We start from the raw sequence: 137,663 nt of genomic DNA, 5'->3' as shown, positions 1-137,663 counted from the left end.
AGAACTCATTAAACCTCATCATCAATCATGTGCCAGATTGGCTCGACTCGAATTCATTTGTGAATCTCATGGAAACTCCTTTCTAATATTCATACTTTGGTCAGAGATTTTCTGAACTCAGTCTCGCAAATCATATTGGACCATTTCTTTTCTACCAAAGTCGATGATTCCATTTAGGTGCATCCTACTCAAACAGCGAATCTGAACCTACTATAGCCAACATACACAGTAAGGATCCGAATGGCTAGGGACCAAGAGAATGTGCAGTTAAACTAAATAGCCTCGCTGCAAATAGTCAATACACCATAGGTCAAAGGACCATTCACACCACTACAGCATCGAAAAAATTACTGACGAGTAAGTAGATATCTCAGTAATTTTTCGTGTTGGTCATGCTCAATGCAAGTTGTTCTCTAACAACCATATGTACTCTCATCCTAGTATCCCCATACTGCAGACTTGAGACTCATCTATCCAGAAGGGAGGTGATCAATGCATCGATCTTAATGAGATTAATCACTGTCTTCCGTGATGATTCTACAATCGAAAGTATTTAGAAATTAACTACTAATGATGTATGTCTCAAATTCTCAATATATTGAGAATATATAAAATTTTTTATTAATTTTTAAGATAAATCATGGATACATACAACATGATTGGTAATAAATATTATCTGAAAAGTACCAAATATATCCTAGAATTATGGTATGTATGAGTCAAGATTGACTTCTAGGGCATACATCTAACAATCTTCTATTTGTACTAAAGCCAATCTGCCATATATCCAAGTCCCATCTTCTGAAGACAGACTTTGATTTTTGGCTAGCTAAGTGATTTGGGCCTACCACATCCTATGTGGAGTCTACTTTCTGCACCTCTATGTATTTCTACTTGAGGTAATCGTGTATACCGCTGCTCTATGTACTTGAATTTTTGGTGAGATCTTATCTCTTTAGCGAGGACTATGAGCCATTATTAGGGCTGGCAAAATATGATCCGACCCGCCAACCCAATCCGTATTCGATCCACCATAAATAGGTTTGGGTTTAGGCTAAACAGATTCGGATCATAAATGGGTCGATCAATTTAACCCGTTTAATAAGTGGATTGGATATGAATTTTAGATATCTGATCCGTTTAACCCATTTAATATTTAGGTTGGGTTGAGTCAGATAACTTATTTAACCTGTTTAACCTATTTCTAACCCATTTAACTCAACCTGTTTAACCTGTTTAACCCATTTAAGATCCGTTTAACTTATTTAAAATCTGTTTAACCTATTTCTGATCCATTTAACTTGATCCGTTTAACCTATTTAACCCATTTAACCTGTTTAATCCATTTAACCTAATTGATCTATTTAATAAATAGGTTAAATAGGTCGGATCGGATTATTTGTTTAATAAATAAGTCGAGTTCAGATTTAAATTTTTGATCCATTTAATAAACAGGTCAGATTTGGATTGACCATTTTCTGATCCGATCTATTTATGATCTGACCTATTTATAACTGATCCGACCCATTTACCACCCCTAGCCATTATCTTTGCAGTACGGTGTCATGGCATCCGATGGCATGACATCTAGTTTCGTAATTATCATAAGAATCAAAAACCAAAATACATCCTACACATCTACAGTATACTCAACTTTCATTGATCAGTTGCTTGAAATTCTTCCAACATACCGAACCAATATAACTCAAGAATACATACTGATGTAGATATTTTATCATTAGCATCAGTGTATTCTCTCACTCTCAGCTCTAACCCTTCTCCAAAGATCAAGAATAAATTCTTAGTACTTCTCAAGTACTTAGGGATGTTTTCACAGTAATTCAATGCTCCCAGTTTGGATTCGACTGATATCTGTTTGTAACTCTTACAGTAAGATATATATTAAGTTGAGTATATAGTATGGCATACACATATGCCCAAGAGGATAGCAAATCCCTTTTGAAGATTTCTATGCTGAACCCTTTCAGCACCTCTTCTATGTATTTTTCTGTGAAAACTCAAACATCCTTTTAGATCTATCTCTATAGACCTTTATTTTTAGAATATAAGATGCTTGCCCTGAGTCTTTCATAAAATTTTTATATACAACCATACTTTAACTGATGATAGTATAGGACACTCCTATAGATCTTTATGTAAGCATATGATTCCTCCTCATTTTTGATAAAATCAAACAATTTGATCACAACATTGAAACGAGTATTCCAATTTTGAGATGCTTGCATAAATCCATAAACAGATCTTTACAGTGTGATCTCCATCACAGGAAATAAAATCCATAGACCACTTCAAAGACATCTTCTCAAGATATCCATTTAAGAGGGCTATCTATACTTTCAATTCTCGGGGTCGATGTTAAATATCATCTCGTTGTAGAATAGTGTCCCAAAGCCAATCGTCAGCCTGTTGACGGTTGTGCTCCTTTTTGTATTAGTACATGAATTATAAATAAATAAAAATTATTTTGGTATTTTTTTCATCACAAATGTTTCATCTTCTAATGAACTCCTGTGTTGTGGTGAAGTCCTTAGGACTATTTAGACTCGACAAAGGAGGATTTGTCGCTTAGTCCTTAAACATGTTCGCGATCAAATGATATGTTGTTACCAAGGACGACAATGTTTATCGAGCATAGGTCGTTGTGTGCCATATGGGTTGGTTGTCCTCATAACCAAAGAGTGTGGAGACACTGGTATGGCATACAGGTGAGATGTAATGGTACATCTGCACTGAACGTGACTAACTCCGGAGCTATTTCTGCTGTCAAGATTTGCTCCGATGGAATATGGGTATAAATGTCCCTCCGACCTGAGACCGCCACGGTGACTTGCAAGCAACTCATTGCACTTAGGCACTGGACTACCTGAATTTCTAATTCAGTGACGGAAGGTTGCTGGGTGTAGTCAAGTACTTGACTTGTCGGTGCGTGTGTCAAGATGGGATTGACCACTCCAGTTTAGGAGCTGTGTACAGTCGTGTTTCAATTTAGCAAAACCTTAGCCAGGGTAGTCCTAGTGAGGAGTCACAGGACTAATTGAGTTGAGCACGATTCGGATGATATCATCAGGGTTGACAGTTTAACCCTGAGTCGTCCTAAACACAGGGGTCAAAAGGGATGAATTATACGGTAACCATATTCACGTAGGTTCTGAATGTTGCGATTGCGATTATTCGACCTATCCGATCGTCAGGTACCATTGCTAGATGGTCACTTCGATTAGTACAGGAATTGGTTCCTGTGCTACCGGTTTAGGTTCGAACCTGCGGGGTCACACACATTAGAGGTTCCTTTCTGATCTGATGGCTGATTATGAGTCTTATCTATCTGAGACTCTATGATTGAGAATTAGGATTCTCTAATCATGAGTTTCACACATTTTGGGTACCGAGGTCAAAATTTTGAATTTCAAATTTTGAATTTGAAATTTGAACTCTTTGATTAGGGTTTCATATCGATGGTCTCTGATGCCTGATTGCCCATCGGATTTGGACTCAATATTTATGAGATATTTAATTAGTAATTTAATCACTAATTAACTCAATTTGATCAAGTAATTATTTTTGGATCAAGTCCAATTGAATTGGATTCAGTTTGGATTGACCCGATTAGGTTAAATGTTGACCTAATCGCTAAGGTGGTTTAGTCTCTGATTTGATCAGGGGTTAGGTTTAGTTAATTCTTGATTTGATTAGGATTTTATTGAGTCTAATTAAGCCTAATTATGTTGGGTTTAATCTGGTCTAATTATGCTTGACCTATTTTAAACTAGGTTGGCTCAATTTGAATCAAACCACCTTGTTTTAAATTCCCTGCGACACCCAACTTCCTTGCACCCATTTGAATTCACGAGAAGAAACTTCTCGTAAAATTTTTCTCACGCAAAACCCTTCCCCACGCCCTCATTTTTGCGCCATATGGATGGATAAAATAATTAGTTAGCCATTCAAATTCAAAGCATGTTTGAATTTGAATGGATAACTTATCACTTGCCCTTTCATCCTTATCCATTTTATGCGCCACATTACTTACACGAGAAAAGGTTTCTCGTGAAATATTTTCCACGCACAAAGAGCCACGCCCCTTCTCTTCTCACGCTCAAAAGGATAGGGATAAGTTGGTTTTCGTTTGAATTCAAATTTGATTTGAATTCAAATGTGTAACCTCTTGTCTTTATCCTCTCATGCGGATAAGACACGTTCGATGTTGTTTTAAAAAGAGGAGAAAGGTGGGACGTGCGTAAAAATTTTAGGAGAGAAACTTTGGGGCGTGAGGAAGGCTTCTACGCAAGGTGAAGGTCCAAAACCTTTCGAGAGAAAAAGAAAAAAAAGAGAGAAAACTGGGCGCAGGGTTTTTGGTGTGTACCCTAGGGTTTCTACCTAGGGTTCGGAAAGTGAGATTGGTGTGCCACGAGTGTCGTGAGTCCACCAAATTTTAGAGAGAGATCCATCAGCCTCTCAAGCAACTGTGCAGATGATTTGGAGCATCCGAGAAGTTGGCACACATCGATCGAAGGAGTTCGATCAATATCTGCCATCAAAAGGGTGAAATCATGAACTAGCATTCATGAGGAGCTGATCAGACGGAAGCTTCGTGTGGACGATCCGCAGAGGCCAGATATTTGTGTGGTTGTGACATGACGATCAGAGCCCCCCGATGGTGATCAGATTGCGGTGATCGACTACCCGCAAAAAGGTGATGTGTTCTGAACACAGTACTGTAAAATGTTTACTGATTCAAATTTGAATTTTAAATTTAAATGCATGCTATTGTATCATATTTAGATCCTAGTGTAGGGTTAATTAGTATTAATTAATGAGATTAATTAATAATTTCACTGTAAAATAATAATTTTGAAAAATTTTTAAAATTACCATTTTGCCCCTGCACTAAATTTTCGCTTCAAATGGTATCAGAGCATGGTTCTAGAATATGATATACATATGCATGCATAGATTAAGGTGTAATCTATAAGTTTAAATTTAAAATTCAAAATTTAAAATTCAAAATTCAAAAAGATTTGAAATTTGAAATTTGAAATTTGAAATTTGTTAGAAGTTTCAAATTTGAAATTCAAAATTTGAAATTTGAAATTTGGTTGAAATCTTAAATTTAAAATTTGAAATTCAAAATTTAAAATTTGAAATTTAAAATTTAAAATTTGAAATTTAAAATTTGGTTGAAATCTCAAATTTAAAATTTGAAATTTGAAATTCGAAATTTGAAATTCAAAATTCAAAATTTAAAGATTGAAAATTTGAAATTTGGTTGAAATCTCAAATTTGAAATTTAAAATTTGAAATTTGAAATTTAAAATTTGAAATTTAAAATTTAAATTTTGAAATTGGTATATTTAGATATACTTGATCCAAGTAGCAAGTAATCTAATTGGGTTGGTTGCCATGGCCGTCCGGTCATAGGAGAAAAGTAGGGTTTAAAGGTCCTCTCTTCCCATTCGATGGGGTCTCTTATGGCGGTAGGGGTGCCGATGCAATTATATCCCATGCCGATGAAGCAGCGAAAGGACTTAATTAAAAAATTTATCATGAATGTGTTAGATTAGATCTAAAAAAAATTTATGATTTATTTTGAGTTATTTTCTGTTATGAAATGAGCAATAGAATTGCTGTTTATGAAATGTGCTGACCCGTTTGTGAAATGAGTCAATACATTTGGTGAACAGAAAATAAAATCTTTCAAATTTGAAAATTATTTTCGAAATGCCAAACCCTGACCCATCAGCCCAAGTACTTAATTAAAAGAATTAAGTGTTGTCTAGTAGGTCTAGAATTATGAATTAAGACCTAAGACAATTGCATAAACTTTTGGGTCAATGGGTTAGATGAATTAGGTCCATAATTGGGTTAGACCTAAGGTTAGTTTAAAAAATGGACTAAATAGAGTAATTGGTCAAATCTAATCAAAAGTTGAATTAGATTAGGTCAAGGATACTCTAGACTCAACTTCAATAGTTGTAGTTGAATGGGTCCATGTCTTTAACTAGACCAAGTTGGACTTAATTCATGGCTACGCGGTGGAGCCCTATTTACTAAGTTGATCAAAATTAAAACTAATGAACCGGTTGGTGTCTAAGGTAAGTTTGGCAGTTTTGACCAGTGGTTCTTAAGCGGGAGCTACTCGCATTGATTCGATCATTGACGAGTTAATGGCAAATCTCCACCACTGATCTCACTTACCTGGCCAATCTGATAAGTTAGATTTTGATTAGATCACTTGGTGATTAGAGCTCACCCATGTCATTAGGTAAATCAGTATGACTAATTTAGGTGCTCCTAATGCCAGCTTTAATTAAATCTTTTTTTAATCTGACTTGGTGAAGTCAGTGGGAGGATTGAAATTGGCTGGATGATTTCTTCTCTACTATTCTTTAATAAAATCCTCAAAATTATTAGGTCCCTAAAATGATTAAGTTATAATGATAACTAAGTCATAGCCTCCCATTAAGTGAATGATAATGAGTCCATTAGTTCAATGATCATTGGAGGCCCAAAGGCCTGGTGCTCATTGGCTAATGGAATTATTATTCATAATATGATAATTTGATTGAATCTTTCTGATGGTGGTTAGGTTGGCCGGCCAAAGTCGGGCCTGATCATTTATTGATCCGATTCACTAAAATTAAGTCATGTTAATGGTTGGACCTAACCAGATCTTTTCAGTGGAGGCCAAAGCCTACTGATTAGGTTCTGGGGCAAAATCAATTACTAGAAGTTGTTTAGAGAAACAACTGGTTAAGAACCTACCCATAGATGCACATGGGTTGACCAACCAAAGTTGGGCTCGTGTGTAGTCTGTGTGGATTCTAGTATCCATTAAGGAATTAAAGTAATTCCTCAAATTGGAGGATGAGGCTACCAGTTCGTAAAAATATTGGGAAAAACTTTAGACTAAAATTCAAATCTTTAGTATTAATTTATGTACTAATAGAGGTCTCGTTTTTCTTTAAGCAGCTATGGCCACTACCCTGTCGCTCCGGTCATTATTAGATAATGACAAGCTCATGAGACCCAATTTCGATAGCTGGTATCGAAAATTGAAAATCGTCCTTGAGCATGAGCGGATCCTTTATGTAGTAACGGATCCAGCACCTGAGGAGCCAGCTCCGAACGCTAGTAAGGCGATCCGAGACACTTACTTGAAGTGGCTCAATGACCGCACCACCGTTCGATGTATTATGCTGGCAGCAATGAATGACGAGTTCGGTCGAAGGTTTGAGAACGCCCAGCCCCAGGAGATGCTTCAAATGTTGAACGACTCCTTTGGCACGCCTGACGATGTTGAAAGGCACAAAACTAGTTGTGCCATTTTCAATGCTCAGATGAGGGATGGGGCCTCAGTCACTGATCATGTACTGTACATGATCGAGATGATTGAGTGCCTAAGCAAATTGGGCTTTCCTCTGCACGAGCAGCTCGGTAAGGATGCGATCCTTAATTCCTTGCCCAAGTCCTTCCTCCCATTCCTTACTCATTTTCGAATGACAAAGCCTGCAGTAAACTACCACGGATTGTTGGGGTTGCTGCAGAACTTTGAGAAGGATCACCAACTCCATAAGGAGTCGGTGAATGTAGTGGGAGGGTCTTCTTCTCGTCGTCAACCCTTTGGGAAGGGGAAGAAGAACAAGAAGAAGAAAAATAAGAAGGTGCAATCTCATGCTGGGACAATAGCACGGGGTCAGACCAAAAAGTGCAAGCACGATCAGAGCCAGGAGGAGTGCTTCTTTTGCAAGAAGCACGGGCATTGGAAGAGGAACTGTCCTCAATACATTACCTCCCTGGATCCGAACAGGCCAAAGAAGAAGCAAGGTAATTATATGATAACTCCTTGCAACTTTTCGATTTGTGATACTACTGCCTGGGTATTGGATACCGGAAGCCCTTATCATATTTGTAATTCGATGCAGGGTCTGCAGGTCAGTAGGAGATTTGATGAAGGCGAGAGGTTCCTGAATGTTGGAGATAGAAGCAAAGTTCCAGTTCTAGCTTTAGGAATCATGAGTCTTGTAATCAATTCTCGTAATGTAATTCTGAGTGAATGTCACTATTGTCCAAATTTTTTATTAAATATTATTTCTGTAGAACTTTTGGCCATGTACGGTTATGATTTTTTAATAAAATAAAATATTTGCAATATCATTTTGAATGGTGTTATAATATTTGTTGGATAATTAAATAATAAAATTTACTTACTATCACAGCCTGTTAATGTGGTTCAAAACTTCGGTAAACGCTTTAGAATAGATAATGTGTCAGAAGTCTACCTTTGGCACTGTAGGCTAGGTCATATCAATAAGAACAGGATAAACAGGTTGGCTCAAGAAGGAATTCTTGAAGTTAGTGATTGTGAATCACTTCCAACCTGTGAGTCCTGTCTTCTTGGGAAGATGACCAAGTCACCTTTTACTGGAAAAGGTGAGCGAGCCAGTGAACTCTTAGGTCTGGTACATTCTGATGTATGTGGACCCATGAGCTCAAGTGCAAGAGGTAGATTTTTCTACTTCATAACCTTCACAGACGACCTATCTAGGTATGGGTATGTCTATTTAATGAAGCATAAGTCGGAATCATTTGAAATATTCAAACAATTTCGAAATGAGGTAGAAAAATAAACTGGAAAGTGTATTAAAACTCTTCGATCTGATCGAGGAGGTGAATACTTTTCCAATGAGTTTCTGACGTATCTAGGGGAGATGGGATTCTCTCTCAGTAGATTCCTCCTGGAACACCACAGCATAATGGTGTGTCTGAAAGGAGGAATCGGACCCTATTAGACATGGTTCGATCCATGATGGGGTTTGCTGGTCTGCCGATCTCCCTCTGGGGATATGCGCTCGAATCGGCTTGTTACCTTCTAAATAGAGTTCCGAGTAAGTCTGTAGCCAAAACGCCATATGAGATATGGATAGGACGTAAGCCAGTACTCTCGCACCTTAGGGTTTGGGGGTGTCCGGCTTATGTTAAACGTTTAATTACAGACAAGCTTGGACCTAGGTCTGACAAGTGTAATTTTATAGGGTACCCAAAAGAGACCAAAGGATATTATTTCTACCTTGCTGATGAGCAAAAGGTGTTTGTCAGCCTTAAGGCAATCTTTTTAGAAAAGGAGTTCCTTAGTGAAGAAACTGTTGCCTCTAAAGTCGAACTTGATGAAGTTCGACAGGTGGAAAAACCGACACATGTTACTGAACCTGAACCGAATTTGATTAGATCAGATCCGGAGCCCATTGATTATGCACCCTTAAGGCGGTCTGGTAGAGTACCACATCAACCGGACAGATACTATGGTTTCTTGGTCCGGGATGGTGATCCTGTCGAACTTGATGAAAACGATGAGGATCCGATCACCTACATGGATGCAATGCAGAGACCTGACTCTGAGAAATGGCTAGAGGCCATGAAATCCGAAATGGAGTCCATGAAGGTCAATGATGTGTGGACATTGGTTGACCCACCCGAAGGAGTAAAACCCATAGGGTGTAAGTGGGTCTTCAAAAGGAAGAAGGGCGCAGACGGAAAGGTGGAGACCTATAAAGCCCGTCTGGTTGCCAAGGGATATCGTCAACGTTATGGTATAGACTATGACGAGACATTTTCTCCTGTGGCAATGCTCAAATCCATTCGGATTATGCTTGCGATAGCTGCCCATCTGGACTATGAAATCTGACAGATGGATGTGAAGATAGCTTTCCTAAATGGAGAGCTGGACGAAGAGGTGTATATAATACAACCTGAAGGGTTCACATCCACAGATGAGTCTAAGGTGTGCAAGCTACAGAGGTCCATTTATGAACTTAAGCAGGCATCTCGGAGTTGGAACATATGTTTTGATAGGATGATCAAAACGTATGGCTTCGTTAAGAACGGAGAAGAGTCCTGCATTTATAAGTGGGCTAATGGTCCAGTAGTAGTATTTCTTGTATTGTATGTGGATGACATTCTCTTAATCGAAAATGATGTCCCTACATTACAGGGAATAAAGATTTGGCTATCGTCACAGTTCTCCATGAAGGATCTGGGAGAAGCTTCCTACATCCTAGGGATGAGGATTTATAGAGATAGATTCAAAAAGTTGCTTGGCTTATCCCAGTCTACGTACATTGATACTATGCTGAAAAGGTTCAGCATGGAAAATTTCAAGAAAGGCTATCTACCGATAGGCCATGGAATTTCTCTCTCGAAGAGGGATTGTCCGACAACACCTCAAGAGAGAGAGCGTATGGGTAGGATTTCATATGCTTCGGCAGTGGGATCTATCATGTACGCCATGACATGTACACGACCAGATGTGGCATACTCACTAGGGGTAGTGAGTAGATACCAATCTGATCCAGGAGAGAATCACTGGAAGGTTGTTAAAACCATCCTGAAGTATTTAAGAAATACTAAGGACCAGTGGCTTATATATGGTGAATCGGACTTGAGACTTATAGGGTTTACAGACTCTAGTTTCCAGTCTGATCGCGATGATAGCAAGAGTGTGTCAGGATTTATTTTTACCCTTAATGATGGGGCTGTCTGCTGGAAGAGTTCCAAGCAGCACACTGTGCCTGATTCAGTATACGAGGCGGAGTATATTGCTGCATCAGATGCTGCCAAAGAAGCGGTGTGGCTGAAAAAATTCATTACCGAGCTCGGAGTAGCACCCTCCCTTGTTGGTCCAGTTCTGCTCTACTGCGACAGCTCTGGAGCTATTGCTCAGGCGAAGGAACCAAAGACACACCAGCGGACGAAGCATATTCTGCACCGCTACCATCTCATCCGGGAGATCGTGGATCGAGGTGACGTCGACCTTCAGAAGATCGACGGAAAGGAGAACCTGACCGACCCATTCACTAAAGCCATTGCGGTGAAGGAGTTCAACGACTATAAGTCGAAGATGAGTATTAGATACTGCACCGATAGGCTTTAGGCCAAGTGGGAGATTGTTGGGAATAGTGTCCCAAAGCCAATCGTCAGCCTGTTGACGGTTGTGCTCCTTTTTGTATTAGTACATGAATTATAAATAAATAAAAATTATTTTGGTATTTTTTTCATCACAAATATTTCATCTTCTAATGAACTCCTGTGTTGTGGTGAAGTCCTTAGGACTATTTAGACTCGACAAAGGAGGATTTGTCGCTTAGTCCTTAAACATGTTCGCGATCAAATGATACGTTGTTACCAAGGACGACAACGTTTATCGAGCATAGGTCGTTGTGTGCCATATGGGTTGGTTGTCCTCATAACCAAAGAGTGTGGAGACACTGGTATGGCATACAGGTGAGATGTAATGGTACATCTGCACTGAACGTGACCAACTCCGGAGCTATTTCTGCTGTCAAGATTTGCTCCGATGGGATATGGGTATAAATGTCCCTCCGACCTGAGACCGCCATGGTGACTTGCAAGCAACTCACTGCACTTAGGCACTGGACTACCTGAATTTCTAATTCAGTGACGGAAGGTTGCTGGGTGTAGTCAAGTACTTGACTTGTCGGTGCGTGTGTCAAGATGGGATTGACCACTCCAGTTTAGGAGCTGTGTACAGTCGTGTTTCAATTTAGCAAAACCTTGGCCAGGGTAGTCCTAGTGAGGAGTCACAGGACTAATTGAGTTGAGCATGATTCGGATGATATCATTAGGGTTGACAGTTTAACTCTGAGTCATCCTAAACACAGGGGTCAAAAGGGATGAATTATACGGTAACCATATTCACGTAGGTTCTGAATGTTGCGATTGCGATTATTCGACCTATCCGATCGTCGGGTACCATTGCTAGATGGTCACTTCGATTAGTACAGGAATTGGTTCCTGTGCTACCGGTTTAGGTTCGAACCTGCGGGGTCACACACATTAGAGGTTCCTTTCTGATCTGATGGCTGATTATGAGTCTTATCTATCTGGGACTCTATGATTGAGAATTAGGATTCTCTAATCATGAGTTCCACACATTTTGGGTACCGGGGTCAAAATTTTGAATTTCAAATTTTGAATTTGAAATTTGAACTCTTTGATCAGGGTTTCATATCGATGGTCTCTGATGCCTGATTGCCCATCAAATTTGGACTCAATATTTATGAGAGGTTTAATTAGTAATTTAATCACTAATTAACTCAATTTGATTGAGTAATTATTTTTGGATCAAGTCTAATTGAATTGGATTCAGTTTGGATTGACCCGATTAGGTTAAATGTTGACCTAATCGCTAAGGTGGTTTAGTCCCTGATTTGATCAGGGGTTAGGTTTAGTTAATTCCTGATTTGATTAGGATTTTATTGAGCCTAATTAAGCCTAATTATGTTGGGTTTAATTTGGTCTAATTGTGCTTGACCTATTTTAAACTAGGTTGGCTCAATTTGAATCAAACCACCTTGTTTTAAATTCCCTGCGACACCCAACTTCCTTGCACCCATTTGAATTCACGAGAAGAAACTTCTCGTGAAATTTTTCTCATGCAAAACCCTTCCCCACGCCCTCATTTGTGCGCCATATGGATGGATAAAATAATTAGTTAGCCATTCAAATTCAAAGCATGTTTGAATTTGAATGGATAACTTATCACTTGCCCTTTCATCCTTATACATTTTGTGCGCCATATTACTTACACGAGAAAAAGTTTCTCGTGAAATATTTTTCACGCACAAAGAGCCACGCCCCTTCTCTTCTCACGCCCAAAAGGATAGGGATAAGTTGGTTTTCGTTTGAATTCAAATTTGATTTGAATTCAAATGTGTAACCTCTTGTCTTTATCCTCTCACGCGGATAAGACACATTCGACGTTGTTTTAAAAAGAGAAGAAAGGTGGGACGTGCGTAGAAATTTTAGGAGAGAAACTTTGGGGTGTGAGGAAGGCTTCTGTGCAAGATGAAGGTCCAAAACCTTCCGAGAGAAAAAGAAAGAAAAGAGAGAAAACTGGGCGCAGGGTTTTTGGTGTGTACCCTAGGGTTTCTACCTAGGGTTCGGGAAGTGAGATTGGTGTGCCACGAGTGTCGTGAGTCCACCAAATTTTAGAGAGAGATCCATCAGTCTCTCAAGCAACTGTGTAAATAATCTGGAGTGTCTGAGAAGTCGGCACACATCGATCGAAGGAGTTCGATCAACATCTGCCATCAAAAGGGTGAAATCATGAACTAGCATTCGTGAGGAGCTGATCAGACGGAAGCTTCGTGTGGATGATCCGTAGAGGCCAGATATTTGTGTGGCTGCGATGTGATGATCAGAGCCCCCCGACGGTGATCAGATTGCGGTGATCGACTACCCGCAAAAAGGTGATGTGTTCTGAACACAGTACTGTAAAACGTTTACTGATTCAAATTTGAATTTCAAATTTAAATGCATGCTATTGTATCATATTTAGATCCTAGTGTAGGGTTAATTAGTATTAATTAATAAGATTAATTAATAATTCTGCTGTAAAATAGTAATTTTGAAAAAAAATTAAAATTACCATTTTGCCCCTGCACTAAATTTTTGCTTCAGATTTTAGGATCATCTCTATATTTTCTATCTTCCATGAGATATTTTCTTTGGATCCTTTGTGAGAATACCAAATATCTTTCAGAAGGATGAGAGATCCTGTTAGATCTACGAGGTAAAGGAGGTAGTACATGAACTGGTTCAACTTGAATAGGTTCTACAAATCCTATGACTGGTTGCTCTTTAGAAACTCTTTCTTCGAGTTTATCCTCCTACTATCTCCATCCTAGATAAACTATTTTCTAAGAAGACGACATGATAGCTCATAATCACATTGTGATTCTTTGGAAAGATAAAGTAGTATCCTAAACTGTTTAGGATCTCCATGGAACGTACTCTTATAGACCTAGCCTCTAACTTGTCTGCCATGTCATATCTCATACAGTATAGTAGGAACAGATTTAAAGAAAACTCTATTCAAAATTTAGAAAGCAAAGCATGTTCTTAAAGAAACAAAGGTTAAATCAGCGATATTCATGATGGTTCGGACCATATCTCATCTAGTTTCATTCTTTCTTTTAGATACTCCGTTGAGTTGAGGTATACATAGAGGATTCTATCATGAAACTATATCATTTTTTTGAGATAATCAAAAAATTTTCTATTTGGTATTGCATCCTTGATATGATCGAAGTACCTTTAAGATTTTTGTGGTTTACTTTCTACTTCATATCTGAATTATTTGAATCTTTTAAAGATTTTAGACTTGTATCTCATATACATATCCATACTATGACTGATCATTAGTAAAGATAATGAAGTAGAGATAACCTTTCTTATCTAGCTCATCAAATGGGCCACATACATCACATGTGTGTCAGGATAAGTATCTTAGTGGTTCTATCCCCTTGTCCTACAAAGGATAGCTAGATCATTTATACTCAAAGAGATGATTCACCGACTAGTTATGACTCAACAGTTAATGAGCTTAAAAGTCCATGTTTCTTCAATCGATAAATTATTATTTTTCTTATATGATCTAGCTTAAAGAACCATCTATATACTGCAATATATTTAATTTCTGAATCTTTCAGACCCAATGGCATTCACTATTTATTCAAATAAGTTCACAGATGCATTACTACGTAAATGATCCAAACGATAGTCGTAGAGGTTAAGTGCCCACAGTCTTAGCATAATTTTTGCACTATTGCCGACTCGAAGGGTTACTTCATCTTCCCTCAACCCTCTATCTTCTCTTAGACCTATACTGAAGTGCATAAATAAGCGCCAGAGTCTAACACTTAATAAGAAGAAGAAAAAATCGTAAGATCAGATTTGAGCAATTCGACATACCTTCCAAAGGTGTTATTATTTCTTTAAGCTCTCCAGATATGTATCTGAACTTTTCAAGGTCCCTTAGTTACCAACACATTAATCTATTTAGATAAGATGCTATAATATTTATTCATATGATAGTTTCATAAACTATCCGTGTGAATCAAGAAGGGAATATAGGATTAAATCTACTAGTAATTTCTTGTGCATGGTCATGTCGAGCTTCTCCAGCTCCTCAATATCCTTGATCATTATTAAACAGTGATTATGGATAAACTGTCCATCATACATCTCATACGCTATGCGACTTTGATCATCTCACAACTATTTTAGATGATTGAGTAAGTCGTTGGCAGACTACATGTCTTTATGCATGCATTGAAGTTCATCAAGTACGGATTTCAATTTATAGCATCTAACTTTATTGTCATTATCCAGCCATTTGTCAAATATAGATCATTGACTATAGATTGGACAGGTTGATGACATAGGGATAATCTAGGCAAGAATGTGACTTAATTTTTTAGAAACTAAGAATAATTTTTAGGTTTCTGAGCTAGAATATGTAATTAGTTTCAGCTAAGTGATTGATATCTAGGATTCGTACTAGAAGATTGGAAGCTAATATAATAAACTATAGAGAGTAAAGATTCTAATTAGATGATTGTACTTATAAATATTTATTTTAGAAATTTTAAAAATAAACAAAGGCTCTCACAAATTTTTTGAGTCTCTCACACTCCTGGGATGGAGAAAAAAAAATTTATATATAACAATTGGGCTTCTAGTGAGTGCTGTGGTCCCACTGATGCTGTGCACCTCATCTAACAGTTATTGATAACACGGACATTCATACATGGATAACTCTTTGTCTAGATACTTCTCTAAGCATATTGCAACGATTTGATCTTTAAGTCATGTAGACTCATCTAACAGCTATTGACTACGCTCCTTAGTTAAGCCTGACCTATCATTCATCAATGGATGCAAAGCCGTCATTGAGTCCCTCATCTAATAATTATTGGGTCCAACCCCATCTTTAACCTAAGACATCTAATGCCAATAGAGTGATTGTACCTTTTCAATGCAACTGAACCACTGTGACCAACCGAGAATGATTAACGCTAAAAAAGGTACCAATATCTCTACAACAATAGAAGACTGCTAGACTTAATATTTAATGAGGATATTTAGATTCATATTTCTTCTAAGTCAGTACATCTAATGTCTGACTGATCAGGTTCAGATTAGCATAATCTCATGTCTGACTAACCTAGTCGGCATGGATGAATACGAATGATCAAGCAATCTTATTCAATTCATAATCGACCAAATTGATCAGGTAAGTAAGATCGATAGTAGAATATGCCGATACTTATCTTAGACATCATTAAAATAGCTAGATAAATATGCTCCCAATTAAAAACTATCAGTCGAACTGCCAACTTACTTTAGACACCAATTCATTAATCAGAATCGAATAGGTCAGCCTAGTTACTCTGACTCGGACCGTTGAGTCAATTTCAATCTTGATTTAATCAATTCACATCACATATGAATCAATTTGATCAACTACAACTAAACTCGATTTTGAGCTTCTTTAACCTAATTTTGATCAATAATTGATCAGGTTCGATCAACTGCTCAAATCGACAAGGGTACTAGTCTGATCTAATCAATGATCCTAATTGTAGTCAAGTCACTAGACCTAATTTGTTCAATCCATACCCAAATCTTATGTTTTATATAATAAAATTTAGATCTTAAATTCATAATTTTAAATCTTTTAATTTGAAATCTTAATTCTTAATTAAGTGCATTATGAACATGGATTTAGTTTAGATGTCAAAATAATTTTAATCTAAACTAATTTGAATTGTATCTCATACAATTTTCTATCTATAAAATTGAGTCGACTGGTTCTGGTACTTGAATCGATTAGTCATAGTGAGTCAGCTCAACTCTGAGACTAAGTCGACTCACTTGTGATGAACAGAAATCTATAGGTTATGGCCTGCAGAATTGAGTTGGCTCATCTGCAAATGAGCCGACTCATTAGGATCTCGAGTCGACCCCAATAAAAATGAATCAACTCTATGGACATACCAACTATAGTTTCAGAGTTTCATGCAAACAGATCTTAAGATTTTTGGATCTAAGATTTTGTAAAAAATTAAATTTTAGATCATTTATCAAAAACTATATATCTCGAAACTAAAACTAATAAAAAATATATATCTAATACATGTATAAAAAGATTTAAATCTAAAATATGTATCACATATAATTTTTCATTCGCTGTTCTTCTTCATGGAAAATATCACAAGGGCACCCCTACACATCATAAGAGAATCCATCGATTGGATAAGAGAGGAACTTTAATCCTTGCTTACTTTTATGACCGGATAGCCATGGTGATTATCTTAATCCGATTACTAATCTACTAAAAGAGTAATCTAACATATCACATATCTAATCGATTAAAATTTAAATCTATGAATCTATGCATGCAATCATTATATATGAATTAAATTCAGCAACAAATCTAGATCCAAATTAAACCCTACTTGACGTCTTCAGATTTGAAACTAATTTCAGATCTGAAGCAATCATGATTCATTTCAAATCTGAAATAATTTCAGATCTGAAATAATCCCGTGATCAAATTACAGTACCCAAAAATTTTCAGATCTAACTATCGTTAAAGTTCTACATCGTTCTCAGACAACGATTTGTTAGAACGATGTCAATCATTTAACTAATCTTCAGATCTGATTTCTGTAAATTAGATTTCAAATCTGAATGGTTTTGTAATTCATATCAGAACCCATGGCTCTAATACCATTGTTAGTTTGGTACGGTGGTTTCGTATGTGTGTTTTTAAAATATTCATAAATAGTTTATGTGTGCAGCAGAAATAAAATAAATTAATTTTTTTAATTTAAACCACATATCAGATCGGATCTGAAAATCACGCACTGGATCTTGATCCAAACACGCTATCAAAAATCTGAAATCTGAAAACAAAAAATTAAAAAAAAAAGAATGAACAGAAGATCGAATCTCCATACCTGATCGGATCCTATGGATGTCTAGGGTTCACATCTGAGTCGCGCAAGTGCCCGACATCTGCTGGTATTTACATAGAGATGTCCGATCGAAGTATCGAGATCATCGATGTACTAGCACCTTACAAGCTAGCACCTTACAAGCCTCACTCCTCAGCTTTGGATCTGAAATTCTTCTTCAATATCTCGAAGAATCAGGACAGCGACACGAACCGTTTGTGCCGAACTGAAAAGGATCTGATCTGGACCACCAAGAAGAGAGGAAGAAGACCCCTCTTCTTTTCTTCCTCTCTCTCTCTCTCTCTCATTTCTCCCTCTTTCTCAGATCTGATCTCATCTAATGATAGGGGTGGATGTGAAAGGAAGAAGGAAGAAGGTCGGCGTTGGAAGAGAGCAAGTAACAAGAAAGGATTACACCTTTTAATTAGCGCACGCCCCACCTCTTTCTCCTCATTTTTGTCACACAAAAATTAGTTTTCTTTCATGCCAAATAAGAATTTGATTCAAATCAAATTTGAATCAGATCTTATCCATATTTGGAAAGGGCCAAAGGGTGATGGAGAGCAGGAGGGGCAACAAGGAAGAAACCTAGCGCATCAATACCGCATGCCTCACCTTTCTCGTTATTTTTGTTCACACCAAAATATTCTCAACACCCCACCTTTGATAAGGATTTGATCTACTTTCTTTTTGAATCAAATTCAAAAGAAAAGTAAAGTCCTTGATGGGAGCAACTCCCAGAAAAGAGGGGTGCCAACTATTGGCGCCTTCTCTCACTCTTCATGCATGCAAGAAAAAGATGGCGCATCTTCACGCATCCCTTCCTCCTTTTTAGGTGTGAAATAAGAGAGAGAAACCCAGTAAAAATGGGCTCAGGTGGTTAGGTCCAATTAGGTTTAGCTTGGGTTCAAATCGAGTCCAATTTGAACCTGTTAGAATCAAATTCAAAAAGCTGTCAAACCTGATCCAATCAGGTTTGAAATTCAAATCTAATTTGGATAATTAAATATAATTAATTTTAAATTAAATCAAGTCTAATTAAATTAAATCTGATTTAAATTAATTAGGACTTGATCCATAATTTAATCAGTTCCAATTATATTGTAACACTTACAATTAAGTCTCTTTGCTCATAATTAGTAATTGCTATATCTGTAATACTTACAAATTAACAGTTGATAATTGTTAATTCAATTGATAGTTTGAATATGATCCAAGCCGTTGATCAGGTCATGCTCCTTTTATGTGTGACCTCTCAAATTCTATTCTGTTTGGTAGTGAGACATACTGTGATCTTTATCACAATATCATCGAAACTCCTTTCGATGGGCTGGAACGATTTCAACTTACCCAACAAGGATCGTTGATTTAAAAATGATCCTAGTGAGTTCTCACGATCTACCAGTGATGCCTAACAGCATGTAGTGGCAATTTAGTAGAACAGAAGAATAAACTCTTAAGTACAGTTACCGTGTGATACAGTTCTTCTATCATGAATTCCGACTCGATGGAGATCATGGAGAACTCGTCAAACTTCATCGTCAGTCATATACCAATTTGATTCGACTCGAGTTCATTTATGAATCCTATGAAAACTCCTTTCTAATATTCACATCTACTTTGATCAGAGATTTTCTAAACTCAGTCTCGCAAATCGCATAGGATAGATTCCCTCTAGGTGTATCTTACTTAAACAGCAAACATGAATCTATTATAGTCAACATACACAGCAAGGATCCGAATGGCTAAGAATTAAGAGAACGTGCAGTTACACTAAGTAGCCTCACTGCGAATAGCCAACACATTCTAGATCAAAGGACCACTCACACCACTGCAACATCGAGAAAATCATTGACGAGTAAGTAAATATCCAAGTGATTTTTCGTGTTGGTCATGCTCAGTATAAGTTGTTCTCTAACAACTACCTATAGCACTCTCACCCTAGTATCCCGATACTGCAGATTCGAGACTCATCTGTCTAGAAGAGAGGTAATCCATGTACCGATTTTAATGAGATCAATCATTATCCTCCGTGATAATTCTACGATCGGAAAGATTTAAAAATTAACAACTAATGATGTATGTCTCAAATTCTCAGCACTTTGAGAATATATAAAATTATTTTTGTTAATTTTTAGGATAAATCATGGACACATACAATATGATTGGTAATGAACACTGTCCGACAAGTACAAAATATATCCTAAAATTATGATATGCATCAACCAAGATTGATTTCTAGGGTCTACATCTAACAGACTAAATATGTATCATGCTAATCCTGCATAAGATGCGTTTCCTGACTTTCATGGTTGGGATGGATGGCAAGGTACTGCCAATTGAGAGTCTGTGTAGCATGCCATGCCAGCTTGTCATCAGAATCCATGAAAGATGTTATTGGGTTTGGATGCTTTTAAAAGAATACTACCCAAACTATTGTAGAACTACCATAGAATAAAATAATAAAAAATAAATATAAATATAAAAGATGCATTACATTATCAGGAAACGTGTTCTCTTTCCAAAATTACAACATAATATTTATAGTTGATCTTAGCTAGTAGGATGGATGTTAATACATAGCTTTGGATACTTATTTTTGTTATTACGTATCAGCCTGCACTATTAATGTGTCGGCTTGTTTAATTTTCTGTTACTTGGACTTGATCTACTGGCCATAAATTTCAGCATATTGGGCAAGTAATTTAGTGTATGGATTACATTCTCAATCTGTATCTTGGTATTTGATCGAAGATTGGCATCTTTTCATAACTCTAATTTGGCCCGCAAAAGATCTTTTTTTCGAAGACCTACTATTACCCAGCCTACATTGGATGGCCTTTTTAAGGCCTGCATGTTATTGATCGATCTTCGTATCATAACCATTGATGGATGGGGAAGTAGTATTCTTCGTACTGAATGTAATGGTTACCATCAGTTATGTCAGAAACTTGTTTTTCGTGGGGATGAGAGGCTAATGGTTGATCAAGGGCATACCTAGCGTGCCAGGCTGAGATCTAGAGAAAGTGATGCTGGATTCATGTGCCTTGAAGTTTCAAGATCTTTTTAATAGATGGAATGCACGTTAAGCTACTGTACAACTATAGTTTTAGACAAGAGGTAGAAAAATATGAGAAGTAAAGATTTATTTTCTTCCATACTCTCCGTTTTCTTTTATACACCCCACGTACCTGAGAACTCTTCCACTTACACGCTCCAGTTTGTTACATCTATCAACCAACCCTTAGCATTGTTATTAACCAGTATTAAATTTGAACATAATCCTGTTCAACTCTCCGCCTCTACTACTGAGGCGAGCTATAATTTTTGGCTCGCTGATTTCCATTAAGTTTCCCCCTTTTTCTAAAAAAATAATAAACATCAGGCCGATAGTCTCTTGGCCTGTGCTTAGCCTTGTACTTCATCTTAGGCAACTTATTCATGTTGATCCCTTTTTACATGAGTTTTTTCAATTAGCACTACATACCTGCCGCATGGCAAATATTCAAGATGTGGTGCAAACAGATGGCAATATAATAGATCAAATCAAATTTAGGTGAAATTAAATTTAAATCAGATCAGAAAACACTCAACCCACGTATGCCCTATTTTATTTGGTTCAAAAAGGATAAGAATGCAAACCTAACCCATCTTACATGCACCTATATAAGTCTAACTTGCCAACCCAACCAAGGCATCAGTTATCAACTATGTACTTAAGTAAGTAACAATAAATAAGATCACAACTAGGAGATATAGGACTAGGCATCCAAATAAAATGAGAAAGTATAAAGAAGGTAATGCGGCCGAAGAACCATGTTAAAATCCTTCACTTGTCTCCTCAAAATAACTAATAAATTCTCTTAACCATTAATTGCACCACCATCCCTACAAGGTCAACCAACTACTACTATTTTAGAAATATGGAGAATGATTTTAAGAACTCCTTCAATTCATGGTAAGTAATCTAGTGGGTCGAAAGGCTAAACTTTATGCTCAGCCCATCAAATTATCAAAGCCCCTTTAATTTGTCTATTTTTTAAGTAGCTTTGAGTATATTAGCAGGAAACAAAATTTGACGGATATCCTCCTCTTATAGCCTTATCTACAAGAATATTATATAATTCCGCTAGCATTGGAATTGAGAAGAAGGCTCTTGCTTGGCTCACTTCCATGTTGCCATGACCAAAGATGAAGCCCGTCTCTAATGCCTAAAGCCACACATGACAACACGCTTCTCCCACAGTAAATTACAATCATTGGACATGAAGGGATCCGACCACTACCAGAAAAAGTTACATGGATAGGTCCCACTCCACACCCCATCTTAAATGATTATCCTTCGTCCTCTTCTCTTTTTCCTTCAATTTCACCAAAAAAAGAAAAAAAAGAAAAATTCCCTTCTTGCTTTTAATGTCGTTTTCCACATACAGGTACCACCTCTCATCCTGCGTCACGGCTCTTGGCTGCGCTGCTGCTTCCAAAACTCTGTTTCAGCTCTCAAGGAATCACCCTTCGCTATCTTCTTCGCTCATCCGGAATCTTTCCCTTCTCGTTTCACTTTCAATGATAACTTTTCTTCTCGTCTTTCACCCAAGCAGATATTTCTGGTCTATTTGACTCGATCCACCAAGACTATTTTCCTTTTTTTTAAAACAAAAACAGTGGAATTAACTGAATTAATTAATTAATTATCTAAAAATATATATATAACACGAGCTGCCGGTTAATGGCGGGCAAACACCCAATACTGGCGCACGTTAGCAGCCCCAGAAAGAATTGATGGGGCCACAGGGACAGGAAGGATGAGAGATAAGGGCACGCGCGCTTCAAGACTAGCAATACGAGTGACGAATAGTACGAAAATGAAACTATGAAGGCCACAATCCTCAATCCTCTTCATCGTTAGTTAACGGGACACACATGTTTACACGCAAAACAACACACGATCGGATCGAAGAATTAAATAAACAGCACAACAGCAGCTTCGAGAATCCTAGCACGCGATCCCGATGGCCGTCGACGACGACGGCGGCGGCGGGGGGGACGCCGGGAGGCGGGAGGAGAAGTTACGGTACCGGAACTCCTCGTCGGCAAGGGCGTCGTCCTCGAACCCCTCGTCGAAGTTGAGGGCGTAGCTCAGGGGATCGTACCTGAAGCCGCCCGAATGGCGGCGCTGCCGCCCCATCCGCGAGATGAGGCTACAGCAGCGGTCCTTGATCTCCGGCAGCTCCTGCGCCTTGGACCGAAGCCACACGGACGACGATCGGATCAGCGATAGCGGCCGCTCCTCGTCGGTGGCGGCGCCGGCAACCGGACTCTCGAAGCCGGCCCCGCGGAAGCAGCAGGGGAAGCAGATCGAGGACCGGAGCTTGTTCTTGAAAGACGAAGCGGGCTCATATTCCATCGGATTTGCGATTAGGGTTTCGAAGAAGGGAATAAAGATATCGAGAGAGAGAGGGAGGAGAAGGAAGACGAAGGACGAGAGGAGGGAACGGATCAAGGGAGAGGAGCGGTTTTGGGTGATATATACTTGGATAGATAGATAGATATCGATTGGGGAAAAAGACGGATAAGAACAGACGGCGTAACGGCGAAGCGAGAACCGGGGCGATGGTTTATTTTAAGACAGCCTCCGCGTCGAGTTAGCTGTAAGTGTAGTTTGGGTATTATGGAAAAACTGGAGGCGCTCGTTGAGGGATGCCTGCGGCTTCATCGGCTAACAGTGTAATGTCCCGATGCCTAATAATAAATGGATTTTACTCTGTATAGTGGCGTGGCGACGTCACCGGGCCGTAATGGTATCTCGGGTCGAGATCATCTTATCCCGGAGGGAATTTATTATTTGAGTAAAGTGATAATGGCCTTCGACCTGTTTTCTTAGGTGCACGCCCGTGTGACAAAGAGATCGCTGAGTACGAGTATCTTTAAAGAAAAGGAGTTTGGATTATCTCTGAATTTGGCCGCTTGGGAGTCAAACGTTTGACGGTGGAGTCACGGAATTCTTGTCCAACGCATGAGGCCATGTATATGTGGAGCGTGGATGGGCTTTTTTTTGGGTAGAAGGGAGCATGGCTTATTGATGTGGTGCCTAACTTGTAGGTAAAAAGGTAAGGTGAGGGGATAATATTTGTAAAGAAAATGGTTGTAGGAGCTCATCAGCATCTTTTGTAGGAGAAATTATATCCTGACAATTCTAGATAAATGCATGATTGTGGAGATTATAAAAATCGAGACGTACGACTAACATAATGCATCACCACATGGTATATATGGTGTAGGATATGATTTCTCCTAAAGTTGCTGTATATATTGCTCCTCTATCATCTGCGGTTTGATCTTACCTGCATGAAGAGAACTAAGAAAGACATTGGATATAATTTAATCATAAATATCTTCTAAACATTTTGAAATTATAGACTCAGATTGTTCGTATGCCGGACCATTTTGCCATAAACTCATTTCTACGTGTATGGATGAAAGCCCCAAGAGAAAAATGTTTGGATAAATACTTTGTCTTCCCTTCTATATTTTGTATTGGTTATAAAGATAACTGCCAGTACAAGACCTCCAATTGAGAGCACTCCATCATTTAACCCGTATAGAACCCTGACAATTCTGTGGCAAAATAGCTGTGCGAGCTTGCAAGCATGCTCTTGGCACGACTCAACCGACCACCTTCTCCCTCATCAAAGGTTCCTTTGCCTCTGGTCTTGGTTGTCGAGATCTCTTCGACGGCGTCTTAGATCGCCATCATTTCCTTTCTGGCATTCTGTCCTAGATTTCCGTAGTCTTGGTCCTTTAATCAACAGGATTCTCCGTTGTTATTGATCTAGTAAGGCGCCAGCACATGCAATAATGTCAAGATCTGTCCAACTAATAGCTAATCTATTGGTGGTTCCTTAAACTAATTAATCGCATTTTTTTTTTCACTATATACTAATTTGCTTGGGAAGTGTTTCACCATTCCCGTCTCCTCAATTTCCAGAGGGCCAACCTCTCACCAATTTCACGTGATCTGCCGTCTTAGGGCAAAGTACTACTATTTTTTTGGTTGATGGCGCCAACCCGCTGTCTCTCTGAAAAATAAGTAATCTATCAGTTAGTTTGGATCTTGATGTATAGCATATGCTAGAAAGGTTAGAAGTGGGAACGAAACTTCAAGGAGATCGAGAAGGAAATCTAGGTGCTCATCCAAGAGGAGATCAAGAAAGACATCTATGCGATGATCGGATCTAGACCTTATCAACAACCCAAGAAAAGGGCAACTCTCTTTTTTTTCAACTTATGCTAATGTGGTGCGTCTGGCTATATGGCGAAATCTTACGGATGTGGAAACCGCTATGTAGTGCATTGGTTGTAGGATATACTTTCTCCATCAAATTGGATATATTGGGATAAAAAGAGATGGAGTCCCACATTTTTTTTTTTTTTGACCAGGAGCCAAACTAGTAGGTTTATATCCGGCCAATCCTTTGTTTTTTTAATAAAAAAAAAAAAATCCAGCCAATCGTAATGAATACAATCGACTTAGGTCCATTTCGAGTTGGTTATGATTCGTTACGGAGTTAATGCAAGCTATTACATTGCATTTTTTTTTTAGACGACCTTCATATGTGGTCCATAGTAGGAAGGTTTCTGGCCTCGTGGGAACTGGCTCGAAGGTGCCTTCGGAAGGAACTCCGTCAGAGTCTACACGGAATGGCATGGAACTTTCTCGTTGGCAAACGCAGTTTGGACGCGCATAAGGCAGCCGACGCAGTTTCTTTGGGAAGATAACCAAACGCTAACATCTAGAGCTCAGCATTCAGCAGGACAATTGCGTGGAAGATGTTTAAGACATGTTTCTTATACTTTCATTTTCAGAAAAGATGGGAAGCTAAGTTTTATGAAACAAAGGAGCCAAGTAAACAATTTTCACATCCCGGCATGATTAGCAAGCTAATCATTAGAATTGCCGATCAGATGTTGCACCATATAGCAAGAACGATACCATAACCATTTAGATTCGTTTTCCAACTAAATAAAATTTTGAAAATAGGAAGTTTCCAAATAAAAATTCTGAAAATATGGATGATGAAATTAATATTATATATAAGTTGATGATGTTTGTAATATTGTTGTTGAAAAGCATGTTTAGAGGTTTTTTTTTTCTATGGAATTCAGATCAGCCCACTTCACAAAGCTCATGGATATTGTTGAAAATAGGCTTAATTCAAGGTAATCTTTTTCGATTGTATTGGTCCAATCTATAAATTACATGAGATTTGTGGTCAAATCATCCAAACAGTTCTTTAATGGTAAGAAAATGTACTACAGAATACTTCTTATAATACATTGGTTACTGTTGGGGAATACCGACCGACCCACCAACCGACTGCCGGAGGGTCCGACCAACCGACTGCCGGAGGGACTGTCCGACCGACCAACTGCCAGAGGGACCGACCGACCGACTGCCGGAGGGACCGTCCGACCGACCGACTGCCGGAGGGTCCGACCGACCGACTGCCGGAGGGACCGACCGACCGACCGACTGTCGGAGGGTCCGACCGACCGACTGCCGGAGGGACCGTCCGACCGACCAACTGCCGGAGGGACCGACCGACCGACCGACCGATCGATTAACGACCCCTTTCCGTCCGTGGATATGTCGATCGGGTTTTCACTCTCCGGGCCGACTGAACCAGGGAGTCTGATGGCCGACTCTCGCAACATGACTCGCTGACCGTCAAAGGAGCCCGAATCTCCACCCGACGCCACACAGATGGCCACCGACCTAGGATCGGTCGACTCCTTCGATCGCCGTACAGCCGCCAGAGCTTGTCAGTCCTGACAGCAACATGCGGCATTGCCACCTAAGGGCATTATCCCGCCTAGGACATTGTCAACCCAAGTGATTTGACAGCCCCACGGCGATATGACACTTTTACGGCGACTCTGACAGTCTACAGTGAGTTGACAATTCCTCAATTGTCCGCGCCATTAATGACGGCGCCATACCACGCTCCACTATATAAATCGGGGAAGGCAACAGTGCAGGGGACCTCCACTTCGACTTCGAAACCACAGGCTTGCTCCCCCCCTCTCTCTCTCTCTCGATTGAGCTCTCTGTCTTCATTTCACTGTTGCCCAGTCACCTCTCTGACTTGACCGTCGGAGGGTCCCCGTCGGAGCTGCCTCCGGTCAGTGTGGACTTCCTTTTTTGCAGGCGCTCGTTCCCGACGATCAGGCGACGAGGGGATTGGCCGCAACAGATTGGCGCACCAGGTAGGAGGAAACGACACGGCACCAAGCCTCCCCAAGCAGAAGATACTGATGACGAAGACAAGAGCCCAGCGATCGAGGGTCACCGGGTCGGCGAGGCGCTCTTCCCATCGGGAAGAGGCCTCCCCACCACCCTCAGCGGCGGAGCCCAGCTCTCCACACCCCACGGTGACCACGGAGGCGCAGATCGCGGCCATCGTACGGCAGATGACCGTACTGACGGACGTGGTCCAGAGCCTCCAGCAACAACCGACGGCCCGTCCGATGCCCTCCAGGAGCAGCCGCCGACGCCTGCACCGATCCCCGTCGCCTCCGCGCGAGCGCCCGCAACAGCGCTCCCACGGAGAGGAGGAGGGACGGCCATGGCGCGATGACCGACAGTCCCAGCAGCTCTCTCCTTCCCTGCTGAAACGGACGAGGAAGGAGAAGCGACCGCGAACGCCGTCCGCCTCCCTCTCAGAATCTTCCGGAGACTCCACTCCTGGGGTCTCTCAGCACCGACGGACGGACGACTACGAGCGCAGGTTCGAGGAAATCGACTGTTGGCTTGCGCAGTTGCAGGTGGACAGCCAGAAGTCTTCGAACGACGTTGACTTCCAGACCGCCCAACCTCTCTCCCGACTCGTTCTCGACGAACCGATCCCCAGTCGGTTCAAGATGCCGCACGTGGAGCCATACGACGGCTCCACCGACCCAATCGACCACCTTGAGAGCTACAAAGCTCTCATGATGATTCAGGAGGCGACCGACGCTCTCTTTTGCATCGGCTTCCCCGCCACACTCCGCAAGGCTGCCAGGGCCTGGTACTCCGGTCTTCGATCGGGAAGTATCCACTCCTTCGGACAGCTCGAGCACTCTTTCGTGGCTCACTTCAGCACCAGCCGGAAGCCGCCGCGAACGTCGGACAGCCTTTTCTCCCTCAAACAGGGAGAGAATGAGACGCTCTGACACTTCGTGGTGCGATTCAACACGGCCACGTTTGAGGTCCGGGACCTCAACGAAGACATAGCTATCTCAGCCATGAAACGGGGGCTGAGGGCGTCTCGATTTACTTATTCCCTGGACAAGACCCTCCCCCGGACGTACGTCGAGCTGCTGGAGCGCGCATACAAGTACATGCACGCGGATGAAGGAGCTTCCGACCGATGCTTGGCCGAACCCAGAGGCCCGAAGGAGAAGCGGAGGAAGGGTCGGGACCCCACCGAACCCAGCAGGCCCCCGACCGATAGTCAGGTCTCGCCACCCCGACGAAATCAAAAGTCACCCCGATGACAGACTCCAAGGCCGACACGCCCCAGGTATGATTCCTACACTCCTCTCTCCACTCCCCATGCGCAAATTCTAATGGAGATTGAGGGGAAAGAATACCTGCGACGGCCTCCGCCTCTGAAGGCAAAAGGCCTCGACCGTCGGAAGTACTACCGATTCCATCGAGGCCACGGCCACAACACCGAGCAATGCATCTAGCTTAAGGATGAGATCGAAGCCCTCATCCACCGGGGGTATCTCGGTAAATTTTGAAAGAACCCGCCGACCCAACCAGTTGCCGACCGACGACCCCAGCCGACTGAAGAAGCGACGACTAATCAGCCGACGGCCGGGGTCATCAATATGATCTCCAAGCGGCTGGGCCCGGGGACATCTGCGGGAGGGGAGCCGACGAAAAAGCTGCGCCCGAATGACATGATCACTTTTACAGAGGAAGACGTTCGGGGCATCCAAACTCCCCATGACGACGCTGTTGTTGTTTCGGCAACAATAGCAAACTATGATGTAAAAAAAATTTTTGTAGATAATGGAAGTTCGACAAATATTTTATTTTACTCGACCTTCTCCCGGATGCAACTGTCAACCGACCGACTTAAGAGGGTCTCTATGCCCTTGATCGGCTTTGCCGGGGATGCTGTCGCGATGGAAGGAGAAATTACCCTGCCTGTGACGGCCGGCACCGAACCACGATAAAGCACGGTCCCCTTAACTTTTGCGGTCGTCCAAGTGCCTTCGGCCTACAACGCCATACTTGGACGACCCGGACTAAACGCCCTCAAGGCAATCATCTCGACGTACCATCTCCTTGTTCGATTCCCGACCAAAAATGGGGTCGGGGAGATGCACGGGGATCAACAGCTCGTCCGACGATGCTTCCAGATCTCTGCCCAAAACGACGAGTTGAGGGGCTCCCTGACGATCGACAAACTGGACCAACGGGAGAAGGAAGAACGGGGTTCGCCGGCCGAGCAGCTCATGTCGATCCCGATAGCGGAAAATCCTGACCGGAAGGTATGGGTCGGGTCTCAACTACCCGACCTCGAACGATGACGATTGACGGAGCTGCTGACGGCCAATGCCGACATATTTGCTTGGTCGGCAGCAGATATGTCAGGCATTCCCCAGAGACAATAACCCACCGACTCAACGTCGACCCGACGATGAGGCCGGTGAGGCAGAAGAAGAGGTCCTTCGCTCCAGAGAGACAGAGGGCCATCGACGAAGAAGTGGACAAGCTGCTAGAAGCGGGCTTCATCCGAGAATCCACGTATCCCGATTGGCTCGCCAATGTTGTCATGGTCAAAAAAGCCAACGAAAAGTGGAGGATTTGCATCGACTATACCGACCTGAACCGAGCCTGCCCAAAAGATAGCTTTTCACTTCCAAAGATCGACCAGCTGGTGGATGCGACGTCCGGATTTCGACTGCTCAGCTTCATGGACGCCTTCGTCGGATACAACCAGATCCGGATGGCGCCTGAAGACGAGGAGCACACTGCCTTTGTGACCCCCAAGGGCCTCTACTGTTATCGGGTGATGCCCTTCGGGCTGAAGAACGCCGGCGCCACCTACCAGCGACTTGTCAATAAGGTCTTTAAAGATCAGATCGGGCGCAATATGGAGGTATACGTGGATGACATATTGATGAAAAGTGCGCAGATCCCGGATCATGTTCGGGATCTCGAGGAGACCTTCTACACTCTACGACGACATCGAATGAAGCTTAATCCGACCAAGTGTGCTTTTGGGGTGACCTCGGGGAAGTTCCTCGGATTCCTCGTTTCTCAGAGGGGGATCGAGGCCAACCCTGAAAAAATAAAGGCAATCATCGACATGCATCATCCGAACACCAAGAAGGAAGTCCAGCAGCTGAACGGAAAAATCATCGCTCTTAGCCGGTTCATTTTCCGATCAGCTGAAAGATGCCTCCCGTTTTTCAAAACTTTGCGGCAGGCAAATAGTTTTTCTTGGTCGGATGAGTGCCAACGGACCTTCGAAGATTTGAAGAAGTACTTGACTTCCCCGCCGCTGCTCGTAAAGCCGCAGGTCGGGGAGACCTTGTATCTCTATTTGGCCACATCCTCTGAGGCGGTCAGTTCGGTGCTCGTCCGAGAAAATGAGAGCCGAACCCATCAGCCTATCTACTATACCAGCAAGGTACTCCACGGCGCCGAAGCCCGATATTTGAAGACGGAAAAGATGATTTTCACCCTGACCGTCTCCACATAATGACTCCGTCCATACTTTCAGGCTCATGCCATAGTGGTTCTCACCAACCGGCCCCTGAAGGCGATATTGCACCGACCGGACACATCGGGACGACTGACAAAGTGGGCGATGAAGCTCAGCGAGTTCGACATTCAGTATCGACCGCGGCCTGCCTTGAAGGCTCAGGTCCTGGCCGACTTCATCGTCGAGTGCCCGACCACCGACCAAGGGTCGGGAGCTGCGGACCCAGGACGAGACACGGTCTCCGAGCCAGACCCGGTCTCCACCTGGGTACTGCACATCGACGGAGCTTCAAATGCTCAGGGGAGCGGGGCAGGGCTCCAGCTCACAAACTCGGATGGGGTAGTCGCCGAGTACGCCCTCCGATTCGACTTCAAGGCCTCCAATAATCAAGCCGAGTACGAAGCACTCCTCGCCGGCTTGAGGATGGCAAGGGAGCTGGGCGTCGACAGCCTCCGGGCATTCTCCGACTCTCAGCTGATCTGGGACAGGTCAAAGGCGAATTCGAGGTACGAGATCCGACCATGATTAAATATCTTCAGAAAGTGAAGGATCTCGTAGCGCGCCTCAGGTATTTCAAAATTTTTCACATCCCTAGGTCAGAGAATGCTCGTGCCGACGCACTCTCCAGACTGGCGACTTCGGCCTCCGACTCTTTGGGTCGGACGTTCGTGGAGAACCTCGAGCAGCCGAGCATCGACCGGGTCGAAGAAATACAGCAACTGGCAGCGGAGCCAAGCTGGATGGATCCGATTGTCCGGTTCCTAACTGACGGGATCAGCCCCGAGGATCCCACGGAGGCCAAGCGGCTCCGATGGTCGGCCTCCCAATATGTAATCATGGATGGCCGACTCTACAAAAGGTCGTTCTCCCTTCCATTACTTAGGTGCTTGGGACCGACCGACGCAGACTATGCTCTTCGAGAAGTGCACGAAGGGATCTGCGAGAATCACTTGGAGGGCAAGTCTCTAGCCTACAAAGTCCAGCGACAGGGTTACTACTGGCCTACCATGAGGAAGGACGCGGTCGAGTTGGTCTGGAGGTGCGAACCTTGCCAGAAGTACGCTAACGTACAGCACCGACCGGCCAGCCAAATCGCTCCTATTGTTGCTCCATGGCCCTTCGCTCAGTGGGGGGTCGACATTCTCGGTCCTTTTCCTCCAGCATGGGGTCAAAGAAAGTTCATAGTTGTCGCCATCGACTACTTCACCAAATAGGTGGAGGTCGAACCCTTGGCGCAGATTACCGAGCGGAAGATGGAGGACTTTGTCCAAAAATCCATCATCTTCAGGTTTGGGTTGCCGTATACTATCATCACCGACAATGGGCGATAATTCGACAACCAAAACTTCAGAGACTTCTGCGCAAGGTTTCACATCACGCACCGACTGACTTCAGTCGGGCACCCACAGTCCAATGGCGAAGTCGAGGTGACCAACCAGACCTTACTCCACAGACTCAAAACCCGACTAAATGAAGCCAAAGGCCTCTGGGTCGACGAGCTAGGCTCCGTCCTGTGGGCTTACCGAACGATCCCCCGCGTTCCGACCGGGGAGTCGCCTTTCAGCTTGGCCTATGGGACGGAGGCGATGATCTCACTCAAGGTTGGACTGCCGTCTACAAGGGTCGAGCGGTATCAAAAGCCGGACAACTCCGATTGTCGGAGGGCCGACCTAGACCTCCTCCCCGAACTGCGAAACGAGGCTCAAATTCACATGGCTTCATACCGACAGAAGGTAGCTCAGTATTACAATGCCAAAGTCAGACCAAAGCTCTTCAGGCCTGGTGACTTGGTCCTGAGAAAGGCAGAGATCTCGAAGCCCCTGGACCAAGGGAAGCTGGCTCCAAACTGGGAAGGGCCCTACACGGTAGCAGAAACCTATGGTCCGAGAGCCTACCGACTGGAGACTCTGGAAGGAAAATCCATTCTCCGAACGTGGAACGCCGACAACCTGAAGTTGTATTACCAATGAACTTTGTACTTGTCCAGTCGGAATACACATCCAGTTTGAAATCTTGGAGTTTAACTCTTCGACTGACGATCGGCGCTCACCAAGGTCGAGCCCCGACATGCCGACTCGGACTTGGTATCCGCCTGAAACCGACTATCCCATCGTCGGTGATGCATCGGACTCTTACGAGGACCGATATATCTACATGGACGGGGGTCACACCCCTCCGACCTTCGACGACACATCGGACTCTTACGAGGATCGATACATCTATATTGAGGGGAGTTGACACTCCTTCTACGGTCGAACTTTCGGGACAGACCATCGGCTAACACGCCGATCGAGCCCCGACCAAAGAAAGATGGAATACCTGCGCAACCGTCGTCACGACTCCCGACCGAGCTACGGCCGGTCGAAGGATATTCGGCTTGCCACCGTCTATCGCACAATGCGACCTCAGTCGCATTCATGATTCACCGACCGGGCTACGACCGGCCGGAAGATATTCGGCTTACCACCGGATATCGTGAGGCGCAGTACAGATACCCGACACAAGGGTATCGGGGTCCGACTTATCGGTGCTCCCTCGACTGAATGCGCCGGACGACATTCGACTGAACACGTCGGAAGAGACCCGACTACCGAACCTTTATCACGGTTGGTCGGCTTCCGACTCAACAAACGCGCTCGACTCACGGTCGGGGAAAGGATGCCCGACTGACGACCTTGGCTATCGAAGGCCGATCAAAGGTCGGGACTTATCCTACCTTCATGGCGGCGCGAGTTGCCAAACGTCCTAACCGACCTATCTGAGTTAGCGACTTACGAAGGCATTCTATGACACATAAGAGAAAGAAAAACAAGCAGAGAAAAAAGTTTAAGGACTGATTTCATTCAAGGTCAAAAGGAGTTTACAAAATCGGACCGAAGCCCAGTTACAATAGTTTTAAGAAGTAAAACAAAAAAAGATAAAAGCCGACGAGACCGCGGTCATCCTTCCGAGTCGATCTCCTCGACCGACGGAAGATCGGGGATGACCGGCGTATCCACCATGATCGGTGCTGGGTCGACGGCCGAAGCAGGATCGTCGGTCGGTGGGGAGCTGGCAGTCAGCGCCGGGACACGAGTTGCAGCCGTCTCTCCTTCGGCCACTTGCTCCTGGACAGCCTCCCCCACCACGGCGATGACTCCCGATGGCGGGTCGGCCATCTCTTCAGTGACTTGCTCCTCGGCCCCCGACGGGACGATACTGCTGAGGTCCAGCTCTGGGTACAGGGCTTGGACCGCGTCCCGACCATCCTCGTACCCCACTCGGTACGACGCGAAGCCGGACTCCAGCATTTCCTCCCGGTACTGGTCGGTGGCGCAAAAGTCGTCCACCGCACGACTGGCCGACTCCTTCGCCGACCTCACTTCCGCTTTCGCCCGGTCGAGCGAGTCCCTTGCCGACTCTGCCTCTGCCTTCGATATGTCGGCGTCGGCCTGGGCGATTGACAGATCTTCCTCAGCCTTGGCAAGTTTTTCCAGGCTGACTCGAAGCTGCTCGCGCTCACCCTCGAGTTCGGCGGCAACACCGTCGCACTCGCGCCGCAGACGATGCACGGTTCGACCCTTGCGTTTGGCTTCTTTTCTGGCCGACCTTAGCTCGGACCCGAGGCGGGAGACTTCGTCCACCAACTTGGCCTCCCGATCGGCCGACTGCTTCAGGTGGTCGACCAGCATTGCCCGATCGGCTTCGGCCGCCGCCGACCTTTCTTTCCAAGCCGCCCGGACGTTCCCGAACCTCCGGTACCCGGCTTCAAGCTCCGACATGGTATAGATCAACTGTCGACGCAAGCGTTTCGTTAGAAAAACAAAGTAACGAAAATGCTAAGTAAAAAGGAGGCGAAACGGAACTTACCTCGACCATGGTCGGGTAGAATGAAGATAACATCTCGGTCACTTGCCGAGACCTTAGCGCCTCCACGTCGGCTGGGAGGAGGATTCCCTGGCACAGCCTCCTGGCCAGGTTGTGGTCGGCCAACGCCGACGCCCCTTCGGGAAACTGTGCGCTGGGCGGCACGGTGCGACTCCCCGACCTCGTGTCGTCCGCGGGGTCCATCGGGGCCTTCCCTCGATCGGCCGCCCCGACCGACGGAACCGGCAGGGAGGGGATGCTCGAGTTTGAACCGGCACCCCCCGTTGCGGCCGCAGACGCCGCCGGATGGTGTTCGGCTTCCCGAACGTCATCCGACGCCACCCCCGTCGGTGAGGCCGTCGATGTTCCTTCGGCCGCTTCTTCCACCGGCCTCTCCTCCGGATGCGCTGCCGGAGCCGCGAGCGCTATCACCGGCTCCGATTGGTCGGTCGCCGACGCTTCGACGGTCGGCGCCGTTGGAGTGGGCTTCTTCGGTGGATGCGAAGGTCCTGCCCCCGATGCCGGCCTCTTCCTCGCTGCGTACTGCCGAATCTCGGCATCGGTCGGCCGCATTCTCGGAGGTGTCCCTGCGGTATCAACAGAAATATTAATCTGAGAACCGGAATAAGGGCCGAATGAAAAGAGGATCGGAGGATCGAGCGATACCTAGTCGGGGGACCAAGCTCAGGCCGGCGTCATAGAGAGCTTGTTCGGTAACAAGCTCCCTCTGCTTCGGAACCGACATGTCTTTAAGTCGGTGGAAGTCCTCCCGGTCGTCCGCCTCCACCCGGCTGTTGTCGTTTGCTTCGGTTCGGGGCACGCCCCAGTGGAAAGGGAAGCCCCAAGGAGAAGGAGATGAGATGAAGAAAAACTAGTTCTTCCACCCGTGGATGGACGATGGAAGACCAGTGATGAAGGAAAGACCCTTCCGGGGGTTGAAGAGCCACCACCCTCGGGCCTTAGGGTGGGGTCGGAGCACAAAAAATGTCCGAAAGAGCGAGATGCGAGGGTTGGTCGGCAGAAGCTGACACAACAGCGCGAAGCTGATTATCAGTCGGACGGATTTCGGCGCCAGTTGCGCCGGACAGAGTCCATAATAATCTAGCAGATTCTGGACGAACTCCGGAATCGAAAGCCGAAGACCCGCGCGGAGATCTTCGACGTACAGCGCCAGTTGGCCCGACGGAGGGTTGTTAACCCGACCGTCGGCCCCTGGGGCGGAGAGTTGAAACTGCTCCGGGATGCGATACTGCTCCCGAAGCCGATCAACGTTCGGCCCCGAAAGCGAGGAAACCTCAACTTCCGGAGTCGATCGAGAGTCATCGGTCGGATTTCCCGACCGAGCTCTCCGAGACGGATTTCCGGCCATCGCACCATAACCGAAGGAAAAGCAAAGAAGAAGAGGAAGAAAGAAGAAGAGGAAGGAAGAAGAGGAGATCACAAACCGAAAATGGACCCTTTGGGGAGCGGGAGGAGAGACGACTGCCGGCGACGACGGAGAAATCGCCCGGACAGAGTCTCTGCAGCAAAAACATCAAGAATGGGGTCTTGAGTGCAGATGGTCCTATATATATAGGGCCGTCCGACGGCCGAGATGCCCCCGCGCCAACCAAGGTCTCACGGATGTGCGACACGTGGCGGCCTCCGGGCCCTCCCTTCGGCCCGATTATTCGGCGCGCCCATCCCGAGACGGCCGCACCGCCTTCATTTAATGCGAGGGGCGCCGGCCCAACCACCTTCGACACATGGCGAAAGAGGCCACAGTTCCGAATTAAAGCGCCCGCGGCGATTCGCATTCCCGATGGGACGCCTGACAGCGCCCCGCGCTCACAGAATCGGCGCTGGGCGATGATTTGCGTTCCCCAGAAGGCGTCGGACATCCGATCGTCTGACACAGAATCGTCCGGCATCCGACCACCTGACGCCGACATGACACCTGATGCCGACGTGACACCTGACACCGACTGGACGCCTGACGCCAGCGGATCGCAAGGCATTCATAGGACGCCTGACGCCAGCGGATCGCAAGGCATTCATAGGACGCCTGACATCGCATCAACCCGCGGTGCGGTCGGAATTGGGCACACGGTGATTCCACTCCTTGTCGCCCAGCGGCGCTGTCCGAGCAATGGCATCGGCCAGCTCACCGTCCGACTCAGGAGTGGAGGGGGGCAACTGTTGGGGAATACCGACCGACTACCGGAGGGACTGTCCGACCGACCGACTGCCGGAGGGACTGTCCGACCGACCGACTGCCGGAGGGACCGTCCGACCAACCAACTGCCGGAGGGTCCAACCGGCCGACTGCCGGAGGGACTGTCCGACCGACCGACTGCCGGAGGGACCGACCGACCGACTGCCGGAGGGACCGTCCGACCGACCGACTGCCGGAGGGACCGTCCGACCGACCGACTGCCGGAGGGACCGACCGACCGACCGATCGATTAACGTCCCCTTTCCATCTGTGGATATGTCGATCGGGTTTTCACTCTCCGGGACGACTGAACCAGGGAGTCTGATGGCCGACTCTCGCAACATGACTCGCTGACTGTCAAAGGGGCCCGAATCTCCACCCGACGCCACACAGATGGCCACCGACCTAGGATCGGTCGACTCCTTCGATCGCCGTACAGCCGCCAGAGCTTGTCAGTCCTGACAGCAACATGCGGCACTGCCACCTAAGGGCATTATCCCGCCTAGGGCATTGTCAACCCTAGTGATTTGACAGCCTCACGACGATATGACACTTTTACGGCGACTCTGACAGTCTACAGTGAGTTGATAATTCCTCAATTATCCGCGCCATTAATGACGGCGCCATACCACGCTCCACTATATAAATCGGAGAAGGCAACAGTGCAGGGGACCTCCACTTCGACTTCGAAACCACAGGCTTGCTCTCCCTCTCTCTCTCTCTCTCGATTGAGCTCTCTGTCTTCATTTCACTGTTGCCCAGTCACCTTTCTGACTTGACCGTCGGAGGGTCTCCGTCGGAGCTGCCTCCGGTCAGTGTGGACTTCCTTTATTGCAGACGCTCGTTCCCGGCGATCAGGCGACGAGGGGATTGGCCGCAACAATTACTATTGAAGGGAGTATTATTTCTAGGGGGTTGATGTCGGAACCAAAGTTACAAGCCACAATCACATTCAACCAAAGGTAAATTGAGTCTGTTGTCCAAGGGACCTACAACCTATTCTGACTCCCATTCAACTTCAAAGAAAATTGGAGATTGATCTAGTTATCATCAATTAATCCAATTGCATCGCAATCAAAAGGATTCTGTTGGTACTGGAACATAATTTTTCCTACAAGATCGAGAGCAACAAGATAACTTAGTTTTAGTTAACTTAGATATTATTTTTCTGATTTTTTTTTCAAACACTTAGGGTACCAAACTATCCTTAGGATCCAATAATCTATAAATATACCTTTTTACACTTAGATTTGATCATTAAAAAAAAGTTAATTATCTAAAAAATTTTATATTTTTAAAAATTTTTAATTTTAATATTATTTTTAAATTTTTTCAATTAAGTATCACTACAAGAAATTTGATTTTTTGCGACGAAATTTTTTCGTCGCTAAAAATCATATTTTTGTCGCTAAAAGTATTTGCGACGAAATATATCGTCGCTAAAAATTTGTAGAGAAAGCCTCGTAGCAAAAGACCTTAGCGACGAAAATATTTTATTTCGTTGCAAAAAATAGTAAACCCAGACGACGAAGTTATGTACTGTATTAGCGACGAAAATATTTTGTCGCAAGAGCTTAAATTTTCGTCGCTAAAATTGCAACGAAAAAAAATTTTGTCGCTAAATATTTTGATTAAAAAAAAATTTTCTTATTTTTTGCGACGAAAATGAAATTCGTCGCAAAACTTAGCGACAGATTTCGTCGCAAAATAATTTGTCGCAAAAATTTTGTCGCAATAATTATGACGAAAAAAATGTTCATCGCTATAATTGCGATGAAAAAAAATTTCGTCGCTATAATAGCAACGAAATAAAAAAATTCATCGCCATAATTACGATGAAATAAAAAATACGTCGCCATAATTGCGACGAAATAAAAATTTCGTCGCAAAAAGTTTAAATTTTTAGTGACGAAACTATTTTTTCGTCGCAAAAATAGCAACGAAATAATTTTGTCGCAATAATTACGACGAAAAAAAAATTTTGTCGCTATAATGGCGACGAAATAATAATTTCGTCGCTATAAGGGCGATGAAATAAAAATATTCGTCGCCATAATTACGACGAAATAAAAATTTTGTCGCAAAAAGTTATAATTTTTAGCGACGAAACTATTTTTTCATCGCAAAAATAGCAACGAAATAAAAAATTTCATCGCAATGAATAATAAAAGTTTTACTTTTTTGGGTTCACAAATTTTTTTGCGACGAAATTAATATTTCGTCGCTAAAATAAATTTTGAATAAAAAATAAAATTTTTTTTAATTTTCCAAAAAAATCTGCTCAAATACTAATTATCTGATCAAACATATTTTAAATAAACAATATGTTAACACAATAAAAATATTCTAAGTCAAAAGACCAATTTCAAGTATCAAAAAGTTTCATAACCATCTTTGTCATATACAAAAATATAAGTCCATACACCATTTTAAATTTAAAATAAGTACAAACTAAGTATGATCTGACTCATTGGCCTCGTTCCCTCCTCCAGGCGTCGATCCCTGACCCGATATGTGTCGCGATGGTGGTGCAGAGGCGGCATGATGTGACTGTAGAGGTACTAACTCAGAAGCATCAATACCGAGTCGTCCCGCCACCGCAGCTACGATCCTCTCGAGCGTCTGACTACGATTCATCCAGTAACTAATCTGATCTTGCATCATGCTCATGGATGTCCTAACTGCCTCTGGCACCGATGCATCATCAGACCGGCCGGATGACGAACTGCGTGATTTTTTGGACCGCATGCTATGATCAGATCCTAGCTGCCGCCCGAGGACGGTATCCAAAATCGTATCATCTGTCATCAAACAAACCTGCTGCGATCCAGTATCACCATCAGATCCCACCTCCCTCGTCGCCTGCTCTCTCAATTCTAACATTTTTTCCTTCACAATAAACCAAATAAAATCATAAATTTTTTTCAAACTCTTTAAAAGTATTCAAAATGTAGAGTAATGATACTTACATGACGCTGCCTCGCCTCCTTGGTCACGAACTCGCCACTCTTGTTTTGATAGAATTTAGCATAGGCGTCGACTCCGGATAGTCCCTGTTCAAACAAAAAAAAAAAAAAAAAGATATCAAAATAATATAAATATTTAATAAAAAGTTACAAAGTATGATTGCAAATGTAGTTACGTACCATCCTCTTCATTCCCTGTGCAAAAGAGGCACTTCCTTGCGTGTGAATAGAATCAATCTTGCTCCTATTCACCTTATTCGCCTCCGATCGTCGCTACAAAATACATACAATTATAACCAATAAAGGACATAACATAATTAAAAAAACTTGGAACACTAGACATACCTGAAATGTCTCACTTCCAAAATGCTCACATAACCACCGCCAATTGTCACTAGACCCAGCCCAATTTCTGTATGGCTGGGTCACAGGATCAATCCCCTTCGCCTGCAGCTCATTGCAGTATTTATGAAGCCTACATCGCCGATCTCTGTATCTATTTGCAGTCATTTTTAGAATACATGCCGTCACTTCTTCGTCAGTGCAATCCTCGAAGTCAATATTATCCTACACAGTAATCATACCAAAAAGCAAATACATGAAATTATTCATATAATAAAAAATTTATTTATATAACCAAAAATAATATGGATCATGTAATGATATGCAAGACATCCAAATTTAATTCTTACCCTGATGTGAGAGACTAGAGCATCACGGTATCGAGGAGCTACATGCTTGAAACTTTTAGCAGCCCATGAAAAATGATTCCACATATACAAACTGATCTCATTTGTGACGATACTAGCCTCTGTGCCAACCGGATGATCTCGAAATATATGTACCTTCGATTTTTCATTGTGTGTATGCACATATTTTTCCAAAACAAGACCCCTACTAGGACCACGCACTGCACGTCGATGCTGTGTTCCTACATGTAAAAATTGATGAAATGAACATATATCATGTATCACTAAATGCATATAAAAAAAAAAAAATATGGTTTATAAATTGATAGAGATGTACCTGTAAGGGGATGATGCTGCGGTACCATGGCCTCCGGCTGGGCAAGCTCTGGCTGAGCACTAGGCGGCTCTGTGGACTCGAGCAACTGAGTCTCATCTAAATCCTCTGACTCATCATGCAAAATGCTAAAGTGAGGATGTGTATCATCAAGCGGAGCCTGCTGCCTACCCCGTGAATGTCTACGTCCAGGACCAGTCATGATGCTGCAATGATTAAAATAATTTAAATCAGTAAGTAATCAAAAAAACTCAAGTATTACATGATATAATAAAAAAAAATAAATTGAATTACTTATTCATATTAATTATTGTTCTCAGATTCTGAACTCGTGTCCATATAGTCATCTTCGACGGGAGTCATAGAAGACTTCGACCCTGAAGTGCTATCATCATTGTCGTTAACGAAGTCATTATTGGATCATGCTCGTGTCCGTGCCCTTATCGACGATCCAACAACAGAAACATCCTCAGGTTCATAGTCGTCTCTTTGTAATTGTCCTATGTCAATCGTATCATCTGGCACTAATATGTTATCTGGTGCTTGCATTTGATATGCTTCGTTTTCAATAATTGCACAGACTTCATTCTCAAGATGTTCATCGTTCGGGCATGTGAAAAGTGCAGGATCAAATAAATGCCTATGCTGAGCCCTTATTGCAACTCGCCAAGGCTCTTTCATTTTGTTATCATCAATATACCACACTAGTCTTGCTTGCTTTGCAAAAATATAAGGATCACTTTCATACCATACATGACCAGTGTGGACACTGACGAGTTGAGGATCTATAACAATTGGCCTGTGTCGTCCTAAGTCATACCATCGACACTTGAATAACATAATCCGTCGAAGACCACTATATCTCAACTCTATAACCTCATGCAGAACACCAAAAAAATCTATTATTTCACCCTTGTGCTCGCCCTCCACGCTTATTTCACAATTCTGTGTGGTTCGATCACGATCGCGATCTTCCGTTAAGAATCGCACACCATTGACTATGCATGCTGAATATACTGATACACGTCTGTCAGGTTTTCGTGCAAGTGCAGCTAAGTCATTACTGATACAGTTAGGATTGTCTATACGTAGCTGAGCTATCTACAATTAAAAGAACAATAAGCAGGTTAAATTTGACAAAATAAATACTATATAAACAAACTTTTAATCATGGATGAACATAAACATAACTTACCCGTTCGTCAAACCATGATGCGAATTGATTCCTATGTCGTGCCGCTGCTAATGTAGGATTACTTCTTCTGAGCTCACTTTCGTGTTCTCTGAAGTGATACAGTAATACCATGTATATTTTAATTTAGAGTCCACGTACATTCATTGATATATCAATAAATAAAAATTAAATGTATATACTCACATCATGTAGGCTTCTACCTCCTCGCAATTGTTTAGCACATACCAATGCATGTCATCCGTTTCTTGTGGTGTCAACATTCGAAAATCTTTTTTACCATATGGTCGGGCAACATTGGAGAACACGGACAATCCATCGGTCAGAATCTCGTCAACATCAATATTCCGCTGTGGCCTTGTAAATTTGGTCTCCACTCGTCGAAGGTACATAGAGCAGAACGTCAGACATTCATTCATAACATGTGCCTCTGCTATTGAACCTTCAGACCGTGCTTTGTTAGTGACGGCACTCTTGTATTCACGCATCTCCCTATTCAATAAATTATCAATTGATATCACATATAATAAGAATACAATAATGAATAATAAATATTACAATATCATGCAATTATCTTTCAATTGGGTACATCCATCTTGTATGTACTGGCCCACCCAATCTAGCCTCATGTGGAAGATGAACAGAAAGATGCACCATGATATCAAAGAAGGCGGGAGGGAATATCATCTCGAGCTTACAGAGAGTAATGATAATCTTCTTCTCCAATATGTCGATCTAACTTCGTCTCAATGTCTTCGCACATAAGTCTCGAAAATAAGTTTCCAGATCAAGTAACGCATCACACACATTATCCGGCAACAATCCGCGCAAACCAACTGGGAGCACATGCTGTAGAAGTACATGACAATCATGACTTTTCATCCCGACGATCTTCCCATCTTTCGACTTGATGCACCGTTTCAAGTTTGAGGCGTATCCATCAGGAAACCTCACTGATCTCAAATATGAAAGAAATTGATTTCTCTCTCTTCGATTCAGTGTATAACATGCCAATGGCTTCACCAGCCTATCCCCTCGTCGAATCAAATGTAATTCCTTTCTAATCCGCATATCCTCTAAGTCAAGACGAGCCTTCACGGCATCCTTCGTTCTTCCTTCGAAATTGAGAATGGTATAAAATACATTATCAAATATATTCTTTTCAATATGTATGACGTCAAGATTATGTCGAAGAAGAAGCATTTTCCAATATGGAAGATCAAACAACTTGCTCTTTTTTCTTCAATTTTCGATACTTGTTCGCACCCCTACTTGGCTGGCCAGACCCTTACCAAATATGACATCCTGTGGGTTTGGTAACTGATTTAAAATATTGTCCGTAGATCAGAATCTTGGCTGCGCACGTCGTTCATGCTTGCCATTGAACTTAAGACTTCTCCTCCATCTATGATCATCTGGCAAGAAACGTCGATGGCCGGTAAAACAAATCTTTCTGCGAATACGGTCCGATGTAATATCATCGTTACAAGTTGGGCATGCTTTATACCCTTTTGTACACCATCCAGAAATATCGCCATATGCAGAAAAATCGTTAACTGTCCAAAGCAATGCTGCATGCATACGAAAGATGCCTCCTACAACATGATCATATATTTCGCATCCTTCTTCCCACAAATATTGTAACTCTTCGATCAATGGCTCTAAAAATATGTCTATGTCTCTTCCAGGGGCACGGAGACCCGAGATCAACAAGGCCAATAGATTAAAAGGTGATTTCATGCACTTCCATGGTGGTAAATTATAAGAAAATACCATAACAGGCCACATACTATAAGCAGTACTAAGATTACCATATGGATTAAATCCGTCTGTTGCCAACCCTAGCCTGACATTTCGTGAATCAGCTGCAAACCATGGATGTTCACGATCAAAATGTTTCCATGCATCTCCATCTGATGGATGTCTCATGACATCATCGTCCATATTATTTACCTCCTTATGCCACCGCATGTCACAAGCAGTATGCCTCGACATGAACAATCGACGCAATCGTGGTGTAATCGGAAAGTACCGCAGAATCTTGCATGGTATTTTCTTTTTCTTCTTATCCTTACCACGACTTTCTTTCCATCTGCTTGAATGACAAATTGGACATGCTTGTAGATCTTGTTTATCCTTCCGAAATAGAACACAATCATTCGGACATGCATGTATCTTTTCACAGCGTAGGCCCAAGTCATCGACTCCCAAACCGAGTCCTTTCAATAATTTTTTGGCTTCATAATGACTTGACGGAAGTAACTCTCCCTCTGATAGTAAGTCCTTCAAAAATTTGAGCAACCAATTAAACGAGTTGTTTGACCACTTACCAAGTGTCTTCATGTGTAATAACTTTATTACGGCGGACAACAGAGAGTACTTCTTACAACCAGGATAAACATCACTTTGTGCATCTCTTAATAGACGCTCGAATCTATCATTTATAGATATATTAATGTCCTCTTCAGCTTCTTGTCTCGGAATGGAATGCTGATGTTCTGCTCTCGCTTCTACATTTACTTCAAATAATTTCGGATGAAGATCCTCTAAAATTTTTCTATCTTCTTCACCAAGTGTTTCTCTTTCACGACTGCATGATCCACCGACTGACGACGGATTTATGGGACTCCTGGACAACATGTTCGAGCTAGTCGACAAATCTTCACCATGACAAGTCCATCTCTTGTAAGTCACATCTATACCGTGTTCGTATAAATGATTCTGAATGTCCGATAAGGTACACCAAAATAAATTCTTACATCGACGATATGGACAACGAGCTTTCCCATCTTCTCTAGTATGATTGGACGCCACATTCATAAAAGTCGTCACACCCGTAATATACTCGGGACAAAACTTATCACGCAAAGACATCCAATCACGATCCATACCTACATATTTATGATGCAAACTATACAATCAATTTTATGTAATAATAGTTGACTAACGCCTTATATCTCCTACCTATAGGGTGATGGTCCTATTCCATTCAAGAACGTAAGAATTTAATATTGCAATACATGTCTTGTATACCAAAAAAATTTCGGCAGCATTTCGACGCAGCTCTCCAGATACACAAGCATTAAAATTGTGCTATATATCCAGAGAACATGATCGAAAATACCGACAAAACTCTGCAATATAGAAGCACATGTGTTGCAATATTAAATTCATTCACGTGCCCAAACTGTCCACGAGGACAATTCGAGAATAGTGTGTAAAGCACCAATATTTTTTTCATAAAAAAAAATATTAGTTTATGCACGCTATCCTCGAACGGAAATTCTAAGGCTTATAAATTTTTTATGCTACAATTAATATATTATTATTAAAAAAAATATATTTTTAAAATATTTTTAAATCATGATTAAAATTAATTATATCAAACAAATAATTATATCTAACATTATATCTAATTACTAAAATAATAAATAATTATTTTTAATGACTAAAATTTATTAAAAAAAATTAAAAAAATATATAAATTAAAAAATTGGTTTCACCTTCAACTCTTCCGTGAGCAGTGATGGTGACAATCCGCGGCAACCGGCGGTGGCGGCCCGACGGCGACGCGGCGGTGGCGGCCCGGCGGCGACGCGGCGGCGGCTGCGGCGGCCCTACGAAAACAAACAAACCAGACTGAGAAAGGGAGGGAGAGGCCGGCGTGGCGGCGGCGGACGAAGGCGTGGAGCTGGCGAGGGGAGAGGCCGGCGTGGCGGCGGAGGAAGGTGAGGACGGCGTCAGGCTTGTCGGGGGTGGTGATGTGGAGGAGGGATTTGGAGGCGACGAGGGCCTTATCCTTGGAGTAGCCCAGACGAGGAGGAGGTAGTCATTTCGGCGGCGGCCGGCGAGGAAGAATAGGAGGAAAGTATGGAAGGAGGAGGAAAGGGAGGGAGGAGAGGTGGCCGCCACCTTCGTTTTATGGATTGGAAGGTTAGGGTTTCGACGGATTGGAGGGAACCGGAGGGAAGGAGGCAGAGAAGAGGGAGGATTCGGTGCGCGGAGGAGAGGGTGGCGAGGCGGGAGGGAGATGGCCGGCGCGTTGGGAGGTGGGCTCGATCAGCGACGGGGGGCGGGCTCGAGCAGCGACGGTGGCGGGGAGGGAGGGCTCGACGGCGGTGGGGAGGGAGAGAGAGAGAGGATGGTGGCGGGGAGGGAGAGGACTTACCAGGAAGGACGACCGGCGATCGGGGAACGAGGACTGTCGCCGGAGATGGGGAGGGAGAAAATTTGGATGACCGCGGCGGAGATCGGGGAGGGAGATCAACAGTGTTTTTTTCAATTAGGGCAGAATATCAAAGGTTTTATTTTTAATTAAAAAATATTTAGCGACGAAATAAATTCGTTGCTAAAAATAAATATTCTGTCGTAAAAAAATATATTTTTTGCAATAAAAATATTTTCGTCGCAAATGATTAATTTTTGGCAACGAAAATTTAATTTCGTCGCAAATGATCGGGAAATCAAGTTTCTCGCAACGAAACAAATATTTCGTCGCCAAAAATTCAATTTTTGGCGACGTAATTATTTTCGTCGCAAAAAAAAAATTTAGCAACGAAAAATTTTTCCGTCGCCAAAAAAAAATATTTTTTGCAATGAAAAAACTTTCGTCGCTAAAAATTAATTCTAGCAACGAAATTTAAATTTTTGTCGCAAATTATTCAAAAATTTTTTAATAAAATAAAATTTAGCGACGTAATAGTTTCGTCGCTAAATATAAATAAAATTGATCGCAAAAGTCTTTCTTTTTAGCAACGAAATATCAATTTCGTCGTAAAAAATATAATTTTTTGACGATAAAATTTTTTTTGGTCGCAAAAAATAAAATTTTAACTATGAAAAAAAATATTTCATCGTCAAAAAAATTATTTTTTGCAACGAAAAAAAATTTTATCGCTAAAAATGAACTTCTAGCAACAAAAAAAAAAAATTTCGTTGCAAAAGATATAACTTTTTGCAACGTAATTTTTTTCGTCGCAAATATCTAATTTTTGGGGACGAAATTTAAATTTCGTTGTAAAAGCTTACTTTTTTGCGACGAAAAATATTTCATCGCTAAAATTTTATCATAAAAAATTAAATTTTTTGTAGTGTATATACACTATTCAATTTGTTGCAATATTGATATGTCGCCGGTCAATGTTGAAGTTTGTCGTAAGATGAATGCGTAGGAATGAGGTGTTAAACTAAAATATTCGGAATGAATTGGAATAGGAGTGGGAAGGAAGAATAAAGGTGGAAATAATTTCTTCGCCCTCGGGCCCCAGAACGTCCAAGCCCTTTCAATAGTGACTCCATCCATTCCTCTGCATCCTCCTTGAAACAGAGAAAATGGGAAAGCTCGGCCAGTTTTTCCTGTCGATGTGGAGTGCTGGCCACCTGGTGCCCATGGTGGAGACGGCCAAATGCCTCCTCTAGCTCCAACAAGAGGAGAAGCTCCTCTCTGTCACCGTCCTCCTCATCCAACCCCTCAACCCGGCACCAGCCTCCACCTTCTCCTCCTACATCCAGTCCACCGCTTCCTCAGGCCTCCCTATCGGCTTCCAAGACCTCCAGCCTGTCGATCCTCCCACCGACACCGACGGCGTCGAGGACTTCCTCTCCCTCTACATCCAGAGCCACAAGCCCCATGTCAAGGCCGCCCAAACCCAATCCTCGATCCCCGTCGCTGCTCTGGTCCTTGATTTCTTTGCCATTACTATTATTGACATCGCTGACGAGCTCGGCGTCCCGTCCTGCATCTTCTTCAACTCCAACGCTACCATGCTCGCTCTCACACTCCATCTCCTGATTCTCCACAACAAGATTCCTATAAAATTTGAGGAATTGGGAAGGCCACGTAGAGGTCCCTGCAGGAGTTCCTCCCGTTCCGCCACTATCCATGCCGACTCCCTTCATGAACAAGAAGTGCCGGGTCTACACTTGGTTGGTCTATCACGGCAAATGGTGTCTGGAAGCTAAAGGAAGTATCGTTAACACATGCATTGAGGTAGAGCCGAGACCACTCGAGGCACCAAGGGAGGGTCGCTGCGTGCCGAGCCACCCCACGCCGGCCATATCTATCCGGTAGGACCGGTAATCGCCCTTGAGGTTGAGACAAACAACGCTAATTTCGAGCAGCACGAGTGCATAAAATGGCTGGATGGACAACCACCGGCGTCGGTGCTCTTCTTGTGCTTCAGGAGCATGGGTAGCTTTGGCGCTCCACAGGTGCGGGAGATGGCCATCGCCCAATCCTCCGCCTCAAAATCTCTCTCCGTCTCCAAAACTGTGTCTCCAGTCCACCCAAATTTTCATGCCGCTTACCAACGTAGACACACCAACCATATATAACATGACACGTCAATTAGCAACTTGACATCATACATGATACATCATCATCTTATGACAAATTTCAACATCAATTGATGGCAGATTAATATTATCATAAATTAAATAATATATATATTTGATTGAAAAAATTAAAAAATTATGTTAAAATTAAAAATCTTCAAAAGATATAGAATTTTTTAGATAATTAATTTTAATAAAAATTAATAATTTTTTTTAAAAAAATTTTTAGTGCACTTTGGTGCTCTTTTCATGCATAGTGGATGTCACTTAATTCTAGTGGATTTTGGAGATCACCACAATGGTTAGTTGGTGAAGTTCTTGGTAGCAGAGTTCATGAAGGTGTTAGTTGATAAAGTCTATGCTGAGATCTTGTTTGTGGTAAAGCTGGAAATCACTAGTTGTGTAACAACTCAAAATCTTATCTAAAAAAATCGATCGGAAGATATAATTTAGATTTTTTGATTTTGTATTAATATCCAAAATTTTTTTAGCGAATAACTAATATAGGATAAAACACTCATCCATATAGATTCTTATATACTCTCCCAATTTAAACCTTAACATCCTCGCCGGATTAAGAATCTAAATCCATTCATAAATACCATATCAGTTTCAATGAATCCATATTACAACATAGGACCTCATCCAAAAAAATTAGTTGAAAGATATTATTTAAATTTCTCAATCTTGTATAAGTGTTCAAAATCTTTTTAATGAACAACTGATGTAGGACTAAATACATATCTGCATAAATTCTCATAAATTGTCTTCTTCTGATCATCTATTCTTGGCATCTGATCCTTGATCTTTTGTATTCAAATTGATAAGTGCTTCCAAGTTATAAGCCTGAGTTTATTTTACGTGCGTCGCTTGCTTAGTCTTTTGCAGGGAGCTTAATATACTTGCATTAGATCCTTGACCTACATTATTTTATTTTTAGATTTGGTTAATAAACTATAAAAATTTGCCACTATTAGAGAAAAAAATGCTGAGAAAGCTAAGAGATAAAGTGAGAAGCGAATGTCAGAGCTACATGCTCACCTAGGTATCTCCAATCTATTTGCTGCATGAATAAATTCTCTTCGCAAGCAAAGGGCACTGTATAGAAATTCACATTGCTTGTTGGTTCAAGAGCTATACAAGCTTGCATGTATAAGTTTCCTTCTACAGTTATTTTTGTTGAATCTTTTATACTTGCCTAGCTATCTTTAGTAAAAATTATCTTACAACAAGTTTATATTATTTGAATATTTGTATAGAATTTTCTGATAATATGCTTTTGTTAGGGCTCTATTTTTGTGATCTTTTCTAGCTCATCGCATCCAAAGAAATGTGAGGCCTAGCTTATGCCACTTACGATGGGGATGTTTCTTTTGAATGATGTAGATGATAGGTGAAACATTTGCATAATAAGTAATTTTTATACACATATACCAAACATAGCAAAGGCTGTTCATTCGATTTTAACCGATTCGATCCGATCCGAACTGATCCAACCCAAAAATCGAATAACAAAAAAATGACAACCAAAAACCAACCTAAATAAGAGAGGTACCAAACTGAAATCGAACCAAGAATTTCAGTTCGATTCGATTCGATTATTCAATTTTTTTATATTTTTTTATAGTTTTAATTATCTATTTTTGATACAACATATTCAAATAATTATTGTGGATTCATTGTTAGTTTGTTATATTATATTTAATTAAATTTAGGATCTATTGAATTTGTTGACTGATAATTTTTTATATTAAAAATTAATAATTGATAAGTAATGATACATTGGTAATTGATTAATGATAAATTGATAATAAATAAAATATAAGATATCAAAAATTACATCATTTATAATACAAACAAGCAATCAAATATCACAGTAAATTATAATAATGGATCAAATCTAAATATCTAATCATCCATCGACATAATTAATAAGTTCTCAACATAGTAAATAATATAAATTTAAATTTTAATTTTAATTTTCAATTCAATTTTTAGATTTTTTTGATTTTTAATCTAATCGAATTAAAAATTAAAATTTTTAAAAATAAAAAATAAAAATTTAATTAAATTATATTCAATTTGATTTCGATCCAATTTTTTGATTCAATTTGAATCAATTTCTGATTGAAATCGAATAACGAATATCCTGAACATAGCTGCAAGCTGTATCCTCCCCATGTCATAGCAAAATACAGCGTGGAGTAACCGTTCAACACACTAAATAATAAATATATTTTTTTATAAATATTGTAATAAATAATTACCATATCATTGTGTATAAAGATTTGATGTGATGGCTCTATTTGACGTTTGTTCCGTAAGAGTCAAAATGATATGAATGTCGTCTGATAGGTTTTGAAAGTGTAAATTAAGCACCAGATACTTTTATATCCCGGGGCCAATTGCGAGCAAGTTGTAAAAGTTTTCTCCCTATTTGTTTAGTGCTAGGTTGAGGAATCTTCTTTTGACGCTCGATAGACCATGTTGAAAGTTTTTTTTTTTTTTTTCTTTTTGTTAATCAAATGGTCAAAGTCGTCACTGTTTTACTATTCTTAAATACATCTTTTCCTCGTACAAGATGATGACATGGAAAAACTGAAAAATGGAACAATAAATCTTTCTTTAGAAGGCAGGGATGTAATGGGGCTTTCCGTTCTTTGTTTCTTTCTTTCTTTTTTTTTTTTTGCTTTTTCTTGTCTCATCCAGAAAATTTTTGAAGTGACTTAAAATCTTGGGGGATAACCTCACTGGGGTCTCCAAACTTTTTTTTTTTTTTTTTTTTAAATTAAATTAGAAGGATCATTCATATAAGTCTGTAGCACTGTTCGTCTGACCATAAACATGCTTGTTATTCAGAGAAATACGCCCAATCACCAAGCATTGAAATAGAGATATAGAATGGAGAAAACTTATAAAATTCGCACTTGAGAATTAAAGCAGTTAGAAACTTCTAGATCAGTGTCTGAACCATAGCGTGCATGTCCTTCAAGACATATTTCTTTGCCCTTTTCATGTTACCAAAGCATCATAATCTTCAAGAACACCCGCTTCTCTTTGACACCAACAATTCAAAACAGTAGACTTCTGCAATGCTTTACATTAAAATGACCAGTTCCAAAGGAATTGAACTTAGAACTAGTAAAATGTTATCTTAGTAGCAACATAAGAAAGAAATCACTAGTATTTGAGATGATGCTGATCGCGCATTATCCATGTAGTTCGTGTATTGTAAACAATGGCCCAGCAGATCCGATGGATAAGCTCAAGTCCAGCCCAACACCGGCCCATGAGAAGTGCCCGGTATTTTTGCTAGATGGGGCCCATCATGTGAGAGAGCTAGCCAGGTGTATTCCAACGGAAAGATATCCTCCGAACTCTCCAACGGCTAGTCTAGCGTACACTTGACGTGACTCTTTTTTAAATCAAAAAGAGGGATTAAAGTCCACCACCACCCAGAATTACCGAGAAAACGCTCCAGCTCCTGCTCCTCCTCCCCAACGGCTCCTTCTTCAAATCCTCCATCCCTCCTCTTCACCTCAAACTCTTGACACCAACCATCAGAAGAATCTAGATAAAAAGAATCGTAAGGGAGAGGTGGAAGACAATGGTGTACACCTACACGCCGACCTACTACTCTTCCTTCCAAGACACCATCACCTCTCTGTGCAAATCCATCCTCCCCTTCTCCCTCCAGAATCGGCGCCTCCCGCGGGACCAGAAGCTCGCCAAGCATCATTCCGACAACCTCAAATGGCAGCAGGACTCCTTCCACCGGATCCTCAACCTCATCGGCCTCCACAAGGAAGGAATCGTCCCCGAGAGCGACGTCACGGCTTTCCGATCCCATCTGCTCGATACCCTCATCGCCTCCCCGGCCCACCCGGAGCCTGTTAGTGTGATCAGGGATAAGCTGCTGTTCTTGCAGGTTACGGCCGTAGCTCGAAACAGTCTCTCTTCCATTTCCAAAAGCTCAAACTATAATCCCCTGTTTTTATGAAAAATTAGAGTTTTACATTGTCGAGAAAATATCGATTTCGTTTACTTGAGTTCTCTTCCTCAACTTCTCCAATGTCATTGTTTGGTGTCAAGGTTCTTCATTGTTTGGTATAGTTTGACGTTAGAGTGAACGTCTCTTTTTATTCTTATTCATGATTTTGCGGGCTAAAAGAGGGAAAGTTGACATTTTTCTTGTTTGTTTGCTTTGTAGGAACTTTTCTATGCCAAATGCATCACAGCCGAGGAGTACCATTCCTCCAAGAGGCCTCTGCTGCAGAGGCTCGCCGTGCAAGGGGCGGAGATCGATTGCAGAGATGTGATCATCAGCACCCCGGCTACAAGCTCAGAAGAGGAGTGGACGGTTATAGATCTCAGGGACAAAGAGCCCGCCATGACAACCGAAAAGGCCAAGCATAAAACCCCGATAAGATCTTTTATCAGCAATGTGGCCTCTCCATGCAAATTATGGAGAGGGAAAGGGAAGGAGAATTCTGTGAATTTTTGGGAGAAGAATCAAAATGGCGATAGAAGTTCGATACTTATGATGCCCGAGAGCTCGCCGCTGGTCCCTGTCAAGTCTGAGACGACGAGGCGGAAGCCATTCCATGCACTATTTCAGAGAGAACAACGGGACCAGAATGAGAACAAGGACCCATCCATTCCTAGGCCTGAAGAGAGAGTGCCGAAATCTTTGAAGAAGCAGTGGGGTCTTGATGGGATCAAGAAATGGAAGAGAAATAATGCTGAAGAGGATTCCACAACTGACCTGCCTCATGGGGAGAGATCAGATGATGCTTCATCGGTTCCTTGCGTGCTCGTGGCCAGCCCGATCGGAGAAGGCCCCGACACGAAGAGGATAAAGAAAAAGATGCACTCGGATGGATCCACCTCTGATTTTTTCATCGACAAGGTATGGAAGAGATAGTTACATTCTCTCATGAAGTGTATTCAGATGGTGTCCAGCTCATGAACAAGGATTTTGGTTTCCTTCTGTGAAGGTCTTGGGAGAGAACATAAAGAAGGAGCTCTCTCGAATCCAATTGGAATTATGTGCAAAGGATCCAAACCTTAGTTTCTCGTAAAATTTCTCCTCTTCTCAGCATCATCACATTATAAATTTTCAGTCAAGGATTAGGAGCCTGTATGTATCTTTTCTTCTTCCTTCTTATCTTAGCCTTCTCTTTTGTTTGTAGGGATGAACAAATCGAGGTAATATCGACAAGGCTTCCTGTTGACAAGGAAGATCTGAACAATTTCTTTCCAAGGTAAAGACATGAACAATGTATGAATCAGTTCTACCACAAGAATAAAAAGAATTATATTAACCTATTTGGTTGAAACTTTTTAATGTTGTTGCAGGTCATGGTGCGACCGGTATGGGGACATTGTGCTCGATGTCGTGAGGAAGGAGTTCAAGGATCATGTTGGTGAGATGGAAAACCTGAGAAATGCTTGCTGCAAGAGAGAAACATGGCGATGCGGATAGAAGGGGGGTAGCTTTTGAAGATAACAATGAGTACTTTCACACCAAGCTCTGAGAATTAGTCGCTGTTGCATTGCAAAGTGAAGGATAAAAGTGATGATTGTTTTGGAAATCCCTTTCATGACCATCAGAATCTTTTCATCATCTCTGTGGGAGGGAGATTCAGATGTTGTAGATATCAGGAGTTGGATGGATGTGTAATATGTTGTGATAATGAGTTGGCTTAGTTTAACTCTGTTTCAGAGGAGACTCGAAGTGCTGTTGGATCTGTTGGTGGGATGTATATATGATGGTTCTTTCAGGTCTATTTGACAATCTTATCCTCAGTGAACTAATAAAGCTCTGTATGGTGGAGCTGCATTTGGTGCTTTTGACGACAGCTGTTTGTCTGGCGCTTAATGAACATGACTCAATTCTTCCCTTTCAGAAGTCTAAACACCCAGATGATGACGACGACAATGACCATGATGATACATACTCTCTCTCTCTCCCTCCCTCCCCCCCAAAAATTATACTGTATGGTTTTTTTACAAAAAAAAAAAAAAAACAAATCACTTTCATTTTTTTAAAAAGCAAATATTTATGAGTCTCCAAATTCTGAAGTTAATTAATCCCAAATCAACCTTATTTTAAATGTTAAAAATGCCTGTAAATGCTTAATCAAATTCCAAAACCATTGAGGATGATGTTAGGAAAAGTGTTTAAGGTCTTGTCAATTTTATTCAAAGCATAAACATGGGTGTTTTAGATAAGGAATGCACATCACTTCTACACAGCCTAATGCAAATCGGCTTTCTCGTTATACAGCCCAACCGGACCGCTTAATCTTTCACATTTCTTTCTTCTCTGATTTTCTAATTCCTTATAAACTCGCTTGTGCAATTTACTCATTCTTCAATACAAGACTTCCATGATTTTAGCTCTGCTTCCGCATACAATGAGGACCAGAAAGCAATTTTAGAATTTATTTTATTTATCTATTTTTTTTATAGTTAATGACACAACTGGCCTAAACTAAAATACCTAGGCTTTGAACTGCCATTATCTAATAATATTATGTATTATTGGACTGTATACTTCTGCTATTTTAAGTTCATTCCCTAGATTTCCCCCCCCCCCCCAAACCCCCAACCCCAACAAAAAAAAAAAAAAAGAAAAAGAAAAAGATGTCGACGTCCCAGGCTCACATAATTTTTTTTTAAAAAACAAACTGATGTCTAAACAGCTAGTTATCCTATGTTCGTTATAACACATATCTTTTTCTTCAAATATTCCTTTTCTAGTAGCTCTTTCTGTGAAATTTCAGTTCCAAAAAAATGGAGCCTCAACAAGAATTTCGTAATGCAAATGATAGGATTTCATTTATTATGTGAAATACAACAAATTTCAGTTTCTTCACCTTCCCCGATCTTTAAACTTGGGGCCAGAAGCACCAAGGGATTGTTTAGATTCCGAACTGGGTTATCTTCATGATTTGCCGTGAGAAGCTATGAACAATGAATTAGAAAGATGAATAACCATGGGGCACCATGGAATGTCATACAATTCAGTGTATTTACAATCCCAAGTGTCTTTCACACAGATAACTACAATCTCATCCTCCTTGGATTCCATCCTCTGTATACTTACCAACACCCACTCGTGGGAGACATTGAATAGCGTTAGGAGGCAACCAGAAGGGCTATAACTACATAGACAGATATTCTCATACAACATTATGATATGAAAAATTTTCCCTACCGATTGATAACAATGCATACCATACCAATAACAAACCAATACATGATACAGCCGGCATACTGATACTCGATACACCGAATTAAATACCATATCACCGAATTAAATACCATTTCAGACATGTCGAGATGGTACCGATATAAGATCCACACCAAAATAACGACCATTGATGAAATCCTCGTATGCTTTGGCATTTGGCTTGGACCATCCAACCAAATGACAACTCAAGAATTTTCTTGCTGGTAGCTGCTTTTCTGTTTCATTCTGCAGACACCAGTCACCATAGAAAAACGGACGAACCTGATCACCAGGCAGGACACCATAAGCACATTCATACCATTCTAGCATGATTTCCTTGCGAGCTGCCCTGTATTATAGGGTAACTGGAAAAGCTCTGATTTTAACTTGCAGAAAGGCGGTTCTTATGCACTCATTCAAAAAGAAAGCCAAACTTCTTCAAATGCTACAAAAGCACTATGCATCAAGAAAAGTCCATCGTAGAAGTCTCATTCTAATTATCTTCTTTACACCGATTGAATTCGATCAAGCTTTTCACATGCCATAGTTAATCACCATAGTTGGCAGCTGACAGTCCAGAGTGACAAAACCTTGTACTTTATTTACATATAAATACAAAGAAACACTTGTACCAAAAAAAAAAAAAAAAAAAATACAAGGAAACACAAGTAAATGGACTCCATTAAAAATGTCTCAGGGCAAATGACCAAATGAAGAAAACATTATACCCTGAATGAGTTTACAACTGAGTAAAATACAATGCAGGCTTTGTTTCAATTGATTTTTCTAGTTCAAGTACCGCCTGCAATTCTTTGAATTGCAAAAACATGGAATTTTCTTGCCTTCATCTTCATGGTTAAAATGGTAGTCATACGTAATCTCTTCCCCAGGGTTTATATCTCTCTCTGCAAAGAAAACCACCTGCAGCATTGCAGACAAAGCTAGGTCATTTGATATAAGAAATTTCCACTCAGCCACCAAGCAACTTTCTTTCATTCAGCCCTCCCCAAAGTTGCAAGTCCACCATCCAAGTGATGATCCATACTATTCAGATTCTATGTACCTTAAAATACATACGGATCAAATTTGAAGTGAATCAGATCATTATCAAAATGCCAACCCAAATGAACCTTTTATTCTACTAGTGCAGAACTGTTTATGCATTTAGAACATAGGTAATGAGTCTCCAAAATATAAGATTTTCCTTTTAACAGACAACTTAGATATTTTAGATCATAATGAACAGTGTGGATCGTTAAGTTGGATGTCCCATCATATAGATTAACTACAGTGTTCATTAAGTTGGTTATGCCCTATGAAAATTAAAGCTATTAGCTTACCTTTTTCTCGTTCCTGACTGATATAACTTTGGCAACGCAGTTCGGCTGATTCAATCAGTTGGAATATAAAAAGGAATGTTAGAGAAATAGCAACTGCATTGGAAGGTAAAAGGTACTAGGAGATAATTTGATTACCAAGCAGGAATGGTTGACAAATCGTGCAATCCCACCTTTGCGAGTGGCATCAATTATATGCTCCTTATCAATTCTAAAAAAGTAGCAAGCACTCTTGTATTGCAGTCGCCTTCCAGACTCGTACTCAATTTCTCTCTTGTCAGCAACTCGGAGCCCCACAATCTCTCCAACATACTCGACCACCTGCAGATGTAGGACAAGGCCAGTAATATAAATTTAAATACCTGCCAATATGAGAATTAGAATAAATAATATAATAAAAGAAGCTGGAAGAATGTTTCCAATTAGGTTGGTCATTACCATAGCTCCACGGGCTATGAACTTCGATGTGTACAGACCAAGTGCATGAATGCCAGATTTGTAGACTACCAAATGCTTCCACCCCTTTGTCTGTTTGTAACAAATATATTCCTTCTGACAAAGAAAAATGGGAAAAAAATTGTAACACTCTACCATGGTATTTCACCACCTATATTAAGGTGGTGAAATACTGTAATTTTTGGTTTGTCATGATGTGAAGTCAGTCTAATAGTACATTCAGAAAAAAAGGTATAAGTCTAACAAATAGGAATATGGCCAGTCTTTGCATGAGAAATCAGAAAACAAGGATTATTCACACAAGTGCACCCCATGAATCATCAGTTCATGAGAAAACTAAGTTTTTCTACAAAGTCCAGCTTTTAAATATATGCAACCATACAATTTCACCGTGCACGTAGATAAGCACGGCAGATATGATTCATTTAAATCCCAACCTGTGGATAACATGGTCAGAAAATTTTTGTTTCTCTGCTCCTCATGTATGTGAACAAGCATGAATTGTTCTTGCAAAAATCAAATTCAGATACAAATTAACTGAAAAAGAATCATTAAGCACCATCAGAGAGCAATGACATTCCCTGCATGCTGTTGGTTAAGTTGCTTGAAATTAGTAGGAAAGCTAAAACCATCAAGACAAATAAAATTGATGTGATGAGCTAGCTAGTAGATATTAGAACTTAATAGTTTATTACTGTGGAAAAACAACTAGGCTTCTATTAAGAGTTTTTAATTTTATTAGTTAATAAAATCTACAGAAGAATGTAATATGGATTTCTCAATTCATCAAGATATGATGGATGCTTATGATAATAAATCAGCAAAAAAAAGCCAAGAAAATACCCGGAAATCATACTCCACATCTGAACATGGTGGTTTCACTACCCCTCTTGCGCATGACTTTTGCCCATTAATATGAAGCCACGCATTGATCTGCTCCTGGGAAACAATGCATCCCCCACCATCCTTGTATGGCTTCTGAAGGGTAGGATCAAGTCCTTCCTCTCTTTTTCGACCTTTGAAGCCCTGTTGTAAATTGATTAAAAAACAAATAAAAACATTCTGTTTTGTAGAGAAACTAGAAGGAATTCCATCCAACATTAGGATAAAGTACCTCTGTACGAGCACAAGTCCAATCCCTGTTTCTTGGAATTTCTTCTTCAGGATCCACAGGATGACCATCAAGATTAAAACTGTTAAAGGTGGCGTGATCCAGGCATCTCCCATAAAAGCCAACCTTGTCATTGTCATCACCTTCAACCTCACTTTGCAGTAATCCCTATCAAAAGGGTAGGTCATGAATAAAATTAGTATATAAGCTGTACACAACTCAACTCAATGATCTAATAACATTAAGGACCTGTTTGGATATGCCTACAGGATTGCGCTGAAAATCCTGCAAGAACCAGGTTTGGCCCATCCAGCACGTATCTTCTAAACTATGTGCACAGATTATGTCTAGTATTATAGAATATGAGACCTAGCCCAGCCAATGTCAATTGGACCTCTTTCAGTCCATACTTGTAGGCTGGAAAAAAAAAAACAGGGGAGGTCATTTTTTTTCTCCCCATGGGATTCAGGAAGGCCCACTCTGAAAAAATCCTTGTGAATACTATGAATATGAGCCTTGCCAACCCTGTGTTCTTGTAAATCCTGTTGGATCGCACAGGATTATCCACACATGCCCTAACTTGTTCATTCGTCCTCAGTAAAGTTGCCCTAACATGTGAAAACAAAAATCCTGATGATCTTCTGATTTAACGTTCTTTTTGAAAATAGCATTACAATCAGGATATGTGAGTTCCTTGAAGTTTTAAAAATATTCCAAGTACCGAGAAGTAAAAATTTTTAGTCACATTTGAATTTCAGAAGTCCTGACGTCCTCTTACATTATACTTTCCCTTTAAATTTCTTTCTATTTGCAGCCAAACAATTTTCAATAATTATCAAACCAAAGTTTGGATTAGAGAAACAGAACTTCAGCAAATGCTTAAAAGCAAGCAAGCATGCATGCATGCATACCTGGGGAGTGGGTGGTTCCTGAAATTACTTATCAAATCTTGAAGACATAAACAAGAACCAAAACTAAAGCTACGAAGGCGGCTAACATCCAGTCGAAACTACAACTTAATGGCCATTAACTAATATAGGAGGGGACAAATTGGACCTTAAACTTAATCTTGAACAACACCAAAATAAAAAAAAAACTAGAAGCATACTAATCAAAAACTAATTTCCTCATATTCAAGCAACTTTGTGAAAAAGACAAGGCTATTTATACCTTCTGGTGTGCACACCATGGATGAAACAATACAGAGCAATTTGGAACTCTGCACTCTATGCATGAGCCCCCAGGTCGTTTACACATTGAACAAGCCTGAAGAAAGCAAAGTTGCAATAGGCTGCATAAGCACTAGATAATCGGAGGAGAAGGTAATTCATATCATACAAAGATTATAATACTAAATGTTACAATATCTAAGGTGAGACTTATGTACTTATTCCACCAGGATGGCATTTATTTGAGATATACATATAAGCAAGGTTCGTCATCTCGGCACTGGACCCTGTACCGTACCATCCTATTATAGTGTCGGTATACAGTATAGCATAAGACGGCAACGCATACCAAGTATCGGTATGGTATAAGTCTGCATATCAATTCAGTTCTGGTATACTATGGTACGGCCGGTACAGCAAACCTTGTATGTAAGAATATTTCACCTTCTTAACCATATCCTTTTTAAGAATATTAAGAACTTACAGCATTCTTCCTAGAAAGAGAAGCACCAGACACATCAAAAGCACTCATTGTGCCCACATTTGGGCACCGTGTCCCAGGTGTCCAAAGCCCACAAACCATATGAACCCACTGTGTAATGGATGGATCAAGTACTCCAGCAATTACGCTGTTACAAGCCTGAAAGTTTTTTGTCCTAACGTCCCTCTGTTGTATGCTTTTGTTCAGGTTTTGCACATCCATTTTCAAAACAGCCGTATGCAGGCTATTGGAGTCTATTTCTCCTGCAGTGTAAGCAGAACCAGATGACTGGTATCCAGATGCTTCACCAACTGAACCTGGTCCCAACAGCTCATTCTTTAGAATGTCAGATGAAGGAACTGATTTCATGGAATTAGGTTGCAGTCCAACTTTCCAAGCCCGCAGCAGACTTTTCACAATATTTCGACTTTTTAATGCCCGGGTCATTGCACCTCCTTCATAACCACATAGGACACAGACCTAAATATGCATCAAAAAATAATAAAGAAGTTAGATTACAAATTGATTCTCTCCTGGAGCTTTCTGTCAAAACAGCTTGCATGACAAATACTATGATATCATGATAACTACCTTAAACATACCTAGACTTGAAAAATAACCTCATGTATACAAAAGTCACAGAGCAATAAACGCAACAAATATTTAAATCTGATTTACTACATAATTTTAGTCAAATACCAAGATTTTGCATGCTCATTTTCTGCATAGCTTTATTATTGCATATTGAGGTTTAGAATGAAAAAGATGCAAGTCTTCATGGTTGGCGCCCACCATTTTTTTTAACATGAGAACTGTGATGTAAGCAAGAAGCCCAGCCAGATAATAAAGTGAGGACAGGATCGAACACACGACTCTTTTATCAACACACAAGAGACTTTACCAACTCAGCTCCATCAAGCAAATGCTTTATATGTTGAGGTCATAGGTTTATTTAAGAGGCAGTGGACCTGAGAAACACATTATAGCTGTCTCTGAATACTTATAGATTCACCTCTCGAGCACAAATTTACAAGGCTGATAACCATTACTACAACCTTTTCCCTTGCCATTATTAGCAAGAAAGAAAAATGAAAACAAGCTAGGAAGGACTTTGCCGCTTGCAATATCCCTGGTTAGACCGGAGTTTCACCAAACAAGAAGACATCGAGAAAAGCCAACATAGTTAAACCATGATGGTCCCAATCCCATTTCAAGTGCCCACAATGTCAGAACCTAGAAAGCCATATCTACTGAAAACCAAATTTCTACATATGGCCTTTTCTTTCAGGTTACATATAGGCTGCCTTTTCCACATTGAGCTCATTGCTAAAATATCATGGAAGCAACCACAAATAAGAAAGCATTCTACTAAGATATGGATAATTAGAGTATGAACAAGCGTAATATAACACAGGACATATTCAATTCTTACTATGTTTTTGGAGTTGGACTTGCATGGTCTACAATACCAATGACCTTTGGGAAGTTTTGAAACACCATAGCAGGCCTGATGCACCTGTATAAAATAACTCGTCCATTACACTTGCATATTCAACAAAAGGAATCAACAATCTGACATGAATGAGAACTTTATGCCACGCACTCTAATCATGCATCGGTTGCACTCTAGTAAGTGATTGACATCTTCTTGGTTCGAACCTCCACAGACACAACAAAATACTTCTGAATCTAAAAGAAAGGAAGGACACTTGTTCTCTTTGCTACATCTGCACCAGAATATTTAAGAAGAACCATATTGACATCATCAAAAGGAAAATGCAGGCAAGATAGGAAATGTTCATCAACCTTCATTATTTGCACAATTTGGAGAAAATCTAGTGTAATTACCTACCTTCTTGTGCTTACTTGACACAGCTTGCCAGCATGATCTTGATTATTCTTGGAATTGTTCAATGATCTTATATTTCTTGAAGATACACATTTCAAAGCCTTTCTTGAACAAATTTTTTTCCCATGATCTTCCATTCCTGCATAAATTTTAGACCTGATCATTATAGGAGAACAAAAGCGCTGCAGTGACCCAATAAATCCAGGAGTTTAATATATTTAGATCAATATCCTAATGAAATATCTGTGATACTCTTAATCAGAGAAGTTATAAAGTTTTTTTTTTTTAATAAAAACATAATAAGCAAAAATAGGATCTCCACTGACCAACTAAATTATCAGCTATACCAGTTGAAGAGGAAGTTGCCAATTGATTTTCGGCCTCAACTGAATCTGAACCCTCGTTCTTCCCAGAAGTTGGTAAGCATGTAGGATTTATAGCATTTTCATCTTTTCCTGCAAGTAGAGTGCACTCGTGTATATCCTTGTATTTTGGTTTGGACTGGGAGAGAAACCTTTTATGACACAAACTAGGCTTTATAGTTTTATTATTTCCAGCATCTGTCTCCTTTGCTGTCATGGAAGAATCATCTAAACATTCATCATTTTTACTTGAAAATCCTTTATCTTTTTGTGACATAAGAGGAATGCCAGAATCTGCTCCATTTTTTTCAACCACCTTGGAATTTTCATCAAGTCGTAACTTCCATGAAGATAGCTTTGCACTAAGGCGTGCTTTTTTGGTCTTTGAGGATATTGGTAGTCCAGCATTTTTGACAAATTCAGTGGTGCTACACCTAGCTTTTTTAAGAATCAAGCTGAGAGGAACAATTTTTGCAGGCTTCTGTGGACCACTAGTACCTCCACTGGAAATGACACCCAGATTCCCACAAACAACAGGCCTCACCTTCTTATCCATAATACCCTTTCCATGGTTGGGAGGGCTTCCTATACAACTTAGCAACACAAATTTAGGTGCTTTTCCAGCAATTACACGGTTTTCCTGTTTTGAGCCTGCAGCTAAATCTTGTTTTTCCTTCTTTTCAGCCAAAACTTTAAATGTCCTAAAAGAATGATCATCACTAACTGACTGCATCTTATGAGGCTCCCACAATTTATAATGGTCGTCAAATCTCTTTATGGAATGGGGCCTGGGGGAGGACAAAGCAGAGCGTTTCCGCTTGATACTTGAAGACCTGCAGGAAGAGATACATGTCTTTTGCATCATATCATCAGGTAGAGATGGAGCTTCAACCCCTTGGGTTAAAGAAAGGTGAACTTTTGAATGGCCAATGCAGTCAGAGGATTCAGAATGTACGACAGAAAATCCAGTTACTGGAATCGACACATCTAGTCTATTCAATTCCATAGGTTCCTTTCCATTATCTGCTTCCAACATCCTTTCAGAGTGCCACTTCTGGTTGATCTTTTCATGAGCCTTACATCCTTCAATGATCTGATTTCTTACCCGCTTTCTTTTGCATGAATTCTCGAAATGAGCTTCATGAGATGAATGATTTGGCAAAGAGAGCAACCCAGACCTGGCTGGATCCATATTACCCTTGAAAGTGAGGGATTCTATGCACTCTCTACCGCCTAGTGCTTCATCAGATGAACCACATTTCTCAATTCCTGATCCTTCATCAACCACAAAATCATGGAGAGTCTTAGCATGGCTAACATATCTGCTGCAGGAATCAACATTATTAGCTTCAACTGAAACCTCAGTTACAGCAGCAGCAGAGGATCCAGAAGAAATATTAGACATCTGTTCTGCTTTCATTGACTCAGAATCTTGATTAATTCCATCAATCTCCTTCACAATATTCTCTGCAACTTGATCATCAACGATTGTTGTGACCTCCAATACCTGTGCGGGCTTGCCAATTATACCATCAGAGTGTGCAATCACTTTGCTTGGAACATCTCTCGACAGAGCAGTCTGGCTGTCATTCTTCATGGCGGTATTGTTCTTGAAGCATTCACATTGACTTAGTCGACTCCTTTTGCTATCTCGAAGCAAATCATCTTTATCACAAGGTGGCATGATATGCACTAATTTGGCTTTCCCACATACATTTTGTTCACCTAAGGCATCATAAGGGCTACCACTTTCCAAGATATGACCTGTCACACAATTTGAACATAGAGAGGAACAGCACTTTCCAGATGAGTAAGGACTTTGTTCCTTCTGCTTGCACACTTCAAACTTAGCACAGTCAGCAGTGCTGTTTGAGAGTCTCCCAAGTCTGAGATAGAGATCATATACATGAGAGATTAGCCAGAAATCTAGCTTGGAATGGCTTCATAACTGATTAATGGATATTTGCAGCAAACAGAGAACATACAGGAAGAAATGAACTGAGACAAGAATATCATACGGAAACAGTGGAGAAAAAACACTTGAAGATTTTACATTTTTATTGTCTATAAACGAAAATTAACAAAATCAAACTCAAATACATAAGCTCTACGGCTCCGCAAGTGAGCAATTTCCCAACCTACCAGCATGATCGGTCAAAACCAAAAGTAAGATCCTTGGAGTATCAAGATATAATTTGTGCCAGTGCAGCTTCTTTATGTCCCATACTCTCCCTTCAGTCAAATGTTGGTGACAAACAACATTAGATATAATTAAAAGCAAGAACATAGGCTCGCTGTTAAACTGTAACTTGCTGTACTTGGTCAAGGATGACTAGAAACAAATAGTGTAAGGAAAAAGGAAAATATGCTGGAAGTGGGGGAGAAAAAAAAAAGAATTAGAACAGATTGCATTCAGAATCCACCACAAGTATGAGAATCCAAGAGCAACCAAATCTTCATTTAAACAGGTCCTGCTTTAAGGATTGACAAATGATCCATAAAAAAGAATGCTTTATGACCAGCTTTTAATCTAGTATCACCCACATGAAATTGTGTGAATTCCCAGACAAGGCATCTCTGGACAGGAGATGCTGCCAAAACCTCGATGGCCAGTTACCAAAAAGTATTGTTCTAATTATGCAGTTTAAGTTCATGATGGAGAGAAATTTGGGTTCCTCTAGACCAAGTGTCTAGAAGAAGGGGAATGTAGCATCATTGGATATCTGAACTGCATTCATCTTATAGGCACAAAACACTAAGTCCACCAAAAGATATCAAAGCATATTCTCAATTTGATTGGCAACTTGTCACATTTATAAATGAATAATTATCATAAGTTATGAAGTGCATAATCATTAAGCACTAATTGCACTAAGTGATGAACCTCAGCAAAATTGTTTGATTTTTAAAAATAAAAAGGACATGGGAAAAAACAATATGAAACAAAATTAAGGTATAAGATATTTTTTGCAAAAACCACTACAAGTAAGAAGAGGCCTTGTGAGAAGATAAAAATTTATCCTAATTAAAATCAAAGACAGTAGAGAGAAGCACAAATTCATAGATGGTTTAGACATGTTCATAGCTAGTTTCATGCGTTCATGTCTCAATTTAACTCCAATATTCTTAAACAACCTGAAGAAGGAAACTTTACGACTGCACCTATCTTAAACCTGTACAAAGTACAAAGAAGTATAAATAATAAGCGGAAGAGAGACAGAGGACAGAGAAGGAAGATATGAGAAAGGCAGAAGAAGAAAAGGAAGAGCAATATGAACAAACTGAATGAATGATCTCATACTCCATGTTGTATTTTATTACATTAAAATGCAGTTCACAGGTAGCTGGATTTTATTTGTTACATCTGAAAGCAGCTAAGGAAACAAAAAATTATGTAAACAGCTTCACACAAAGTATTTCTCAATCAATAAAATACTAGATTAAATATCCTAAGCTAGCAGTGCCAACAACATCAAGATCCAGCATGAATGTTAACCTATTCCCTTAATTCACAAAACAAGAAAAACATCTTTTAAATTTAAAAGACCCCGAACCACATTAGCACCACTTATCTATTGTGATCAGAATATGCGAAATTGACCAAACAATAATTGCTAGAAGTGGAAATGAAAGCAAGCATATTTGGTCATGATAGGAGGTTAATAGTGGTCCTAAAACATCATAGGAAGTGGAAAAGCATAAGCATTTGAAAAAAAAATAAGAATAAGAGATTTTTATGAGCATCATGGCAGCAAGAATTAGTGGTATGAATATTGTAATATTCAAGTTATTTGAAAGTTAGAGAGATGCAGTCACCATGGTAATAAAGCACCTAAAACTGTTCTCAAAGGAGTTCAAGTGTAGCAATTAGCAAAACTTGCTACATAAACATTTCAGTAGAGAAGGTTTAATATGAATACTCAAGCTGCCCTCTATATTTAAACTTAAATGCCCCATGATGTGTTGGTTATACTGAAAATTTCTCCAGAATACTGCACCTAATTCTAGATAACATCTAGCATCAGATTTGATAACCATATTTATAAAACCATAGCCTCTGAACAAGATCTACAGAACGTAAGTAGCCTTTGAAAAACTATTTTAACCAATGGGAAAACTTGTAAAAGATTTTACCAATAGCCCTGATAAAACTCAAGGAGCCTAACGTTGAACTTCTTGAAAGCCACCATTCTACACCAAGAGGTCCTTGAGGAGCAAACACAGTCCATGAATTGTCAGGTACCAGGTATCACGTGTCATAACACACTCATAAAAGCAAATAGTCCCCCGAGTTCCAACTGAGTTTGCCTTGCTAAGATCCTGACTTCCGCATATGATGACCTTCCGACTAAAATAAATTATGAGGGTTAAAGCCCTAAAAAGTCATGCTGGTTTACACCAAGCTCAAATGAATTGCATTTTTCCTGCAAGCAACACTATATACAACTAAGAGTAAAAAAGAGCAAAAAAATTCTTCTTCAAATGGCACAGGTCTTCTTGCGGGACTTTGACAATATGAAATTCTTGCAAACTGCAATAGATCCATGATCTTAGAGAAATACTTCCTTTTTTCCTTTGAAGATATTTAACCATCCTTTGAGATGTTTCTTTCTAACTTAGGAAAAGAACAAGCAACCCATGCCACTATCACAAGCAGCCTAGTTCTTGAGCTCCAAGCCCAATAGCACATGCACTAGAATTCTCAGTATGACAAGCAGCTTTATCAGGTTCGACAAGGTCATCCAAAACAGTGAACCCAAGCATGTAGACACAGCCTTGTTATGAACAGCCTAATGGAATTGCATGCTAGGGAAATGGCACACATACCCTTGCTGCCCTCACCTGTATCCAACATGAGAACTGTATTGTACCATTTTAGGCTCACGTATTGGGCATACAAGATCCATTAGGGCATAATGAATAGCATAGGGGACATGCATGCCCCTCCTTGTTTACAAATTACACGCGAGGCCAGGTCAAAAATGTTCTCAAGTATTTGCTTCCAAATGTTTAATGGTTCCCTTGCTAACATGTCAAGTATGTGCCAGGAAACCCCCCAACTCATATGCTGCAAGTAGTTTTTTCAAATGCTCTTCATCCTCACATGCCACTTACATAACTAAAAACCAACTGCAACAAGCTATTTAACTAATTAGACCTGGTTTTGATAACCCAACCGATCACAAATCAGTCTCACACAAAATTCGCACTCCAGTGCATCACGAAGAGGCACCCTTGATAATACAGAAACTTGTAAACTGTGGATCGTGCATTAAGACATTGTTGAGTGTCACCACAAGCACATATGCAAATGGAAGGGCTTCAGCAAATAAAACTACTTATTAGGAAGAAGCTTACTTGTATTTTTTCCTATTCTAACTATTCCTTTTATGCTCTATTTCATACATAACTTTCTAAACAAGTATATCAACAATTTGGACAGAACTTTTATCTAGCATTTATTGCCTACTGCAACCACTTTGCAGCTATTTAGCTCATAAACATCCAACCATATAAAAGCTAAAGATGGTTTTTAGACCATTAAAACACATTATCGAAGTCATTACCAACCAATCTAATCTATCCAAGATCTGTTAACATGGATACCTTTTTAAAATACACAAATTGTTTATCTACCAAACCTCTGAGTTATCATAAAGTGACCACAGTTAGTTTACATTATTTTATTATTTTATTCTATATCACAAACTAACACGTTTAACAACCAGTTGATGAGCATCAAATTTTCTCAGATCCAAAAACAAAAAAAACAGTTCGTCAGTTGATAGTCACTTATGCATCACTTAATGGGAACAAGAATGGAAATTGAACTATTTGCAATTCTGAAGGTGGAATTTTTGACAATAACACCATAAGACTGAAAGAACATGCAAACAATAATGTTAGCATAACTCCAGAAGGGCAAATAAGAAACATAGTGCTGCAGTCTAACCATTATTTTCATAGGAGGGAAGCTTTTGAAAAAATGAGTTTAACAAGAAAAAGGGATTTTATGAAAGTTACCTCAAACAAGGCTGTTCATCAACACCACATATGCAACAAGAAGAAAACTGAATGCCGTGCCCTTTAGAACAAACCGAGTCTCTTCTCGTTGCAGCTATGCAATTGCAGCATCTGTTTGGACCTGCATTTACATGACCACAAGAATAATATTATATGCCTCTCTATACATGTCAAAGCTAAGACCTAGAAAAGGCTGAAAACATAATCCAAATCCCATGATCTAATTTTGTATTTGTCAATTACTGATAACTAAGAGATTTACCTGTGAAGCCAGGCTTGCCGGTAAAGACTTGAACACCAGTTATGTGACAATTTGGGCATGAATGTATAGATCTAGCAGCTATTTTGGAGATATCCTGATGAATATTAACAAAAGGTTCCTGCCTTAGCTCTTCAGGTGCTATCAGATCATCTTGGCAAACATTCCTTTGCAATTGCTTAGATGAAAGACAGCATAACCTTCTGTGCTGTGGGCCTGTTTCCAGGGATGCAGTGGACTTTTCCTGCTTAGAAAACTCAACCATATGCCTTAAAGCAAGAACTTTCAAGTTCTCATCCATCAATGGCTGGGATGTATCAACATTGTTCTTATTTGAAAACGAAGAAGATGGTTCTGAAGCCCGCAAGGAGTTTGTTGAAGAGAGATTCACTTGGACATCTGAGTTTAGAGAACCAGGTTCCTTAGCAGCATAAGGAACTGGATTTGTAGATCTATGAAATGCATGATCACAATGATCCCTGCTTGCAAAGGAGGAGACTTTCGCACATTGGTTAGAGTTCCTAGCATCAGGTGCAGGCTGCATCTTGGCAGGTAGCTGACTGAGATACAAGGAAGATTGTCTATCATCCTCACGAGAACTACTGTAAGGATGATGTCCGCTACCAGCCAAAGCAGGAAATCTGGTATCTGCCATAGGCTTATTTTGGACCAGATAGCTTGATTTTACCATGCAATTATCAACAACTTCCAGCTCCTTATCCACATTTTTAAAAAGATCAGACTGGTATGCATCAGAACCCTTTCTAATTCCATCAGCAATGTCTGTCAGAGAATCTGAAAGGTTGCATTTGACAGAAACGGAGTCACCATCAAGCAACCTTGACAGAAAATGCTCACTGTTATTAGCAATATTATCAACACACTGAGATGTGTTGTTCCCTTCAAGGTGTGAAAGAAATAATGATATCATTGAATTCTTAGTTGCATCCCCCATGAGATCCTTTGATTCAGAACGATTAATGGCATTCGTAGTTTCAACTGCATGCTGTGGATGATGTCTGTGTGAAGATGATACTTCTGAAGGAGTGTGCTGGAGATTTAGCCTTGGTGTCTTTGTTTCCCTGGGATAATCATCTGCATCAAGAATGAATTGATTATGAATTATCAAATAAGATGAAGGAAAAACACAAAAATAAACAAACAACTCAATTTTCATCTCTCTCTCTCTCTCACTCTCTCTCTCTCTCTCTCTCACACACACAATAAATAAATAAACACAAAAATAAACAAGCAAGCAAGCAAACAAACAAAGCCAACTTACTTCGGCATGTCAGTGGCTGAGAGAACTGTGGCCTCTTTGAGTTACATAGTGCTCCAAACTGCAGCACAGCTGCTGGAACTGAACCTGGAAAAGTATGGTTATGCTGAGATGGCTGCCCAAGCCTCAATTCAATGGTTGAAGAAGCACCATCCCTATTGACCATAGATGATTCACTGGAAAAGTAACCGCTGCTGATGCTGTAGTCATGGCTGAAAGATTTCTTAGTGCCTGCATATGGCGAGGACATGGATGGATTTCCACATTTTCCTGAGATATCAATATTGTAAGCATCAAAGTGATGCCCAACATTCTGTTCTCCCTTATGTATACTTGATTGAGTCTCCTTACGACCAACACAAGCATGACTTTGCTTCACTGCCTGCACTGTCTGGTGCTTAGCTACAGGAGGCATGACACTTTCTGATGAACTGGACAAGTTCTTGGAGAAAAGATTATGTCCATTCAAATAATACCTCGGATCAGCATTCTCTGCCTCCTTGTTCAGTGATTTTCCAAGGGTACCATATCCCCCTACTGCTGTATATGGGTGACCATTATACAAAAACTTGTTCCAAGGTTCTCCAGGTTTCCATAGTCCACCAAATGCCCCCGCTGTATTAGTTGCCTCAGGATTTTTAAACAGGGTTGTGACCTTACTAGCCTTAGATCCGAGCAAAGCACCTTTTACCAATGAACTATCTGACCAATCCCATCCACTGCCATCATCTGGAGCCATAATCTAAAGCACCAGTAAAACATTAAAAAGTTGTCCCAAAAACCTGAAATAACAAAAGCAGTGCTAAAACAAGACTTCCTATTCCATTAACTAATACATTGCTTAAATTTTTCTTATCATAAAGGCCTTTTAGAAAGATGTTAAAGTGCTCATATTTTATGATTTCTGTAGCACCTTCGATGATGTTTTGTGGTACACGTGCTGCCTGTCCATTATCCACTTACTTACTATATTATGTAAAGACACGAGTGCTCCCAGTTTGATTATTATATATCTACTTTAATTCTCAAAACTTCTATTATACTCACTCAAAGAAAACTAGTTAGGGATACTGTACAAAGTAAAGAGGCTGGACAAGCTTCATTTAGTAAAAGTTCAAATAAGAATTATATGAAAGTATGAAATGAACATGAAAAATGGGATTTTTCCCCCTTCACTATCTTAAAAACCAAGAAATAGCTGAAAAATTAAAAATTCCACCAAATGATGATTCAATGGCACCAATAAATTCACTTCACGATTCCCTATATTATATCACGAAGGCTAACAGAACTGACGAGAGCCAAGATGATTAAGATAGCTGATTCAATAGATGAAAATAAGTTACTCCTTCCAACCAACGGAAACTACTGAAATGCAAAAATAATCTGCACTGCAACATCTCAAGTGCGCAACAGAAGTAAGAACTGATGACACATGTTCACTCTGGCAATGGTGAATGGCACATAGATTTGATATCTTGAACAAGAGCATGAGCAAGATTCATTGAAGTAAAAAACAGAATTCATGTCGCTCCCAATTTAAAGTGGATCAGGTCAGAAGATCAGATAAAAAAGTGGGCACATGGTATCAGAATCAATTTGGAACATAGGTTATGCATGAAGACATTTTGTTTAAAAGCTTTCTTTGTAAAAGAAGACCGGTTGATTATTCTGATCTAGAATTTTTCTCAACTAAGATATGTAAGATGCAGCCTCTGGAATGAAGAAACAAAGGCCCAATATCCAGCATGATCAAATCAAACTGTTTCTCTTTAGCACTTAAAAGTATGAGTTCAGAATAAAATATCTAGGTGCCAAGTCTACTGAAAATCATACCCACTATTACTCATAATACCATAGACATAATCAACAAGTGGACCATACAAAGATTTCAAGTAACACAAATGGAAGATATCTCCAAGCTTCAGTAAATGAAAAATCAGGATAACAAGGAGATATAAAAAAGATATTAACAGGTAGCAAAAATAGCTAGCTTATCTCAGAGACAGGCTTAATAAAACAATTTATTGAAGATAGTACTCACCCCTAAACACAGCTTACGCCACTGTGCAAGAGTCATTCCATTCTCCAAATGGACAGCCTCACCAGGGTTAGCTGAAGGTGATCCTGAATGCTACAAAAGAACTGTGATGAGAAAGACTCTCCTGTGTGAATACCTCTATATGTAAAAAGTAGAGGAAAAGAATAAGAATAGATAACTAAAACAAGTTCAAGTTACACAAGTATCTTCCTAGTCTACCTCACAAAATTTTGCCACAGACATAGGTAAACTATGACAAAAGCAAACAACTCCAAAAAGCCCGATGTCACTGGCGAACAGCTCTCCAACTGTCACAGAGTAAATGATCATATCAGAAATTAGTATCCAGAACAAGTTAAACCAGTTTGCAATTAAGTAACTAAGTTACATATAACATAATACGAGATGTTTTAGACCAAAATAATCTGTCGTACATCAAGAATATAAAAGATGAATGGGGAAGAAAATAACATAAGAGCCCAGTATCGTGTAGTTCACCGGGGTAATCCACCTGTATTCATGCAGAAGACACGGGGGCGCCCTCTGAGAAAGGAAGATGCATGACAAGAGACAGAAGGCTTGGTCTCAAATGACATTTTATGCAAGGTCTGAACATTTAAGGTATGACACTGGCTGGCATTTGAAGGGCTACCGATAGTAGGCCACGCATAACCCATAGAAGGTGCTGCAACCCCTAAATTCTTACCCTGAAATGCTTGATGGGTAGTTTGTTTAGCAGATTCCATACCACAACAAGGAGAAGCTGTTACTTGAAGATTATTGTGCAAAACAGGGGGTTTCATGCAAGTAGATAAGAATGACCTTGATGCAACAAATGAAGAAAGCTCATTTCCATTTCCCATGACATCATTTCCATGATTCTCTGGCATGGTTGTAATACTTGCAACTGGTGCCGCAGAACTTGCACCACTGACATCAATACCACCATTATTGTCATGTAGCTTAGTTAAAGAAGGTCTTGAATTTGGTAATTGAGAAAATTCGCCAGATAAAAGAGCAAGAAATGAATTGCCCAGTTCTGTTTTCCCTGATTTGCAAGAATCTAAGTTCAAAGAGTTAAAGACCAATGATTCTTGAACTATTACTTGATCCTGCTGAAAAGATTCTTGTGCAATTGAAGGATGAATATGCTGTCGCAAATTCATGGCCACCTGCAGCTTAAAACAATGCAAATTAGCCTACCCACAGCAAGTAGAACAAATGCTTGCTAATAAAAATAGGACTTAAGATTAGCCAGAAATATTTACAGATAAAGCAGAAATGGCATGCTCAAACAACAGAAAGAGAACTGATAGATTGGAGTGGAACTGTGGAAGCCATCAAACAAATTGGTGGGACATCAGTCTGTGGGATGTGAGCTCACATCACCAGGAATTCCAGTTTGATAATGTCAACTACAGTTAGAAACTCTTATCTATTTGCACATAATCCTTCCAACCAGTACCATGCACCATAAGCACACCCAAGAAATCCATCTTCATGACCATTTCAATCGCTTAAAATTTCTTAGAATTCCGTTTACATGCAACACCACTCCTTTAGATTTTTCAGAAGAGCACCCGCACTCCTCTTTATCCTCGTCATTTCTAAAATGCATCAAACAGCCTTAAATCTTTCACACTAGAGAAGCTAAAAACATTTTACAAGACTAAGTGAATGCGTAACTTTGGATACTACTTCTCTCAACTTCCAAAAAGTAAAAGAAGAAAACATACACTCAAGGATTCAAGCCCCAGCAAGATGTCTTGCAGGACACTAGGATGAGATACCATCCCATGTATCAGGACAAGACTGTCCTGCTATCATCCAAGCATCCCGATTGGCATGACTTGGGACATCCCCTGTCTCAAGTGTTGGGATGGGGTGAGACAGTGGCACATCCTATTCCATGGGGCTAAGAAAATACTCACCTTCTATGCCTGCTTCATTACATTTAAAAAATTGTCATATAGCTCAGTAGTGTCACCAGCGGGAGCAATATATGCATAATCCACATAGCCAGATAATCGCTAATTGAGTTTGCATATCAGGCATAATCACATGTTTCATTTGGTTGAGTCAACTCACGAATTCCAGCTGGATCCTAAACTACAATGAATCAAACTCTTTGACCATTCCTAGCCACTCTGCTTCAACCATTACAGTCAAGTCGAGCAGTAATTTAGCTCGGCCTAGCCATGAAGCAAAGTAGTGGGTGCCTGAGCATAGGCAACCTAGAGATGAAGTCAATGCTTATTTAATGTTTGAAGCCCTACCATCTGATGAAAATATCCAACCATGCTTTGGAAACCGATGAATACGCTCGAATTATGTGGAGATGCATTCCCACTGTTTCTTTGTTAACAGTGAAAAACATAATTATAAGGGGCTCTCTTTAACAAAGAACGACGCCTATTGATCATGTATTAATGACTCCCCGATTGCATAGAAGTTCGGCGTGATCATTGGGGATACTTCATTGTTGCAGTAATAGAGCCCAAATGGCATCCGTGATTGGTTATGCTTGGTTACAGCAGCGACATTCATGTTTTTCTGAGTAACGCACGGTACAGGCAACGAGCTCTATAAGCACTATTTCTATAGTGATCGCCCATGGCATCGAAAGAAAACTTCCAGAAACCACAAAAAACACACACATTGTCAAAATCTAACAAGAATCCCAGGAGCAATCGTCCAGTTCTCCCACGATCAAATCCCAAACCTTCCAACGCAAGCAAACCATCGGGAACTTCAACATGCAGAATCAATACCTGGCTGGCAGATCCCATCGCCGGAAGCTGCGGCGGTTGCGGCGCCATCGGAGGAGGAGGCAATGGTAGGGATGGCGTCAGAGCGGCCGCCGGCGGGGGAGGCCATGCGGAGCCGCATTTGACGTGCCACGCGTCGTCCATGGCCCGGCCCCCCAGTCGCCCTACGGCGCGCAGCGGCGTGGATTCCGTCCAAAGGCCATCGGAGAGAAAGAGGTAAAACGGAATACCTTTCGGAGAGAGAGATAGAGAGAGGGGAGGAAAAGACAGCTTTTTCTTTCCTCTCTCTCTCTCTCCCCCTTTGGTATCTCTATGTGCAGTTCTTTTCAGCTCCCTCAGCGGTCAGAGAGAGAGAGATGGGGGAGCAGAGAAAGAGGGCAGGAGAAGTGAGGGGGGAAATGATGGCAGGGTGGGGTTTTGGGGGCATTTGGTCAGACAGGGAGTGGACCTGCCCGAGGCAAGCAGGGGAGCACGTGATCGGCGGTCGGCTCGTGCTGGGTCCGTCTCGAGCGATGCTGGCCGTCCGATCTTTTCCAGCTTGTTGTTGCCTCGGGAGTCACCGGACACGGTTGGGGGCTGCGCTGATTCCTCCTCCTGGAGTCCTCGGTTGATTCGCTAGGTTATGCTGCGCCGGTGGAGTAGAGTGAGATGCTACGTGTCTCGCTCTATCCAACTGTCGGGATCCAGCAATGCTTAAAGTTGTGTGCGTGCGTGTGTGTGTGTGTGTTTTTTTTTTTTTTTTCCTCCAAAAAAACGCTCAAAAGTTATTAAAGAGAGGCATACTGGCAATAGGAGGAATACGTGGAGGGGTCAACCAGACCAATTAATATCTGGTTGGGCATATCTGACGGACATCAGAAAAAGCATGAATTGCTGTGGTCTCTGCAATTCATTTTGAAAAAGTACATAAGTGTGCTTTTAGCATTTGTTTCGCTTCTTACGGACAGTATGGTAACATTCCAACCCTTTTTTTTTCAAAATATTAAGCCCAAGCTCCATCCATTTTAATAAGAACAAATAAAATATGAAATATATATATATATATATATATATATATATATATATAAAGGGATAGATTTGTTTACGGTTGATCTCCATTCAAATTCGATTAAATTTAAATTAGATATAAAAATTATATATTTTTATATCTAATTCGATTAATTTTGAGATGATATATTATATTTAATGATTTAAATCGTTAATGTAGAATTTTTATTATAAAATATTGATTTGATTGATATCCAAATCTCATTGTTCTGATTTTAAAATATAATATATAAATATATTATATTTTGTAATTATTGGATTCGGCCTCTAAAAGCTACGATACCCCACCGCCCAATGTAGATATAAATGGGTCGAGTCATGATACACTTTATCGGATACGTGCATAGAATAATGCATAGGAAATAATGGATGAAATCCGAAAATTTCAAAGGACACCTTAAATGAGTAATCCTTATATAAAATGAATACTAACGTGTATGTGCAAACTAACTTACGGAACCGGTGAAGGTTAGAACAAAAACTCTTGAAATTGCTCAAATGCATGAAGGTGAACCATTTCTAGCGTATCAGTTCTCCTTCATTGTGACTTTAAATAGAAAAGAAATGAGGAAGGTGCAGGAAAAAGGTTAATGCAGGGGGTAAATTTATTATGAAAATTTTATTCGTTGATGCATAACCAAATAGCTTTTTCTTGCTTAAAGTTACTACTGGTTAAGCATAACTCCTTTCGTTAAGTAGTCCTTAATCAACTTTTATGAATTATCTTCAATTATTTTGCCATCTCTAAGCCATGCCCGGTTACACCAAATAAAGCTTGACTATGTTCTAGACAAATAAGGTTAGATTTACAAATACAGGCACTAATTTGGGCCAAACATGGGATATTTGCGTCAAGTCAAATTGTCAAAATACCTTCACCCAACTTCCTTTCAACTGGAAATCTTACCATCAATTTTCAACCCAAATCTGAGCAAAGTTGTTGACCCTACCTGACGGATCCAGCAGGCTCTCGTGACTTGCTTTTAATTTCTAGTCTTGTGCGTAGAGGATAAGATCGCCAAGGAAGCGGTAGGGATCGAAAAGGTGGGATTTTGCAGTGCCAAAGTCGAGAAAAATCCGATTTTTGCAGTGTTCCAAGTTTTTTCTTTTAAATCGTTCAGAAGACGGACTCTGGACGGGATAATTTTCTATTTGATTATTCGTTTCATCATTGACTTCGTGCACGCTTCTCTCTCTATGTCCCTGTCTGTTATTTTCCCTTATTCGTTTAACTTTCACGCTACCTTTTTCTTTCGCGTTGCGTGCTAAAGATTTGTTGCAATTGGCAATTGGTAGTCTTGGCTTCCTCTGTTTTTCCGAGTTTTTCATTATTTGGTGTTTTTTCGGAAATCGAATTTTTTTCTCCATTTTTTTTGGATTCGCACAGCATCTTTTTACTTTTTTTTTGTTTTAGAACTTTTCTGACTTTCCATTTTTCTGATCTCTGATTATAAAAATTTGGTTTTGGTTAAGCTGTCTACATCCAGGGACTGCTGTTTTTAAATGAGTTTTATTCGTCTATATCTACATCACATTGACGAAGTTTGTGGTTCGACATGATTGCTGATGGTTGATAGAAATATTAACCGGAGTCCTTCATCGGTTTCGCATGCCTCATTAGAACTTTGCAGTTGTGCTGTTACTGATAGTTATCGGTAGTATTGTTGCTGTCAGTTCGATATTAGAAATATAAGAACTGTGCTGAGGTATCGGAACTTGATCTTTATTGTGGATATAAAATTTTGTTCATTGGATTGACATATTTTAAGAGAGGGTGGTGTGCAAATACGTAATTTTCCACTTTTTGGATTCCATGATTCATCTGTCATTTTATTTATCTAAGCGTGCCATACATAAGCATATAAGATGGTCAAACAAGCAAACTATTTGTGTTTGAGTTGGTGTTTGGTGTGAAGTTTGGCCCAACAAGGATTAAATTAATAAATAAGTTGAGGTTCTTGCCTACCTTATTGGCATCCAGCTTGATTTGGCTTGAAAAATATCCATTTTAATGAATACTTACTAGGAAAAGTTCATACTGTTAAATTGAAATCTAAGAAGAGAGATTAGTCCAGAAAGCCCTAGGGGATTTTAGGCTCTCATAAATTTCTTAAACCATTTTACAAGCCAAGGTTGAGCATGGATTGGCTTGCCCGAGCTCTATTGACGTCCCTGGGTTCGGGCATGCTTACCAAAATCATATTTGACTAGACCCAAAAATTGCACATGATTTATACAATACATTCTCTTAATTTTGACTATTATTAAATATAACTTAAGTGAATAATAAAATTTGTAAAAACCTGCCATGCTGCTACCTTGAAATGAGTAAATTCCTAAAAGTGCTCTAATTTCAGTTATAATGTAGGATTATATTTGACTTGTAAAGCAACAGAAAACAATTTAGTATCACTTTTCATCCAACACTAATCAATAGACCACACACATCAGCGAAATACTGTGTTGTGCTGACCTTATTTATCTCTCTTTCGATTGGCGATCAAGAAAATTGTTGTACATTGCTCAACACCAACAACTACAAAGTATTTAAGATTAATGGTTGGGGTTTGGAGCAAGAGGTTGTTGACCAAATTCAATCTTGCATTCGTTGCACCGGCTTATGAATTTTGAAAGCCATTGTTATCCCCCAAAATACACCAAAGTCAGTAAAAATGAGGATTTAAGCCTCCTTAATAGTGATTGCATTATTGATCGATGATCTTTCATCACTGATCCTTTTAAACCTATCCTTGATGTCATTGTCTGGAGTAGTTCTATCAATTATGCTTCCAATGCATGCTTTGGACCCTATGGGCATATCTAGTTGCTAAGTCTAATGATAGCACAACCTTAAAAAGAAGTTCTTGTAAGATATAAGGAAGAGTCATGAAAGTTAATAACTTCATGGTTCTTAAGAAGACCTGGTATTATGTACCAAAAAAAAAAAGACGACCCGCTATTAAGTTTAATAATTATTGATTGTCATAAAGTTCATGTCCACTGCTTGCTTGTGTTGACTGAATTTTTACTGAAATCTAACTAAATTTGATGCCACTATTATCCAACATGATTTTAATATTAACTTGAACAAATAAGATTTACTTCACTAGTTCTCTCCAACCTTTTTCTCCGGTTACTAGCTACACTGCAGGCACAATATGTGTGCTTGATACAATGTTTTGTAAGAACAACAGGCATGCTGTATGAGTTGAAAATGTCATGCAATAAGGACATGCACTTACAAACCCTTTTGAACCCTTGATTCAGTGAAATTAGGCAATTTTTTGTTCATTTTGATTATTCCCCTACTCATTCAAATTATTACCCAGCTATCTGTGATAGATGGGAAAAGTCTATGAGAATACTGTGGCCATGGAGAACAACAGCAGTCAGATAATCAACTTTGCCCCCATCATTTGATCAGAGTGTGGTCTGACATTGGCAGCCACGATATATGGAAGATACTCATGTATGTGTTGCTGGCCTGCCTAACAAGTTTGGCCTCATTCTTTGGATGGAGACGCTACCTTTTTCTATGGAGTAAGTAGTAGTCAGCTAATTATTGCTTCGTGTTCCATTTTGCATTCATATTTGGTCTTTGTGTAATATGTTTGCGATGATCAATCATGACATTGATAGGTTTATATCCAGCTAACACTATAAGCAGTAGTTCAGACAGTGCAATCCCTTGAGGACCTTAATATGCAACATTGTGGCCTTATATTTAGTCCTGGAGATGAGGTCAATTTACTTGCAAATTGTTAGCATTGAGAAAATTTGGTAATTGAAGTGCTTCCAGAAAGATTGCTACCTTCAGCTTTTTTCCTGATGATAGTATTTGAAATTATACTCTCTCTCTCTCTCTCTCTCTCTCTCTCTCTCTCTCAAGAGTTGAAATCAGATTTTTCATCTTTCAGAAAATGACTTTGTAACTGTTGGTGTTTATATTATCTTTTCCTTTTTCCCCCTTCTCTGTGACGGTTTCTGATGATTTAGCTCTTGCAAGAACTTAATTAAAATATCTTTGTCCCATTCTTGTGGTCAGGTAGTTGATGGACATACAGGAAAGGTGCAGCTCGTTTTGTCTGTGACAGTTTATGAAGGGATATTGTGGAGGATCCTGATTTCCCTTTTAAAATTAGACAAGTACTTTCGAGGCCATTTATGCAAGTTGATACACAATTTGCAGAGACATGCTCTCCAGTCAATTCTGTCTTTTGGCACAATGGTGCTAACAGCAGTGAATAGTGATATTTGGAAAGTGAGTTTCCTTGCAACTCACTGCTCTCCTCGGTGCTTGAATATTTCTAATATTCTCTCTAAACAAATGATAGTAATAAATGTCTATATTGGCTGTGATTATTCAATGAGATTAGCATACAGTCCTTTCTTTGCGAGTTATGTCCCGAAGGTCATTATGTTGTTTGAAGCCATTTGTAAACTAATGTTATGCTATATTTTTTTTAAAAAAAAATAGTTTTGAGTTTTTTTGGTAAACGAGCATATTTTTCTTTATGATTAAATTGTTATTCAAAAAACAATAAAGTCTCAAAATTTTGATTCAGATCCTAATTTTCAGTGGTTTTGATATCATGTAAATTTCATGCTATTTGTTAGGTGTGCTGTTTTTTTTTTTTTTCTTTTTTTCTTTTTTTTTTTATTCAGTATTTTTTTTTAAATGTATTTATTTGATAAAGAAATGTATCTTCTTTTAGTTTTATGCTCTTATCATAGGTATTCTAATTTCTTACTCTTGGCAATAATTGCAAACTTTGTTGATGGCAGATCTCTATTAGTTAGGCAGTACTTTCTTGACTCAGGGGTGGCAACAGAAATTGTCCAGGATCACTGGCCCTGCTGTATAAAAGAAAGAAAGCACATCAAGTCCCTTGGTGGCTACATTGATGATGGCTACTTGAATGGTCAGCTTGATGTGACCCAAACTCTTGACGATTGGCACATTGAAGGGATGGAGTCCTAGCCGAGCAGGTGGGTCCTCAAGTGCCGAACCAGAGCATATCTAAAGATGATCACATTAACAAAAGGGATGAGTTACTTGATAATAGGTAGCTATGGCTTATGGGATGTCATCTCAAACCGAATTGAAGTAGAGACTCTGCCCTGAGGAGTGAGGAGGTCCCAGGAGCACAATGATGCGAAAATGTACTGGAAGGAATTGGTCGAGGAGGCTGCAAGACGATTTGACCATTGTAATGGTATGCTTTCATTTGGAACCTCCCGGTAAAATCATGATGCGTAGAAGTAGAATGTGGATGATGTGTCTGCTGGGGGCCTTCAAAGCCTCAGGTGAAACGTAAATGAACATCAGTAACTAATTACATTAATTCTTCATGTTGAGCTTGTTTAAATTGCTGAGGTTTATAAATGCATCGAAAAACTATAATCTAGCAATGAAAGCAGATATCTCGTATAGCGGTGTATGAGCATATATTGTCCTTCTAACAAGCTTTTTAGACTTAATTTTAGCTTGATAGCAGAAGTGGCCGGTTCAGAACTGGATGAGCATGGTAAAGGGACTTCTGTTGTTTGGATGTTTGTAGTACGTGAAGAATACTGGATCAGATGTGAATGAAATATTACATAGCATGGAATGAACTGTCATGAGATGTTAGCCCCATGGTGGTCCACTCTGATGTTGTTTTGTTATTTCAGATTGGAATTGGGAACATAACCACAACTTGCTGGGAATAGATCGAGCAAAAATGGATATGACTGCAGTCCTGCACCAGCCTGGTTTAATTTTTTGATATGACACCAGCCTCGATTTAAAAAACGTTAACTATTGAATTGGGTAATTTGCGAGCAATAATGGACCAATTAGGGGACTCACAGCTGTTGGTGCATGAGATGAAGGCTTGGAGTATGCTGTTTTACCTCAATGATACAAGCATCCTCCTCTGCGGAGTCTAGATAGACAGGCACAGGAGGTGATCAGGAGAATGGCTCGCTTTATAGCCTTTCACAAGCAAAACGGTGATGCAAAGAACCAATCAACCTTTTCACCAAAAAAAAAAAAAAAGAAAAAAAGAAAGGCGGAAGTAATCAACAACCTGAAGAAGAATAAAAAACCCATTTTTTTTAGCTCCCTTTTGTTTTTTTGGTAAGAAAGCTCGTTTATTAAGATAGACAACCATGTAGGACAGTGTGGTAGCTGCTAAATGCTGCAGATGGTTCAACTCAGACGTTTGCAGTATATATTCATCAATATTATGATTACTGGATGGGTCATTACATATCGTGTTGTATCCCTCAGCGAACTATCATTTTTAAAGTTTCAACATTTGGACAAGCTGCTGATGACATGATGTGGTCGAAGACGAACAAACATTATTTTTCCGTGGGTGCGGAAGCAGCGGAACCCTGCCACCTCTTGCTAACGTTCACATTCCAAGCCTCAAAATAAATAAAGGGTCATTCCACCAGTTAAAAACAAAAGAAAGCCATTTTACCAATTTAACAGCGAAGAGTACAGGCGCAAATTATCTTTTAGCAGCTCAACAAAATCCCCCCCCCCCCCCCCCCCCCCAAAAAAAAAATCTTATAATGGTTCTTTAAGAGTTGACAAGAATAAAACCAAAAAAAAAAAAAAAAAAAATCAAGGAACCTATTATTGTTGCCTGGAAAACAACATTGGCCTTCTACAGAAGGCAAAATTTTTTAAGGCATCTAGACAAGACTCAAACTGCTGCAAAGGCCTTCTTCCGGCTTCCACTTTTTGATCCAGCCGGGATAACCTTCAGAACATTGAACCGAACAGTCTTTGCCAATGGCCTGCATTAGAAGTACACATGGTTAAATCGATGGCTATGCCAAGAAACAATCAGAGCTGAACGAAAACCTGAAACTATAATTACAATAAACTATAGATCAATGAAAAGTAATAAATAAAATTGACTGAATCATGCAGCCATCATCGGCAAAGTATATGAAATAAGCTCACCTGCACTGGCCGATGATAACATGGTCACCTTCTTTTGCACGGAAGCAGGGGGATATATGTGCTGCAATATTTGAGTGCCTCTTCTCATACCTAAGGAAAAAAAACAAGTTAATATTTCCAATTCCTCAGAGATGTGATGAGATCACAGCAAGACAAACCTATCACTTGCCTCTGGTATTTCTTCACGTAATGAAGGTAGTTTTGACGTACAATGATGGTTCTGCTCATCTTGGCACTATGGCATGTGCCTGCTAAGATGCGACCCCTGACAGAGACATTGCCAGTGAATGGGCATTTCTTATCGATATAGGTACCTGGAAGCGGTTTTAAATGTTTCATACAATAAATGATTTAAAATGTCTCTCAACAGGATTCATTTCATCAGACCATGCAGTAATTCATGATATACAAGCATAAAGACCGAAATGTCCTTAAAATGATTGATTAAACAGTGCCAAAGCTGAAATAATTGTGCTAAGATGATTTCATTTCTGTCAAATGTAATATCAATAAAGCTGATAGATTTTTACTTGCCCCCTAACTCACAATCATCACATTTACTTTGCTTTCTTGTTTCCCTTAAATGATTACAAGATCAGCACCATTTGGAGGGGCATTTGATATGGGGTGATCCACGTCAAGGGTAATGTGGGTGGAGGTGATGAAATCATGGCGTTTGGTTGCACCATGTTGATCCTATGTGGCAATGATTTGAAATTATTCTAACTTCTCAAATCACCCCCCAATCCAGTGATGAAATACCTATCCTCAGGCTGAAAATCCAAAATCACCTCCAGACAATGATCATGAGCTGAAATATAAGGATAAAAATACCCCTCAGTCTAGCAAAAGAAACTGGCATATCAATATAGCATTAATATATTATATCAATATTGTATATATGATATTATATTATATTTGATATTATATATTATATTTATGATATGTATTACTTATAATATATTATTAATTATATTATTATCATATTATGATTCAATGATAATTTTAAATTAAAATAAAAATATCTTATTATAGTTTATATTTATACAATAAAAATATATAATATATTAATTCTATTGGCATTACTTTTCTAATCAAAAAAATATTCATATTAATAAATAATATATTATAAGTATAAATTAAAATATTAATTTTATAATAACAATTAATATATTTTTATACGATTAATAATTTAGAACTAATAAATATATTCTTATAAAATCTATTAATTATTAATATATTAATAAATATAGTAATATTTTAATTATAATATATTGTATGATTAACACATATTTTTTGTGAAATATATTATGGACAATTTTGGTATTATATAATCAATGAGCTTGAATTCCCATAGAATATCCAACAAGTTATCATGGATATCCGAGAATCTTTAATCATTGGACCATGACCTACCAAATGCAGTGACCTTAGATCACTGATGCTCAGATTTTGGATAACCAGTGATCTTAGATCACCTTAGTGATCCTATTTGGATCACCAAATGCTATCTTGAAGCATAAATCCAAGAGTAGAGTGCTAAGACAGGAATGTTTAGCAAAAATGATATGAAAAATAGAAAACAAAGAAACCACAAAGTAACAATTGTCACTTAGTGTCACAAAAGGATGCTTCCTGGTTGAGAGCCAACAATGTGTAATCCAAAATGTAACTATTGTAAACAGATGTTAACAGGAAAAGATTTAGCATACTGTGTTTGCAATATAAAAAGTGCTTATTTTTTCCTTCATCACAAAACAAAGAGATAACTAATAACTATGGCAGACGCAGTATATAAAATAAAAGGACTACATATAAGGAAAATAATGAAAGATAACAAAAAAAGAAACTAAAAAGGAAAAACAAAACCTAAGTTTCTTTTATCCCAAAGATAAAATAAAACCCCTAAACAAATAAAAAATGTCAAAGGTCTTACAACGAGGTATGTGAAGGTCTGCATAGAAAAAAGAGCAAATTATAACACAAGTACACAGAGCACAGGGGTACCCTGAAGCAAAAGAACAGAGCACCAATATCCTAAATCAGAGGAGAATTGACATTATTTTATATGGAAGCAGAGACTTTATTTCAAATATCATCTGGTAGTTTTGAGGGTTTATAGCATGAGATGACTGAAAAGCTGAAATTTCAACTTCTGGCAATTGTTATACTATTTCTTTGTTGGCTAGTTCTTTTTGATCCTTAAATATGGGTATAATACACAGTCTCTGACCTTACATTCTTCCTTCTTTATCTAGAATTTTCTTGAGTCAAGTGGTACATCAGATATTCAATTTCCAGCAGCATGAATTATATTCCATAACCAGTATGACACATTTTATTCAAACTAACTGATGTTGACGGTCGCATTGAAGGTTCTGACCTGCTTGAATTGACCAATCAACACCAAGTCATGCCATATACTAATGGTCAATTTAAATCCCCAAGTATGAATTATCATTCTATGGAGTATAAATCACAGCTTTAACACTGACTCCAACATTGCCATGTACCTTCTATTTCCTCCATATGAAGTGGTTACTAAAGAGAATCTTCCCATTAGCTCGATGGCAGCTATACTGCATCTTACATTACTGAAATTAACAAGATAGAAACGCTTGCGAAAATATTACTAAGTGGCATTTTAGATAAGTATATTCTAATTATAATAGATATTGTTGCCTTAAAATTCATTTACTAGTTATAACAAACTATAACTAGTTTGTGTACAATTTGTCCATCAGTACACATGTACATGTGTTTTATTTGTATAGTTTGAGAACCTAACAAGATTCTAAGGTTTCAACTCATCAATCTCATTTTAAGGTACAATGCAAAACTACCAGACAGATGGCTTCTAATGTCCACACAGACAGCAATTAGAGCCATTGGAATTGGAACATTGGTTAAGCAATGAATGGTATAAATCTGTCCTTTCCTTGTTTATAGTATGTTTTCAGTCAATCCTTAGTAATGGAGAAGATTATAGAATAGAAGCATCACAGAAAAAAATGCCATAACGTAAAAACAAAAAGAAACAAAGTAATAGCCACAGGCAAACTGCATATACTCTCATGCAAACCATGCCATAGAAATCAAACTTCTAATACTCATACAACTGAAAACAGGGAAAAAGAAATGTAAAAGCCCAGACCTTCGATGGCCTCTCTGGGTGTCTTGAAGCCAAGACCAATACTCTTCCAGAATCGATTTCCACCCTTGCCAGGCCTCTTTCCCCTTCCAGCTTTCTTTGAGCTGCACCATTCCCAACACTTCTTAATAAAGTTCAACAATCACGCTGTCTTTGTTTTCTTAAAAGGATGGACAAGGAAACTAGTAACGAATGTCTGGAATCACTATGCATACCAGAGGAAAACCTTTGGCTGTTTCAAGAATGCCTTCTCCGTCTACGTTACATCCATTCAACCAAAAGAAAAAAGAGTTAGATTTAAGAAGACTTATTAAAAACATTGGCATCTGAAACTTAGATTTCATGTGTCAGGACCTAGATACATATGTTGTAGTTCCACCATGATTAAAAGAAAAGGCATTTTTATAATCACAGACCAATTTGGCACTTCAGAACCACCTAAGACGAAGAAAATGCAACAAAATAGGGGGAAAAAACCACATGGAGAAAGAGGTGGAGCAAACGAGATAAGGAGAAGGCAACGAATTATCAAAGCTAAAGGCATATATTCGAGGTTGTCATTTGTCAACAGGGGAAAAAAAATAACGGATTCAAAATGCGGAATTACTTGATTGGATATATGCAAAGCGAAATTTGTTATTTGGTATCGATATTAGCACGAATAGCAGTTCGCAAACTCAAGCATCTCTTTCTCCTATCTTCAAGTTTGCAAGCAACAAATCAATCTAGCGAAACATACACTAAATCAAGATCCAGCAACCTGAATCTACTAATCGGGAGAAGCATCGCCTACGATGAGGACCCCACATTCTCACTAACTGAGAGCTGGATCATAGATCTCGAAGGGCGCTCAGCTACAACGCAAGAAACAGATCAAAGACTACTCGCATGATGGATTTGCACAAAAACCTTGCCAACTAAGGGGTTTCAAAAGAGACATATATTTAAGAAAAAGGGAAGAAAAGAGATTTAGGGATCGAATAACACCGGAAAGCCACGGGAAAGGAGATGCAAGGATGAGGAAAGGAAAGAAGAACGGGGCAGATATTCCACCTGCTCCGCCATGATCGATCGAGAGAGAAGGAATGCGAGAAGCGAGAAGCAGCACCAGCAGAGAGAGAGAGAGGCCTCCTCGCACTCGTGCAACAAGCCCTAGCCGATAGGATCGACACGGGGGAGATGATGGGATCTCATATTCGGTGTCAGGTCAGAACGACCAAAGAGCTCGGATCGCCTAGCTCGCATTTGTAGTCCACCGGCACCGTCAGATGAATGGAACACTTCTTAGCGGTCACAGGATATGCCATAACGTGCTTGCACTTGTTCTTATTCTTCTCTCTCATAATTATAGGAGAACAATATTAAATTTGGAGAAAATAATATTAACGAACTAGATCACACATAATGCTATGTTCTGGATCTGCACCTCAATCTCGCACCAATCGAGCAGTATAAGATGACACCTGTTGGATTGGATATACGACACATCAAGACCGTCAGGCATGATCTATTAAATTGGCAGTAGTTCATACACAGCTCAATTCTGATTCATCTCGTATTCAGACGATTTATCATAGCTCGTGCATGGCCGACCAATCTTAGCCAACTTGAGTTGAGCACCTACTTCATGGACTCCAAAATCTCGGCTTCGAACGATATATTATAGCTCGTCCATTGCCAAGCAAAATTTTCATCAGGTCTATCTCTTCTTTAAATTGAAAAAATCCAATAAAATAGAATTCTTCTACGAAGTCTCTCGTGAAAAGAAAATATTTTACCCAAATCAATCTGCACAAAAATCCAAAAATTATCGAAATTCCGAAATAGATACGACTCCAATTTTTTCCCATAAATAAAATTTTTGGATCCTCAAGATACGCAATCGACTCCTCACTCTCTCCTTTCATTTTTTCCATCTCCTGATTTGATATTGAGGGTTTTCACCGGAGAATACTTCTGATGAAAACTTCTTTGTAGGTGTTCGGGCGAAACTCCAATGACCGTTTTATCTCAACCACATCTACCTCGACGACCAATCTCAAATGGTAGATCAGGAGCAACATAATATATTGGTGATATTAGCGCTAGACATTCAAGTATGGGTACACATCAAAGCATGCCCAATCAACAGGTTCAATCTCTTTTTCTTGGGAAAAAAATATTTTAGTTAGTCTAGTCTGATTTTGAGATGCCGAATAGGCTTCTATCAGGATCAACCACCAAATGGGATTCAGGTCACCTACCTAGGTGACTCATACATACATGCTTGGATGACCTAGATACGGAAGACAAGGTGCCAAAACTCTGTAGCATATATTTAATTATTATTATTGTTATTTTAGTTGACAATAATGTGACGCTACTAATAGAGGTTATGTTATATCTCGTCTGAAACTTGAAATCATGATTTTAACTCGATAGAATCTCTGCCTACATGTGGAATGAAGTTTCAAGAGAAAACATCATTCAAGATTTGAATCCCAGACCCTGTTTGTGAACAAAAAGACATGAACAAGAAATCAACTTTCCGGTGATTATGTATGTTTAAGTTCCATAAATTATTTTCATTAGCATGTATGAATATTGATGATCTATTGTTATGCCAGCACCGATCCCTATAAACTCCAATCAGAACCATGGAAGTCTGAAGCCGGAAAGGAGGATAGGATGGAGTTTGGGACCAAGTAATGGGTGTATGTAGGAGGACAAGGCCAGATTTTAGATGATCCACATAGCATTTTCATTGAAGAGACTTTTTTGCCATCCCATTTCTCTGTGGGCAACTGTTTCGTCGCACTATTTTTTTTGGCCGTGCAAGCAGCTACAGCAACTAATTGCTATTATATGAATGAGACGTCGTTTTAGCCCCGACCACATTTTATTTAGAAGTCTCAGTAGCTACGCAGTGACGCTTGGATGGAAAGCTTGATTTCTAACTAGATGTTGAACTAAAATTCAGTCTTAAGCGTTCCTGAGACCAATCCTCGGTATTTCAATGTCATGTTCCACTAAATTTCTATTAGCTTTCAGTCTTTCCCATCATTGCGGCCGATCCAGCATGTAAGAACGTATCGATGGACTATGAGACATCTAAAAACCTGCACTATCCAAACATTCTATATCCTTGATGCATACGACTGATCAGTAGGGCTAAATACACCACAAGTCTCTTCAAGTTACCGAATATATAAATTAGTTACCTTTAGTTTTAGTTGATTAAATTTCATGTTACGCCCTAAACAAAGATCAGTGTACTCATGTAAACCAATGAGGATTGCCCCGAACACCCTTTTTGTCCCATCAAACTTAACCAACGGCCGCAATAGAGCTGACATCAACCGATCAAATTGAGGTTTGGGTTTAACACAAATAATGATTCAGCAATCCAAGCACGTCATTGTCGCACGTACACACCGCAATCAACCAACCAATCTAATTCCAGATTCGATTCACCTGGAATATGGAAACAACAGCCTGGGGCAGGGGCGGCAATCCGGCAATATTCAAGTTCACATGGCCACAAAAGCTTTTCCACGAAGAGCATCCAACTCGACCCTGATCCAGTTGTGGCACGAGGTGCTTCTTTACCAGCACCAATTAAAGAAATCTTTTGGTTCCGAACGCACAATCTCAACGGCTAATGCCCAGATATGCCTTCCCACATCCACCGTTCAAGGCAGCATAATACCTAAAACCATGCTGTCAGGGGTTGCTAGAGGCATTGCAAAATAGGTGCGACAGACCTGAAATAGCATCTTCATCCAAACGCTTTTCCTTTTAAGTAGTTAATTCATTCGCGGAGGATACGATCTTAGATGCGAAATTCTGGATATTTGACATCACAGCATTCCGAATCATGAAAAAATTTGACAGTTGACATCCCGTATTTACCCAACTATTTTTATACATAGGCACCCAAAAACACAATAACAATCAAAAGAAATAAATAAGGCCATGCCATGGATAGAGGTTAATAAGAACACGGCTGCATGAGATGGCATTAATAACCTCTCTCTTCCCTATAAAGTTAATGAACATATATGGTCTTCAATGTAAATATTTTTTTTTTTAAAGGCACAAAATGGTACCAGGAGAATCTATTATGAATAAAAACGAAAGGGTTGGTTATAAATAACATTACAGTCATATAAACTATAAAGGGCTGTCATTCCCATTTGCTCTCACTAGTCGTTTATGAGCTAACAACCGATGGCATCACCCGCCTGAAAATGGAGCAATCCTCCTGCATTGATGTTACCATAAAAACACTTCGAACCACCAGAGCCAGTCACGGTCGGACAAGATGACCATGTCAGAGAAAATCACAAGGTGGCCTGCTATTCACATCTATAGAATGATCAATGGAATATGCATATGGTGCAATCACTCGCTGTTCCTCTGCAGAAAAGGAAAACAAGAATCATAATATTAATATTTTTAACAATTATTGTGTTGATGAAACAACAGCTAAAGCTCAGACTAGACATAACGTCAGACCGAAACTCTTTGACAAGTTGCTACTGAGAGTGTCAATAAAAAAAAAAAATTTCTTGGATGACATATGATGATATCAGAGCATTCAATGAACCAATATGCATGGCGATAATCTACTAGTCTGCTACTTACATGACAAAGATCATGTAACAGAGGTTAGAATATAGGTCTCAAAACAAAAGTCTTAATTATAAGTTCAAATTTAAAGTTGCTTGGTTTTTGTTAAATAACATGACCACCTGCCATATATGTTGATATGGTGGTCATCATGCAGCAAGTGAAATGAGCAGCCTACACTCTTAAAATACCCATATTAAATATCAATTCTTCGATAAATAACCATAAGGAGCTGTCTGGATGCTCCCACAACCTGTTCACACGAATATTCCTTATATGGTTGGAGTAAGAAATGCTAGCAATGGAAAGGAAAGTTCCTTTTTTTTTTTTTTGCTAATTTAGGAAACTTGAGATCACACAATCCTTAAAAATAGGGATAATATAAAACACCTCCAAGAGGACTAGCTAACCCTAAATTTTTAGGAAGAGATTGGAGAGACTCTGAATTGTGACTTCTCTTATTCCATTGCTGCCGCCTTCATTTTCCAGCAGAATGGATTATCCGATAAATGAGGTATGCCTTCATCCAAACAAGCCCTTAAACACAAAGCAGTCCCAATATATAGTATAATGAAACAAAACCAAGATTCGCCGTATCGATACCGGATCCTATACCAGTACCATCCTAGTATAGTGTTGGTATACCTAGTATGAGGTAGTATGAATTGGTATGGCAAATCTTGCACTAAACTATAATACTAATAGCATAAAAATCCTTGCTGCATGTATAATTTGTGTATATATAAATAAAATTGCACAAAATATTTTGCGCATCTTGCCTATGTTACTTGGATGTTGGATCCTTCGTTTTACCCCAGAGTACCAGTACCTGATACTATGATATAGATATGGGTATGACACTTGAATTACAAAGCATCTCACATATCATTTCTTAAAACTATGATCTAGAAACTATAACACTCATTGTAGTTTTACAAGGCACAATGGAGGATGTTTTGAGCACAAAAATTAACTTTCAAAACTACCATATTGCTGAACCCCTTCTGCAACACTCATGTTGGGTTCCGATAGCGCAGCGGAAGTATTAGGTGTTTAATATTTTCATTAAAAACACCCGATGCACCGGAAACCATAATGCCTAAGAACCCTTGACTATATCAATCAAAGTACAATAAACCAAATTTGGATCAGAAGAATACCTGCAACGCTAATCCAATTTCCACAAGACGTCCAAATGTCTGCCCTCCAACGGTGATCCACACGAAAATTAAACCAAGAACAGCGCTCCTTTTTCACCTTGCTTCAAGAGTTCTAGCCCCTAAAACTCGACCAGCTACTAATCAATCAGACCTTCCTCCAGACTTGAGTCTGAACCACCTACTGGACTTGACCACCTTTTTTCTGGACCTCTTAAACCCTTAGAGCTATTAGGATTAGGCTTGTCTTAAAAGAACAAGCCTTTGTCCTAACTCTAGAGTTGTAAGAGAGGGAGAGAGGGAGTGGATAGGGATGTAAGAATTGAATAATCTCTCCATCTGCCGTCCCTATTTATACTATCAGATGAGTCGCCAACAGAGAAAGCACGCCTCATCTGGAAAGACATATCAAATCCATGTATCACTTATCTGAGAGTCTTTAAAGAGAAAGACTCTTCAGGATGTGATACGTCGATTTCTGCCTTCTCACGCGCACATGCCCAGAATGAGATGCTTTTCGTGTCTCTTCTGACTTCAGATCAGCGTAAAAAATTGCCATGTAACACTTTATTCAAATAGGAAGGCCATCAGCAAGTATCGCCTAATTTGAATAAGTGTTTATATGTGAGAAGGACTCTTCACCGAAGAGATGTGGAAGCACCTTCTCACTGTCGTGCACGCGCACGCCCAGAGAAGGGCGTGAAAAGCAACCTTCCTTAATCTGATAATTTTTCAGATTTTTACCATGTGATCAGCACTTAAAACTGATCCATATCACGAAAATTATCAGATAAACAGTCGCTTAAGACTCCCTAAACAGGAGTCTCCGCGTCCCTTCGCGCGTCCAGAAAAACCTATCGCGCGTGCAGCAAAGTTTTCAAAATTTTTCCATGCACAATCTGAAAAATTTTTCATACTTCAAAAGGTGTGCTAGGTGGTTCATCATCTGATCTTATTGCCATAAAAAATAGAGACCCAATCAGAAGGACTCTTAGTCCTTCTCCATGCCAAAAACAAAGTGCGCATGCGCCCAGCATATTTGTGCCAAGAGTCCTTAAGTTGGACTCTAAATTATTTGGCGTGTACACCAGATATGGTGCCTCTTTTTGGCTGCTTCTAGGTGGCTAGATCTGATCCAAATGTCCACCAAATTGGGCTAATAAATCAGCAAGGTATGAGACCAAATTGGTCTCCAAAGGAGCTAGGGATTCCGCACGTGCTAGCATGCTTACTGGAACCTGATTGAATCCAAAATTTCAATTAATCTTTTTCAAAAGGGTCCTTGGCCAATTTTCATATGTGTGTGACCCATTGGGTTCCACATCTAATCAATAGTAGGTCCGAATGCAAGTTGACCTAATTTGATTAGAATTTAATCTAATCGATTTAGATCCAATCGAGCTAATCCGATTTCAGCAATTAGAACTCTTTCTAATTGACGATCGAATTAAACTCTTTAATTCGATCAAAAATCTACAATTCAAGATTGACGTCTAGCAACGTATCATGACTACTCAGAAGATGTGAAATTTGATGAAAATACCAAATATACCCTTCAATGGTAAGTTACCGTACAATTCAATTCTTCGATCATTCCCGCACCCTGAATATGTTCATAAGTATGGAACCATATCAAACTCAAACACATTTCATATCGATTCTCAATTAACCAATGATGACTCCAATGAAGAAGCATTAGAAACTCTTTCTAACCTCCTTCCTACTTTTGATCAAAAATTTTTTTTAAATTATCTAAGAATGAAAATATACAGGATGCGATCTCCTCTTACTAGGAGTGATTGATTCCATATTGACCTACTCACAATCTTCATACACACTCCACCATATCCAGAACACCCCATACATGTCTTAATGCCATGCCTGAGTATAAATCAAAATATGGATTCATGTGCATAAGATTCCATGGTGATCACAGGTCTAAGGATCACTTGCACAACTCCCACTTAGAGAACCATCTTTGACATGCAAGTAAGGCTTCCATAAGATGTTCTCTTTCATCGAGTCAATTCAGTGGACTCATTTTTCAAATGAGCACTCGCATCCTTGTATTAGTGTTCACACAAGTGACTAGTGAGATCTGCCACCCTCTCTATCAAGCATACATAAGATGTGCCAGTCCATCCGGAATATTGATCTCCGACTCAATGTTCTTACGATTAAAAATATTTAAAATTAGATTTTAGGATTTTAGATCTCACTAGCATGACCCATTCATGTCTTCTAAAATCATTGTCCTAATCTTTGGGGTTCATCATAATCTTAATTATAATAAGATGCAGCTAATATGATGAATCAATGCCTCATTTTATTATCAAATAATAAATGTCATTACATGAGTTGAAAAATTACAAAGAAAAGTCTCATCACAACATACTTGCGATTGACTTATAGGACACTCTTTCAATCTCCCACTTGCACTAAAGTCAATCGCCTTTGTATCTCAATCCCATACAATCAAGATGGCAATCAAATAGCTGCTGTGGTATGACCTTAGTGAATGGATTTGCTATATTGTTCTTTGTATCTACTCGTTCAAGGACATCTTGTCTCTCTACGATTTCTCGAACGAAGTAGAAGCATCTGAGGATGTGCTTGGATCTTTGATGAGACCTAGGTTCCTTAGCTTGAATAACGGCCCAGTGTTATCACAATAGAGTGGCACCGGTCCTTCAATTTCAGGAACGACTCCTAAATCCATGATGAACTTCTTCATCCGACAGCTTTCTTAGCGGCTTCACTAGCAGCAATGTACTCTGCCTCAGTAGTTGAGTCAGCTACTGTCTATTGCTTGAAACTTTTCCAACTCACTGCCCCATCATTTAGGGTAAACACGTACCCTGATATTGACTTGCTATCATTCGGATCAGATTGAAAACTAGAATCTGTATATCTCTCTAGTTTCAACTCTGATCCTCCTTCATATATGAGAAAAACATCTTTAGTCCTTCTCAAGTACTTCAGAATATTTTTCACAGCTTTTCAATGATCTTCTCCTGGATCAGCCTGAAATCTGCTAGCTACGCCCAAAGCATAAGCTACATCAGGCTTGGTACATCGCATGATATACATTATTGATCCCACAGCCGAAGCATAAGGAATTTCATTCATCCTCTTCCTCTCTTCTGGTGTCTTATGACATATTTTCTTAGAGAGACGTATACCATAACTTGCAGGCAGGTAACCTCTCTTACTTGCCTCCATATTAAATCTCTTTAATATGAGATCTATGTATCGTGACTGGGATAAACCTAACATCCTTTTAGATCTATCTCTATAGATCTTTATACCTAGTATATAGGATGCTTCACCTAAGTCTTTCATGGAAAACGTATTCGATAGCCAAATCTTGACCATTGCATCATTGGGATATCATTCTCAATGAACAGTATGTCATCGACATACAAAATCAAAAAATAACAGTACTCTCATTTGTCTTCTTATACACACATGGTTCATCCTTATTTTTGATAAAGCCAAATTTTTTAACTGTCATATCAAATCGGATGTTCCAACTCCTCGAAGCCTGCTTTAATCCATAAATAGATCTCTTTAGCTTGCATACTTGATTTGCCCTCCCACTTGAAATAAATCTCTCTGGCTGAGTCATACAGACCTCTTCCTCTAGATTACCATTGAGAAAAACGATCTTGACATCCATCTGCCATATCTCATAATCGTAGTATGCCGTTATAGCAAGCAAAATCCTGATGGACTTGAACATAGCCATTAATTAGAAGGTTTCATCATAGTCAATTCATTGCCTTTGTCTGAAATCCTTCGCCACTAACCTAGCTTTGTAGGTTTCTACTTGGCCATCTGCTCCGATCTTCTTCTTGAAGACCCACTTGCACTCTATTGGGGTCACACCCTCAGGCGCATCAACCAAGGTACACACTTGGTTGGTATACATCGAGTTCATCTCAGATTTCATGACTTCCAGCCATCTGTCTGAGTCTCTACTCATGACAGCTTCCGAATAGGTCAGTGGATCATCATCCTGAATGATATTGATCGAATTGTCATTCTCAATGACAAAATCATATCTCAGAGGTGCTTGACGCACTCTATCTGACCTTCGAAAAGGAGGTGTGTATTGTGGATGTACCTCATCTTTAAGTACTTCTGATTGAGGATCTTCTTGTGGTTCAATCACAGGTATTTTTGGATTGGTTTGTAGATCATGAACTTCCATAAGTTCAATATTCCTCTCACTGCCTTCTTCTTGGATGAATTTATTTTTCAAAAAAATGGCATGCCTACTAACAAATATCTTTTATTCAGGAAGATGATAGAAATAGTATCCATTAGTTTCTTTAGAATATCCTATAAATCTACACTTGTCTGATCTAGCACTAAACTTATGTCCAAAAATATTTTTGACGTAAGCAGGACAGCCGCAAATCTTAAGATGTTTAAGATTAGACTTCCTTCCCTTCCATATCTCATATGGTGTACTTGCAACAGACTTTGAAAGCACTCTGTTTAATATGTATGCGGCAGTCTCTAGGATATATCCCCAGAAAGATATTCGGAGATCAGTGAAGCACATCATGGACCGTACCATATCCATCAAAGTACGATTCCTTCTTTCTGCTACACCATTTAGCTGAGGTGTATAAGGAGGATCCATTCAGAGAAAATACTTTTATTTTTAAGATGATCAAGAAATTCATTGGATAAATATTCTCCTCCTTGATCAGATCGAAAAATCTTGATATTTTTTTCAATTTGTTTCTCGACCATACATTGATACTCTTTGAACTTATCAAAGGCTTCAGATTTATGTTTTATAAAATACACATACCCGAACCTTGATAAATCATCTATAAAGGTAAAAAAATAGAAGTATGCTTCTCTGACCTGAGTTGTCATCGATCCACATACATTCGTATGTACTAAGACTAACAACTCACTTGCCCTCTCTCCATGTTCAGAAAATGACGTCTTGGTCATCTTACCCATGAGACAAGTTCACAAGTTCCCATGATTCATAATCATATGGATCAAAGAATTCTTCTTTGTATAACTTATTAATCCTTGACTCACTAATATAACCAAGGCGGCAATGCCAGAGATATGTGATATTCACATCTTCTCTCTTTCTTTTCATATTTCTCTCAATATGAAAAATATTTTCATTGAGTGCAAGAATTAAAAGATTGTTATCAATATAACCACTGCCATAAAATTCATTAGAAAAGAAAATGAAGCATCCATTTTCCATTAGCCTTATTTCATAACCTTGTTTTAATAACAAAGATATAAAAATAATATTTCTAATGACCTTTGGCATGTAATAACAGTCTTTCAATTCTAAAGTTTTGCCCGAAGGCAAATCAAGCATACAGATTTCCATAGCCTCTGCATTAATGGACTCTCCACTTGCACCATAAAGCTCGATATCACCTTTTTTCAGACCTTTGATATTTTGTAGTCGCTGTAATGAATTATAAATATGCGATCCACAGACAGTATCTAATACCCAAGTATCAGAGTCTGAGCCACTCAATGAAAAATAGATCTGTATTATACAACACTTTTTGGTGCTATACTTGCACCATGCTTCAAACTTGCAAGATTATTCTTGCAATAATACTCCCAATGTCCAAACTTGCCACAAAATAAATAGCTAATATCCATATGGACATCTTTTGCCTTCTCATTATTAATGACCATCCCAAGATCAGAAATATCCAGAACATCGAAGTTCTTCTCCGATACGAACCTAACTTGCAAGTTCCTCGACTAATCCACATAATTAAGATCGATCAACATATTTTTATTTATAGTATTATGTAGTGAAAATAAAAAAGCCATAATATAGACTTAAATCTGCATAGATAAAGAATAATAATATAAGCAGACCACTCATGTTTGACATGCATAACTAGATGAGAACTTTTAAAACTAGTTATGTCTCCCACTATTTTATCGGATACCTAACCCTCTCTTATGGTAAACGAGAAATCCTAATCTGATTTCTTAATGGGGTTGAGACCCTAATCCCTCAATGAAGTCTTATGGATATCACAACAAACCTCAATGAGTTCAAAGGTAGAAAAACCTATCCAATTGTATCTTATACAACTTTCAACATAAACCTTGTCTCTAAAAATACTCATAGCCTTGTAGATATCACAACAAACTATAGTGTTTTGTAGTTAAGTCAGATCCTTCATTTCCATACAGTCATATCTGAAAAATGCTATCTTTGCGGATATCACAATAAAGCAACATATCCAAAATATACCGTAAAGCATCTAATATGCACCAAGACAAACCCACATCAATCCCCATAGCAAGTCTTGTGGATATCATAACAAACCTCCTATGATTTCTGACAGGATATTGACTAGGCATGAAAGAAGGCATATGTAGTGTTTAAAACACTAAGCTGCCATCATTCAAGATTCGAACTAATCTAATTGGCCAGAAAAGTGTTAAGATTGATGGGGGGTCCCCCGTTGCTTTTCTTAGACACCAATAAAATTGACCAGGCCAGCAATGGAATCAATTAAATAACCACCGCACTTGAAACACTCATTAGACATCAATTGATTAATCGATTCAAGAAAATAGGTCAGCTACTGGTTCACAACACTATGACTTAATATGATTTTTATGAAGACTTTAATGGTCTCAAGCACATCCTGTATCAATCAATCACAATGATGCACTAATATAGTTATATTTTAAAAAATATAACAACTAATCATAGCATCCAGTCATATCTCTAAGATATGAAAAACATAATCATACAATATGACTGTAACTAAGCACCTCAAGCATATCACATATGTATGAAATACAAATAATATGTATGAATACAAAATACTCTTTTCGCGGTTCTTCTTGGGACATCACAGTGGCATCCCTATATGCCATAAGAGTACCCTATTGAATAGAAAGAGAGGATCTCTGAACCCTACTTGCTCTTATGACCGGACGACCTGATGATGAACCCCAATTAGAGTACTAAGCTACTAAGAAAATTCTACACATACATCATGCATTTTAAATTTAAAACATGTCTCTAAGACATACTAGAGTTTGGATGTTCAATCGGATTCAACCCTTGATCCGACTTGAACCAAACCAAAAACCCAAGCTTGATCACAATCAAGATAATAATTTAACCTTTGATTATATAGATCAAGATAGGCTCTGATACCACTGATGGGTTCCGATAGCGCAGTGGAAGTATTAGGTGTTTAATATTTTTATTAAAAACATCCGATGCACCGAAAACCATAATACCCAAGAACCCTTGACTACATCAATCAAAGTACAATAAATGTAAATTTGGATCAGAAGAATACCTGTAGCGCTAATCCAATTTCCACAAGGCGTCCAAGCGTCCGTCCTCCAACAGTGATCCACACAGAAATTAAACCAAGAACAGCGCTCATTTTTCATCTTACTTCAAAATTCTAGCCCCTAGAACTCGACTAGCCACCAATCGATCAGACCTTCCTCCAGACTTGAGTCTGAACCTCTCTGAACCACCTACTGGACTTGACCACCTTTTTTCTGGACCTCATAAAACCCTTAGAGCTATTAGAATTAGGCTTGTCTTAAAAGAACAAGCCTTTGTCCTAAACCTAGAGTTGTAAGAGAGGGAGTGGATAGGAGATGTAAGAATTGAATGATCTCCCCATCTGCCGTCCCCTATTTATACTACCAGATGAGTCGCCAACAGAGAAGGCACGCCTCATCTGGAAAGACATATCAAGTCCACGTATCACTTATCTGAAGTCTTTAAAGAGGACTCTTTAGGATGTGATACGTTGATTTCTGCCTTCTCACGCGCACATGCCCAGAATGAGATGCTTTTCGTGTCTCTTCTGACTTCAGATCAGCGTGAAAAATTGCCACGTAACACTTTATTCAAATAGGAAGGCCATTAGCAAGTATTGCCTAATTTGATAAGTGTTTATATGTGAGAAAGACTCTTCACCGGAGAGACGTAGAAGCACCTTCTCGCTGTCGCACGCGTGCACGTCCAGAGAAGGGCGTGAAAAGCAACCTTCCTTAATCTGATAATTTTTCAAATTTTTACCACGTGATCGGTACTTAAAATTGATCCTTATCATGAAAATTATCAGATAAAAAGTCGCTTAAGACTCCCTGAACAGGAGTCTTTGCGTCCCTTCACGCATCCAGAAAAATCTATCGCGTGCGCAGCAAAGTTTCTAGAATTTTTTTCACGCACAATCTAAAGGATTTTTCATACTTTAAAAGGTGTGCTAGGTGGTTCATCATCGAATCTCATTGCCATAAAAAATAGAGACCCAAAACAGAAGGATTCTTAGTCCTTCCCAGCATATTTGCGCCAAGAGTCCTTAAGTTAGACTCTAAATTAGTTGGCATGTACACCAGATATGGCGCCTCTTTTTGGCTACTTCTAGGTGGCTAGACTTGATCCAAATGCCCATCAAATTAGGCTAACAAATCAACAAGGTCTGAGACCAAATTGGTCTCCAAAGGAGCTAGGGATTCCACACGTGCTAGCATGCTTAATGGAACCCTGATTGAATCCAAAATTCTAATTAACCTTTTTCAAAAAGATCCTTGGCCAATTTTCATGTGTGTGACCTATTGGATTCCACATCTAGCCAGCAGTAGGTCCGGATGCAAGTTGACCTAATTTGATTAAAATTTAATCTAATCGATTTAGGTCCAATCGAGCTAACCCGATTTCAGCAATTAGAACTCTTTCTAATTGACGATCGAATTAAACTCTTTAATTCGATCAAGAACCTACAAGTCAAGATTGACGTCTAGCAATGTATCATGACTACCCAGAAGATGTGAAATTTGATGAAAATATCAAATATACCCTTCAGTGGCAAGTTATCGTGCAATTCAATCCTTCGATCATCCCCGCACTCTGAATATGTTCATGTGCATGAAACCATGTCAAACTCAAACACATTCATATCGATCAATTAACCAATGATGACTCCAATGAAGGAGCATTAGAAATTCTTTCTAATCTCCTTCCTACTTTTGGCCAAAAGATTTTTTCTGAGTCATGTAAGAATGAGAATACACAGGATGCGATCTCCTCTTACTAGGAGTGATCGATTCCAATGTTGACCTACTTACAACCTTCATACACACTCCACCATATCCAAAACACCCCGTACATGTCTTAATGCCATGCTTGAGAATGAACCAAAATATAGATTCATGTGCATAAGATTCCATGATGATCTCAGGTCTAAGGATCACTTGCACAACTCCCACTTAGAGAACCATCTTTGACATGCAAGTAAGGCTTCCATAAGATGTTCTCTTTCATCGAGTCAATTCAGTGGACTCATTTTCCAAATGAACACCCACATCCTTGTATTAGTGTCCCACACAAGTGGCTAGTGAGATCTGCCACTCTCTCCATCGAGCATACATAGGATGTGCCAGTCTATCCGGAACATTGATCCCCGACTCAATGTTCCTACGACTAAGAATATTTAAGATTAAAATTTTAGGATTTTAGGTCTCACTAGCAGACCCATTCATGTCTCCTAAAATCATTGCCCTAATCTTTGGGGTTTACCATAATCTTAGTCATAATAAGATGCAGCTAATATGATGAATCAATGCCTCATTTTATTATCAAATAATAAATGTCATTACATGAATTGACAAATTACAAAGAAAAGTCCCATCATAACATACTTGCGATTGGCTTACAGGGCACTCTTCTTTCAACTCAAACATGCACAAAATTCAACAAGAAAGGGATAAGAATTTCTCAATGACATACCCTCGGACGTTTTGGACTAGGGGCCTCAGGTGGGTCACGATGATGTTGGGAGCTACTTGAGTCATTCAGGTGATTGCTTGCAGTCTGCAAATATTAATCAAAGCATTAAATACCACCAAACTGACCTTTGCACTGAAATATTTTTAGGCCAGCCAGCAGAACAACAATAAAACAAAAGGAAAAAAAAACACCATACTTGTGCAGTAGAACCATCATTACTAGCTGAGCCACCTGGTACAGTTGTGTGCTCAGATAAAAATGGCATAAGCTGGCGAACTAAACTGGAGAAGAATACTCCATCATCACTACCTACTCTTGATGCCTCATGTGTTTCGGTATTTCCAGTTGTGCCAGTTTGATTTTGAACGGCAACAGAACCTGTAACTGACTCCTGATGACTAGTGCCACCAACCTGAACTTGCTCTCCAGGAAAAAGTGCTGTCCTAATCCACTCGTCCACTCTGCTTAACAACTGAGACATCGAGCCTTGGCCAACTTGCTGCCCAACATGAGCCTGTGTGTTGCTCTCACTATTACTAGCAGGTGGTGCCTGTTGGCTTGTAATGGAAACCAGTGATGACCCTAAAAATAAAAATCACATATGATTCAGTAATAATACAAAAATCTTACTCAACAGATGAGATGTAGAATGCCTTGCCAGTGTGTTGATTTCATGACTTTAATTATGATTAATGAGCTCAAGTGCAACATGACGCAATTTTCACATTGTCAATAAACACAATGCAGACTAATTGATATAATGTTCAAGGAAGCTAAAGAAAGTAGCAACAAGCCAGCAAATAATTACCAAAGTTCAGCTTTCTGCCAAGTCATTTTTGGAAGGTGCCTAGAAACCATCATGCTCTACTTCAAAAAAGTTAACCTTCCAAAAGAACCCCTTAACCCACGTTGCACTTTAATTGACTTCCCTCCTACCCAGTCCCAAACCCTTGTCTTCCTATTTCACTCAGAACTTAGCAGTCAAAATTTCACCATAAGCTCAGCCCACTGCTTAATCAAATCCCATTTATCCACTCACTCCCTCTCCCAAATCCAGCTACTCTCTCTCTCTCTGTCTCTCTCTCTCTCTGTTGAAACATGAATAGTGATCTTCATATATGATTAAAATAAAGGTGCTAAAGATCTCAAACCAAATACAGATATGACTTCAGAAATTTCTCTCTATTGAGGCCATGTAGCTCATGACCTCCCTGTTCTATTCAGAAATACACCAGAGAAGTTAAATTAAAGGAAAGGAATGCAAAGAGCAATCTACTTCCCTCTTTCTATCCAATTAACTGGAGCAACCAGTCTCTTCCTCTCCTCCCAATTTATGTGACCCAACCACCAGTCCTAAATCCTGGGAGCACTGCACAGGGTGGCTAGGTATGGTTGCATAGCTTTTCTCTAGTTCAAATGGAGGGAATAATAAACAAAGGACTAATAAATGAACTGAAAAATTTAGTCATTAAAATACATAAACAAATAAAGTTATAGCAGCCAACACCATAATAGTGCATCACATCAAATCATGGCCTCCTTTTTTTGGCATTTTCCATATAGTTTAGTCTCAACCATGCTATGTTTTGGCAAAAAAAATATGGCAAGAGTATCCATTAGAAGTGGCCTGATCAAGGTTTTCAATGTTTATGAAGCTTTTGTACTACAAATTTATTAATAACATTAAATAATTTGCAATTAGAAACACAATGAAAATATATGATGAGTTAAAATAATTAATATAACTAAAAGTTTGCTTCTCCAATTAAACTCTCTTATCATTTTAGAATCTCCAGATGTCTAGTTCCTTTCATGTTTTAGGAAAAAATATGATATCTTAGAAATTTATCCATTGCTGAAAGTCATGAAATGCCCATCTTACTTATAACTGATGTACTTGTCGGGGAAAAGTTAGAGGTGCGGTACAAGTATTGAAACCCACCTGTATTTGTATCTCTAAATATTTGCTCACCAAATCTTCTCGCATTTTCTCTACAATCCCTAGGTAGCCATTTAAGCAATCATCTAAAAGTCTTCACCCCTTGCAAAATTCCTTGCACTAATCCATGCATAACACAGTTCCTCTCAAAATGGTACTTTATACACTTCTTTAAGATTACACATGTATATTAAGGATTAGGTTATTGTGTGGTGAATCCATGTTAGTCATGGCTGACAAGTGAGCTTAGCATGCAAGAAAGCTTGATAGCTTATTATTGACAGTCTATGTTTTCAAACATGTTACTTTTATGAGCAGTTCTATCACTAATTCGGATTATGATCATAAATCACATACAAAGTGCAGTATAGTCCTGAATGCATTTATGCTTCAGAAAAATGCATAACATTTAAATCCTAAGCAAATTTCATGATTCCAATACTGACCTTGGTAGCCAGGTAATTCATTTGCTGAAGGATTCATCCAAGAAACTACAGGCGCAGAACTTGCAGGAGATTGATTTCGCATTGCAGATTCAAGATTTGGCAGATTTATATTAGGCTGAGACTGATTGGATTCATTGGATGCTCGAGAACCTCTTGCATTATTTGCATTCCCACTATTCACATGTTGAATTCTGGCAAGTAGAGGATAGATTACCCCGATTGCACTACCAGATGAATCTGAGGGGGAATGGCCAGCAGGTACTGCAACCACTGTTCTTACTGGGACTACCCGCACTCCAGATTCTCCAGCAAAAGATGTACTACTTGGAATCCCTGAAAATGCTTGATTAACAGAATTGGCAGCAGATGGATTTCTTGTTGGATCTGTTTGCTCTAGCGGTTGCTGTGCACCAGCCTGTTCACCCAGGTTAGCATTGGTAACAGGTATGGTACGACCACCTGGGAAAAAAGGAAGAAAATTAAAGTTAATTATTAATTAGGCCATAAGCATTTAAGACGACAAATGCAGAAAGCTCAGGAATTTTATTTTAAAAGATGGAATAAAATATGAATACCTGTGCGGACACGTATGTCAATGTTCCTAGGAATAAATGCAGAAGCAAGTGGTTCTCCAAACTGTGCCCCGCCAAAGCTTGACCCAGGGAAAAAGGGAACAGGCTGCAATTACAAAGTTTAGCTTATGAAATAAAATCACAACAATAACTTGAATAAAATTTGAAAGTAAACATATATAACCTGAACCATCACAGGATTTGGCCCAGATGCAGATATAAAAACTGCCGGTCCAGCGTTCACCACAGCTTCCAACTGCAACACAGAACATCATTCAGACTACAAGGATGTGCAATACAAATAAGAGGCAAACAGGAAATTCATGAAGCATACTGGTGTTTGACCCATGTGCAATGTCATGGTTGTACGACCAAGCTCAAGAAGTAACGAGCCTAAGTTTCGTAATAGAACTCCAGATCTGATTGCACTTGATTGAAGGTCCATCCGCATCAGGGGATCAGTTACACTAACATGATCGTCAAGACGTCTTGCAAGTTGCTGTGACAAAATTTCAACTACCATAAACTCTCTAAAAGCTTGATCTTGCATAGAGCATAACCAAAACAAAGAGAACAGTGCTTTTAAAAAAAATTGCTTGTGGAACATTTTATGTCATAAACACTACCATCACTCTTTTGTAAGACTTCCAACATGGGCCATCTTATATAAGAATACTCAAACACAAGAACAGAAATTCCAGGCCAGATTACCTGCTTTTCTAATATTAAATAGGAAGATTTTATTGTTAATTTTCATTCCAAAATAGCCATTAGATTGCTTAGCTAAACTTCATTCAGTAATATATTAGAATGCCATGTGTTGTAGAAAAAGTTCAAAGGGTGTCCATTTCTCACTTTGAACTTCCGCAATCCCCTCACTCCTGCGCCTCTGATTCTCAACAACTATTCTTTTCAAATCTTTTCATTTTATCCGTTATCTCTTCCAGTGTATGTCTATAATTACGAAACAGTTTGCATCTGCATTTGGCATGTGACATAAATAAGTTGTGCTAGTGTCTTGCTTGTAGAAGGTCATGCGAGAGTGAGTTTATATCTCATGACATGGTGTAAATTTGATAGCTACACTACAAGCTCCCTGCTCCAAGTCAGCAAGCGACAAAGAGCATATTATACTCAGTAGGAGACACCATTATGATATTGAATCAGCTACCAATGTGAATGTTACGGCCTTGAACATGGATGCTAGAAAATCAATTGCCAGCTATAATACCTACTTGGAGAGAAATCTAGTTTCATATACATTTAGCATACAAGAACCAAAAAATGCTCAATAGTTCCATTATTGAAACCTTACCATACTACTGCAACTACATATTAAAATGGACTCATGAAAAAGGTGAATCCTGGAGTCCTGAAGACGGTTACCCTCAAACTAGCAGTTGCTTACAATGCGCAAATCAACAAAACAGAAGTGAAAGAGGAAGTATGGAAATCTATCACTTTTGTTTTAGTTTAGTCCTTCTATAGTGCGCGTACTATTTATGTGTTTATGTGGATGGTTATTACTGAAAAAGATATTTTTTGGCAATTTTTTTGCAACCTCTCATGAAGCAACTTTCTATTTTCATAGTAATCATGTTCAACTTCTCCAAAGGCAAAACCTTTCTTTTGCAGCATAATGCACTACTCCATAAAACACTGTTAATTTGTTTTTCAGCCTTCAAAATACCTACATGCTTGGTTACCCAAAAGCGAAAAAAAATAATAATAGTAAAATCCATCCACGATCTGCTTATCATATTGCTTTCTCAAAATATTTAAAGATTCCTTTCATTTTTGAAAGACTGTCTTTGTATGAGATAAAGCTTAAGCTTGTTGAGATATCCCAAAAAGGTTGGCATTTTGACAGTACAAGGAAAATCAGCATATGGTAAAGCCAAAACAAAGAAAAGTAATGTGAGATGCAGTGAATGTTTCTTTCCCCATGTATTCAAAATGTGGGCCCCACATCAGCTTCATGCTATGGAGCCTTGCTTCATAAGGTCCCAAAATCATGATTTAGCCAAAAAAAAGAAAAAGAGAAGCATACATGAGAGAACCAATTGTTTTTTTCCTCCCTTGCATATTTAAAAATATTGGCTTTGCAGCTTCTGAAGTTTGGCTTCAGCATGTCCAAACTCAAAGAGTTTTTATCACATATAAAGAATTTAGCTTACATTTTGGGCCTAATCCTCCAATAAACTCCTTAAAAACTAATATAGCATTTGTTAGGGTGGAAAATGGATTTGATACCTGTATATCCATATCCATGTTCATATTTTTCACAACAGATATGAATACAAATATGGATATTAAACAGACTATCAGAATTAGTATCCATATTTATTGTAAATGGATATAGATACAAGTCAGATATTACTTATATCCATATTCTCTCTGTTCAAATGCATATATGAGTTGGATATTATTTGGATATAAATTGGATTTGAGAAAATTTCATTAATGAAAGCCAACATTATTAATGAAAGCCAACATGAATGACACAGTCATAAAGGATGGGAAGTTGGGAACAAAATACAATATTAAGATAGCATAACTAGGTAAAGGTCTAAAACATAGTTATTAAACCCGCATAGGACCGTCCCGCCCCAAACAATATTAAAGGTCATTTTTTAAAACAAAAAATTGTAATATAAAAAAATAAAAACTATCTACTTTACAAAGAACTTGCAAGAAAAATTATGTGTAGATGTAAGAAGATGTTACATGTATTTGACATTTTTAAATATTTTAAATTAAAAAGTTCTGAAAATATCATAAAGAATAAACTGAAATATTTTATTCATTACCATAGTGAAAAGGATTGATTTCTAATAAAAATAATTAATAAATAACATATGAAATATGTTGCTTTATAACGTGAACAAGTTTTAAATAAGTACAACAGAACATCAATATAGAATAAAAATAAATGTTGTATCAGTGGCTAAGTGATTTGAAATGTAGTGGAAGATCATGAGTTTGATCCTTGAGGTGGTATTTAGACTTTTATCCAGATCTAGAGTCAGAAAAATCTTCAAAATCCAAATCCGGATCCATATCCAACAAAAGTTGGACCTGAATCGGGATCCATATCCAACAAAATTTGTATCTGAATCTGGATCCACATCTGATAGGATTTAAGAATTTCTATCTAAATTTGGATTCAAACCGGATACGGAAATGAATATAGTTGGATGATACTAGACTTATTTCAACCCTAGTATTCATTGGGGTGCAATTTACCCCGATACCTAATGGGGCGGGTTTTACTCGACCCACAGTGGATCTGTGGCAAGTGCAGGTAATGGTAAAACCTGCCCTAAAACAGACCCAGGTATATATAACCATTCACAATTCCCTCTCCACTCTTTGCTCTAGTCACTTTACTCTCAAGAAAGATTGAACATGTGAAAAGTAACATGCTATGATGCTTAGTTTTTCAATTTTAGCTGATGGCTTTTCTTAGTTTTTGGGATATTTGACTTCTTAAAGAACAATATTTTTGTTTGTTATGTTTCAATTATTGTTAAAACTTTAGTTTGTCACAAGGTTTGCCGTACCGGGCCGCACCGCCCGATACGAGGCGTACCGAGCCGGACCGGTACTTTACCGGTCCGATTCGGACCTTTTTTTCGAAATACTCTCCGAACCGCCTCGAACCGCTCGGTTCGGTCCGGTTCGTATCCATACCGCCCAAAACCGGACGGTATGGATCGGTTCGGTCCGATTTGGCGTGAACCGAACCGTACCGACATGCCCACATGCATAAAGTGGAGAGGGGGGAGGGGGTGGGGTCGGAGACCTTTTAAACCGTTGAGACCTCCGAAAAATTAGAAAAAAAGAAAAAAACTCCGTCAAATTGTAGGAGTGGTTCGAGGAGAGGCTGATCTTTGGTCGGAGATAAGATAATATGTTATTTTCTTAGTAAATATTTTTTTTTATTTTTGTTGTTAAAAATAGGATAAGAATGAGAAAGAATAAAAATAAAAGAAAATCATACCAAAATCTTATGATTTTGGTATGATTTAATTATATGTGATAGATCTTTGGAAGATCTACACGATGACACCAAAATTATTAATTTTCGTTAATTATATATTTTTTAAATATTTTTAAATATTTATTTATTTAAAAATTAAAAAAAATTAAATTTTAGAAAAAAAAATCAGAGTTTGGGAATCATGTTTAGAATGATTCAAGCTACTTAAATCTAATTTCAATTTTTTTTCAAATATTTGAAATAAAAAAATTATTTTTTTAATTATTTAAATTAAAAAATTTAATTATAAAATAAAAAATATATAAAAATAGTGTTATATTTTAGTTAATTTAAAAATATTATTTGAAGCATATAAAATATTTATTTTGAATTTATAAATTTTAAAATAATTATTAAAATTATTTTAAATTATATATAATTATTTTAATTATCGTTAAACTATTGTATTTTGTTGTACTTGCATATATTTATAAGAAAAAAATTTAGAGCATGACGTTCGTTCACTTTAATTAATCAGCTATTTTATAGTATATATTTATTTATATAAAAATTATTAAAAAATTAAAAAAATAAAAAATCAGTATTAGTTTTGAAATTGAGAATAATGTTTAGAATGATTCAAAACAATTAAAATATTTGAATCTAACTTGAGATTTTTTTGAAATTTTTTTTATAAATATTTAAATAGTAAAAAATATTATCAAATAAAAAATATATGTAATTAGTGTTATATTACAGGTAATTCGAAATAATTAGTATTTTGTTATACCTGCAGAAATAAGTAAGAAGAAAAATCCTGAGCGTGACATCGGTTGGGATCATGACGAGATGCTCTCGGCTCGACATCATTGGAGATGCAAATGGTGCAACACAGAGTTCAAAGGAGGAGGGGTGACTAGGTTGAAGTAGCATCTGGCTAGTGGTTATCCTGATGTGTCCATGTATCGGAAATATCCGCAAGAGGTCCGACAATTGATGAAAAAGTACTTTGCTGATTCGAACGCAACGAAGGAAAAGGCAAAGCAAAAAAAGACCGAAGTAGACCGTCGAGCTGCAGAGCCACCTTCTTATCACTCTAGAGAGTCAAAGGAGGCTTCTGCTCCAGATGATGAGGAGGCACAGATTGAGGCTGCCATTCAGGCGAGCTTGGCGGATCAGTACCAGCAGGAGGAGATGGCCCGGTACAGAGAGCGATTCGGACTATCATACTACGAATCAGGATCTGGATTAGCGACTGGTAGGAGAGAATTCGAGTTAAGGAGGACTACCTCAGTCAGAGAGCCTGGTGGTAGAGGGAGCAGACGCAGCATGTCTTCTTTGTTGGGAGCTTTTGGCAGTAGGAGGAGGTCCTCCAAAGATATTCCAGCAGGAGCCAGCATTCAAGATTTGGATCCACATGCTTTGCCCAGCAAGGATTCAAAGCAGCAGAGAATTGACAGTATGCTGAAAAAAGATAAGAAGAAGGATATGTAGCGAGCTATTGGATCATGGTTTCATTTCAGCCATATTTCAGCAAATGTAGCAGCCAATCCTTACCACCGATCTGCTATTTCAGCCATAGAGGCTGCCGGTCAGGGTGTAGATCCTCCAGGACCTAAGGACATCTATGGTCAGCTTCTTAACAGCAATAAGGAGGATCTGCAGAGATGGATTGCTTCTTACAAAAATAAATGACCTACATATGGTCTGACAGTGATGTGTGATGGTTGGACAGGTCCCACTAGGCGGAGCATCATTAATTTTTTGACATACTGTGATGAAAAAATATTTTTTCACAAATCAATCGATGCTTCAGATAAGATGCACGATGCCACATATATCCTTGGTCTGATGGAGGAGGTGATTGATTCAGTGGGTGAGCAGCATGCCGTGCAGATCATCACAGATAACGGACCACAATATAAGGCTGCCAGAGAGTTGCTGATGGAGCAGCGACCGCAGATATACTGGACCCCATGTGCTGCACATTGCATTGATCTTATATTGATGGATATCGAAAAGATTCGCAGGATGCAGCAGGTAGTGGAGATTGCCCAGACCATTACTAGATTCATCTACAACCACACATGGGTTCTTTCATTGATGCGGACGTATACTGGGGGGGAGATCTTACAACTGGGTATCACACGGTTTGCTACCAACTACATAGCACCTGATAGTCTTCTTCAGAAGAAAACAGCCCTACGTCAGATGTTTGTCAGTGCCGAGTGGCAGGAGAGCAGATATGCGAGGGCCGGCACTGATGGAAGTCATGTGGAGAACTTGGTGACGAGTCAGTCATCTTGGCAGCGGGCTGAGAAGATAGTGAAGGCTATCAAGCCTTTATATGAGGTGCTTCGCGCCGTGGACAGCGAGAGATACCCCCAGATGGGCTTCCTATATTACATGATGGAGAGGGCAAAGAAACAGATCAGTGAGAATGATCCCAAGCATGCTCAAAAATTCATTAACATTATTGAGCACCGTTGGGACTATCAGATGGACAGAGATTTGCATCTAGCTGGTAAGTTTGGATTGAAGAATATTTTAAAATATTTTTTCGAAGCATGAAAATAAAATTGTGCTTAATCAGTCTTGAAATTTATCTGCAGCTTATTACTTGAATCCGAGATTTCAATATACTATTCCGGAGATAGATATGGATAGCGAGCTTCTTGCTGCTCTTCGCAATGTCATATATAAGATGGTGCCCGATCCAGAAATCGCGTCGTTGTGTCTGCAAGAGGTATGCTAGTTTAAAACAAATGTAATTATTCAACTGAATTCGATCTGATATATTTATAAATAATAAATATATTTTGTTTCAGACGAAACAGTTTAGAGAGGGATCAGACAGTTTTGAAGTCCCATCAGCTGTTGTAAGCAAAAAGCAGATGAATCCAGGTAAATTACATATCAATAATGAGCAATATAGATTGATATGTAATTTTGCTTAATAATATCATCAAATTTGATATGTAATTTTGCTTTTGTAGCTGAATGGTGGATTCATTTTGGAACGTCAGCAGAAAATTTGAGACATATGGCTGTCCGTTTTCTTTCTCAAACGGTCTCTGCTAGTGGCTGTGAGCGTAATTGATCCACTTTCGTCCTTATCCACAGCAAACAGAGAAATCGTCTGACACAAAAATACCTCAACGATCTTGTATATGTTTACTACAATCTGAGGTTGAGGCTAAAATGTATTCAGGAAGAAGTTCAGTTGAAGTACACTGATCCGACGCTGGATGATTATACCGACGAGGATGACGATCCGATCATCGAATGGCTTGCAAATCAGCAGCAGGAGCCAGAGCTTGATGAGCCAGGATCCCCTCCACGACCAGCCAGTGTGATGGCGAGGGAGATCAGGGTGGATCCAGGGCAATGGGCAAAAAAAAATATTCCACATAAGGTTCCAGCTGATCAGCCACAGTCTGAGGGGACACAATGGACTCATTCATCACATGACTCGCTATCCGATACATCTTCCCAGAGATTCGAGCGACAGATGTATAGACGATCCTCCCGGCAGCTAGCAAGAAGGCATCCATCCTCCCAATCACAGGAAACTCAGTCACAGAGGGGCACAAGGGGGAAAGAAAAAGACAGTTGTACGTGCACCACTCTCGAGAGTACAGGAGCTATCTGGTTCAAATACGGACATCAGGAAGAGTGATGATGATACTAGTAGTAGTAGCCATGGATCTGATGATCAGGGAGGAACTGGAGGACAAGAGACCACCGTTTATGAGACAGCCACAGGGTGATATTCGATTCACCGATGAGTCTCAGTTTACGCATGTCACACAGGACAGGGATCATGGTGGACGAGTCTGTAGAGATCATGGGGAGCCGATTTAATATAAACGACGGACTCCTAGAGGTCGTCCAGCACATGATGCGGCTGCGGACGATCTTGCACGTGGAGTAGGATCCATGAATGTATCTGGATCATCCTCGCATTATGGATCCTATTATCTACAGCCACCTTATGATCCATATGCATATGGTGCATCCGAGGCATCATCTTCTAGTGGTTACTACCCTATGCAGCCTGGAGCATCTTACGGATCAGATTTTGCTACTGGCATATTTGGATGGACTCCTCTACAACTGTACCATCATCTCGAGGATACTTCTCAGAGTCAGAATTTTAGTAAGAGATCTGAGATATCTTACAATCCAGAGAGGATGCCTTATGGGATGATGAATATTCGAGAGTACGGTGCAGCTTGGCTAAAAGATTGGACTGATGTCCTTTCAGACTATGTTGATGATCCAGACATCTACGAGCGTCACAGACACTCGACAAGAAATTAAATGCAGAGTACATCTTAAGGTTCACATATCAATTATTACGCTTTGTACTTAAATATTTAGATACATTTTAATACGTATTTTATATATTTTTTCTTTAGTTTTAAGATGACATAGTTGAAATATAATGTAAATAAATATATGTTTGAAATTTTGGATCAAAAGTCTTTGTACCACAATCTAACTCCAAATTGAACCCAAATATGTCAATAATATGCAATATAATGCCATATTGAGGTTGTATTTATCAATTATTAACTTTAAAAATTCAAAAAAAAAATTGAAAATCGAAAAAAATAGTGTACCAGTACCGGACCGGTACGCTTAGGCATACCGTGTGTTGGTACGGTACGGTACCGGAACCATACCATACCGGTCCGGTACCGTACCATACCGGTCCGACACCGGCACGCCGTCCGGTACCGATACAGCAAACCTTGGTTTGTCATGTTCTATATCTTTGGCTCTTATTTTGTCTAATGTTATGTGAAGTACTAATGTTTATTTTTATAGTTTTTTTATTTGTCTGATTTGCATACAAAAAAAATGAATTTTATAGCTTTATTCAACTCGATCCCTCCAAGAAGCCCACAAAATCTACCTGCCCCGAGATGAAGATGGAGCGGATACGGGTAATGGCCTACCTGACCCATACCCAACTTACTACCATTCTAAGCATTTGTCTTCAATCTTATTGAATAAATTAACACTGTATAATATGGAAAATGCAAATTGCAAGTAAAACAAATGAGAGATCCTAGACATTCATTAATGATTTTATAAAGAGAATTGTATATATTGATATAAAAGAAGTGTTAAGATTATTTCTTGTTGTTAGGGTTGAAACTAGATTTGATACAGATTGGACACCACTATATCCATATCCGTATTTTGTTTTATTTGATGAATATAAATACAGCTATGAATATTAGTCATATGCAAAAATTTATATCCATATTTATTTTAAACAGACAAGAAAACAAATCGAATACTAAAAGTATGAATATAAATACGGATATAAAATGAATAATTAAAATTTATACCAATAAATCAAAGATATTACTAAGTGCATGGTCTATCAAGTTAATAGCATATCAAGATGATTACATATTTGCATTAAAAGTTTATTAGTGTCATATAAATAGAATCAAATATTTGGATACTGATCAGGTAGTTTTCTATCCATATCCTTACCATTTTCCTTCGACAAGTATGGATACAAATATTAGTCGGATGCTTAAAGTTCCATCCATTTCTAGATAGATTTAAATACAAAAACAGATCCGAACGGATATTATCCTATCCACTTTCATCCCTGCTTCTCATCATCCACTATATTGTTTTATAATCCGATGCATGAGGCTGCATATGCATGGACCTGACCGAACTGCAAAACCCTATATGTTGCTACCATATATGGTTAGACTATATATAGGCTAAAAGAACAATTTGCTTAGCACTTTGTGGACACATATGCAGCAAAATTAGCATTTTGTGGCTGCATATGCAACCTGCCAATCATTATGTGACCACGAATGTGCATCTTTTAGCATTATGCGAATACATGTTATCCACTTCTCTGCAAGACTACAATAACAAGGCAGGTTCAAGCTAATGATTGGATCAGATCTGGGTTTCAATCAAGTTGGAGATGCATACTATTAATAATATCAATATATTAATTATTTTATTACTATTAGTATTGGAATTAAGTACCAAGTAGTAAAGGATAATTGCTAGAAGTTAGTTTTAGTAATGATGATATTATATAAAAATACTGCTATTATTGTATTTAATATATTTTATTTGTTCTAAATATTTAAATACAAACACTATATGCAGGCCCATATATGCAGCCTGCATAATGTATATGCACTATGTGCCCCCCTTGACCACCCAGATACTGCTATCGTTTTTCAAAAAATCAATCCATCACAAAAATGTCCGGTCCCCTATTCATTTCCTTTTGTCATAGATTCTCTCTCTTTCTTTTTTATTGTCTTAGTATTGCCAAAAATCTCTAAAGTCTATATAGTTTGGTGCATACGCTTAGCTTATAATTGGATTAGGCAGGATTATAATAACAGATAGTTGAATATCATAAAATCTTATTGGTTTATATAGTTTAAAGGAGTAATTAATATGCAACACCTGCCTAGACCTAGTTGAGTACATAGTTGTTAGGAAACATGTTTCTCACTACCAAAGGGAGTTTCCCGGTGCACTAAACCCCATAACTAATTCAATGCATGAATATACAGGAAACTAAAGCACAACTTATAAGAGCATGGAGAAATGAGAATTCTAGAGGGAAAAATAGTCCATGGGAACTAGATCTCCAAATGGGTGAAAAAGAGTTTAATTAGTTTCCTTAATGCGCTTGATATAATCACTCTTCCATGATACCATATTAGAATTTTATCTTACTTTTGCTTCACATACAAAGAATGAAATATACAGCAATTAACATAGCAGGGTTGTGGGTGGGGGGGGGGGGGGGGGGGTGTTCTACATTAAATTTATGATTACTCTTAAATCACCCTAGTGATATAATATTCTTGTTTGTCTGCAGATAGTATTTCTTGTTCCCCTAATACCTTTCTTAACCATTATTTCCAGTTTGACATTATACCAACGTTCCCGCATTAATTTCCCCTTCCAGTAACAGCAACAATCTTTGCGTAAAACCTCTCCACTACTTGCAGCAACAACCAATCATTAAACCTTTCCTTTGGCAGCAGCTAAGCAACATAGCCGTGTTTGGTGACCCAAATGGGATCACCACTGTGATTTGGTGATCCGAATCCTATGGTGATTTGATCCTTAGTGATCTAAGACCACTGTGTTTGGTAGGTCATGGTCCAATGATTCAAGATCACTGAGTATCCATGAATAATCTATTCGATATTCCATGAGAGTTCAAGATCACTGATCATATAATACCAAATCTATCAATAATATATTCCATAAAAATATATTTATTAATCATATAAAATATATTATAAATAAAATATAACTATATTAATAATTAATATTAAGAATATATTTATTAGTCCTATAAATTATTAATTCTATAAAAAATATATTAATTGTTATTATAAAATTAATATTTTTGTTTATACTTGTAATATATTATTTATTAATATAAATATTTATTTTGATTAAAAAATAAGGCAGATAGAAGTAATATATTAAATACTTTTATTATATAAATATAAAATATAATAAGATATTTTTACTCTAATTTAAAATTACCATTGAATCATAATATGACAATCATATGATTAATAATAATATTATAATATAATATATACCATAAATATAGTATATAATATCAAATAGAATATACTATCAGATATACAATATTGATATAATATATTAACAATATATTGATATACTATTTTTTCGCTATATTGAGGGATATTTTTGTCCTTAAATTTCAGCCCAAGATCACTACCAGGGGTGATCTTGAATTCCCAACCTCAAGGATAAGTATCCCATCACTGGGTTGGGGGATGATTTGAGGAGTGGAGGTGATTTAAGATTACTGCCACATAGGATCATCATGGTGCAACCAAATACGGTGATCCAATCACCTATACCTGTATTACCCTTGATCTTCGATGGATCACCCCATACCAAACGCCCCTTAAAGGTAGTGGTCATTGGCAGAATCCCTCTTCACTCTTGACAAACATTGACAAGTCATCTCTCTCTATACTACCAAATGCAAAAGATAAGCACAGATCATGATTTGTGGATTGAATTTGGAATCAGCTATTACTTTCCAAATTGGATGGGGCCTGGTCAATGATTTCCACAAAGCTCAAGCCTGATCGGATTGTAGTAAGTCGGGTCTAGAAAATCTCAACCTGACAATCATTTTCACCAATTTGGAGTCTGATCATATTCAAGCAGTGAGTTGGGCCTATATAATCTCAACATGACCCAACCAATTCTTTCCTCATGCTCACATTCCAATATAGACTACCATTGATCCATGTATTTGACATGATGAATATCCAACCTCTGGAGCTATGCATCATCTGGTTGACATGAATTCTGAAGCAGCACCTTATGCTTTATATAATATAAATGAAACAATTAAGTTGGACATTCATGCGCCCAATATTTGTATTTAATGACATGACAATTTGTTTCGCTGAATGTCCTCTCTTCTCTTTATCATCCATCAACATTTCATTTCTACATAAAAATTTTTCAAGCATGCACCAATGTCCTTTTTCTTTAATATCAGTACATGATTTTTTTTTTCTTTCGCTTTATGAACTCAAAGAATAAGCCATAGAAGTTATATCCAGTTAACTTGACAAGACTAACTACTTAGTGGTAATTTTAGTATTTAAGGCAACTAACATTGGCTTAAGAGATATAGAGGTAGCTAAATTAGGTATGTTCAACTTGAGCAATAACCAAGAATTTCAAGGTCATAAAAACTACAAAACTAAAAGGGATCACAAGTGAAAACCAGAAACCATAACCACAATTACATCTTAAGGGATTAAAAAAAAAAACTTCAAGTAATAACTAAACATGAATGCTTTAAATTAAACCAGCACTAATTAATACACAGAAATATGAATTACTATTACTGCAGATTTTTTGTATGTTAATCCTAAATTCAACTCAATAAAGAGCCTTAACAAAATGCAAAGGAATGAGCAAAATTCGTACAGATAAGCATCCTCCAGCCTGATCCATAAGCAGTTGTCTAGTAGAGAGCACAATTTCTGCTAAAGATGCTGGACTTGGCAGACCACCCTGCCTAGAGGGCAAGGGAGACAGAAAATCATGATTTTGCACATCATTACCATTCATTCCAGCAGCTGCTGCATCATTAGTCTGCTCCCTTCCTGCTAAAAGTTATACACTTGACTATCTCAAAAGAGACACAAGAAAATTAAAGTGGATAATATAAGTTCAACAAGAAACAGACCATAAATGCTGTGCCCTTCCCTCCTGAAATCATCCCTTATAACTCCTAGGTACTGATTCATAGTGGTCAGAGAATCAGGAATGACCTGCAAAAACCCCAAGTCTTATCAGAGAAATTGTTAAATGATGTATGGCTGTTTTCCAATCCCCAAATGATGGAATAAGGATTCTTATTAAGTTTACAGTTCCAGCAAGGTATGACTAGCTTACTAGGAGACCAGCAAATCTTAATGTAAAAATCACCTCAATTATATTACAAGTGACTACAACTTACAATTGGCTGCTGAGATCCCAAAGGAAATACAGATTGAAAACGAAGGGGACCCTGCTGTGAATCAAGTTCAACCCTTGAAGTAGGAGGGTTGGGATTGGATTGCATGGCATCTGAAAGCCCAGTATCACCAGATGTTCTCCCAACAGTTTCCTGCCAAGCAAAATTACCAGCCGTTCTTTTTAAAATGGTAATGCCTATAATAAGATGCAATAGCAGACTCAATAACTATGTGTGTCATAGATTACCCTAAGATCATTCCTTGGGTTCTGGAATGCAGTATTTGTCGTCCCAATTGAACTCAGGAGACTAGAAATAATCTGCTCATGCAAGTCACAAACACATATTAGAACATCAAAGAGTTAACATAATCCAACTTACTCAAGTTCTCCTTAACAAAATGGTCAATTTGATATCTATAACCTCTATGTAGTCTCACCCGACCAAGGTGTGAAGTGCGATTATCCCCTTGATCTATATTGACAGCCTCAAATACAATACTACGAGCCACATGACTGCCACGGTTGTGAGCAGTACTCGAAGAAGAATTAGCAGCTGTAAATAAACAACATATTTAATTAGCATTTACTATCTCAAAGCACACGTTTCACAGAAACAACATGTCGAAACCTCTGAAAGTTGAAATACACATGCAAAGTGAATTAAGTTTAGCATTTGAGCAACCTATAATATTTAGAGTAAAAAATGTACAACTATCAAGAAAAGTAAAACTTCAAGTTATATCTACATCGGTAGATCCATACAACTTTGAATCATGACAGAGAAAAACAGCCATTATGACGCTTCCATAGACCTTTCCTTATGTATACTATTATATATAATTGTTTTTTAATTACTGCCGTTAATTTAGTAGTTAATCATATGGCCATTATGGATAGAGGTAGCCCTTTATCTTCTCATTTCACTGTTCCTCCAATTAAAGTTACATTTTACAATTCGAATACCCACGCCATTTCCAAAAAAATTCAATAGTGACAATTAGACAATGAAGTTATTTTGCTATTACTTCAAATAATAATGGTTAATAACAACAATTGCAAAATGAATCAAACAGAGAAATAAACCATATTAGAAGCTTACAATGCTTAAACAAAAATAATACTTGATCTAGAGATGATACAAAAACCAAATATTAAAAGAAAAAAGAAAGAAAGAAAGATCTAAGTATAGAAAGTACATTACAAGCCAAAAAAACACCTAGTTTTTATTATCATGCAAAAAATGCATTATTTTCCTACTTTCTAAACTTTTACATAGTCAAGATATTGTTTGACTAAATTTCTAATGATCATGTTAGCTCAGGACTTACTTTCTCCTAATTCTCATCTCAAACCAACATTTTGAAGGGCACACTTGGGTGCAAAGCATAGATGAGGCGCGTCCCACATACCTCGCTTTGACTAGGAGAATGAATAGACACAAAGTCGCATGCCTCATAAAAGCACTAAGGCACCAAATAGGCATGTTTATTTAAATGAGCCTTGATGTTTTCATGTGATGTGCTGGAACAAATCTCAGCTACCAATCAAATAATTAACTGGATTCAATTATGGAAAAAAGGGGGGAAGTGGATCAGATCTAGGGTTTGGTTTGGTGCAACTGCAGCTGGCAACATTCTTTTCCTCCTCTTCCCTCCGCCCGGCAGGAAGGCTCTCCTTCACCTTCTTTAAATGAGGCTAAATTTGTTGATTGGGGGTGCTGGAACAAATCTCAGCAATCGATCAAATAATTAGGTGGCTTCAGTTATGAAGAAAGTTCGTGCCGGTGTGAGTGTGGGCAGAGGAAGGATGGGAGTGAATCAGAACTAGGGCTTGGTTTGGCATGCGAGCAGCTGGCAGCATTCTCTTTCTCCTTTTCCCTCTTCCGGGAGGCAGGGCTCTCCTCATGATTTGTTGATCTGATGTGCTGGAACAAATCTTGGCAGTTATGAAAAAAAGGGGTGGAAGAGGATCAGACCAAGGTGATATTTTGGTGCTGCAGCAGCTGGCAGCATTCTTGTCCTCTTCCCTCTTGCTAGCAATAGGGCTCTCCTCCACCTCTTCCTCCATTGATCAAATAATTGACTTCAATCATGGAAAAAAAAAGGGGGGTGGGAGGTGGGGGTGAAAGTGGTTCATATTAAGGGGTTGGTGCAGTGGGGCAGCAGCTGGCAACATTCTCTTCCTCTTCCCTCCATCTGGCAACAGGGCTCTCATTCTCTTCTCTTCCTCCTCTCCCTCCTCTTCTTCTTCTTGCTCTGTGGCTCATGTAAAATAGAGGTCCCATGGTGTTATGTGGAACAGGGGACCCTTGTCCTCCTCCTTGCCTTCTTCTTCTTGCTCTATGTGGCGTCACTGGAGTAGAAGTCCTGTGGTGTCAAGTGGAATAGGGGTCCCATGGAATAAGGGATCTGTCTTCTTCCTCTTTTTAGCAACAGCAACAGCCCTTTTTCCATGCCGCCTTCCTCTTTTTCTTCTTTCTTTGCATGATGTAAACAGGAGTACTTAGTCCCCTTTTTCTTCTTTCTTAGCAGTCGTTGCTGCTGCTGGTCTGTTCTATGAAACAAGTCTCTATGTGGTGTCATGTGGAACGAGGGACCCTTGTCTTCCATTTCTTTCTTAGCAATAGGGCCAACCGATGCTGCTTGACTTCTTCTTCCATGTCTTCTTCTTGTTCTTTCTTTGCATTCTGCAGAAAAGGGGGACTCAACCCCACTTCTTCTTTCTACCTGCTGCTTCTCTCTGCTATGAAACAGGAGGCAATGTCCCTTATTTTCTTCTTCCTTATCTTCTTGCTTCTCTACTGCTGTTAGGGTTGGAAACGGGTCCAGCTCAGGCCAGCTTCTGGTTAGGCCTTGGGTCAAGTCTGAGACTGCTCAGATCGAGCTTCACCTTAAAACAAATAGGGTTCAAATAAATTTTGGGCCAACCTTGGACCGATGCTTGGTCTGGCTGGGCTCAGCCTGAAGCCCAAACTGAGCCTAGAACCCAACCAATCTTCAGCCGAATTCATTATTAGGACCTTCTACCAAGAGTACTCCAAGTCAGGTCCAAACATTTGGACCAATTAGGCTCAAATCTCAAATCCATCGAACCAATTCAAGTCAGGCCGAGCATTTCAGCCCAAACGAGCTCATTCTGGTCAGGCCCGATTGGGCTTCGAGCTAGGCTCCACCTTGGGTCAGGATTTGGAAAGAATTTTTTTGGCCTAAGCACCCTGAAACTCGAAAAAAAAAATTCAAGCCAGGCTGGAGCATGCACGTGGCCTGGCCTAGCTGGACTCCAACCTGGCTATTGTCAATGAGAGATGGGGGACAAAGTCATCTTCTTTTTCTTGTTTATTGATGCAGAGCAAGAAACTTGTCCCTGCTTCCATGTAATGTGAAACAAGAAACTAAGTTTCCTGCTTCCATGTAATGCGAAACAAGAGATAAATCCCTTTTTTCTCTTTTTCTCCTTATTGAAATAGGGACTGGCAATCCCTTGTTCTTCTTTTTCTTCTTCCTTCTATCTAAACAGTCCCTCTTTAAGTTTAAGATTAAGTTCCAAGGAACAGAATTACATAGCTTTATAATTCATGATTGGAATTAATATACCTCGGAATCGACCACAGCCAATGTGGCAAACTGACGAATCAGGCCTCACCACGAAGCCTCTACCCTAACGAAGCAACTCCCATCACATGGCCAACCCATAGGCACACAAAGATGCCCAGATCTCCCCCCATATGGCGACAACTCGACCATGATCGCAAATGATTTACATAACCGTGGGATGTAGGGGAAGTGGCACACGGGAGAATCACCCATGTGATATCTTCAGGACACGCAATCAATCATCCGAAATGGCCGATCTGCACATCCCAAAATTCCACAGCGACGAATACCAACCCTCACCTATATAAGCCACCCCCGGGAAGCTCTAGGTAAGTTCTAAGTTCTAAGACCAAGTCCAAGGCTAAGTTCTAAGTCCTAACTGCTCTTGAATTCTTATCACTCTACCACTCTCACAGCACCTTCGCTGTTCCTTGAGAGTTATCTGACTTAGACATCTGGGGATCCCCTACCTGATACTCTCCAACACTCTACCAGCACTTCCTTGTCTATGTTGTCTCAGACCCAACATCGATGCAAAAGTCTGAGCGAGCCTCTTCCCATCCACCTCTCGGGTGCAATCAGCTTTGCGACGATCATCTCCAAGTCCCTATGACCACCGTCCACCAACCTAGGAGGCACATTGAGATCTCCAATCAACTCCTCCAATCCACTCATCACCTTGTCGAGCTCTCTAGCACATCAACCAGCTCAACACGTTAGTCAGATAGGCTCCTAGGGGCAACAAAAGTAATTATTGTGTTGTGGTCAATTCTTTGACATGACATATTTGATTTTGTTATGTCATTTCTTTTATTTCTGCATAAATCTGAATTGTAATGCTTTTTAAATTTTTACTTCCACTGGTAAATTCATAGTTGCTTGTTGAATATGCTTAAGATCATATATTCTTTATTAATTATATGTGTGTTGCAGCTTACTTTGTCAAGGGGCGTGCCTTGTGCCTAGGCTCCAAGAAACCTTGGTGCCTTTGTGCACATTGAGCCTTTGATAGCTTTGTCTCAAGCAATATCTTTTTTCCTTAAAAAAAAAGATGTTATTTGAGATAAGAATTAGGAGAAAGTAAATCATGAGGTAACGCAAAGTTTCTTCTAGAAACTACTGCTATCATCTTTAACTGTCGATAAATTTATTCCCATATATAAACCCACAAAGGTGACCATCTAGCAATTTATGTTCTAATATTTTAAGTTTCCTGTATAATCAGTTATTATTACTCTGGCCACTTGAGTGACCATGCTCCTCTAAATTTTAGAGCAAAATTTATCATGGATCCTCAAAATCTACTATAGCAAATATACATTACATTTAGGGTTGAGATTTAGGAACATCATTATGCAGTCAGCATACTTTTCTTGGCAGATATGCATCTGGGCTTTAGCCATATGTTTTGCTTTGTATTTTGTTGGCCCCTACAATAAACAATTGAAAGATTGTGACAAGTTCCTCATCAAGGGTTTTGACCACTGGTTATCTTCAAGATGTTGTCCTACTATTGTGCTAATAAAATACCAATTTTGGACAGACTGGTCAAACCATTCACCAATGATGTCCCACCAATACCTGTATTTTTCTCTACTTTTGTTTTCATCTATTTTTTTCTCCATTGTCATCCTCCAATCCCTAGATTTACCTCCATGCTTATTTTCTGTTCCTTTATAAACTTCCCTTCACAAGATTGATGGCAAGAAGCTGACAAATGTAAGACACTTGAAACAATTCTAGCAAGTTGTTGAAGTGTAAGTTGATGAACTTATATAGGTATGAATGGTTAGCATGAATGAAAGGTCCCAAACATTCGATGGCTGCAAAAGGATGAAATGCATAATAAAAGACTTTTTCCATTGCCGATCACAACTCGGAAAAGGCTAAAGAAGGATGAACAAATAGAATGGTTGTCTTGTCCATTGGTCATAGAGAAGTTTTGGGCTGTTGGATGGCCTATCTTGATGATCAATCAAGGAATCAAAAGTCTGACATAGAACCAACACTAATAGGCAGCAAAGTCTAAACGTTCCAACTTTGAGTTGTTTGACGATTTCATGGTAAGGGTACAACAAAGGTTGTGACACGGCTAAGCAAAGTATGTTGTGCTAGTACCGGAACCTGTATCGACCGCCAGATGGTCAAGTGTGGTACCGTGCCATTCCGTTCTTGGATCATATCGACATACCCAAAGTCGATGAGGAAGGGGGAGAGGGAGAAGGAAAGAGAGGAAATGAGAGAAAGAGAGGAAGAGGCAGAGGGTGGAAGGGAGGGAGAGGGGACTTGAAGGCAGAGGGTGGAAGGGAGGGAGAGGGGGCATTCAAGTCCCCTCTCCTCCAGTTGCACGAAAACAAGGGTTCATTGGAGAGAGTGGGGGGGGGGAGGGAGGGAGGAGGGAGAGAGAGGCCGAGAGAGGCAGAGAAAAGGCTTTCAAGCCCCCTCTCCTCTGGCCACACGAAAACAAAGTGATGCCCCTGTTTCATTGTGGATGGAGAGAGAGAGAGAGGATAGGACAGGAATAGGGAGGGAGGGAGAGGGAAAGAGGGACTTGAAAGAGAGAGAGAGAGAGAGAAGAGGGCTTTGGAGCCCCTCCTTTGCAGGCCGCAACAGCACGAACTGGGGCACTCCTATTTTGTTGGAGAGAGAGAGAGAGATAAAGAAGAAGAGGGAGAGGGAGGAAGAGGCAGAGAGGGAGGGGGAGGGAGGTCGATAGAGGGCTTTCAAGCCCCCCCCTCCTCCACAGGCTGCAACCGCACCAACACAGGTGCCCTTATTTCATTCCTCTCCTTTCTTCTTGCTCTCTCTCCCTACCTCACTGCATTTCTCAAACCAAGGAATGAAACCATGCCGATCTTACCCCAATATGGTTTGGGGCAGTACGACATCTCATGCTGCCAAGTGCTAACAATCACTAAACTAGTGATGTAGAAGTTTAATGGGCAACAAGAAATTCCACCATAGAAGCCTCAAAGTGGTGTTAGTGTAATCATTGCAAGCTCCAAGAACATGAAACTAGAGAAGCAAGTGCCAATGTGAATGCACAATTCCCAGCAGGGTATAAAACCTAATAGTATGCTAGGGGAGGCTTGCATCTTGTGAGCAAGGCATCAGACCAAGGATGGTATAGGTGCATACTCAAGAAGCTACAAAGAATAAGACTACAACCAATGAGCATAAGTATAAAGGTGCTTGCAGAGGCTTGCACTTGTCAGCAAGGCATCAGACTAAAAAGACTACCATCTTTACACTCAAATATGTGTAGATATATACAGAGAATAAGACTAAGAAGAATATCAGTAGAAAAGGTACCATATTCTCTAGCAGTCATAGCAATAGATCATAAATTTAATTGATTATTTTGATTGTTGGGGTGTTTCAAATAAAACTGATATTTGTCTACAGATTTTTTTGTCCTTCTTTTTCTTCTTTCTACCTTCTCATAGTTCACCATTTACCCTTTTGTTCTGTTCACCTTCTTCCCTTCCAGGGGGGCTGGGTGGGTTGTGATGTGAAATTATAAAGCATGCATACTTAACTATGACAAAAAAAAAAAAGCTCAGTTTGTATTTTTGTGAAATATATGAATGTTATACCTTACTATTACCTTCCTCCATGACAAAAAGCATATGAAAGGAAAAGGCATGTTATAGTTTATCAAGCATCCTTTCCAAGAAAGTATCTCACATATTCATGGCACCAGAAATGTTGAAAAGGCTTCAGATTAATTTTAGAGATCTCAAAATTGTCATAATGAGGGCTCTGGAAAAATTCAGGAATACACATTCCAGAAGAGGCCAAACCTGGATTGGCTGATGCACCTTCAGATCCCACATGACCTGTTGATGGTGATGATGAAGATTGATGTGGTTGTCTAACAACCAGATGCAGTGTGTGACCATCTTCCACATCTTAGTCATCTATACTAAGGAACTAGAGTCCAAGAATTGACTCAATAATATAACTACTTTATGCAGTTGAGGCAATATATAACACAGTGCAGCACCAGATCTCAAAGATCAAACCAAAAACCAATTGACACCTTACCAGCAAAATTAACAGATAAAAGTGAATTAAATATCACAATTATAGCAGCTTAAAAAAGAAAACAGTGCATAAGCAATGCAATGTTAATCAGCATTAAAATCACCAATGACAATATCATATAAGATGTGAATTTAGCTACATAGAAGAACTTAAAATTTTATATGCATTCAAATGCATGCGTATTACTGAGAGACAAGTATATTCAAATTCCAAACTTCCATTGCTTTTTACCCGCATCATCCTCTAAAGATAAAATAAAAAATAATAGAAATTGATCTCTAATTTTTTTAAAGAGAGGATATCTCCATTCTAATGAAGAGATATGGTAATTCAAAAAAGACTTTTAGTAAAAGAAGACTGGAAGTTGGCATGCTGAAAAGGCCAACAGAGAGCATTTGAAAATCCTTCAACTCTTTAATCTTTTGCTCAAAGCTATCATTTAAGCATTAATGTAAAAAAAGGGCAATGGCTCCCACCATTGCAGGGTTTGGAGAGGATCAGATGTATGCAGCCTTATGCCCGCGTGCAGAGGTTCTATGTTTTGAACCCGTGACCTCCAGATCAAAATAGAGCAACCTTACTATTGCGCCAAGGCTCACCCTCATTTAAGCACAAGTGTACCAGTCAAATATATATAAGTTCAAGAGAAAAGTAGCTATTCTGGCACTTGCATGAACTGTTTACAAAGTAATACCCTGTGAGTTCTCCCACTTGCTAGCTAAATAACCTTTGATGCATTTTCCCCGAACTTTGCACCATCAGCTATGCCTAAAACATGCATCAACACACAGTAGACTAGTAAATGGAAAGAACTTCTCGAAAAAGATTTTCAAACCCAATGGCACAAACAATAGAAACAAAATTATCCAATAACCATGTACAGATTCAGTCATTGTTACCTTCCATGTCTACAATTGTAAAATTTAATGCCATCAATTTCCTAGGTGTGTCTAGATTTGCCAGAGTTATTGGACCCAAATATAAAGTGTTCATGGCATGTCAGAGTCACATATAAATGAATTAGGAAGCATAGGAGTAGAATGCTGTTAGTGCAGAGTGAAGGAGATGGTTTGAAATGATTTTACAAGTATGATGAAGCCCAGAAACTGGAGATGCACCAACAGCCCTGAAATAATAAATTCTGAAGGATACGATATGCAGAGAGGAGTTCATCATCTTTCAAAACCTTCCCACGACAGATTAGACGCTGTTGTTCTGATACTACACCAGTGACAGTAGCTATTTGCTCCTTCAGCATTAAAATAGGCACCTGTATGGAAAAAAATTATCAAAAGTCCTGAAACATACACATAAGTCATAACAACAGAAAACAATGACAAAGTCCGTTGGGCAAAGATCACAATCTACCAACATGATTTTAAGATGCCATAGGACAATCAAAGACATGCATGAGCATGCATAAACACATCCATCTAAACTGCCATATAGATATACATATGTACAGCAATATATATGTATTTATGCATCTAGAAATTGAAAGATAATGCAACACACCCATTTATAAACACCTGTGTATAAAACTGGGAATGGTTTAAAAAGGAAGGATGGGGCCCCAGGCAATATGGAAGAAAGGCTACAGAAAAATGGTTTCCAGTAAAAATAGCCCGCATAATGTCGTTTCTTCATGAAAATTGCGCCCTTTAAAAACACGATATAAGTTTTCTTTCTTTTATTCTTCGTATTTTTTGCTTTTAATGAAAGGAGGGTGATATGCACCTTTAATCTATAAAGTCAAATACATGAAAGCACACTAAGGAAAAATGAAACCTAATCCCTGAAACCCAAAGCACCCAAGGAAATCCTCTGACATTGCTCCCCAACAAAAGAGAATGACCAACAAAAATAACAGGGTATAAAAGGAGAACAAGGAGAAATGAATGCAGGGAAAAATGGAAAGAAAATACAAACAAGGGAAATCTAACATTGTCAAAAATTTTAAAAAAAAACTCCTTCCTCACTACTAAATCTTTTAGTCAAAAGCAGCTAATACATCAAACCAGAATCTCGCAGTCACGCGCCCCCCACACACACACCCCCCCCCCCCACCCCACCCCAAACCAACCCTTGAAAATGACTTAATTTGCCACTCCTCTTTAATACTTCCAAGCCAGTTTCTTCTCAAATAGTTCAGCCAAAATAAGGTTTTAATGTAACTTTGGAAAAGTAATACCTCCATTGTTGCACTTAGGCCCATTCGGTCTATAACAAGAAACTCTCCAAAGGTACTTGAAAGCCTGCATTGTGCCCCAAAATCAATGAATCCAACAAAAACTATTTGCCTACTTTGACAGCTAGCCGACTAATACCCTAAGGACATTTGCATGAAGAACAGCCGGTGACATCTTCGTCATTCTTCTCCATATCCCTACTAAGTTAATCAACTACCACTGCTGCCCTTCCACAAATATATAGAACTTGATGGGCAGCCTTTCTTTCAAAGGACTTTAGCAGCAGACTTCTAATCCCTCCAATTTTACTTACCAAGAAAATGCCTGTAGATCCGATTTCAGTCTCCAAGATTCCAACAGGAAGCCTTAAGGCTAAGTAGACAGCATGTCCGATATTATGCACGCCTCCAAGAGGACCTGCTCTTCATGGTGAGGCCCATAAAATACAGTCAATAACTATAGTCTGCTAAACCTGGAACCATTAACATTTGCCGGAATGGCATATTTGAGCTCAAATAAAACCATCTGACATCAGTTGGGCATAGATCCAATGTCAAACCATCCGTGCAAGCTCACCAATGACATCTAAAACTACATCTCTCTCCCTCAATATCAACAATTTCCTATATTCCAAAATAATGTCTTGCAAACACCATATCTTGGTTCCTTATCTTAACCTGATTTGTACCTAACAAATAACTGCTGCTTCAAATGAAATAGAAATTAAACTCTGCTTCTAATTGCAGTGTACATTCCATAGACTACGAGTTGCAACAGATAACCACACCCAACCAGCAAGCCTGGGCCACAAACTTCAAAGCCCGTGATAAAAACAGAGAATTCCAGCTAGTCCACATCCCAAATTTACATTAGATTCTTAAGAAATCACCAATTCAGTTTTCACTTTGAAATATGAAGACCCTAGTTACCAATGTATTTGATGTGGTAGGTACTGACCTACACACCTCTCAAGTTTATCCCAACATAGGGTCAACATTGTCATGCAGCTCATGCCCAATCATTAGATAGGGAAACTACAACACTAGTTGCATCTCGCCATGGTCTGGGAAGCAAGGTGATCGCAGCCAATCATGGTTCAATTATCATCCTATCTAGGATTCCCTTCTCTTTTCCCATTAGTCCTTTCGTTCAACTCAATCTTTACCGTTCTTGCCTTCCCTTTCCCTCCCCATTTCTCTTGTTCCTCTTATATTTTCTCCTTTCACCCTTCCTTTTTTACCATTCAAGCATGGTCAGATGTTATAATTTTCCTCGATCCACATCTTCCTCATCCCTTCTCCTCTTCCACCTCTTTTTTTTTTTTCTTTCTATTTTGATGATTTGTATTTCTTCCCCTTACATTTCTGCTTCCCCCACTCTTTAACATTCAATAATGGTCAGATGTTGTAACTTTCCTCCATCCACATATTCCTCATCCCTTTTCCTCTTCCTCCTCTTCTCTTGTCAGGAAAAAGGTTGGTACAGGAAAAGCAGAAACCTGAATAACATATAAGAAGCAGTTGGTTGGGATGATGAAGCAAGCAAATCCATGTGAACAATCATAACATAGCTTTTCAGATTAAGCTTGATCTCATTTACCATACCTCTCAAGGCTGTACCTCATGAAATCACTTATACTCTAGCAAACAAGTATATGAGCAGAAATGAAATAATAAAAGGCATAAAATGCCACCATAGAACAAGGCACAAGAGAAGATTTAAATCATCTGTATAATATCATATATTGAATAAGAGCCATTGAAAAAAAAATCATACACCATTAAAAAAATGTGAAAAGGAGGATTTGTTTTCCAATACACATGAAAACAGAAATTGCATGGGGAAAAGTTATGATAGGTAACAACAAATTGGAAAATCCAGGTTGTACATTTAAAGGATTTTGCATTTAAAGTAAGCAACAACTGTTGTCAAAAATACATCAATAAGCTAACATATCAACATGATGAGTAATTACACAATTATTTGGAAATGGAAAGGGGAAAAAGAGAGAAGAGAATACAATTGATCATTTGATGAACCTACAATATGCCAAGTAAATGAAAAATGAAATACTTACACATTTATTCACTCGCAAAGTGTATGTCTGAGAATCCAAAGTTTTAATTTTTATCTCGACAGTAGTCTCAGAATCTTCAGTAACATCACCATGTGATGTAGTTATATCACGTGCGCCATTTGTTCCCATCTCTTCCAAAGTTCAAAAGAACCTACAGGAAAAAAACTAAATTATTTATTTGATGAGATGGATAGCATCACTGGTATATGCTCTATAAACAAGACCAGCATAAATATTGTATAAGTTATAAGAGGAAAAAAATGCAAGTGAACATATTGCAAGTTAGCATTACCTATCAACCATGGATTAACAAGTTACTATCGTCTCAGAAACCAAGTGCCATTAGAAAATGAAGCAAATGTGAGCTTACACAAAATAAGTTGTTTTATTCTGAATAAAATCATGTATCCATTGATAGAAAAACATTCTTACAGTCAGACTTTATCTCATAAACTGTAGCACTTAAGTCTAAATGATTTTCAATAAAAAAGTATTCTATTACAAGCAAGTCCTTCTAGCACAGTTTAGCAAAAACTCTATGGGTGCAAAGAAAACCATGGTTTGTTGTACCCAGCCCATACCGCCATCTATAGTGCCGAATATGGGGCATACATACTAGTAGGCTATAGAGACTTGGTACACGGCTTGTATCAAGTGTTAGTACCAAGGCGTGTATCGTACCAACACTCGGTACAGGGTGTAGCGGTTGGGTATCAATATGGAGTGAATACTGAGACTACAAACCATGGAAAAAAAAAAAACTATGGAATCTTGAATCTCCAAGTTCATTAGCAATGCCTTCACCTGTTTGCCAAACTAAAAAGCAGGAAAAGCTGTAAAAAGATGACACATAAGGTGGAAAAAGTTCTAAGTAATCTGAAACAATGAGAAACAGTGGAAGCAAGGAAACATAGACCACGATCCACAAAATTGAAAACCTGTCTAAAGTAAGATTGATGCCGAATTTGGGTAGATAAATATTCATTCCTCCCCACTTTTCCCCTATCTATTTCATCATCATGCTCTGCAGTCACTACCTTCCTCTTCTTAGCTTGTGCAGCCTCTACTCCCTACTCTATGCTCACTCCCCAGGATAATTTTGCATTTTCCTATGCTCAGTCACTTGACTGACTCCCAGTCTAAGGTCAAAAACCTGCCATACCAAATTGCATTTTATGGGTTCAGAATGTGGATATTTCAGCTCAATATCCAAGTCAATGAGTTTGTCCAAAACCTTCCGAAGTTTTTTGTCCCAAAGCACCCAAAACATTTCAAAACAAGAATGTCACATATACCCATGCAGATGAATCGATTCTGCTGAATCCATGAGAAAGTTAATCAAACAATAACGAACTGTTCAAGACCTTAGCAATGGATAGGTCAGGTAAGTTATTTATTTATTTTTTTTTGTCTTTCAAATGTTACAATATGAAATATAGGCTGTCATGGATGTGGTTGGATTCATTTCAGCCAGAAATGCTATTTTTTCACTCAAACCATACAAACCAAGACAGTTCAAGCAGATAGAGACTGATGTACATCTGTTAGAACTTACATTTTTTTTAAGTTCCCATTGCTAATAAAACAAAAACTTATTTCAGATTGCCTGCCAAAATCTATCACTGCAAGAAAGTACAAGACAAATGAGGCATTCCATCCAACTCAAGTTTAACACATCTAATCCAAGCCTTGTTAATTACATAATTGGCACATCATAATGTGTTCCTATATGTGTGACACAATGACCATCAACGAGGCTTATTCCACGTTTCCATGGTCAGTTCCGCAAATCCGCCTTCTTCCAAATATCTAGGCTCAGCTTTATTGAGAGATATATATTTCATCAATGAAAGCTTTTTCAAAAAAAAATGTTTTTCAGGCTCAAAGGTTGTCCACAGCGATCCCCGCGCTCTTTCAAACCTTCAAAATAATCCAAGCCCTAGGTCTCCTCTAATCATAAGGGTGTGCAATTTAATTAATTATGTCATTCTCAACTATGTTAGAGTTGTAGCAAGAAAGAGGCTGAGAACACAACTTTAAGCTGTGATGGATCCAAAGAAGAATCAAACAGATTCTTGCCTCGGACTACCAGAAACTATGCCAAGATTCTGAGATCGGTAATATAAAGAACTCCAAAAAGGAGTCATGGGAACACGAACTAGCATACGGGTGTCCTAACAGACTCAACAGTATTCATTTAACCCAATCTTGATGTACGATATGTTCTTGCAAGCAAAATATCTTGATACAGATTTATTACTTTCAGCACGCATACCTTATTCCGAAATGGTCCACTCCAAATTACTAGCATTCAAGAATCAGATATATCATATAGGGCATCAAAATTTAAAACCCCACCCAAGAAACCAAGAAACATCCGAAAACCCAGTATACCAAACCAGCACATCCGTAGCTGAATAATAGAAAATCACGTAAGGATCAGATTTTTGGAGCTCTCGGAACGTCGATCACTAAATTTCACCCATAAAAATGCAGAAAAGACGCCCACCTTTACTAAGAGATGAGAAGTTTTCAAGAATCTAATTCTCCAAAACATGAACCAACGACGAACGACCAACCTCGCAACGATATCAAATAACAGCCGAAAAACCTAATTCGAAAAGATATAGTCGATTCAAGACCAGAAAAAGAATCGATTGGGGAGATCTCTATTACCTGATTCGATGGCCGCGCTCGGAGGTCAAGGCCCTAGGAGAGAACGAGGAAAGGGGGCGGAAGGGGAATCCGATTACGGGCTGCTCTCTCTCTCTCTCTTCCTTCGTCCCCTTCTACACTTCGTTGTCTCACTATTAAAAGACGAATACTTTAATAGAAGGCATTGAGATTTCGTATTTATAACCTTCCGTCGTTCGTAAGAGATTTTTTTCTTTCTTTTTTCTTTTTTACACTGTCCCGGCGTGTGCCGTTGGCCCGTTGGCCTTCGAAATTGTCTAAAATCCAGATACCCCGCGAGCCGTTGGATTGGTGATTGAAGGTGATGGGGTCTTTTTTGGGTAGAGTCCACGGTGGAGTTAAAAACGGTGGCTATTAAACTGCGTGCTCTAAAGATTATATGACAATGGGAAAATTATAGGAGGCAATAATCTAGATGCAATTAGTGCTTCACGAGGGAAAGAGCCCCGTTCACTAACTGTTGCGTTTTGGTTTGCCGAAAAGATGTTCGTGTTTTTGTCATCCATCCGAGTGCTTGGAGAGGATTGCGCGTATGGTTGGAGTAATAAATGGAAGGAATATTGGGAAAAATATGATGTACGGAGATGTTAGCAATTAAGAAAATTAAAATGGTTAGATGCACAAATGGTTGGCCTAGCTCCAAGTCAAGAGTTCAGGCGAAAGCCCATCTAAAGATCTTCAATTTCCCGATATCATTTCTCTTGAAATTTTGAAATAAAAGTTTCACCTCAGTGATGGTCAAAGCGCCGTTCTAATCTGATTAAGCATCGTGAAAAAGCCACGTGTCTCATTGAGTCCGTTTGAGAGTAATTAATGCTCGTTAAGAATGTGACCATGATATTAGTGACGGTTATGCCAATTTAGCAATTATTGCATGATTAAAATAGTTTATACAAAGGAGGAACTGAGGAACCCTTAGGTAAGTTATTCTTCGGTCTACTCTCTCTCCAAAAATTTTTTTTCTCTCTATGTTTTACTGTTTCTCTGAAATTCAACTGACTTCAACATTGAAGGATACCATGCAGAAAAAATTTTGGCAAGGATGCTTCATTTTGAGGTTGATCCAAGATCACCGAAGTTCAATCGCAACTATCACTAGTGTTCTATTCATCAGTTTCAACTCTCCAGCTTAGAGCAGAACTGACCTCATCTATTCACTTTGGTTACTTATCGACAACATTAAAAAAACAGGCTAGGTGCTCGGTCCCAACTCAGGGGTTTTGTTTCAAGCCCACTTTCAATTTTGACCAACTTCAGGTCTAGTTATGGAGAACAAATAGGCTAAGTGCCCAATCATGATATAATGTCATTCAGAGTACTCAATTTCTGCAAAACAAACATGTGCGAGATGTCGATAATTACACAAACAAGGTTACGTCTTCTTAAAAAGATTGCTAATTTGGAAGTATCAAGATTTTTTATCCAAAGTTGCGTTCTTAATTCTTCAAGATTCTCCCTTTCTTAAGTCATCAAATAAGAGCAGAATTGCATTGAGTAATTCCACATTTGATTCGTATTAACCCCAAAGAGTGCATCCTCAAATTAATCTGAAAATAATTCAGCTCCGCTCAAGTAATTTTGAACAAAAGCTCAACTAGCATCCAGCAAAAATGTGCCTCATAATACTATATTTTAGTTATTAGTCGAAGGTAATTGGTATTCTAGTCTCAAAATAGTTTCTTTGGGATGGCAAGTGATACTGAAAACCAAAGACTATTGGGAAGGGTAACGGCTTTAATACCTTTATCAAATGCATCTTAGGAGAACGAAGTTAGCGAACATGGAAGAAGAGCATATATATCAAGTTACATTCTAAAAGTTTATCCAAGTCTGCGAGCCATCCTCAAGTTCGGCTAGGTTTTTCATAGTTGAGATAAAACCAAATGGTTATAGTTATGATTATGGTCATATAGTTTTTAGACTTGATACAGCACAATATGCTTGATTTTGCTTTGGTCCATTTCAAGCATAAAGGTATTTGATAGCCGCCCGCAAGTTGGTTTGGTCATTTTTTTCTCTCTACGAGATTCAGGTTGGCCCACTCCAAAGGCCCATAGGTTTTTTGTCTAAACGAATTTAGCCTAGACCGATTTTCTCAGTGGTGCTGGTCCAATCCTATGAATCTTCTTGATCCACACAGCCAAATAGACCCTATTAGGCTAAATGTCCCGTAAGCTTCATGGATTGGATGAGTACAACCAACAAAATTATAGGCTATAGATCGAGCTAAATCTATGACTACAAATAGATTAGGTTGACCCATGATTCGACTTGACCCAATCCACTTAGATTTGATTCAACTCATTTCAAAAGATCTATGGGGCCGGATCGGATTTTAAAATTGGTCCCATTCTATTTTTGGATAGAATTTAGATTTTTATCAAATTCGAACTCAACTCGATTCGAACTCGGTATGCTGTTAGGACCCAAACACATTTGAGCCTCTAAGTTATAATTTAAGAATTTTATGAGCAACGTCTTTAATAAAAAGATATATTTAAAAATTTTTTTATATCTTAATTTACTTAAAAATAATATTATTTATTATTTATTTGTATGGTTAATAATAGTTGGCTACACGGTAATTAAAATGTTGTTAACTATACTTGGCCCGGATTCGATCCAAATCCAAATTTTTCAAGTTGAAGTCGGGTTATATATGAACTTGATTCGACCCAAATAATCCGATCGTAGATCTGACCTAGCTAGACCTAATCCGATCTTCTATTGGGTTAGATTTAGGCCCACTATTAAGATGTTTTAAGGAATTGGATCGGATTAGGATCACTCATGATCCGGTGTGACCTAATCCATGTGCACCTCTAGTTAAGTCTATATTCATAAAACATCTAAAAATAGCTTTAGAGTGGATCAACTTAAATCTCACGGGGGCAGAAAAAAATAAGATCTTAACGAGTCTTTTTTCTCTCTATGGGATTTGAATCGGCTTATTCCAAAGTTGTTTCTAAATATTTTGTCAAGTCTAACAAAAAATTATTGAAAGTAGAGTTTTTGAAGTTTTTGAAAATAAAATTTTTATCAAATAGAATTTTTACAAAATAAATATTTTAAGAAATAGAGTTTTTATATAAATTATTTATTATTTGATGACTAGGTCTCTAAAATATAAATTCTTTAATATGTGTTGGACAATCAAACTTAAGAAATGTTATTAGTATATGGTGACACTCTCCTTTAGTTTGCATGAGGTTCTTTTTGTACATTATTTTTTTTAAAAGGGATACAGCTGTACTATTTGACTTTGTCCTGAAAATTTGGCTGAAAAGTAAAATCTCATAAAGTTAAAATAAATTTTACTTTCTCGATGTGTATCAGAAAGCAAGTTTCTTCCAAATGGACATTTTCAATTCTTTTGCCAAACCAAAATAGTTTTTTCATTTTTTTACTAAATACTACTATAATCATGCAAAATATTTTTTGCAGAAGTATTTTTAGGCTCCCTAAAACCTTTGCCAACCGGGGCTTCAGTTTGATATGTAATAATTAGTTAAGATCTTTAGATATGGTATGAGAACCTTTGCCCGGAACCCCACCCAAAAGGTCAAATGGCCCAATCCATTGGGGAACAAATGATGGGGTTGTTGTGCCACCTGAGCACCAATGTAAGTTTTTGCCCCCCCCCCCTAAGATAAATGAGATCTCCCATGCCTTCAATGTTCAGGGAGAAAACTGGCTACGGGTGAAGAAAAGAAGGGTGAAATTCGAAAAAGCAATGGAAGGTAAGAAGAAATAGTAAAGAGTACCCAGTACTCAATGGCTTGTCCCCTTCAGTCCCACTCTCTCTCTCCCTTCCACATACTTTTACATTATTTAACCCCTGTTCTCGTTCTTTTAAGCCTCAAAGCAGCCTCTCTGTAACGTTGGCAGGGAGACTTCCTGTGAAGTCTCTCTCAAAAAAACCATAAAATTACAAGGGATATGTTGATCAATATATTTTAGTACGAGATTACCATGCTAGAATATTTTTGGATATTCATATAATGAATTTTTTATGACTAAATTAGATTCTGATTTGAGAAATTTATACTATACATGAAAGAAGAGTTCAAAACTTCCCCCACGATAATATATCACCTTGGTTAGGACACATATCGCCATCCTAATAGTTTAGGAGGAGAACTCCAAACCTCTTGTTAGATTCTTCTTTTTTTTTCTCTCTCTCTCCCTAATTTAAGAGACAACAAGGGAGAAAGGAAAAAAAATCTGATACGGTGGAGTTAATATTGCCGAAAGTGGAAAGAAGGGGAAAAAAATAAGTCTCTATCATTCGAGGTCGCCACGTCAGCTTCTTCACTTGGTTTGAGCTCCATGTCAATGTCTACATCAGATTCCAATAATCCATCTGCAAGGAGAAGCAGACCAACAAGGAAAAAAAAGGAAAGAAAGACCAAATTGATTTGGAAGAGGCCAGATAGGCTTGGATTAAGAGGTATCGCGCAGGAGAAAAGAAATTACAGTGTTAAGAGGACAACCTTTAAATGGAGGGAGAAAGGGTTTTGAAAATGGTTATAGAGAAGAGAGATGGAACAGATGGTCAGCTCCATTTCCTTCTTCTAGAGCATGGTATTTATGGGTCTAAGAATTTAAAGAATGATTAAGAGTATTGAAAGAAGAGTGGTGGTTCAAGAATTTGATAGGGAAAGATCAGTAAGTAGAGACTATTCTATTGGTTTTAGGTTTTTTTCTTTTCTTTCTTTTCTAATTGTTTTTGTTTCTATTGTTTGATCACTTTGCTGTCAAGGAAATCAAGAGAACTCAACTAGAAAAGGTGAGCTCACACATTTATTTTTTCTTTTTTTTTTGGTTTGTTATGTTTCAAATTATTGAGTTGTATTTCCTATCAGATTAGTGGGAAGTTGTTGGGTACAATCTAGTGACTTTCAAAATTTTCACACATTATATGAGAAACTATTCATGGTTTCTCATGAGCAAGGAGGGTTGCTGCTCGCTTTGAGCAGCCTTGCACTCCATTTTTTAGAGACATTATGTAGGGGTGGAAGGGATATAGGGTTATTGCGTTTGGCATCATTCCACATTGTCCATAAGGGAAAAAAAGCATTTTAGGGTGAAGATAAGGTATGGTTGCTGCTGCAATACAGCAGCCTTCTTGTTACCAACAGGTAAGCCTGTAGAACCCCTCCCTGTTGACCCTAACCCTATCTTTAATCAAATTGGCAATTTAATCTGACTGGTAATGAGCAAGGAGGGAAGAAAGAAATAAGAGTTGTTGGATCAGGATGTTTGATTTTGGATATTGGATCAAGTTAAGAGGTTAAAACTATTGTATAGGTCCCCAATATCGGGTT

The 137,663-nt window shown here is 39.4% G+C and overlaps 6 protein-coding genes and 3 pseudogenes across 10 annotated transcripts; 4 read left to right on the top strand and 5 right to left on the bottom strand.

The window, feature by feature from the left end:
* Nucleotides 1-22,714: 22,714 nt before the first annotated feature.
* Nucleotides 22,715-23,428, bottom strand: LOC105039077 (uncharacterized). The gene has a single exon (XM_010915067.4). It carries the CDS (start codon nucleotides 23,245-23,247, stop codon nucleotides 22,837-22,839), a length of 411 nt encoding a protein of 136 aa, XP_010913369.1. The 5' UTR covers nucleotides 23,248-23,428; the 3' UTR covers nucleotides 22,715-22,836.
* A 9,939-nt stretch (nucleotides 23,429-33,367) lies between these two features.
* Nucleotides 33,368-40,100, bottom strand: LOC140856685 (uncharacterized). Its single transcript, XM_073254837.1, has 5 exons — nucleotides 39,791-40,100; nucleotides 39,614-39,697; nucleotides 39,152-39,533; nucleotides 36,187-36,422; nucleotides 33,368-33,388 (listed from the first exon to the last, which is right to left on the bottom strand). The coding sequence occupies exons 1-5, from the start codon at nucleotides 39,800-39,802 to the stop codon at nucleotides 33,368-33,370; spliced, it is 735 nt and encodes a 244-aa protein (XP_073110938.1). The 5' UTR covers nucleotides 39,803-40,100.
* Nucleotides 40,101-47,156: 7,056 nt separating this feature from the next.
* LOC109505470 (malvidin galactosylase UGT88C3-like) lies at nucleotides 47,157-48,158 on the top strand (annotated as a pseudogene).
* Nucleotides 48,159-51,619: 3,461 nt separating this feature from the next.
* LOC105039076 (uncharacterized) lies at nucleotides 51,620-54,062 on the top strand. The gene is made up of 5 exons (XM_010915066.4): nucleotides 51,620-52,086; nucleotides 52,369-53,067; nucleotides 53,156-53,235; nucleotides 53,351-53,422; nucleotides 53,517-54,062. The coding sequence occupies exons 1-5, from the start codon at nucleotides 51,766-51,768 to the stop codon at nucleotides 53,641-53,643; spliced, it is 1,299 nt and encodes a 432-aa protein (XP_010913368.1). The 5' UTR covers nucleotides 51,620-51,765; the 3' UTR covers nucleotides 53,644-54,062.
* A 1,914-nt stretch (nucleotides 54,063-55,976) lies between these two features.
* Nucleotides 55,977-74,894, bottom strand: LOC105039075 (uncharacterized). 5 transcript variants are annotated; one of them, XM_010915065.4, is made up of 19 exons: nucleotides 74,535-74,894; nucleotides 72,275-72,935; nucleotides 71,983-72,071; nucleotides 71,767-71,856; nucleotides 69,726-70,464; nucleotides 68,447-69,538; nucleotides 68,185-68,305; nucleotides 62,125-64,046; nucleotides 61,802-61,937; nucleotides 61,553-61,676; nucleotides 61,382-61,465; nucleotides 59,953-60,429; nucleotides 59,470-59,565; nucleotides 58,303-58,467; nucleotides 58,032-58,214; nucleotides 57,171-57,284; nucleotides 56,871-57,053; nucleotides 56,736-56,780; nucleotides 55,977-56,316 (listed from the first exon to the last, which is right to left on the bottom strand). In XM_010915065.4, the coding sequence occupies exons 1-19, from the start codon at nucleotides 74,673-74,675 to the stop codon at nucleotides 56,182-56,184; spliced, it is 6,597 nt and encodes a 2,198-aa protein (XP_010913367.1). In that variant the 5' UTR covers nucleotides 74,676-74,894; the 3' UTR covers nucleotides 55,977-56,181. The 5 variants fall into 5 exon arrangements, with proteins under 5 accessions (XP_010913367.1, XP_019704141.1, XP_019704142.1 ...); XM_019848582.3 differs by having other exon boundaries at nucleotides 57,171-57,281; XM_019848583.3 differs by having other exon boundaries at nucleotides 62,146-64,046.
* LOC140856684 (probable protein phosphatase 2C 27) lies at nucleotides 74,888-80,995 on the top strand (annotated as a pseudogene).
* Nucleotides 80,996-82,135: 1,140 nt separating this feature from the next.
* LOC105037238 (small ribosomal subunit protein uS17) lies at nucleotides 82,136-86,900 on the bottom strand. The gene is made up of 6 exons (XM_073244233.1): nucleotides 86,744-86,900; nucleotides 85,906-85,946; nucleotides 85,694-85,794; nucleotides 82,709-82,853; nucleotides 82,540-82,629; nucleotides 82,136-82,370 (listed from the first exon to the last, which is right to left on the bottom strand). The coding sequence occupies exons 1-6, from the start codon at nucleotides 86,753-86,755 to the stop codon at nucleotides 82,277-82,279; spliced, it is 483 nt and encodes a 160-aa protein (XP_073100334.1). The 5' UTR covers nucleotides 86,756-86,900; the 3' UTR covers nucleotides 82,136-82,276.
* A 2,760-nt stretch (nucleotides 86,901-89,660) lies between these two features.
* LOC105039074 (ubiquitin-like domain-containing protein CIP73) lies at nucleotides 89,661-132,456 on the bottom strand. The gene is made up of 16 exons (XM_073244224.1): nucleotides 132,319-132,456; nucleotides 129,643-129,793; nucleotides 126,529-126,646; nucleotides 125,133-125,240; nucleotides 118,174-118,289; nucleotides 117,983-118,054; nucleotides 117,738-117,887; nucleotides 117,465-117,549; nucleotides 117,203-117,381; nucleotides 104,540-104,704; nucleotides 104,390-104,461; nucleotides 104,209-104,311; nucleotides 103,634-104,092; nucleotides 101,445-101,830; nucleotides 101,249-101,332; nucleotides 89,661-90,088 (listed from the first exon to the last, which is right to left on the bottom strand). Exons 2-16 carry the CDS (start codon nucleotides 129,769-129,771, stop codon nucleotides 90,074-90,076), a joined length of 2,241 nt encoding a protein of 746 aa, XP_073100325.1. The 5' UTR covers nucleotides 129,772-129,793; nucleotides 132,319-132,456; the 3' UTR covers nucleotides 89,661-90,073.
* Nucleotides 107,513-115,156, top strand: LOC140854801 (uncharacterized; annotated as a pseudogene).
* Nucleotides 132,457-137,663: the final 5,207 nt, after the last annotated feature.

Source organism: Elaeis guineensis, chromosome 1, assembly GCF_000442705.2.
Source record: "Elaeis guineensis isolate ETL-2024a chromosome 1, EG11, whole genome shotgun sequence".
NCBI lineage: Eukaryota > Viridiplantae > Streptophyta > Magnoliopsida > Arecales > Arecaceae > Elaeis > Elaeis guineensis.
Note: the sequence above shows the minus strand (reverse complement) of the source record. Positions and strands in the feature narration are given on the sequence as shown.

Coding starts and splice junctions, on each gene's coding strand:
- LOC105039074 (XM_073244224.1), bottom strand. CDS start 129,771: ATGGGAACAAATGGCGCACGTGATATAACTACATCACATGGTGATGTT. Junction 126,647..129,642: donor CTTTGCGAGTGAATAAATGT/GTAAGTATTTCA, acceptor TTTTCCATACAG/GTGCCTATTTTAATGCTGAA. Junction 104,093..104,208: donor TGACATACGTGTCCGCACAG/GTATTCATATTT, acceptor CTTTTTTCCCAG/GTGGTCGTACCATACCTGTT.
- LOC105037238 (XM_073244233.1), bottom strand. Junction 82,854..85,693: donor ACCCAGAGAGGCCATCGAAG/GTCTGGGCTTTT, acceptor AACCGCTTCCAG/GTACCTATATCGATAAGAAA. Junction 82,630..82,708: donor TACGTGAAGAAATACCAGAG/GCAAGTGATAGG, acceptor TTTTTTCCTTAG/GTATGAGAAGAGGCACTCAA.
- LOC140856685 (XM_073254837.1), bottom strand. Junction 39,534..39,613: donor AGGAGGCGAGGCAGCGTCAT/GTAAGTATCATT, acceptor TTTATTGTGAAG/GAAAAAATGTTAGAATTGAG. Junction 36,423..39,151: donor ACCATCGCGACACATATCGG/GTCAGGGATCGA, acceptor CGCTGGCGTCAG/GCGTCCAGTCGGTGTCAGGT.
- LOC105039077 (XM_010915067.4), bottom strand. CDS start 23,247: ATGGAATATGAGCCCGCTTCGTCTTTCAAGAACAAGCTCCGGTCCTCG.
- LOC105039076 (XM_010915066.4), top strand. CDS start 51,766: ATGGTGTACACCTACACGCCGACCTACTACTCTTCCTTCCAAGACACC. Junction 53,068..53,155: donor CTGATTTTTTCATCGACAAG/GTATGGAAGAGA, acceptor CCTTCTGTGAAG/GTCTTGGGAGAGAACATAAA. Junction 53,423..53,516: donor CTGAACAATTTCTTTCCAAG/GTAAAGACATGA, acceptor ATGTTGTTGCAG/GTCATGGTGCGACCGGTATG.
- LOC105039075 (XM_010915065.4), bottom strand. CDS start 74,675: ATGGACGACGCGTGGCACGTCAAATGCGGCTCCGCATGGCCTCCCCCG. Junction 72,936..74,534: donor CGATGGGATCTGCCAGCCAG/GTATTGATTCTG, acceptor TTTAAGCTGCAG/GTGGCCATGAATTTGCGACA. Junction 58,468..59,469: donor CATGGTGTGCACACCAGAAG/GTATAAATAGCC, acceptor CCCTTTTGATAG/GGATTACTGCAAAGTGAGGT.